We start from the raw sequence: 144179 nt of genomic DNA, 5'->3' as shown, positions 1-144179 counted from the left end.
ATGGGTTCTGTCAATTAATGCCCCAACAATAAACAGCTAATGTCCAGTCAACTCACCAGACATCAGGAACACATTAGCCTTAACTCAGTTTATCCTCCATAATTGAATAGTTGATTAATTAATCCTGTCTGGTTAATTGTATAATCTCTTGTCTTGTGTTGTGATTAGGTCAGAGGAAGGAAGGAAGGAGCTCGTGTGTGTTGACTTTGTGTTTGTGCTTTATAGATTGCTATGCCAGATAGTAGCACCACAGTACTGTGAGCTTAACCGAAGGGCTGTGGGTAGAATTACAGACAATGCTGATCCACTGATATTATAACTAGAGGACTGTTCCGACTTCTCACACGCTGGAGTAGAATCAATCAAAAACCTCGATGTGAGGTTCACAGTGGGAGCCAGGCAGGGAAAGGAAGCAGCAGCATCGCGATAAAAGCTCAAAGAAAGCTGAAGATGAGTAACTACCAGGAAATGATGGCAATTCATCGGAGGTTTGACATGTAACCTTTTCCACATCTCAACATGTGGGAAAACTTGTGTTTGGCTCAATGTAAAATCAGAAAAGAAAATAGTCTGGCTTGTGGTTTGGAGCCTGGGAAGCCCAGAATTTCTATTTTTGGTCAAACAACTTAATTAATTTTCATTTAATTTCAGGCAGGTCAGATTTTAGCTGTCATGCAGGCTTGATGGCTAAAATCTCATTGTACATCCTGTATAATGACAATAAAGGCATTCTATTCTATTCTAGACATGTATAGTCATAGTGCTTCAACCTTGAATTGGTTTTATTAGTAAATAACAAGAAGAAGGAGACTTGGGAAACTAGACAAAGAGCCTATGTCTGATATCCTGTGGCAAGGTGGCCCGAATGCTCACTTTATTGGGAAAAGCTTACATGTAATTGAATAGTTGAGCAGGTATCTCGGTGTCACCACTTTTTTGCCCCTTTTTTGAACAATAGTGTATTTTATTGTTTAAATAGAATGTTCTGTTTGCATTTCCAAGTCACATCTTTTTCAGTACAACAAAATAAAACAAAACAAAACAACTGAATTTGAACATCGAGAACATCTTGGCATGCGGTGATCTTAGCAAAAAAATTTTTTTCCTCTACATCTTGGAGGGATTGAAAAGGAACAAATTACATCTACATACATATATCTATATATTTATATACACATATACATACACCTGTGCACATATATGCACATATGTGCCGATATACATACGCACATATACACATTTGCGTAGTTTTGCACGTTATGTCAGTTCTAAGTATGTTATCAGTGGATTCCACCTTTTCTTAAATAAATCAATGGTTAGGTTTAGCTTTGCTGTTATTTTCTCCATATTATAAACTTTCATCAATCTCTCTTTCCATTGGTTTACAGTGGGGGGAGAGGGTTTGTACCAGCATACAGTAATCATTTTCTTTGCCACCAAAACCAGAATTTCAAGCAGATACAATTTTTCTTTGGTTAACCACTCGCTTGGGAGCACTCCCAGGATAAAGACAAGACAAATGTTTTAATCTTTGGGCAGTCCCAGACCCCTTAACCTTTACGCTTCACATGAGGGTCAGAGTGCACACGCAGAAGGGGATCCACCTGCGAGTTCTGACCAGCCACATCCATGTTTGGGCTGCCACAACCATCTCCCCAATGGTTTTCTTCAGGTCTTGGGGCTCCAAGCAAATCTGAAGGAAACAGAGCACAGACGAAACCACAGCAGCCAACTTCATTGAAAAATGAGGCTGCACGCCATTGTTTGGCAATGGGCTCATCAACCAGATCTCAGGACTTAGCTTTCTTCAGTTTGTGAGAGAAATGTAAACTGTGGACCTCTGGTGCAGTGAGTTCAATTACCAAGATGGTTTTTGTACTCCTACACAAAAAGCGTGGTGTAGAGTGTTGTTACTGCCACCTCTTCTGGGAGGATAAACATCTTTGTGAGATCAGATTACACCTCCCCGTTGGAAGCTTTGTGCAACACGGGGGGCAGGTTCTTGGCAGTTGTTCTTGCCGTTGCAGTCTAGTCTCCTTCCCTTTGGAACCTTTGGCTGTTTGGGATTTGTGTTTATTAACTTTGATTTTATTTTATTAGCTCATGCTGTTACACTGGTGGATGCTCGTATTGCATGCGGCCAACGTTTCAAACACAGTAATGAAGTCAGTGTGTGCACAAGTAATTCCTATGAGACAAATGTTCAGGCTGCAGAAGAGAGGAGCTAAAACTGGCTGAGCGGCTGCATCAAGAGCTAAATAAGACAAATAAGGCTTATTCTGAACTCTGAGTCATGCAAACCTACGATAGTCGAAGAATATCAAATGAAAGCATCCTTTAAAAGAATTGTCAATATAATTATCTTGTGACGTCATTATGGTAAAATGTGATTAGGGACAAAACATATTTACATTTAGGTTTCAGAGTCATAACCAAAGACTTTTACATTCAGTCTGCTCAAACTCTTGAGCTGAATGCTACTGTTACTGTTAACTTCCTGTGGGATTTCAATATGTAAAAGGCATACCTAGTTCTAGATAACAGCTTCATCTTGGTAATACTGACATTAGTCAACCAACAGTCAGTTCCCGTCAAGTGAAATTGCCCACTTAATTTTACATTGCTGATGAACAATGAATAATAATACTCTTATATGCATATTTTAAACCTTGTTAGTTCTGAGGAAAAACATGCTGTTATGTACGAGTCCTCTCTCTCCCCTCAGCCCTCTCCCTGATCCTGGCTCTGCTGGAAGTTTCTTCCTGTTAAAAGGAAGTTTTTCCTTCCCACTGTGGCCAAGTATTTGCTCATAGGGGTCGTTTTGATTGTTGGGTTTTCTCTGTATTATTGCAGGGTCTTTACCTTACGGTATAAAGTGCCTTGAGGTGACTGTTGTGATTTGGCGCTATATAAATAAAATTGAATTGGAGCAAAACTAAACTTAAAGTACAAGGACCAAAACATACCAAAATAAAACAGAAAGTAACCAGAAACAAAGACCGGGACTAGGTCTTTGTTTCTAGTCCCGGTCTAACCCTAACCCCTAACTGGGTCAGTTTGTGTGTCAGTGGATCCAGGATCATGACACCGTGCCTAGCTAACTCTCCGTCTCTGTGTCAGGTGTTCCTGTGCTTTTATTTTGATAGTTTCTTGTCTCGTATATGTTGCATTTAATTTTGCTTTGCCTTGTCTGGTTATCTGCGATTAGTTTCAACTGTGTTTAGTTTGCCTCCTGTGTGTATTTAAACTCTGGTGTTTCTTGTGTTATCACCCCTGGTTCATTGCTCTGCCTGACTAACTGGAGAACTGTTCTCTGGTCAGATGAATTTAAATTCTTTTTGGGAAACACGAACACTTAGAGAGACTTAGAGGGACCACACAGCTTGTTATCAGCGCTTAGTTCAAAAGCCTGCATCTCTGATGGTATGGGGGTGCATTAGTGCCTGTGGAACCGGAAGCTCGCACATCTGGAAAACCAGCATCAGTATATAGAGGTTTCATGCTCACATCTGAGTTTTCCCACTCTACAAAGAACAGATAAATACACTTAAATTAAACCTTGTCCTGCACACAGTGTATTTATTCTTCCAGCTGTCTAAGCCTCTTGATCTTTTCCAATGTAAAAAAGGGCCCAATAAATCATCACAGACAGCTAGGTGAATTCAAATAACCTATATTAAGTATAAAATGATTTAAAGCTATTTCTGTAATGGTGTTGTGAAGTATAGGTCTGGCATTGTGGGTTTACAGATAAGCATATGACACATGTCACCACTGGTGAAAAATAAAGAAAAGCAGTTGCCCTTATCTTCTCTGTGCAGCTGCCTGCTGATCACATTAATATATTGAGTCAGAGGTTAGAAAAGCAACCTTTGAGCAGGTCACCAGGTCAGCAAGTCAGAATAAGATGCAGACTTTGATCTCTGACCTTTTTCGCTGAGGCAGTGGTTCGGGATGAGAGTTCAAATGATTTTTTTCACGTTTTTAAGCTTAGGTAAGAACATTTTTATAGTTATCTGTGTTCATGTGCAGGAGTAACTCTCTGAAGAGCGAGTCACACGTAATTCTCAAGTTAGGGACCTTTAAGGCTCAAGCATTCCCCAGTTACCGTGGTAAAACAAACCAAAGCAAATGAAGTCAAGGCCCGATTATGAGCAAGATCGAATCAGAAATCAAGCTGAATTTCTGATCTGTGGTTTCCACATTTAAATCAGATCATTTGAGCAGTAATGCAAACAGTTTTTGATTTTCTGCTGGTCTGCTGCAGGAGCCCTAGTACATTTAAGCGGTTATGCTCCTGATGAAGAATATGGGTCAAAATGTGTCGGGTATGGCAATAAAGTTGTTCTTCAAAGTGTGCGTGTTGCTGGAGCAATCCTTTCTTTCAAATTCTTTTCTGTGAACCTTCAAGTAGCTGGAGTTGTGCCAGAAAGCTGTACTCTTTCTAGTACCCTGCACTAGAAATCACTCAGCTTCTCAATATTTGGAAACATGCAGATATTTAAAATATTTAAGCCTGATTTCATGTAATCAAGTGACACCTGAGACTTTTATCAGTGACACTCAATGAAATCACAAAATTTCAAAGTTACAACTTGGCTTGAAGTGATGTGCCTATTCCCCTGTTTCTGGTGATTTCTGGTCTGATTCAATTTCCTGTTTGGCTGGGAATCCATCTTCCTAAGTGCTTCTTCAGCTAAGTGTGTGTGTGTGTGTGTGTGTGTGTGGGGGGGGGGGGGTGGATAAGAAGCAGAGTCCACCTTAGGATGAAAATCAGTCAAATGACTATCACATATAGACAGCCATCTGTGCTCACATTCAAATCTAAAATGAATTTTATGATCACCAAACAACCTTCATTCTTTACGCTGTGGGAAGAAACTGGTGAAACCCATCCAGGCACAGGGAGAACATACGAACGCTACCACCCTGCCACCCATGACGGATGAAATTTTTGACAAACGTTTCCTTACAATGAGACAGTCTGGGAACGCACTGACAGCTAATGACTTTGTAATTTAAGGAGGAAACCTACAATAAGTGATCCTATCTCAGTTGTTGTTTTGTTAGTAATAACCAGGGTTATTATAGTTAACGAAAACAAATGAAATAACGAAAACTGAAATTGAAAAAACACTGTCGTTAACTGAAATAAATAAAAACAAAAATTAAAAGGAAAAAAACGATAACTAACTAAAACTGTATTGTGAGTTTGAAAAACTAACTAAAATTATAGATATTTAAAAGCCTAGTGGATTGATCATTTTCCGCTCCTCGAGTTTAAGCTGGGAGCGCCGTCGGGCTGCTGTGTGCGTGCTGCGCTCACGGTCCACAAAGTAAGGGCAGCGGCAGAGTCCCATATGGAGTTTCTTTGAGTCCGATAATACAGATAGAAGAGCGTCTTATTGTGAATGATGAAAAATGTGCGGAACACGTCTCAGTGAGGAAAAAACACCAACATCAAAGTCCACCTGAGAAGCGCACACAAGGCAGCTACGGAAACCGCTCTGAACCAGGGTTATAATAGTTTTGGATTTTACATTATAGTTTAGTTTTAGTTAGTTTTAACTTTTTTTCTCTAATTCAGTTAGTTTTAATTAGTTTTCAGAGTGGTTTTGCTCGTTTTTATTTTTGGTTTTATGCTTAGTTTTAGTTAGTTTCAGTATTAGTTTTAGTATTTTCATACTTAATCAGGTACCCTTTAAAGATACCCTTTAAAGAAAGATATTCAACAACCAACTGTTCAGAGACAGCAGCACTATGTGCTAAATGTGTGTAATATTAAGGACACACATGAACATCAACAGGGAGAAACAAAGAAAAACATGAACTCCAAAACTCAATAAATTCTACAATAAATTCCTAATAAAGTTCAGCATCAGTGCAGCAGATTAACAACAGCTACATGTGGTGTTTAACAAAAACAAACTCTTTGAAGGAGTCAAATCCAGCTGCATCCTGATGTTCTCACCACATGATGCTGTTTTGGAGCTAGCTTGGTTAGATGCTCACTAATTAGACTTGCAGGGTCTTTGCGGCCTCTGTAGAAGTGGCTGAACTCATGCATGTGTAGCTGGATTGTGTGTGTTAATTACCTTGTGGTTGTGTGTTGGGGGTTTTTCTGGTCCTCGCTCTTTGTGCTCCGGTTTTTTGGCTGCAAACATATTTGTCCCTGTTTTTTTTTTCACTTTCTTCATTCCCTCACATCCATTCCCATAGTTTCAGCAGTCTCCCTCCAGGAATTTGCTGACATTTGTGAGTCCTTATATTGATGCTTTGATTATTTTTCCTGATTGTTATTATCTGACTGATAAAGTAGCCGGAAACGCACAAGGACTAAACAGGTTAATCACAGCGTTGTGGCTGTGTGGACCCGACAAGTAGTCACATTTCTCTGGAGGTGCAGGCCAGGTTACCTCTTGGGTTGAGAGCAGTTTCCGTAGCTGCCTTGTGTGCGCTTCTCAGCTGGACTTTGATGTTGGTGTTTTTTTCCTGACTAAGAAGTGTTCCACACATTTTTCATCATCCACAACAAGACACTCGCTGCTATCTGTGCTATCCTAGTAAAACAAAAAACAAAAAACAACTGGACATGGGACTCTGCAGACCGCCGCCGTTACTTTGAGGAGCAGCACGGTGTGCGCGGCACGCACGCAGTTGCCCGATGGCGTTCGGAGCTTAAACTCGGAGAGCGGAAAAAATGATTTCATATCAATCTACAAGACTTCAAAGAAAATGTCAATATCTATATTTTCAGTTGGTTTTAGTTAGTTTTGTAAACTCACGATTCAGTTAGTTATCGTTTTTTCCTTTTAATTTGAGTTTTTATTTATTTCAGTTAACGACAATGTTTTTTCAATTTCAGTTTTCGTTCGTTTTTCGTTAACTATAATAACCCTGCTCTGAACCGACGGAGTCTGGCGTTCACCTCCGGAGAAATGTGACTACTATTGTGACGAACCTGTTCTGTTCTTGTGCGTTTCCGGCCACTTTAATAGTGAGAGAATAACAATCAGGATCAAACAATATAAGGACTCGAGGAAATTAAGAAAGTGAACAAACAGGGACAAATATGTTTGCAGCCAAAAAACTGAGCACAAAGAGTGAGGACCAAAAGAAGTCCCAGCCGGCACCGCATAGAAAACACCAGCACACAACTGTAAGGTAACGAACGCACACAATCCAGCTACACAAGCATTAGTGCGACATGAGGTCGGCCACATATTGAGCATCTAACCAAGCTAGCTCCAAAGCAGCAAAACCACTCTGAAAACTAATTAAGACTAACTGAATTAAAGAAAAAAAATTTTAAAACTAAATGATAATGTAAAATCCAAAACTATTTGACCCTGGTAATAACCCAGTCATATTAATAGAACCAATGAGAAAGTCTGGTAAGAGTTAAAAAGAAGTCAAAGCTCTTACGTTGCTGTACTTTTCCACTCTGACTTAGGTTTCCATTTGAAAATTAGCACTCATCTCCTGCTCACTGTAATTCAGACACATTTTTCACCTAATAGCTTTTAAAACTGATCTAATTGCCTGCGAGGCTTTTCTCATGGAAATCACATCCTGTCACACTGTGAATATTCACAGTGTGACAGGATGTGATATTTGAAACCACAAACACAAAGGCTGCAGAAAGCTCAAACTCATTGGAAAGGCTGCTGTCCTCAGGCAGACGAGGAAATGCAGGTCCCTTAATGGCAAAGTGCTTGTTTGAGCAAAAACCATGAAAAAAAAAGTTGTTTTCAGATTAAATCTAATTTATTTATATAGCATCAATTCACAACAGTCGTTGCCTCAAGGTGCTTTGTATTGTAAGGTAAAGACCCCAAAATCGCTGAGGTGATCCTGAACCATCCTTTTGTTACACTGCAATAGGCTTAGGTTGCTGTTTTTACACTGTGTGTTTATACACCACTAGTGTGTTTTTAAGGTAGCAGTAATTAAACCAATGATTAATGTAATTAAAAAGCCATCACTTAGTCATTTTAGCTAATTATAGGCCAATCTCCGACAGAACAAAACAGCTCACTGATCATCTGCAGAGGAACGGTTTATTTGAAGAGTTTCAGTCAGGTTTCAGAATTCATCACAGTACAGAAACAGCATTAGTGAAGGTTACAAATGATCTTCTTACAGCCTCTGACAGTGGACTCATCTCTGTGCTTGTCCTGTTGGACCTCAGTGCAGCTTTGACACTGCTGACCATATTTTATTACAGAGATAAGAGCATACTATAGATATTAAAGGTACTGTGCTGCAGTGGTTTGAATCCAGTTTATCTAATAGACTCCAGTTTGTTCATGTAAATAGGGAGCCTTCTTCACACACTAAGGTTAATTATGGAGTTCCACAGGGTTCCTTTTAGGACTAATTCTATTTACATTAAACATGCTTGCCTTAAGAAGGATTATTTCAAGACATAGCATACATTTTCATTGTTATGCAGATGATACCCAGCTTTATCTGTCCATGAAGCCAGATGACACACATCAATTAGTTAAACTGCAGGAATGTCTTAATCAGAATCAGAATCAGAATACTTTATTGATCCCAGAGGGAAATTTCTGTTGTTACAGCTGCAACCGTTTCATTTAGACGAGTAAACCAAAAACACAATAACATACACTAAGGCATAAAAATATAAAGACTAAAGAGATAATTTGACTATAAACACATCTAAATCTATACACATATGAAACTTGTGAGTGCAAAAAAAAATTTTTTAAATAGGTGTCATTATATATATATATATGCACAGTCCTGGATGACCTCTAATTTCCTGCTTCTAAATTCAGATAAAACTGAAATTCTTGTTCTCGGCCCCACAAATCTTAGAAACATGGTGTCTAACCAGATACTTACTCTGGATGGCATTACTTTGGCCTCCAGTAACACTGTGAGAAATCTTGGAGTCATTTTTGACCAGGATATGTCCTTCAATGCACATATTAAACAAATATGTAGGACCGCTTTCTTGTATTTGCACAATATTTCTAAAATTAGAAACATCCTTTCTCAGAGTGATGCTGAAAAGCTAATTCATGCATTTATTACTTCTAGGGTGGACTATTGTAATTCATTATTATCAGGCTGTCCTAAAAGCTCCCTGAAAAGCCTTCAGCTGATCCAAAATGCTGCAGCTAGAGTCCTGACAGGGACTAGAAAGAGAGAGCAGATTTCTCCCATATTGGCTTCTCTTCATTGGCTCCCTGTTAAATCTAGAATAGAATTAAAATCCTTCTTCTTACATTTAAGGTCTTGAATAATCAGGCCCTATCTTATCTCAAAGACCTTATAGTACCGTATCACCCCAACAGAGCGCTTCTCTCTCAGACTGCTGGCTTACTTGTGGTTCCTAGGATACTTAAGAGTAGAATGGGAGGCAGAGCCTTCAGCTTTCAGGCCCCTCTTCTGTGGAACCAGCTCCCAGTTTGGATTCGGGAGACAGACACCCTCTCTATTTTTAAGATTAGGCTTAAAACTTTCCTTTATGATAAAGCTTATAGTTAGGGCTGGATCAGGTGACCCTGAACCATCCCTTAGTTATGCTGCAATAGGCCTAGGCTGCTGGGGGTTCCCATGATGCACTGTTTCTTTTCATTCACCTTATTTACTTTGTTTATACTCCACTCTGCATTTAAGTGTTTGTTCTTCACTCTGCTCAGGGTGGCTGGGGCTCTGGAGGTAACACAGATCATCTACTAATCAGAAGGTTGGTGGTTCAATCTGTGGTTGCTCCAGTCAGCATGACAAAGTATCCTTGGGCAAGATATTAAACCCAGAGTTACTCCCAGTGTATTCATCGGAGTGTGAATGTTAGGTGATGTTGTATGAGTGTTTTGAGTGCTCAAGCAGAGTAAAAAAGTGCCATATAAGAACCATTTGTTATCATTCATCTCTGCTTCTCTTCCACAGTGTGTATTTTGTCTTGTCTCCCTCCCATCACCCCAGCTCAATGTACAAACTGACTCGGATCGATTGCAGTGTGTTTTCAATCTGTCTGCATTTATAAATTAATTGCAGCTAGTCCAAACTGGATCGCTACTTTTTGAGGGGAGTTTGCCTCCCACCAGGTGACCTGTGCACTTGGCTTGCACTTGAAAATGTCCCCCAGAGATTGAGGGTGTTGCACACCAATCTAATGCAATCACCCAGCAACCAGTGATTTTTTCTGGTCACAAGGAGGTTGTGACTGAACCATTAGCAAGCTATATCCACCAACTGTATGAGTACATACTAGCTAATTAGTGCTCACTTTTAAATAAAATAATATGGACCATAGTTTTATAGTACTCTGCATTAAGCTTTTTATTTCTACTGTATTTTAACATGAGAGTCTGTGGGAATTGACTCACATTTGGGGACAAGTGGCCATCAGAGGAACTGCATTTTTCTGACACTCATAATGGCTTCTTTATTCAGCTCCCAATGTTGCCACTTGATGTGGATCTAGTCAATGTAATAAACCTAGCTCTATTTTCATATTCAAAATGTCATTTGAACTTAAAATTTAAAATGACAACTGAGTCTTTATAAGGACTTTAGGTATAGTAATAGTTAAGATTTTCATAAACAAAATCATGAAGAATTTTATGCTTAGCATAAGCAATATCAGCCATGAATGCATGAACTCACCCATCTGTCACTTAAACTGGTCCCTACAAACGCACAGCTTTAGACCTCAATACAGTTTAAAGGGATGAGTTACATGAAATGTGTCTCCCATTCAGTTTCAGTCACGTGGGAAATAAATCATAAAGACGAAAACTTTTTGTTTATTTCTTCAGTAAAATTGGACATTTTAATATGGAAGTCTATAAGCAGCGATAGGGCCATTCGGTCCCCTAGCACTAGTCTAATTTTTGTTTTGTTTTTTCAGCTGCGGAGGTTCCAATTTCATCCACACACATAAAAATACATTGATATACACAAATACATCGCCATCATTTTAAGATGGATCGTTGAACATTATTTAATGTGCAAAGCTGTAGAGATACTGGAGAAAGCCTTGAGATGAAATTATACTAAATGAGACACTTTCAGCCTCTGTGATTTCAACTCTTGATGAAAAGAAGATAAAATAGGCTTCATTCCTCCAGTGATCATCATAATACAGTCGGCCTCTAATTGAATAATATTCCAGTACTGTGCAAAATTACATAGATTAATCAGTTAATCCAGATCCCCAAATGATGGTTGCTGCTAATCCACTGTGACGATCTGCAGTGTTTTGCACTGCATTAAATTCAGTATTAATTAACCAGAGAAACATTTTCATGCCATTTTGACATATAAGAGATGAGAGGAAAGCATCTGCACAACTCTGCACAAAATTATTGTGAAATACAGACAAGCGTAAACATGGGGGATTTGAGGCAGCAGGCATATAACACAGCTGAAAAACCACAGCCAGCTTTTTAGATGTGCAGATAAAATTTGTTATTTTCACACCCCACATTTTAATAGTCAGTGGTAAAAGGTGTTTAAGTGGGTGGAGGAGAGCTGTGAAGTTTGTTATTTCTTGTAAGCTGTAGCCTGTCACAGTGACAGTTGTTTCTCCTTTGATAATTCCTCCCTGTAATATTGAAAATGATGCACACTGAAACACTGAATTCGCAGTGGTAGCTTCTCAGTGAAAGCTCTTGTGTTTAAATACAGGAGCAGCAGGATGTAACGGCGAAGCATATGGAGCACCTTAAGTTGACTGTGTGCAACAGGTCTCGTTGTCGATGCCTCAGTGGAATCTTTGGCTCATTTCCAAAACCCTTTACAAATCCGGCTTTTAGCTTCATTCAGACGTCTGTTTATGAGGGGGAAAAATCAGCCTTCCAAACAGACAGTAGTTCAGACTGTTTGACATCAGGATGTTTGTCCTTTGGCTCGGTTATCCAAACTCCAACATCCTGCTCCTTTGCTCACTTCTCATTCAGCATTTTCCCTGCTCAGTACTCATATTTGCAACTCTAAAGAGGACCTATTATAAGTTGCCTTATTTTCCTGTCATATTTATTCTACTACAGTCGTGGCTGCTTACATAAAACATGGTCAAAGGTTCAAATAATGATGTCATTGTGCGCACAAGCAATGCGTATGAATCATAAACTCATACGTAGGGCTGTTCCTACACTTTTTTCTAGTCTTGCTTTATGATGTCAGTGAGAGCAGATATTCTTAACACGATCGGCTCAGACAGAATGGCTCCGACTGTGAGCAAGAGGCAGCCAATTAAAAGAAAGAGGATGCACCGAGGCCCAGTGTAAGATAGAAGATAGAAATAGAAGTCTGAGTCATGCAACGTGCTCCCTTGTTCTTGGTGGGAGCATAGGTCGCTTTAAAACCTGTATATGCCTTTCAGCACTGATGCTGCCTTTGAAATAGTTTTCCAAAAACTGTTTCAACTTTTCAATCCATCTGATCCCAGAACAGTTTTCCAAGTTGTCCCAGTCTGTTTTAAATGAGCTGTGGCCCGGGGAAGGCAACAGCGTTTCTGGGTCATGTGAACATGACGGCTTCTTCTTTGCATGACAGAGCTGTAACCTGTGTCTGTGTTAACAGGCAGTGCTTTCTGGAAGTGTCTCTGAGCCCATGCAGTGATTTCCACGACAGAATTTAACGCAATGCTGCCTGAAGCTCACAGGCAGATTTCTCCAAAGTCTCAAAATCTTTGGATAACATTGTGCACTGTATATGATGAGATATTCAAAGCCTTCACAGTTGTACACTGAGGAACATGATTCTGAAATTGTGCACAATTTGTTTGCTTTCTATATTCTACTGTGAATAAAATATGGGTTTGTGAGTGTCCCAACTTTGTGCAATTATGATGTAAATAAATGTTTTATTCAAAACGTAACAGATAAAAGCATGACACTTCTTTAATATCTGTACTTAAAGGATTTGTCTCGGTGCGTGAAGCTGACCGTGTGGTATGTGGGGAGGTGAAGACCCAAACACTGGACTCAGAAGCAGGTAGACAGGAATTAAATACGAGCCTTTATTGTGGCTGATACAGAAAACAAACAAACTAAGGCAGGAAACCAAACTAACAGAAACTTAAACTAGAAAAGATAACGGAGAGCACAGAGACACGAGACAGCCACGATGACGAGAATGTGACAAGAGACGAGGGGAAGACTGAGACAATAAATACACAGGAGGGTGATTAGGGAAGTGGCAGCAGGTGGGGAGCACAGCTGAACGAAATCACAAAAAGAGACAAGGAAGTAAACTAAGAAGAGCACAAGAGACAAAGGCCGTTTCTCAATATGCGTACTTGTACTTTGTACTCGTGAACTTGTGAAACGTCATCACTGTCAGCCCAAGTACTGTTCCAAACCTAAGTACGCGTAAAGGCAAGTTCGCTCAAAAAAATACATGTATTATCCTTTATTGTAGCATACAAATTGTATTGATTTATTTTATTGCATCCTTTCGCACTTGTACTCTATTTTACTTGTATTATGCCTTGTTGTTTGTAAATGTAGAAATTGTTTATGATTTTTCTGAATTAATAAAAAAAAAAAAAAAAGAAGGCAAGCCGCTCACTTCCGGCCTTTGCAGTCTTCGTGGGCTGCGAAAAACGTGGGCCGGGAAGCTATACGTGATACTTAACTTGTTGATTTGTACATTTTTGTCCAATTAAAAAAAAAAAAAAAAAAAAAGTTCGCTCAAAATACCCGGATGTGTTCTCGCTCCGCCCCTGCATCGGTGGTGCCTTGTGTGGACTTGGTGCAGCCAAGTATCCCAGAATGCATTTCGAACAAAACTCAAAACCAATATTGGTGGCTAAAAGTGAGAGTGAATTTTGAAATATTACCGCTCCTGTGACACAAAACAGACTTTTACGGTGTTTTCAGGCGAGAATGTAGATGTGTAAACATCAAATATCTCCTCAGTTTATCAAGATATTGCTTGAATTCAAACGTGCTCCGACGTTTTGTCCGTTCCGCTGCTCTAACAGCAGCTGTCCGTTCGCCGGCCGAACGACGGTCGCTGTATGCGGGGAGAACTCCAGACTGCCGGCACATCGTTTTCAAAACTCCCGCTGATTTTCACTGCTGAGTGGAAGTTAAACACAGATATAATACACTCAGATTATCTCTAACGGCTGATGTTTGGTTTATTTCGGCGTTTCAATTGTTCCTGTGCAAATCAATAAAACTGATATTAAAAATATTTTACTCAGGAAGGAACACGAGAGCCTTTTCACTGGGAATGGGAACATCGCATCGTAGACTGATGACAGGCCTGCTCTAGAAATGATCAAATTATATGTTTTAAAGTGTTAATATTTATTTGACTGTATTCTAAACAAATGTAAGTGGTGGAAGTGTTCTGGAATAAAAATAATATAATTTTAATATTTGACCTGACTTTGTAAAGTAAGCAGCAGAGCTGTGTATAATGTTTTTATTCAGAGATGAAGTTTTTTAAAACCAAGCAGTCAGTAAATTTAAGCTGGAAGGCGACAGAAATACTGGTGCTGAGCTGTAATGTCATCAAGTACGCTGGTGTTCCAAATTGAGAAATAATCCCCGTACTTGTCAAATCCGCAAGTTCGTACTCGACAAGTACGAACTTGTCAAGTACGCAAGTTCATACTTGCATACTTGACGTTTGAGAAATGGCCAAAGACTGACAAAGTAAAACAGGAAGCAACTGAACACAGAGAAAGGAACGCAGAACACCGGGAGGCACATATAAGAACACAGAGGGGGGAACTTCATTAGAACCAGAAACTGAACCAGGGGTCACAAATGAAAACAATTCATCTTCAACAGTCCATTAAACTCAAAAAACACTGGGATTCACTGACAGGATTCTTGGAAACATGTGATTCACGAAAACCACTGAAATCCTGTAAAGCTTAATTGCTGACAAACTCATTACTGAGAAATCAGATAGGGAAAGTCTGTAAGATGTCTCACCTCCTCCTCCTTTTTCTTCTCACCCTGCTTAATCATGAAACCACTTCCTCTGCAAACCACTGAGGCTGTCCGCTGTGCTCGCTGTCACATCAATACAAATCTCGCTGGTGAAGAGAGAAAGACTTGGTGGCCAGCTTGAGACAGTTGACTGGCTACCGAGGGATTTCACCTTTGGTCGGGCCGTCCAGAGAAATCAGGAGGATTGCACAACAAATAAATATCCACTATTACACAGAACACTGCAAAATAATCACCCAACACGCAGTGCACAGTCACAACAGTGCTAGTGGACCTATTATGGTCTTTATAGTAGTTTTATGATTCACAGTTCAAACAATCCTTAATATGTTAGGAATATTCCCTCCCTCTGAAAATGTGGCCATGTTTAATATGGACATAGGAAATATGACAGCAAATAAAAGAAAAAGCACTGTGAACATTTTTTCAGCTCGGAGTGAAACAATGGAAAACAACAGAGCCGATTATGACTCAAGACAAAACCAATCAACAGTGAAACTATACATCAAATTTCCAAGCATGTGGGCACAAATGAGATAATTCCCATGTTTCCGATGACGTGCCACTTGTTTGGAACAAGGATGCACAACAGACTAGTTTTGGTGAGAGCGCTGCAGGCTTTATGGCTGGCTGCCTGGCTCTTCCAAAAGCTGGAGCAGCAGGAATATTTCAACAGAAGTCTGGGGATAAGGGTGAAGAGGAAACATTGCATAACAGTGCTGAAGTCATTCAGACAAAAATAATTGTTTTTATTCAGTCCTCAGGGGGCTGATACAAAATCACCATCTTTGTGCATGTGAGATGGAGAGAAGTGGAATCAGGCTGTACTTTATTCATGCTACATGCTACGAGCGTGTGCTCTGTGTGGCTAATTTTGCTCCACATTGCGCCATAGCAGTGTTGTTTGTTGTATTTTGTGTTTATCTGGTCTGTGAAGAAATTCATCAGAAGAGATGGGCCTTTGTGTTCCCTCCAGGATCTGTTTATAGCGTCCAAAGTTCAAAAACAGTGTTTCCGATGCTGCTGTGAGTCTAGAGAAGATGCCAAAGACAATAGCAAGTGTCCACAGTTGACTAGGTCAGAGGTGTGTTAGTGCGTTGTGTTTAAAAGTTGACAGGGTGAGAAGTCAGCAGTCTAGACTAACCATGTCCAGGAGAGAAGCGTGTGTGCAGCTTACTCAAGCTGTCGTTACTTAACCAGTCACACTTGATTCTGTAGGAGCGAGTGTGACTGTAAGTGTGCATGGAAGTAAATGAGTAATAAAGCATCTTCTTACTCTATTTAACAGTAATTTAAGAAGCATTATGTGTCATTATGTTGCACACTGGTTTGTGAAGAACCATGTTAAAGCCACAAGTGACGAGCATGTTATCAGTTAATGTTTGCAAGCTCGGTTAGCCAGGTGCACCCGCAGATTTTAGGGTTGCATTGCATCACACAAATACATGCTGATTAGTGCTTGACAACAATGTCACCTCTGAAACTGAAGCACACGCTGTTTGGATGTGCAAATTATAAGTAATTGTACCGCTCCCCGTGCAAACTCCACACAGAAAAGCCCCAGCCAGATGATGGCTTTGAACTAGGGTTTAATATTTTTCCCGAAAATGACATGGATCAAATCCCGGGAAATGAAGAGCCATTTCCCGGGAATCCCGGGAAAAAGTTTATTTATTTTTTTATTTTAATTAGGCCTTCTGTAGCCTGTGTCGGCCTTAACCTATTGTGATATTGTAGAGGTAGCTTTCCAGCTATGTCCTGTTATGCCCAGTAGGGGGTAACGTCGGCTTGATTAACGCAATAAAACCTACATCTCGACATTCGAGTGCTCGAGCTATGCGGTGTTGTATCGTTCCTCAACACTCCCTTAACAAATATAATTCGAATATTCCTGCATTGTACATGGAATTATACCAAGATATTTTACAACTGCTGGTGCAAAACAATACGGTTCATCTCCACAGCATTGATAAAGGCTCAGCCACTTGCGCTGTCGTGGCGACATCTGTTGGGCTATATCTCCACCAGTGGAACGCTGTAATAGTCATTGAAAAGTTAACTACCGTACTACACTATAATATGGCATAACACAGGGCCTTGAGTAATGCACTACGACTTGGTCATTGCCATTCTGGCAACAGCAAATTTATAACACCGTGTCTGAGGGTTAAAGTAGGTTCGCTGTGAATCGTCTATTGAAAAACTGGCCAATCCTTATAGCCTAAAAAAATATACATTTTACTCAACTCCATTTTAAAAGCGAAATATGTTAAAGCAATCTATTTCATGATAATTTCTTCACACATTAGGCCCGTATCCTAATTCATGATTGTTAGTAAGCGGCTGCAAACGAGGAAAAGAAACACTCGAAGTTAAACAGATATTTCTTTATTGTTCAGGGCAGGCATATTTTATAGGCTATATAATGCAATATAACAATATATAATAATATAAAATTATATAATACAAAATACCTTAGGGTAAACACATTGCCTACGATTTCAACAAATTAAAGAGGAAAAAAGCACAACTGTGTAATACCTCTATTAAAACGCTTGAGATGAAGCTGAAGCCTTAAACGGAGGCTGAACATGCCTGAAATGAAGAGTAATGCTTTTCGCATTAAACGAACCCTTCTCTCAACATTTCCTTAAATTTAACATTCTGAAGCTTTCTTTTCTTTCTGAAAGTCAAATCGACGCGCGCGACTTTTTTCCCGGTTTCCCGTCTAACGTTTCCCGGGAAACGGGAAATGGTTCTGATCGCATTTCCCGGGAATCCCGGATCTCGGGATTAAACCCTACTTTGAACCAAGGAGCATCTCACTGTGAGGCAACCGTTCTGTCCCATCTTGTCTGATTTTGGAAGCTAAGCAGGGTTGGGCCCGGTTGGTACTTGGATCTGAGACAGTCTGGGAATACCGGGTGCTGTGAGCCTGGCTTGCAGCCGTGCCACCGTGAGCATGCCTGATCCTGTCTGATCAATAAAACCTTGAAGAAATGAGTGAATATTTAGCATAAGAAATGGGGGGACATGAATGCACAAAAAAACAGAAACTCAAATCTATCCAAAGAATGCAAATCAAACCTTAAGTAACAGCAAAGTTGTTTTTTATTGGCTGCTGATTTATGGGAGTTTTAAAAACACCAAAGCAAAGTCTTTTTTGATTCTCTTTTGAGATGAAAAAACAAAAAAAACAACAGCAGTCAACAGCAAGTTCATTATTACCTAAAAAGTGAGCTTCACAACACCGTCCCAGAGTTGAGTGCAAAAAAACCCTCCCCCATCTGTCCTTCCTCTGTTCTTGCAGGTCTGAACATATTCAGTTTCAGCCTAACATTGTTGCAATACTCGCCTCCTCTCACCTGCTCTGCTTCCCTGAGAGCTGCACTTCTTCAGCTCCCCGCTGGCCTGTCTGACAGTTTAATCCAGCCAGCTGAAAATGTCAAATGGTCTTCATGTCTATAGAGCTGATTTGGACCAGGACAAAAGTACAAATGCCTTTGTGTCAGTTTATTATACACCAATATGTCTTATGTAAGAGGTGTTTAAATGCCATAAAAATGTATTGTGTTGTGTTGTGTCTTGTAGGCTGCATAGCCTCTAGGACTGAACCAAAAGACAGGTGTGGTTTCAGAGTTTGTGTGTTACTGCTCTGTTTATATGATACACTGAATACTGGGTGGGGTAGTGGGGGGGTGGGACAAAGAATAGCCACAGATATCACCTTCTTTATAAGTCAGATATTAAGATCTCACTGCAACACATTTAGGGCCTTATTTGTATGGAACATACAGTAAAAGGTATTAATATACAACCAAATGTTGGTCATAAGCTAATCAGGCTCAAGTGTACTAAAAATCATGCTTTCCCTACTGTCACACTGTATGATAGTTTATTTGCCCAAGTTCAACAATGTTAGATCCTCTTCAAAGTAAGCTACACTAACAGAGACCAAAAACAGCAGCTCTTACAGACAGAAAACTTCAGGCTCTCTTCAACAGCTCACCTCAACTCATGGGTCAGGAGTGAAGTTCATTGATGCAGCGACTTGAAACAGACTACTGTCACCAAGTTTTACAGCATCCTCCAGAGTAAATAGACGGGGATGCTTCGCACCGCGCGTCGACTGACAGCCTACATTTACTGCAGATCATTGCAAGCATGTTTGAGGTGGCCTCGGGGTAAAAATGTAAAAGATCACAAAATATTTTTAATTGAGACAAATTTTTTTTTTTATTCCTGATTAATTAAGTGTTGATATTATTCAAATGTGTTAAAAGACAGTGTGTGTTTTTGCACATTGACAGGAGTGGCGGTGGGGGCCATCATGAGGAATTGCAGAGCAGTCTGCAGTAGATGTTATGAGGTGGGCCTATGTTGCTAAGCTAATGCTAACAAAGTTTGTAAATAATGCAACTCCCTCCAAAATCCCCCGGCTCAATGTTTTAACTCATATTTTTTGTCCTGTTTTCCGTACAATTTCCTTGTTGTGTGAAGTGGAATATTTTCTCATTATTCCCGAGAAGTCGGCTGATTTAAAAAGTACAAGAAGACAATTGTTGGAGGTCGTGCTATAACCTGAACAACCCAAGAGTATCTGCTGCAGGTGATGCTGACTCATCAGTTTGCTTCCCTCTGGGAAGCGTCTCTGCGCCTAGGCTTTGTGAACATAGAATATCTCATACCTGGAGCCAAGCCAGCATCCTTCTGAGAAAAAAGACATTTTATCTTTCCTTGTTTCTTCTCATTTTCTTCAAACCGACAATCCCTGAGATAAGGTTAAGGCTGTGTAACACACAGTGTGTCTGACACTCAGCACACAGTCTCGTGGTATGGGTGGAATCTTGTGAGTGGAGCTGTGTTTGTACTGTACGAGAGCCAAGACACTGAGCCTTGTCAGGACCTGTTATCAGAAACGGAGGTCTAAACAATCCTGGCAAACAGGCTTAACCAGGAGCATTCACACATGCACAAAACCAGAGACAGTGATTCTTTGGGAGCAAAATCTGAAAGAACTAGGGGGGGGGGGGGGGGGGGGGGGGGGGGGGGGGGGGGCATGAGGAAGTGTCAAACAGCTGTTTGAAAACAATGTTTTCCGTTTTTGATGTCTGCCTTTCTTACTTTCAATTTTCAGCCAAAGAAAAAGATCTGAAGGAGTTTACCTCAGAAGTTTTTATATTGAACTGTTGGACAGCTGATGCCTTCAGCCTCCTGCTTCTGGGTAACAAGGAAAATATGTATCCTTCATGGAGCTTCCTGACTGTCAGAGCTAACTCGAAATTTTGACTTATTTTCTCAAAATTTAAACTTATTTGCTCAAAATTTAGAGAAAATAACTCTAAATTTTGACTTATTAACTTGAAATTTTGAGATTCTCAGCTCAAAATTTTGAGTTATGAATGACTTTTTTTTTTTATAGTGGCGCAAACAAGCTTCCATAGAAGGTGGACACGGGACATAAGCACACAAAACAAGGGACTAAAAAAAATAAAACAGGAAGTAACAAACCACAGGATGACCTGAAACCTGTAGGAAGAAACATTAAAGAAACTAGAATTTCAAATATATATATATATATATATATATATATATATATATATATATATATATATATATATATATATAGTTGTGAGTTTAATACTGTCAGATACTTTTATAAGTAACAAACACTTTCAAGTCTCAGAGGCCGAGATATCGCCTGAGCAAACATTCAAAATCAAATACAAAAATAATAAAATACTGTCTTTAATGATTTTCTCATCTTAAGATGATTTAAGAAGACAAATGAAAGATAGTACTGATTTAGTTACCATTTCAGCATACAGTGCTGCAGCCAAAGAGTTGGGCATTCTCCCACGGTTCACTTCTGATCTGGAAAACATAATCATGTTGTTAGACTTTACTATGAAGAACAGGAAGTTGCTGCTGCTGCTTTTATGGTTCTGGGTCTGCACATTATAAAATCATTCTTTAATTGGTGCAGACTGCAACCTTTGAACCTCCAGCTGCTTTCCCCTATACATATATATGTGTGTGTGTGTGTGTGTGTGCTAATGGGTTTTTTAAGTGACTCCAAAGATGTGAGTGTCTGTAGCTACTTTCCAGAACAGCATGGCAGGAACCCATGTACCACAGCATATGGTTGGATTTAGTATTGCCACATTGTCCGATCCATCTGAATCATGTGCCTACAAGTTTATCAGTTCCAGCGTTTTATTCTGACAGATGCAAAACAGTGATGTCAGACATTAGTGAGGCACACCTCAGTCAGGTAGTTTTATGCAAGACTGTGTTCTTACACTATGTCCATTTGTAGGCTATTGATCAGAAATCAATGAGGGAATCATTAAGGCTTTGGTACCAAGACTATCGCATCAGTATCCATCACTGCCAGTAAACTAAATACAGAAAAAGCTAAGCATGATTTAAGAAATCTAAAATTCTTATAAATCAAAACTAAGATATTAAGTATCCACTTATATCATAAAATTGACCTTAATGCTTTAATAATTTTCTATTTCCTGACTTTGATTTTCCATCACTGATCTACTGTACCATCAGTGTGCTATTTCCCCTTTCTTTTCCAAATAGCTATAATCCATTAGCTTTATGCCCTAAATATGCTCTCACAAAATTTCTTTAACTTTTTTTTTCATCCCATTTTGTCTCTCGTTGTTGTGCGTGTCAGTGGTAAGGCGGTTTTAAAAGATTTATCCCACAATGCAGTGCAGCCAAAATTCACTTCATTCAGAGCAGAAATCTTTTGAAATCTTATTTTGGAGGGTACATTTGTATCGATTCTACAGATGGTTGGATCGAGCTGTTGGTCATATACTGAAGTGCACTTTGTCAATTTCTGTAGAACTGGAAGCTTTCTGCTCAGTGATGGGAAAATCAATGAAACCTGAAAGGGTCCATTCTAAAGGTAATATCCACCATAACCCCATGTGGCCTTAGACAAGTCGATTAGAATTAGTCAGGTTAGGTAAATTGGCCCATAGCAGCAGAGACAGAACATCACACGACTTCAGCTTCTGTCAAAGAAAGCTATTTTAATGTATGTGACTAATGTGGAGATTTTGCTACTTAAACTGGCACTGATGTCTCAGTTGAATCTATTCATAGGCTTATCATGAACACAGGCAGATCTTAGTGGATGCGGCGGTGATGCATCCACAGCCACACTGTAACAGTCCTTACAGTCTTACATCCTCTGGAGGAAGCAGCAGCACGCTGGCAGAGGAGCTCAACAACTTCTTTGTCACCTCACCCCTGGACACACCAGCTCTCCAAAACTCCAACACCCCTTCTCACTGTCTCCAGGAACACATGGAGAGGAAACATCTCCATGAGAGCAGTGAACCCCAGGAATGCTGCTGCACCCTGGGAGCAGTGGTCAAAGCATGTGCAGACCAGCTGGCAGGGATTCTCAGCTCTTCAACCTGTCCCTGGCACGTGCCACGGTCCCCACCTGTTTGAAGTCCTCCACCAATCATTCCCACCTCATCTTAGACAGCCTCAGTGACCCACGGCCCTCACATCTGTAGTCATGAAGTGCCTAAAGCAACTGGTCTCCAAGCACATCAGGGACTCCCTCCCTCCCTAGTTTCACCCCCATCAGTTCATCTATAGAGCGAAGCGGCCCACAGAGGATCGCAATAACACTTCATAGAGTGCTGAGTCACCTGGACAACCAGAAGAGCTTCAAGGAACCTGAAAAACCAGCTTATCCCCCCCAGGTTCCGGCATGTTCGTTTATTAAACAGGAATGACGTCAAAACAACAGAATAAGGAGTCCAATTATTACATTTAATAAAACCATTTCAAACAGTTCAGATATCTGGGTCAGACTGCATGCCATGAGATGGCACATTCTAATTCAACTTACAGTTTCATATAGTCACAGCATATCAGTCTTGATTACATCATTTATAAAACAGAATGTGTAAAACAGAGAATTCCAACAACAGGGCGACCTCGAAGTCTCCATTTCTATCATTGTGTAGTCTTCATCAGTGTGGTTCATTGTACAGTCAGAACACAAAGTTCATGATGACACGGAACATTATAAGCTTCTGTATTTTTAATCGTTATGTTTATCTTCCAATCAAAGCCAAATTTCTCAGGGAAGTAAATGTACATAAGATATACATGTGGCACATATCATGAATATCCTAACAAGCTATTGAGGATGCTCAGCATTTAACACAATTATTCCAGATATTTTAACCACCAAACTGCTCAAACTGCAGATCCCTCTTCCCACCTACATCTGGATACAACACTTCCTCACTCACTGCCCACAATCTGTCACATGTGGCCTCCCACCTCTCCAACACACTCACGCTCTGTCATGGTCCTGGGCCGGTGGCCCAGTGTTTTTTGTTCTTCTGTTTTTGGTCTGTGGTTCATTTCTAGTTGTGTTTTGTGTCAAGTCTTCGTCTCTGTGCCCTTGTCCCACTTCCCGTTTTATTTTGGTATGTCTTGTTTCTTGTGTAGCGTATTTGGTTTTGCTTCCCCTTGTCTCGTCAGTGTCATTGTGTTCAGCTGTGTTACCTGCTGTTTCCACTTTCCCTCGTTACCCCGTGGTGTATTTAAGTCCTGTGTTTTCTCTGCTTGTTGTCGTGTTGTTGATGTCGCAGTGTGATTTTGTCTCCTTTGCTTTGTTTTTTTTTGGTTTTCTGCGCTTCATCTGACTTCCCAGAAGGATTTTGCATTTCTTTGTTTCGTTTCTTTCTCAATAAACACCTTTTAAGTTACGTCTTTATCTGGAGTCCTGCATTTGGGTCCATCTCCACCTCTCACACTGCCAGACAGGACACACTCAGCACTGGTTCCCTGCGTGCTCAGTCCTCTACTGCAACACACCAAACCAACATCATCATCAGATATGCAGATGGCACCACCGTGGTTGGGCTCATGTAACAGCACATAGGCGCTCAGTGATTAACCTGACACTGAATGTTCTTAAAACCAAAGAACTTCAGGAAACATCAACAAGACACCCCCCCCCACCCCCCCCCCCCCCCCCCCCCCTCCCTTGAAATAAATGGAGAATATGTGGATATTGTCACCACCTTCAGGTTGCTTGGCACCCACATCTCAGCTGATCTCTCTTGGCTCATCAGTGGCTTCACTTCCTCCGTGTCATCTGGACAAGAAGTTGCTGCTGGCCCTCTATCGCTCCTCTGTGTGTACTGATGTGCTGTCTGGGTTTGTGGTACCTTAGATCTGCAGCTGAGAACAGGAAGGCAGTGCAGAGGTTAATCAACACCGCCCAAAAGATCATCAGCTGCCCTCTGTCCTCCCTGGAGGACGCATCCAGAACCTGCTACTGCAGGAGAATCAGCACAATCGCAGGAGACTCTCCACATCCTGCTCATCATTTCTTTGACTTGTTACCCTCGGACGGCATTTCAAGTCACACACTACTAGACTCACCAACAGACTGTAAATAAACAAAGACAATAGAGGGCTATTCTACTCTATTCTATTCTTTAAGGCTTGCTATTTCCAAGCCGTAAAGACTAACGTCTGCACTTCATTGTAATCAGCTGACTGGTGCATAATGTAATAACATCACATTTATAGTTTATAACACCTTTATTCACATCTGTTTTTTTTTTTTTTTAATGTAAAATCCCTGTCACATAATACAAAAACTTAAATACAAGGTTGTATAAAATACTGTTTTTGATACCTATTATGAATTTGCATTTTGGGAGGTCAAAGAACATTAATTGTTTGGGCGTACCAAACATAGGTCCTCTGTTTTGATCATACGGTTTGCAGCAAAAATATGTGGTCTATCAGATAAACACACATAAAAACATGAATAAAAGCCATATTTATATTTATATTTATATTACGGGGCTGGTTTAGGCTGGATTGTATTTCAATAAATAGTTTTGATCAGTGTGGTCTACATCAGAGCACAGCGGATGGTTTACAGGTATATCACTTCTAGCAGGTTTAATCGCAGGTTTGACTCCTGTTACTATTCTTTGCTGCATGTCAGCCTCTCTCCTAATAAATCAGTCTGGTTCAGTTGGCTGTGAGCTAAAGCAAACTGTCCTTTCTGCCTGTGTGTGAGGGCACTGTTTCAGTTCATCAGGTAAATGGTCCTGCACGTAACATAAAACTGCTACAAATGACAGATCAAATACGCCTGAGCTCAAACTACAGATGGATGTACACCGGATTATAAATATTATTTTTAACCATGCAGACTAGTCATAAATATTGACATTTCACTGTTTATCCACTCGCTTTCTGCTTCCCCTGTCTCCCTTTTCCCTCTGCTCTCCACTTTCACCTTCCTCTGATGGTTATCTGATGGTTATGTCCAACTTCCTTTCCCTCTGACCCCTTACCATTCATTTATATTGTTTCTTCCATGTCTATACTCCCCCATTACCCTCAGTGGCTCTTAGAGGATGTGCTTCTGAAACATGGCCTGAAGCTCCAAACAGACTAATGTTTGTTTGGAGAAAAGTCTGCTGCGCTCACTTCCTGAAAAGCATTCTGCTGCATAATTAATACAGATTTCAAAGTATTCCCAGAATTCATTTCAAATTTTGATCTTGTTTTAACAAAGTTCAGCCAGCCTGTCATTAGGCCAAAGCCATCACAGTGATGTATTCCTTTAAGTGCAGAGATAAGTATAGTTCAGTTTTATTTATATAGCACCAAAGCACAGCAAGAATCCCAACAATCAGATGACCCCCTATGAGCAAGCAGGTGGCGACAGCAGGAAGTAAAAAACCCTTTTATTAGGAAGAACTCCAGCAGAATCAGGATCAGCGAGGGGCAGCCGTCTGCTGTAATCAGTTGGGGGTGAGGGGAGGTAGAGAAGACATGGTATTGTAAGCCTGATAATTCAAATGACTTCACAGGAATTATTCCTGAAGTGTTTTGTCAAACATACCCTCACAACTGAACTCAAGAAGCCCTTTAATGAAACCAACAACAGGCTGTATAACATTAAATCATAAGTGTTGGCTGGTTTGGCCAGGTCTGCACATTTTTCCCACAAAAGAGACCTTTATTAATTTCTTATCTTTCATTTATCCACTTCTTTTAGCTATTACAACACACACTCTGTTTCTGTCTGTCTTATCTGACTTTTTAAAAATTACTTTACTAAGCACTACAAAGGGGGCATGCATGTGTGTCTAAGGAGGCACACCCAGGCTTTATTTTGCCATGCACGTTGTGCATCTGTCGCACACTCTTTCATTTCCTCATTTCTTCGTACCTGCTAGTGTGGCAGAATCGAAGAACTGGCGAGGAGTTGAGGAGAGGTTGGGGCTGAAAAGCTGCAGAGCTTGATTCTGGCTCTCAGGTGCGCAGACTGACTGCAGAGCAGGCGATGATTGAATGCAAAGTTTACACACACGCACTGGCAGAGGCACGCTAACAGGACAAAATGGGCGTAGAGAGCAAACAAACTTCTGTTTTAAACTGTTCCACGTTCCGTGTGAAGGAATCTTTCTGGTGAGAGCCGGGTGTCCAGGGATGGAAACACTCCACGCACTGTTTCCCAAGCAAAAAACTTTTTTTTTTTTCTTCATTGGGTTGTGAACGGTGAATTCATCCCCCAGGTGAGATATTTAGTGTTAGATTAGGCTGTATTGTTCTGAGTCATCTGGGGGAAACATTCAGGAGAAACCTGAACTGTGGTTTGTGCAATTCTGTGTACAAACCAGTCCACACAGAGTGCAATGAAAACTCCCTGTGACTTCGTCCAGCTCCTGAAAATAAAAATCAGACAAGACAACAACAGGGTCTTCGTACACTGTTGCAAAATTTGTATTTTAATAGTCACAAATAGCAGGAAAATTATTGGATTTCTGTCATATCCTGAGCCAGGATTTACACTGATTAAGACTTGCATTGATCCAGTGTCTCCACCACCGTCAGCCTCTGTATGTGTGGGACTAATAATCTCATTTCTATGTGACGCTCACAGGTCACCACAGCTAATGACCCATTCCAGAGAAATGGTAGACATGTCAGTGGGCTCCAGCTCAATTAAATGCCTGTCGGGATGCAGCACTACTTTAGAAACTTAATCTTTTTTTATCAGAAATCCTCAAAGATGTTTGTGTCTTTGCTAAAGTAACACCACTGTCCAAATCCAAATTTTGTCTCTTCAGCTGTGATACAAATTTCTATTGGTTAGTGTTTCCAGATGTGGAAACACTATTTTTTTTAATTACAACACATGCATCTGGGTGCATGCTCAAACCACTTCAATCACCCTGCCTGGTTGAGGGACCCCAGACAGCATTCAGGGGAAGCTCATTTTAATCACTTGCGTCCAAAATAATGCATCTCATTCTTTCACTCAATCCCCAGAGTTCATAGGTGAGGGTAAGAATGCAGAGCTATCAGTAACCTGAAAGCTTGTCTTTCACACTCAGCTCTACATACCAGCACAACATTCACATTACTGCAGACGTTGCAGCAATCTGTCCACCAGTCTACTGCTCCCTCCTTCCTGTGCTCATGAACAACAGCCTGAGACACTTGAACTTCTCCACTTGGAGCAGCAGGTCACTTCCCACACCGAGCGGGCACTTCACCCTTTCTACAGGTAATACAGGTGGTAGATGCATGCCTGGTGCTTTGTGGATGGAAGGCTACGACAGTCCAATCCAATCATGCAAGCTGTGGTTTAATATTTAAATAATGAAATCAGGGAAAATCCATATGCAATAAATGGATAAAGATGGGAGTGGAAATCAGGATCGTACAAGTCCCAAGATTTATACTGTAGAAAAGGTTCATACACGTCTACCTCTGTGCATACAGCACGCGCAGTTTAGTGATAATTCCTCACAGAGTTTATGTGTGTGGTCGTTGGTGTTTTACATCACAGCAAAAGCCAAACTTTGTCCTTGGGGATGAAGAAAAGTTGGAAACCAAACTTATTCTTTTCAAGGAGGTTTCCCTTTTTCCCTTCTAAATGCAATTAATCCTGTTGCGTCTGCTGCAATCAATCCGCGATTACAACACCAGGGATAATAAAGCTGTGCATGATTATGTTATTATGCAACACTTGTGCTTTTAAAGGTGGCGGGATGTGATAGAAAGCATTCAAACATACTCCAGTATGCAGCTTTAGTTAAACCAACATTTAAAGGAAATCAGAAAAATAAATAATCTGCTTCAAAACTGCATTTTACTGCATATTAAATAAATTTCCACCTAAGAAACTTTTAAAAAAAAAAGTGTAAAGGTTTTTTTTTTTAAGGTTTTTGAAGTGAAATATAAAATACGGTGTATGAAAGCACATTTACTGTAACAGTGTGTGAGCTCTAGCAATGTGAAAATCACTCTCTAATTTTAAGTTACTGGACCTTTAGAGTGAGCAACACTTATTGAACACCATTCTAGAGGGATGATATTTATAAATATGCTACAGCCTCATAGTTTTCATAGTTTTATAAAGAAATGCTTTTACAAAAGGCTCAAAAACCCTGAGATGTGCTCAGCTTAATTAATTTATTTGGATCTAAACACTGAGTGAAGTTCAGGCACCACAGATAACAGACTATACTAAGTGATGACTCTACAGCCTGCTTTGCAAACCCAGCTCCTCTCTTTGATGCTGTATTTATCTGAATGAGATCATCACCAAAATTAAAAAATTTTGCTTGAAGCAGTGAAAGATATCACAGACTGTTATAAGAGGGGCAGGTAAATGCATTAGAGACTTACCTGTGCAGCTGGAGTCCTGCCTGATAAGGCTCTGGTGTTTATGTTTATGTCTATATGGCTGTGAGTCAACTGTCTTCACAAAATATCTTTGTCTTTATCTGCTTCCTAAACCTTGCCCCTGAAAATTGCCCTCCACATATTAATATTTAAAAAGACTAAAACTGAAGATTGGAAGTAATAAAACTGAGCTGAAATGAGCAAACCCACTCTGCAAACTGAAGCTCAAAACAAAATTAAAATTAAACAATTTAGCAAAATATAAAACTTTAATAGCTCTGCAGCAAATTGCTATCTATTGTCGCTAGTGCCTTCTCTGTTCTACAGAGTGGTCTTACTGCTACTGTCCCAACCTTTCCACATATATGAAAGGACAGAGATGCCTTCCTCATATTCAATTAAATTCCATTTTATTTATATAGCGCCAAGTCACAACAAACAAGACGCTTTATACTCTAAGGTAAAACCCTACAATAATACCCAACAGTCAAAAGGCCCCCTGTGAGCAGCACTTGGCGACAGTGTTCCCACTGGGAAAAACTCCCTTTTAGCAGGAAGAAACCAGCAGAACCAGCTCAGGGAGGGGCAGCCATCTGCCACGATCGGTTGGAGCTGAGGAGATGGAGCACTTGCACTACGTGAACTTCAAAGGACAGAGATGCTTTTCCTCATGTGCATCTTCCACGTGCACGTTCCACAACAGCCACACAGCAGATGGAAATAATCTTTTCTGACTGAACTCTATTTATTGGAAAAATGCAATATTGTGAGTCACTTTTATGTAATCCATTGATGGATCATTTTTAGTGAGAATAAAGGATTTTGTTGGGTTGCCACTGCCCACACAATACATGCTGGAACATAACACAGTATTACCAAATCATCTAAGTGTGTGAGGCTGAACTGGAATGTAGATACAAAAGAGAGATGAGAGTCATTAAACACAAGCACACACGGACAAGAAAGAGCTGCCCGGGCTCATCAAGGGTGACAGGCACACACATGTAGACACATGCACACACAAGCACACACAAGCACACACACATTCTCATCATGAAACTAAACCTTGTAGGACATTCCTGAAGAGCAGGGAAAGAGGAGGATGTTTACCAGGCTGTACAAATGGAAACAGAGAGGGGGATGAAATGGAGGATGTTTTCTGTGCTGTAGGTTCACATATGGCCAGGAAACACTGAGAAATGCTTCAGGGAATCATCACACACCCAGACACACACAGAGCACACTATAATTGCCCCTTTTTCTGCCTAAAATCATTCTGCTAATACATGAAAATGCAGTTTTTGTCAGAATATGTAGGACTTGCCTCCATCTTGATCCAGCAAAAAAATGTTATTAAATAGAGGTGTACTGCAGTAATGCAGCATCACTACTAGAGAAAATGATCTGTAGAAGAAAAAAAAAAACATTCATTAACAAATGAAATTCAGCCACTTAGAAAATCCCCTGCTCGGGCTTTCATGTTGCTGTCTAAGATTCAGGCAAACGATGAGGTGAAGGTGAGACTGCTGCGAGATGAGCCGTGTAAGGGGAGGCTTTTGTTTTCAGATCGATGCTTTGTTCTGTGCTGCCCTTGCTTGAAATTACTGGCATGACCTCAGCCAGCAGAAACATCTGGATTTTCTAGCTGGCATCATAACAAAGAGATCTGCTGTTGATGTTAGGGGTTCTCTGGGCTGATTTCATGTTCCTGAAAAATGAGGGTTTACATTTTTCAAAGCGAAATGGAACACGGTGAGCAGATCACTGAAGCCAAGTGTGCCCGAGGCTGTGGCTCCGTTTCAGCTTTTATTTATTTATATTTTTCTGCAGACAATTTTGCACATGGCAAAAGCTGCAAAGAACCAGTGAAGAAAGGCCTGCGGCACTGGCAGCAGTGACTCCTGTCAATCAGAAAGAAAGAAGTCAAGCAACATTATTATAAGCAACAATGGCAACTATGGGAGGAGTTCCCATGGGACCCAAACTCAGAGTAAAATAGTAATAATGAAATCTTTAATTACCAAGAAGTGATCATCAGGATTATTAAACGGAATGACAAATTACGAAACTTTGAAATGAATCATTTCCTGTTGACAGTCAGGATACAGTCAGGATACAGTTCACCTCTTTGAACATTTCTCTAATCACTGTCAAACCGTGAGCGAGCCTATCCTGCCGTCAGAAAGCATTTATCACGATTTTAAAACCTAACCATGTTTTTTGTGCCTAAACCTAAACATATTATCAGAATAGTTTAAGTTTGGTTTTAGTTTTGAAATACAATTTCATTTCCCTGGCACCTCTTTTGTTTTGTTTTTTATGGTTTTATCACCCGATAAAGGTGATTTTTCCTGGTCATTGTGATTAATGCAGACGTCAATTAGGAACTTTTTGTTTTTATAGTGCTTTTCTGCTGTGCTTGAGCACTCAAAGCACTTTATCCAACATGTATCATTCACCTACCTTCATACAAGCACTTTTTTCCTACACCTCTGTCCTTTTATCCAACTTTCACATCCCGGCAAACACATCGGAAGCAACTCAGTGTTTGGTATTTTGCACAAGGATACTTTGGAACCACCAACCTTGTGATTAGGTGACCTTCTCTATCTCCTAAGATACAGCCACCCCACGGTGTCACACTCACACTTCCCGGCTTCAGGCCTTTTCAGGCAGGCAGATGTTAATCTAAGCGGTAAGAAGAAATGTGAAGGGAATGCATTAGTTGTGACTGAAAAGTGATCCCAAACATGTTACTGCAAGAGTATGTTTCTCTGGCTTCAATATTGAACAACCAACTGTTGGAATACGTCCATATTACTCACCGAGGGAATCTGATGTTGAATCCAGTTTGAATCAGCACGCTCTGTGGACTTTTGAGTCGTTTACATTCCTATTGCAATTCTAATGGCTCCAAATTGTTAGTAATTAAATATATTATCTTGTTTAATTATGTGCAAAACCAATAAATCTTTATCAATTTGTATCAATTATTATTTAAATGTATTTATATTTGTTTAGATAACTTCCAGAAAAATGCAGCATCCAACAAATATTGCTTGCATTTGATTATGTCGCTTTATGTAATAAATATATACTTTATAATTCAATCCAATTTAATTTATATAGAGCCAAATCACAGCAGTCGCCCTTTATGTGGTAAGGTGAAGGCCCTACAATAAAACAAAAAAGAAGCCTAAGAAGAAAATGAAATAAACACGCATGTATTATTCTGATAAGTTCAATAACTGTTTTTGTTGAGTGACTAAAAGAATAATAAAATAAATGAATCATAAATGTCTGAGCATGAGCAAAGTGCAGCAGGCTAGTAAAAATAAAAGAAAGGAAAACACAATCCACAAGCTTGTACTCATGGACCAACACAGATTAAGATATTAAGTGACCTTTCATCTGATTACAAGCCAAGGAAAATGGCTGCAGTCAGCCAATTTGTAATAATAAACTGATACGCTCGCCAGAAGCCTGGATGGATATGTTATGTTTTTCATGCCTGGGTCATAACCAGCTTGACTGTGCAGGGACTGCAGCAATCATGAACACTATGACATCTGGAGAACGGCCCGGTTTTACCCACGCATCCATTTACAGTCAAAATAAATTCAGTTCAGGGGTGAAGGCGGCGTCTCTAATGGAAGAGCAGACAACTGGTGCCCAACAGGTGGGTGGTCTCTCTGATCTTCACCGCTGTCCTTAAGTTTGCTCAGTTCTAAATGTTAAAAATAAGTTTAAGCACATATCTTCACTGTGTTGTAAACTTTATAAAGTAGGTTTCCATCAGATGGCCTCTGCTTTCACGATGAGAACCTCTCCGAGTATCTGAGGCCAGCGGGAATGCTGACCTCTGCCCTTCTTCATTTGGCTTTCCTCCTCCCTGCTTTCCAATTAGTTTCCAATAAAAGCACAGGCTTTTTAATCCTCGCTGAATCTGGAGAGCTGCAAGCGGGAGAGATTTTAATCAGTCATGCTTCACATACTCTTATTGTAGCTGAGACAGTAACATCACTCACAAAGAAATAAACTGGAACAAAATATCCAAGAGAACAAAGGCACCAAAATGAGTGTGAGTGTGTCTTTGACCTTCAGTTCTTGGGATACTGTCTTGGTTTCCAGCTCCATTTATCCTCAGGATTGAAGGGCTTACAGTATGGATGCTCAGACCATCAGAGCAAGGCTTCAGGTCAGACCGTCTGGGAGGGAGTCGCTCCAAATTAAACATCTCTGAAGCAACGGGAATGTTTGGAGAAGGCAAAAGATTTACTTCTCTAGTTTTGGACTTTGATCACAGCAATTTACTGCAGTTCTGCTCACATTTCCTACTTCTTCAAACGTGATGTATAGACTTTCATTAATAAGGGCTCATTTGGTTTCAAACAAGCCAGCACTTTAGTGAAGTGGCTCAAATAAAAGAGATGTGCGATAAAACAGAGGGCCTGAGCATCTAATAAAAGTCACGCATCAGTTGAGGTTTAGGTTGAAATGTTTCTCACACATAAAAAAGAGACTGTGAAGGATTTAATAATAATAATAATAATAAAAGTGTGCATACCCACCAAATTGCAAAATAATTTAAAAAAAAGGACTTTGTTCAGATTTTTTTGCCACTAAAAAAGAACAACCATGACTTTATTTAGTATTTTAATAGGCTCAACTGCAGGACATTCAGAACCACAGGTGTAGACTTTAAGGTGGGGCACAAGGGTCCAGCCCAGGGTGCATGCCTCATTCCTGTGTTTCATAAACAAAGACATTATTACCATAAATTAGGACAGAAAAATTATTAAGTAGTGCACAGAAATTCACAAGACTGCCAAAAACAAAACTTAAGAGGCTCGAAATGTTACTGTGTTAAATTATCTCCACGCTCAATCAAAACCAGCTCAAGTGTAGAACAACAGCAGCCTGTATAAACATGCATTTTCATAACCCCTCAATGGACCTGGCCGGGGTTGCAGAGGTGCTGGAGCCTATCCCAGCTGACACAGGGTGAAGGGCAGGGTGCACCCCGGAGGGGCTGCTCGTCATCTATAAATATGCTGGTTGAATTTAAACTAACATGTATTCATCACAGTGTTAGCCAAAAGATATTAGATTTGTTATTAGATCACAAAGGTTAACAAAACACTGTATAAAGACTGACTCTAAAATTGTGTGTGCAATATAAAGACACAAATGAAGCACAAAAAGGATCCTCCCTGTAAACAAGGCAGAAGTGAAACTTCAGTTAGTAGATCCCAGATCATGTCACCCTCCCACACATCCTTAAATCACCACAGGGATTCCTCTGACACATGACGCAGCCACGCACAGAAAAACACAACATTGCTGTGGGTCCGCAGCTGTGGCCCCTCAGTTCATTGCCATGCCAATGTGATGACAACCTACTGTTTCCCTTTGTCTATCACACTGGAAACTTGTGGTTTATGAAGGGAGCAAAGATCCCAGAAAGAGTCGGAGGCTGGCAGTCCCAGGTGAAACGAAAAATGCACAATGCGTGCACATTTTGTTAAGCGGCTTTAAACGATTTTGAATCGTAGGAGACGTGAACTGAATGATGTGGGAAAAACTTCACAATGAAACAACAAACTGACTACAATCATGACTTCCTGGCTGAGTCGTCGATGGAGTCATTTTGGTAGGCCGGCCACTCCTGGGAAGGTCCACCACTGTTCCAAGTTTTATCCCTTTGTGGATAACAGCTCTCACTGTGGTTCGCTGGAGTCCCGATGTCTTAGAAATGGCTTCGTAACCCTTTCCAGACTGATAGATGTGATTCATAAGGATGATGTGTCGCTTTTTGAGATCTTTTCACATTTAATTCATGATTCAACCAGAGGGGCAATTACTTCCACAGGGCAGGGTAGGCTTGGATAGCTTTTTTCCCTTGATAATTGAAATGACTGTTTAAAAACTGCAGCTTGTATTTGCATGAGTTATTTTTGTCTAATGTTGAAATATGTTTGATGATCTGAAAAATTTAAGAGTAATAAATATGCCAAAGTCTGAGAACTCAGGAAGGAGGATGTTTGGGACGTTGTTACTGAAACGCTCACACTACTTCATGTACAGTTTTCCCATAATACAGTGTGTTATGTGTGTTTTGATTGTGTGTTATTATTGCTTCTTTTCCAAAAGGAGTGGTTTGAAAAATCCCTCCACCACTTGTCATTGTCAGCTAATAGTAAATAATCTTTGGTAATATAGCAGACACGGCGGCTGCCTGGTGTGTCCTAGCTGCCCGATTTCCTCGTCTGTGGGAATATTGTCTGTGTCCTCCTGTTCTTTGTCACGTCGTCTCACTTAGGTCGTTTCTTTCCTGGTTCAGAGCTTCTCTGAGTATTCCTAGTTGAATTATTCGCTCCAGCTGAGCATTCCTAGTTTCCTTGTACCTGATGTGCAACCAGCAATAAAGTTATGTATTTTTGAGTTCAGGCTTTTTTCCCTCCTGAGTCCTGTGTTTGGGTCCTTTTCCTGCCTGCCACACTGCTGAATTGTGACACTTATATGTCAGGTTTGTTCAATATTTACAAGGTTCAATGGACATGCTAGCTGGGAATATCTGACTGGTTTAAGCACTGTTCCAGTGTTTTGTTGTTTTCACACTGTGGTCAGGTTGCATGGATAGACTAGTAGACCTTTCTTTCATGCCTCATTTGTGGGCTTGGGGTACTGCCACACCATTTTGTGTTATAACGGCGTAATAACATATTTACGGTGCTTCTTGTAGCGCTGGGCCGAGATGCTGACCACTTGTATTCAGTATTATTCCACTGATGCTCAGCAGTTCTGTATGCTGAATAATTGTTATTCATACCGATACCCATACTCATTCTCATTCAATGGGTCAGCGTGTCCAAACTCTTGACTGGTACTGTATCACAAATGGCTTATTTACTAGTCTGTAATTAGATGCCTTTGCATAGTTATGCAAAACTATACCTCTTTTGGATGAAAACAGCTGAAATGGATGGAAAGTCTAACATGTCATCAGGTCAAACACCCTAAATCACATTTCCTAAAAAGCCTATATTTAAAAGAATGAAAGACAGGCAGCACAAAATAATATATTTTAATGTGGTCTTGTTAAGTAGTGGAGGAAGATGTTTTTGTTTACAGATACAGCTACTTAAAATGGTCTGTGGCCGATCCTTGGCTGAAACGAGATCCACCACTTGTGACATGGGCAATGCGACCATTAGTGTTAACGCCCCTAAGCAGCATGGTGGCATCTTGTGTATCCACCAGGAGGAGCACTGATAATGGAAGCGCATTCATTTACAGCCGGCAGCAACGCTGTATATTCATGCTTTTTAAATTTGGGGGGTTCTATAATTATAACAGAATCATAATGTTGACCCTTTCTGTAAAACTCTGCTGTAGATATTTGCTTGCAGCCACCAAAGTAAAGGATGTGCACACTGAATAACCTGAGTGTCAGTATAAAGAAAACTGGATTTACCAAAAGGCTTGACCCTGGGTATCTGCAAGGATGATGCACTACATCTGGTATTAACTGAATAAAGTTTATTAATATAATTGAAGCCATAGGCCGAAGTAGCTGCTGCAGTGTCATTCAGAATATTAAAAAGAAGATCAAGCTTCAGCTGAGCAACACACATACTTACAGGTAACATAGATCTGCTCTACTGTGAAAGTGACCAAATGCAACAACATACAGGTTGTGCAAAAGTATCCTGCCTAATACTGCAGTATTTTTTTATTTATTTGTTGGTGCAAAAATTGTGTATGCTAGCATGTAGGAGAGAATTAACACAGCATTAGTGTTCAATGTGGTTTTAGCACTTGATGACGGTGGAAACAGCTCTCCCAACACCCACCAACAAGGAATTCCAACAACAACCACAGACCTCCCTCTGCAGTATTTTTTAATCACGGTGTGGTTTAAGATGCAGGAACCTCCCGACACGTTTCCCGGCTTTCTTAAGACTGACGATAAAAAAATAAATGAACACATTAGTAACATGATTCAAAGAGAGTTACATAGATGCCCTATCACCAGTTTTACAAATAATTTATGGACTGCATAATTTTAAAATGCAATAAACTGCCCACCACAAACCACTTTGTGCTATTCTTTTAAATAAAAATTTTGTGCTCTGAAAGCGACACCCATCCACTCATTTTAGACTCTTTTCTCAAAGTTTTACAGCCTCCCGCAGAGTAAATAGACGAGGTAAACAGTGCTCTTATAGCTGTACTCACTGGATAAAATATATTAAAACAGTGTGTACAAAAGGTTTTTATACACAAAGAGTAATAAAAACACACCAGCCGGGCCGTTATGGGAAGATGCAGGGCAACTGGTATGGAGTACAAAAGGATATTTATTTAAAAAAAATAAATGAAGAAACAATTAAACATACTCATTAAAAAAAAACATATGGAATGCAGCCCCGCTGAGGTCTCCATTGCATATGGAATGTTGCTCTTCAAAGGAGCTTTGTTACATTATTAGAATCTTTACTCTTTAGTCAGAAGTAAACAAGAGAAACTGGAAAATGTCAACTGGAGAAGAACAGAGAGCTGGAGGCCCAAAATAAACACCTTGGAGAAATTTCCAAACAGGACCAAGATGTGCAACACAAGACCGGCTTGCAGATCATAAATGAAGTTTAGGAAATACTGCTTAGGAAATTAAAGCAGGAAATATGCTAGTGATTCTAATCTGGTTCAAATTTTTTGCTTTAAATATAACTAATTATATATAAGCTCACAAGAAACCAAATCAAATTCCTACGCTCTAAAAAAAAGTCAGTTGTGTTTCTCACTGGGGCCTCTAGTTACTGTATATGTTACAGTATTTTATTGTAAAAATTAATTCGAGGGCGCCTGGGTGGCTTAGTGGTGAAGCCGGCGACCACATACATATACCGCGTTGCGGTGTGGGCGGCGCGGGTTCACATCCTGGCCTGTCGCCAATTTACCTGCGTGTCTTCCCCCATTTCCTGTCTCTCTCCACTACTAGCAAAAGCCACTGTGGGCAAAAACGCAAAAAAAAAAAAATTTAATTTGAATTGATGATAGGCTTTATTGTCAATCCTAAATTTCACAGTTTAGAACTGTTTTGTTTACAGTAAATTACCACAGAAAACTGATGCATTATATACCTGTTTATGGTAATTTCCTCAAAAAGCAATTCAGTTGCATTTACAGTAAAATACTGGCAGCTGAAGATGCAAGAACTTCACTATTAAAAAAAAAACCAGTACAACACGTAAGAAATAAGATTTTACAATCAATAACTGCTCATGGTTAATTACAAAGAAAATAACAGACGCAAAGAAACATCTTTGAAACTGTTTGCATTTAAAGATTCTTTGTGAAAAACAGATTTAACTGATCCAACTACTCGTCCAATATGCACATAAAGCAGTGTTAAGATCTTGTTTAAAACATCTTGTGTCTATATAAATATGAAGAATAACCCATGGCAGAATGAACAAACATGAGAAAAGTAGCCACTAATGATTCTCTAATGAGTCCAAATTTGACTGAAGAGCGTGCTCAGAATGGGATAGCGTCTCACAATTTTATTTATATAGCGCCAAATCACAACAAACAGTCACCCCAAAGTGCTTTATATTGTAAGGTAAGACCCTACAATAATTACAGAGAACACCCAACAATCACCCCTATGAGCAAGCATTTGGCAACAGTGGGAAGGAGAAACTCCCCGTTAACAGGAAGAAACCCCAGCAGAACTCTGATCTAATTCCACCTCCATGCAAACTAATGTGCACTCCTTTCAGTTGCTGCAATGAAAGTCCGGACTTTTCTTCTTTATTCTGGATGCAGGTTTATATTTACAGGAGTAATATGAAGTGTGAAGAAATCAAAGCTATTATCTTAGATGACATAGAAACAGCTTTTTCATTGTTTATTTGTAAACCTCTGTGCTGCTTTTCACACAGAAAGCTACTGCAGTGGATAATGTGCATTGCAGCTAAAGGAATTTTAACTTGTGTGTGTGTGAGTGGATAAACCTGTGGTCTGTCACAGTAAACTGATGGGAGACCAGCGTGCAAAGATTTATCTTCATGTTCGGCTGCTTTCAGCACTGCTGGTATTTGTTTAGACTCTTTTGCTCCAGTTGATCTTTCAGAGTTTACTTCAATAGTTACTTCCTCCAAACCAGCAACATGTTTATTAGATCCCATTCCTACTAGACTGTTCAAAGAAGTCTTTCCAATTATTGATGCTTCAATCTTAAAAATGATCAATCAGTCTTTATTAGTTGGCTATGTACCACAGACCTTCAAGGTGGCTGTAATTAAACCTCTACTTAAAAAGCCATCACTTGACCCAGCTGTCTTAGCTAATTATAGGCCAATCTCCAACCTTCCTTTTCTCTCAAAGATTCTTGAAAGAGTAGTTGTAAAACAGCTAACTGATCATCTGCAGAGGACCGGTTTATTTAAAGAGTTTCAGTCAGGTTTCAGAATTCATCACAGTACAGAAACAGCATTAGTGAAGGTTACAAATGATCTTCTTAGAGCCTCTGACAGTGGACTCATCTCTGTTCTTGTCCTGTTGGACCTCAGTGCAGCTTTGATACTGTTTTATTACAGAGATTAGAGCATACTATAGATATTAAAGGTACTGCACTGCAGTGGTTTGAATCATATTTATCTAATAGACTCCAATTTGTTCATGTAAATGGGGAGTCTTCTTCACACACTAAGGTTAATTATGGAGTTCCACAGGGTTCTGTGCTAGGACCAATTTTATTTACATTATACATGCTTCCCTTAGGCAGTATTATTAGAAAGCATTGCATATATTTTTATTGTTATGCAGATGATAAATCACATTTTTGGGAGAAATCTATTTGATAAAGTCCGAGACCAAGAACAGACATTTCATCTGGAAAGGCAATTTAAATTAATAATGGATTAGAGAACAACAGGCCAAATAGGTTTACGGTATGCTAATGTAATACGTTCAGCTCCATGACGCATAGACAACGAACTGAGTACGTATCTGGTTATGCGTTAATTAACTGAGAGCCAATGAAGAAAATGTTGAAAGATGTTCTAGTAGTCCTCCGTAATGTATCAAGTGGAGATTCTGACGATCCCAGGCAAGAGGGGCTTTATAGAGCATTAGATGATTATACTTGAACTCTATCTGAATTTTGTGCTGCTGTGTCTCGATATGATCAAAATAATATGTCACAGACCTACAAGGATCCCTGTATAGAGGCTTTTTACAGCTTGCTGCTTGAATATGAGTGTGACCCACAGTTTGTTACATCCCGACAACCTTGAGTGGCCATCCACAATACACTATATCTGCTAAACAGATTTCTCACTTTCTGTCCATTGGTTTGACATGGCAGAGAATTGCATCATGCTTTGGAGTATGTGAAGATCCCTGTGCAGACACAGACTCCCAATACTTTGGAAGTTGGGTGATTAAGATATGCAGATTTGTTAAATCAAGAACCGAATAGCCTTGTAATGGATACTCTACAAAACACTCCAACTGCAGAGGAAGTATATGTTATATTTTATACACATATACCCTGCCTCCCATCCTACGACAGCTGTGATGTGTTCCAAACCTCTGTGGTTCTAAGTTGAATAATTATGGCTATATTTAAGCCTAATGTAACTCTGAGCTATTAATTGTCTCAAAATTCCATCAGATTGGATCTCTTAATCAAATAAAACAACTCCCAGATTACCCTGGAGTTGAACTTGGGACTAAATGTGTTACCAAATTTAGGTATGCCTGCACCTAAAAGGCAAAAAAAGACTAAAAAGAAAAAAAAAAATCTGTTATCAGGCTGCAGTTTTGTCTGAAAATCTTTGTGAAAAGCTACAGAGAATAGCTGCCAGCCAGGCTGATCTTCCTCCCTGTGCCACTTCTGAACCACTGCACAAATGCACAGGCGCACACACACACACATGCATGTGCATACACAATAGAGCTTTTGTCAGTGATACCAATAAATGCTAAAAGGTGTTGTATTGTGTTGCTGCCAGCTGATATTTGACCCTTTAACCATTTCAAGTATCATTGGATTTCCTGTCAGTATTCTGTACATAGATACCATATATCACCTGTCTAGCCTAAAACTAAACTAATGTTTAAACACAAGGTCTGGGGATGCAGATGATAAAGGTTGTGTCGATGAATCTGTCATAATGTTAATTTCTTGTTCTCTTTTTTTTTTCTTTTTTTTTGGTGCTCTTAAAACATTCACCGTACTCATACACAAGTATTTCTTTTGTACTGGAGTCCAGATGGGCTATCCCAGCTGTCATAGGATGAGAGGTGGGATATACCCTGGATAGGGTCACACTCACACCTATGGCCAGTGTAGAATGATTAATTAACCTTTGGACTGTGGGAGGAAGCCGGAATACCCAGAGATAACCCACACGGATATGTGGAGAACATGCAAAGTCCACACAGAAAGTGCTAACCACCGCACCATCGTGCTGCCCAGTCAGCAGGTTATCCAATAATAAATGGGGATGGCAGCCAGCATTACTGGCCCCTCTGATATAACCAAGACATGTGAATAGCAGATGAGAGAGAACCATTTCAAGACTTCCTTTCCTGAAGGCAAGTCCTTGTTTATGATTGCATCAGCTAATAGATGTTTGGATAGTGGGTCTCTGCACATGTAATCCCCTCATTGCTCTCCACAAGGACTATTTACCTGCATTCACATGATCTTGTTCAAATCTGATTGGTCAATACAACTCAGACCACCAGTGGATTACAGAAAGTTCTGCGGCTTCATATGTAGGATTCATATGTTTATAAAGATACTTTGAACTCAAATTCCTGGTTCAAGACTTGGAGGAGACCTAAATCCCCGGGAGGACTGCATCAGGAAGGGCATCAAGTGTAAAGATCTGCCAACTCAAAGATGGGAATCCATGTGCTGTGGTGATCCCTTATGAATAAGGGAGCAACCAAAAGAAGCCTTTTCTATTTTGCACTGAAATCAGTGTCCAACACTATTAAAGTGTTTAAATTTGCCCTCAAATCTCAGTGTGTTATAAATTAAACCCTAAAACCTGTGATTCATTTTGAAAACCTTAAGCAACCTTAAATTCCATAAGGAAACAATTCCAAAAGACCTGCTTCTAAAATAAACCAAAAAACTGCAGTGTACATTGGAAATTTGCCCCAGCTCTCTAACTGGGAAAACAGTTATGAACTCAAAAATAAAGGCTATTGGAGTTAAACTAATTATTTAGCTGCAAAACATGAAAAAAGAACAGGCGTGTTGTGTTTTGTAACATTACAGGAATAAAAATGCAGCAAATCCTGGAAAAGTGAGAGAGGACTTATGCAAAGCTGAGTTACCGGCTGTCATATTCTCTTTCTCACCAGACGTTCACAAGCAAACATCAAATTTCCTGACATCTACTCCTCTAGAGCAGGCTATTGTCTTTCTTTTCCCAGAACTGAATAACAAACTGAATAAAAGCTCTTAGATGTGTCTCTTCTAGATGGCTCTCGCCACCTCACACACACACACACACACACACACACACACACACAGACACACAGTCCTACTCATGAGGCCAGAGGTAGCTGTAATGAAATCGTGTCAGTTACAACAGATCATCAAATTTCACATTAAACTTTATAATCGCAGCATTCAGTGGAATCTGTGGAAAGTTTTGACTGTTCTATACTAGTGCTTTTATTATTATTATATTATTATTTCAATTGCTGTAACAAAAGAAATTTCCTAATATGAGATAAAGGCTGTCTTTCTTTGCAAATCATTTAAGACACACTGAGTAAATGCAATAAATATAATTTGCATGTGCCTGAGCTACAGAAAAAGCACAGCTGTGCAACAGAAACAGGAAGTGATGCATTGTTGAACTGAAAGCAAACACTAAGCATAACTTATACAGCTGGCTTTGATTATCAGATTATGTGACAGATTTGCCAGATATGCCAACTGCAAAGCGCTCGGGTTACAGGAAGTACCACAAGAGGAGATCCCATTACTCTTACTTGAAGTTGTTCAGTCTTTTGGTCTGTCAGCATTTTCTGTAATGCCATCTGAAGACCGGAATTTACTCTCAGGGCTGATTAGGACAATCAATACTTACTTACCATGCTTTTACTGGTCAGCTGAAGCTGTGGCTTTTTGTGAAGAATACTTTTTGTGCAATGTTCTTATGAGTGTAGAGTTAACTTTTTTGCAAATTAGTCTGTGTGGGCGTTACCTGTGTGTGATATTTGGGAGCTATTTTAGTGAATTAAGTTATTTTAATTCTAATTTGAGGTTGCTTTTTTAAGAATTGGTCAGGGACCCCAGATGAAAATTAGCCTTATAGTGTCAGGTTCTGCTCATCAACAAGCACTACTCCTTTCAAAAGAATCATCCATCCAACTCAGGCTGATGGGCGGACCTGAGTAAACCCTGTACAGGTCACCAATCTCTTCATGGGCTAACATATTCAATTCAATTCAATTTTTTTTTATATAGCACCTAATCACATCAGTCACCTCAAGGCGCTTTATATTGTAAAGTAAAGACTCTACAATAATACAGAGAAAACTCAACAGTCAAAACGACCCCCTATGAGCAGCACTTGGTGACAGTGGGAAGGAAAAAACTCCCTTTTAACAGGAAGAAACCTCCAGCAGAACCAGGCTCAGGGAGGGGCCTAGAGGCATACATAGAAGCAGACAACCACAGCTCACATTCCCACTTATAGTAAATTTAGAATCATTACTTAACCTATCCCAGTGCATGTCTTTGGGAGGAAGCCAGAGTACACAGAGAGAACCCACACAGACAACATACAAACTTCACACAGAAAGACCCCATGCTGGATTTGAACCCTTCATCCTGTGAGGAGACAGTGCTAACCATGGCACCACCGTGCTGCCACATGAAAAGAATCAATACAGTTAAACTAAAGAAACAGTTAAATTACAACCAATCTTTCTTTATTTTATAAAGTTTGACACACTCTATTCGCTATGCATATTCCAGGCATCAACCACTCTAGCTGTCTTTGTCCAGCTTGATTTTGATGACATAGCATTAACCACTAAGTAAAACATCCATTAGTGTACGCATGCATAATGAGCCTCCAGTGTCAGTTAGTCAGACAGTATGTTTATAATTGCATGTCTAAATGTTAGTCTTCTGGGTGTACTTCTATGCCCTTAAAAGGCTGTAATGCATCGTTGCATTACCACCATAGACAGAAGAAATCAATTAAGAGCACTCGTCAATAAAAGCTTACCTCTATTTTTGGAGCAGTCCTGTGTCTACAATGTTATTATTTAAGAGCTTGAAGTTGTTTTCAGTTTGACTGCCTCTGTTAATACATTTAGAAAATTAGAAAATATTACCAGCTTTGAATTTGAATTTTGATCAATCTCTTTTATAAATCTTTCCAATTATTAATGCTTCAATCTTAAAAATGATCAATCTGCCTTTATTAGTTGGCTATGTACCACTAATTGGCACTTTTGAAAATGGTTTCGTCTTGACGAATCGTCATCCTTTTTATCCTTTTAGGTGGTTTTTATTTAGTTATCATCTTGTTTTCTTCATGAAAAAAAAGGGTAGTTGACGAAAGCTGTGACGAAAATATTTCGCCAGCAAAATTAACACTGCTCCCCAGCCTTCAAGGTGGCTGTAATTAAACCACTACTTAAAAAGCTTTGATACTGTTGACCATAACATTTTATTACACAGATTAGAGCATACTATAAGTATTAAAGGTACTGCACTGCAGTGGTTTGAATCATATTTATCTAATAGACTCCAATTTGTTCATGTAAATGGGGAGTCTTCTTCACACACTAAGGTTAATTATGGAGTTCCACAGGGTTCTGTGCTAGGACCAGTTCTATTGTTATTAAGAAATGATCAGACAGGAGGGGGCTTTCAGGGAATACTGTTAAGTCTTCAGTTTCTATGCCATATGTCAGGACAAGATCCAGAGTATGATTAAAGTGGGGGGTGGGCTCCTTTACATTTGAGAGAAGCCAATTGAATCTAACAATAGATTAAATGCAGTGTTGAGGCTGTCATTTTCAGCATCTACATGGATGTTAAAATCATCCACTATAATTATTTTATCTGAACTGAGCACTAAATCAGATAAAAAGTCTGAGAAATCAGACAGAAACTCTGAGTAAGGACCAGGTGGACGATAGATAATAACAAATAAAACAGGTTTTTGAATTTCCCAATTAGGGTGGACAAGACTAAGATGGGGTTCTCTTTCATAGCATTCGTTTCGTGTCTCACTATGGGGGAACGCCTCCTGCGTGACCTCATCAGAAGCTCAAATGTCATTACACCAGCCCTTACAGGCTGGCTCAGCGACGCTCATGTCAGGGAGGGGCCAGAGCCTCCCTATATAATAGGCCGACATAGCGTCAGATGTCATTCAAAAACCTCTTCTCGCTTCTCACAGAAGCCTGTTGACAACTGTGCTATTGGGTGCTAAGCTAAACTGTCCACAGATTCGAGTGCACAACTCGGTCACCGGGCGCTTTGTTCCCAACTTTTCAGTTGTTCGCTAGTTTGCAAGCAGTAGCAATACTGTCCTGTAACTAGTGCCGGTGTTCAGTAGCAATACTTTCACCCTGGGAAGTAGCAATACTTTCCCAAGGCAAAGTAGCAACACTTTGCTAATAAAGTACCACTAGCTTCACCCTTTGGTAGCAATATCCATTGGCGCTAGCAGTTTTCTCACATTAGGTAGCAATACCTGTAGAGAAGTAGAACTACTTTTCTCCTCACGCTAGCCGAGGAATAGCGATATTCTCCGCACTTTAATCAGGTGTCAGGCTCGCTAGCGTTCATAGTCCTCTAGCTAACCATGGCTACGACTAACAACCCAAACGAAGTTGGGAAATTTTGTCTTTGCGGCAACAAGATTTCTTCCTGGGATACACACCCCGTGTGTGCGGCATGCCTGGGATTATCCCACGCTCAGGCTGCCCTAACGTCTACTCACGACTGTATCCACTGTGCGGCCTTTCCACGCAAACTGCTCCGCCGCAGGTTAGCTCGCCAAGTTAATCTATCAGGCAGCGACCCTTTGCTAGGTGAGGCTTCTGCACCGCAGGCAGAAATGGAAATGCCCGGGGACCTGGCGGCAACGCCTGGCCCCAGCTGGGCAGAGGCAGACCCTCTGCCCATCGCCACCGCTTTCCCATTGCTCGAGGCTGACAAAGGATGTGAGGGCTTCTACGCTGCTGGGATCATCTTAGGAGAAGATGCTAACGAGGGTGGAGACGAGTCGGCCGACTCGGAGCTCCTGTTGTCAGATCACGACGAGGAGGAAGACTCCAACTCCATGGCTAGCATCAGCTGGGCTGCGAAGCCCACGGCTACCGGCGAGGTTGATAAACCTGCGGCGCCGTCTCCCCTGGATATCGATATGCAGGACATGTGCAAGCGCGCAGCCGCTAGGCTCAACATCCCGTGGCCCGCCGTGCAAAACGAGGTTGTAAAATCGCGTTTTGATGGTAAGAAATTGCCTAAGGCGAAAAAGACAGGTAAGCAGATGTTGCCTGTGTTACCGGAGCTACTCGACGAGATAGCAGTGACATGGAAAGCAAAACCATATAGCGAGAAGCACCCCATCGTGGGAAGCTTCCTGTTGGATTGTGAGGGGATGGAATCCCTCGGTCTCCGCCAGATGCCACAAGTGGAGCCGTTGGTAGCGAGCCATCTTCACCCGAAGACCTCCCTGTCTTCGTCGGCCCCATCCCTTCCCTCCAAGGCAGACCGCTTCCAGTCCAGCCTCACGGATAAGTGCTACAAGGCAGCGGCTCTGTCGGCGAGAGCCCTAAATGCCTCTTCCATCTTAACGGCATACCAAGCTGAGCTAGAAGAGGACATGACGGCTAAACCAGATACCACTGTGTGGGAAGAAATCTGTGTTATAACTGACCACATCCTCCGCCTCCACAAAGTAGCGATACAGGCTACTGGGAGAGCCATGGGTCTCATGGTTCTCCAGGAGCGGGCACGCTGGCTTGGGCTTACCAACCTGACGACTAAGGAAAAAGAGGAGCTCCTCGACACACCTGTCGTCCCTCAAGGTCTCTTCGGTGCAGCTGTTACCTCCATGCAGAAGAGATGTGAGGAGAAAAAGAGAGATGATGAGGCTTTGAAAGTCTGCCTGCCGAGTAGGGCTCAGCACGCCACCCCAGCGGCGCCACGCCAGTCATACGCGCAGGCAGCGTCTCACCCGGCCCCCGGCTTTAGAATCCCTAAGGTGCCTAAGGCGCAGGCAGCCCCCCAAGCTGCGGGGACTCCCAAGAATCCATGGGCTAGGAAGCAGTCTCCCCAGGCCAGACCTCAAGCAGCTCCTCCTCCTCCTCTCCCCGCTGCCGCGACCGGGAGGAAAAAGAAGCGGTCGGCCTGACAGCCTCCCCTCTAGGGGAGAGTGAGCCCAGCTTGTCCCTTTGGGCCGCTCTGCCCCCACCCAGCTCCGTTCCAGAGCAAGTTCAATGGGACATGTTCCACACAGAGTGCAGTGTTCAGGTCGGCGTTCCTCTCACCGGACCCACCGAGCAGAAACAGCGTCGAAGTTTGCAAAGTTGTTGCACAAACACTTCTCTCATGCATTCTGTATTAAAAAAGTCCCGACATGCGCATCCAGGCAGTTTGCCGAGGGCGCTGTCAGGTGTTGTAAAACACTTGAAAAAAAATAATAAAGATAAACATGCTGAAAAACAGATCAGTACTGTCTGCCATAACGCAGCCCGTGGAGATTCGCACTCCCACGGCTGTGACAAGTCAGACGGTCCCGCCACCTTCACCGAAGGTGAGCGAGGTGACAGGCCACCGGGGCGCCGTATGTTATGCGCCCCAGCCACAAGGGGGTGCCAATATGCCGTCTCTGACAAAGTGGCCCGTGAGCCCGCTGTCTCTTCACATGGAGAGCTGGGCCACATGCACTCAGTCAGCATGGGTGTTGAGGACAATAGAAAAGGGCTACAGGCTTCAATTCAATGTCGCTCCACCACATTTCAAAGGAATCATTTACTCTCATGCCCAGGGCGAGTCTGCCGGTTTTCTCTTGGAGGAAATTGCCACCTTGATAAACAAAGGGGCTATAAGAGTTGTCCCCCCAAGGAAGCCCACAGCGGTTTCTATTCAAGGTACTTCCTTGTCCCAAAGAAGGGGGGGAAGGGGATGAGAGCCATTCTGGATCTCCGTGCTCTAAATCAGCACTTAAGAAAATACAGGTTCAGGATGCTGACCCACGCCTCGCTGCTACGGTTTGTAAGAGCAGGTGACTGGTTCACATCAATCGACCTGAGGGATGCCTATTTCCACATCCCCATATATCCCCCACACTGGAAGTATCTAAGATTTGCCTTCCAGGGGATAGCATATGAATTTGTGGTTCTGCCATTCGGCCTGTCACTGAGCCCAAGGGTCTTTGTAAAATGCACCGAGGCAGCAGTGACCCCACTCAGGGAAAAGGGCATTCGAGTAGCCACATACATCGACGACTGGCTGGTGGCAGCCCCCTCCTGTCAGGAGGTGGTTTGTCACACAGATGCTCTTATACACCATCTGGAGAATTTGGGTTTCCAGATAAATGTGGAAAAGAGCATATTGAGACCGACTCAATGCATAACATTTATAGGGCTCAGTCTAGACTCCCTCCAGGTGAGAGCGTTTCTGACCTCAGAGAGAATAGTGACCATTCAGTCATCCCTTGCACTGTTTCGCAGAGGCAACACAGTTACCCTCAAACAGTGCCAGAGACTGCTGGGCCTGATGGCTTCCGCTGTAGTGGCGATACCACTGGGATGCCTGCACATGAGAAGTTTTCAGCGTTGGGTGGGCTCGCAGGGACTGGATCCCCACTACAACGGCCACTGTCGCGTGAGGGTCTCTGCAGATTGTTCACTTGCTCTTCGCCAGTGGAAGAAGCCAGGCTTCCTGTCTCAAGGCGTTACCCTGGGGACAGTTTTAACCAGGAAGGTGGTCTCCACAGATGCCTCCCTTGTAGGCTGGGGTGCCACTCACGAGGGGAGAGCAGTGAATGGGAGGTGGGGCCCTCACATGCGCACTACCCACATAAACTGTCTGGAATTGCTGGCAGTTCATCTGTCGCTAAAACATTTTCTCCCGTGGCTGAGAGGCCATCATGTTTTAGTGAGGTCAGACAACTCCACTGTAGTGGCCTACATCAACAGACAAGGGGGCCTGAGGTCCCCCAGGTTACACACACTGGCACACAGACTGATAGTCTGGAGCAGCATCCACCTGCTGTCACTGAGAGCAAACTCATGTGCCAGGAATCCTGAACTTTGGGGCAAATCTTTTATCCAGGGGCAGTCCACTCTATGTAGACTGGAAACTTCACCCCGAGGTGGTGAAGCAGATCTGGATGCGGTTCGGTCAGGCGACTGCGGACGTTTATGCATCAGCGGAGAATGCTCAGTGCCCCCTGTTTTTCTCCCTGCACGATCAGAGAGCACCACTGGGGGTGGATGCACTAGCTCACGAGTGGCCAAGGACCCTCCTTTATGCTTTTCCCCCAGTGGCCCTCATTTCCCCAACTCTGGCCAGAGTGAGGGAGAGAGGTCACTCTGTGATCCTGATAGCCCCACGCTGGCCAGGAAAGCACTGGCTAGCGGAGATCTTTCAGCTGCTGTGCAGCCCACCATGGCCATTGCCATTACGCAGAGATCTGCTGTCTCAGGCACGGGGGGAAATATTCCACCCCCACCCGGAGAGGTTAGCTCTGTGGGCTTGGCCCCTGAGTGGTTTAACCTGAACACAGCCGGGCTCCCTCGTAGTGTTATTGACACTATTTAGTGTGCTAGAGCATCATCTACTAGGACGCTGTATGAGCATAAGTGGCGCGTGTTTGAAAACTGGTGCTTAGAATCACAGGCCATCCCTTTTCAGTGCTCTGTGGCTGTGATTCTATCATTTCTTCAGGCCCTGATTGACAAGGGTAAAGCCTTCTCCACCATCAAGGTGTATTTGGCAGCCATTTCAGCTTGCCATATCGGTTTTGAGGGGCAGACGGTAGGTCAGCATCCCCTGTTACGTCGTTTCATGAAAGGTGCACGCCGTAAGTTGCCTACGTCCAAGCCACTGGCTCTATTGTGGGATCTTCCCACAGTGTTAACTACACTCTCCTGTCCCCCGTTTGAACCCCTGGAACAGGTTGAGTTAAAACTGCTGTCCTTGAAGACAGCTCTACTGATCGCTTTAGCTTCGGCTAAGCGTGTAGGGGAGATGCATGCTCTTTCAGTGAACCAGTCATGCATTCAGTTCTCCCCAGGTGATACAAAGGTCAGTATGCGGCTTAACCCTGCTTTTATTCCAAAGGTTATGGGCACGTGTTCCCCTATAGAACTGCTTGCCTTTAATCCGCCACCTTTCACCTCTGAGGTGCAAGAGCTGCTGCATACCCTGTGTCCAGTCCGGGCTCTTCGGATTTATATGAACAGAACCCAGGACTTTAGGCAAAGCGACCAGCTGTTTGTGTCTTGGGCTAAACCACATAGGGGGAGGCCAGTGTCTAAACAGCACCTTTCCCATTGAATAGTAGGAGCAATCGCCCTGGCCTATGCCAGCAGGGATCTTCAGCCTCCTCCTGGGTTGCGGGCACACTCCACCAGAGGTCTGGCAACCTCATGGGCGCTCTTTAAGGGGGTCTCCATTCAGGAGGTGTGTGCAGCTGCATGCTGGACTTCACCTCACACATTTGCTAGGTTTTACAAGCTAGATGTTACAGCACCTAGCCTGGCGCATTTGGTCCTCAGTGCAGGTTCTTCCTAAGTGGGGGCTGTGCCCCTGTGAAGTGCTATTGGGGACAGTTGTCTTCTTAACAGGCATGTCTGGCAATCTGGGAGTCAGTATTTCTCCCATAGTGAGACACGAAACGAATGCTATGAAAGAGAACTTAAGGTTATGTATATAACCCCGGTTCTCTGAGTAGCATGAGTGAGTGTCTCACCAGACCACCCTCCTTGCAATGGAAGTGAGGAAGAGGTGGGCTTGTTTTGAATGACATCTGACGCTATGTCGGCCTATTATATAGGGAGGCTCTGGCCCCTCCCTGACATGAGCATCGCTGAGCCAGCCTGTAAGGGCTGGTGTAATGACATTTGAGCTTCTGATGAGGTCACGCAGGAGGCGTTCCCCCATAGTGAGACACTCACTCATGCTACTCAGAGAACCGGGGTTATATACATAACCTTAAGTTTTGGGGGGTGGCAGGGCCGAGGTTTCTAAGATCACAAATCTTAGAAACATGATGTCAAGGTTTGTGACTGGGACCTACGGTTTAGGTAGGTCAGCAGAGGTTTTCTTCTCCCCAGCAGTGTTAATTTTGTTGGCGAAATATTTAGTCATAGGTTTCGTCAACAAACCTTTTTTTTTCATGACGAATACGAGACGATAACTAAATTAAAACCACCTAAAAGGACAAAAACGATGACGAAATTAATTGACACTGTCAAAAATGGTTTCGTCTTGACGAATCATCATTTTTATCCTTTTAGGTGGTTTTAATTTAGTAATTGTCTCGTTTTTGTCGTGAAAAAACTTATGACGAAAATATTTCATCAACGAAATTAAAACTGCTCCCCAGCCTAGTTTTGGCAAGAAAAGGAATGAGCACATCCACCAATAAGAAGCAGATGCTCTCAGGTCACAGTACTGGTGGTTTCAGGTTAAGTTAACCAGTTAAGTGTTTGACTGGGGATGTGAAGGTCATGGGTTAAATTCCCAGCTTTGATGATCATTTTACTGAAATGTCTGGTTTTTTTTCATTTTGGCATAGAAACAGAGAGGCACACACTCTCACCTGTGTGTGTGTGCGTGTGTGTGTGTGTGTGTTTGTTTTAAACCAAGTTCTGCTGTTTACTTTTTTTTTTTAACTGTTTTTTAACTGTAAAACATGAATTCTTATACAGTATGTATGAAAACATTTAAGCAGATACTTTGATTTTGATTTGTTTTGTTTTTATTTTACCTTAATGGCCTAGAAATTACTTTCATATACAACCAAATATGAGACTCAGGCAAATATGTTTTAAATACATGAAAAAGTGGGGAATCATGTATTTACATATTTGCTGAGTCCCATATTTGATGCCAGTGAACTTATCAGTGTTTGGTTTAAAGAGCCCCCCCAACAATCAGAAGACCCCCTGTGAGCAAGCCCTTGGCGACAGTGGCGAGGAACAACTCCCTTTTAAAAGGAAGACACCTCGGGCAGAACCAGGCTCAGGGAGGGGCAGCCATCTGCTGCGACCGGTTTGGGGGGCGTGATGGAAAACAGTGGTAGGTTAACACACCACAATGGTGTGTTAACCTACCACTGATAAGCTCAATGACATATTTAGTTGTATATAGGCGTGTCATATGATTTATTATCATCTCCATCTCCTTAGCACACAGTTTTTGTCTTAGGGTGTGACTTGGTTTGAAGTATACTGAGATGTCATGCTTGGAGAAAATTCTTCTGAGTTTCTCTGACAAGCCTGACACATATGGGATGACAATGTTGTTCCTCTTGTCCTTCCCATTCTCTGTAGTTTGTGTTTGGCCTTCATTCCTGTGCATCTTAGCTGATTTGATGAAGGCCCAGTTGGGGTAACCGCATGTTTTGAGGGCTTTCTTAATGTGTGTGTGTTCCTTATGCTTCCCTTCTGCCTTAGAGGGAACACTTTCCGCACGGTGTTGTAGGGTCCTGATCACCCCAAGTTTGTGTTCCAGAATCTACACAGACATATTGCAAGGCAATATGTCTGTGTAGATTCTCAGAAAGCCCATTAAGAAAGCCCTCAAAACATGCGGTTACCCCAACTGGGCCTTCATCAAATCAGCTAAGATGCACAGGAATGAAGGCCAAACACAAACTACAGAGAATGGGAAGGACAAGAGGAACAACATTGTCATCCCATATGTGGCAGGCTTGTCAGAGAAACTCAGAAGAATTTTCTCCAAGCATGACATCTCAGTATACTTCAAACCAAGTCACACCCTAAGACAAAAACTGGTTCATCCCAAGGACAAACCCGCCAAACACAAGATCAGCGATGTAGTGTATGCTGTTCAGTGCAGTGAAGAATGCTCGGACCTCTACATTGGTGAAACCAAACAGCCTCTTCACAAACGAATGGCACAACATAGAAGAGCCACCTCGACAGGACAAGATTCAGCAGTACATCTGCATCTGAAGGAAAAAGGGCACTCTTTTGAGGATGCCAATGTCCACATTTTGGACAGGGAAAACAGATGGTTTGAAAGAGGAGTGAAAGAAGCCATCTATGTCCACTGTGAACAACCATCATTGAACAGAGGAGGTGGATTACGTCACCAACTTTCCCCCGCTTACAGTGCTGTCCTGAGCTCCCTTCCCAGACGTCTCAACCCCCATTCACACCTTTGTTCCAGTGACCTCAATAGGCCACAGGAAACAATGGAGCGGAGTCCTAAATTGGTTTCAACTGAAACCACTGATTAAATATGACCCACGCCCCCTTCACACCTGGGCACATGTGTTCAAGCACATGATCAATAGAGGGTCATAACCACCTCCAGGGGACTACGCCCACAGGGGTTTAAATACCTGGGTCTCTCCACCATTTGGTTGAGAACTGAAGAAGCCTTTCGGATGAGAGGTGAAACGTCTTCAAGAAACAAAAAGAAGTCCAGTCGCCTTTTTCAAGCTCCAGAGACCTTTACAGAAGGTGCGTTTATCATCAGCATCTGAGAATCTAGCAATATATGTATTTGTTGGATAGAAATTGTGGAACAGTTTAAGATGCAGTGTTCTGACTTTGTTAGATAGCAAAAATCTAAAGGGAACAAGCCACGCTTTGTGACAATTTATTCCTGTGACCTGAGAATTCAAAAAGGCCTAACCCCGTGGTGTTAACTTTCTTTTGTTATAAAAAGCATCTACAAACATGTTTATTGGTACATTTATAGCTTAAAAGTTGAATTCCATTTAGGTAGAGTGAATATTGAGGGTCAAAGGTTTCACGCTGTTTCATAAATTTAAGTAAACCACTTGAAATAGAGTTGATCACAGATCTATACTCTTTGGGTTTGATAGCAAATGCTTTTTTCTGAAGACATTTTTCCTAATAATTGACCTTCATTGTTAAAAAAGTCTTTTATAAGTATTGTGTTTCTATCAACCCAGTTTTGGAGATAAGGTGACTTGTTCCCTTTAGTAATATGCTCATTGCTTCGTATTATCATCTTGTGCAGAGAGACGTTGTGTGAGTAGCACAGTTTCCACGCCAACAAAGCTTGTTGATAAAATTTAGATGGACGTAAAGGAAGTTTAGAGACATTATAATTGCATAATAATAGAAAATGGAGACCTCCTACTTCTTTGAATGTATTTTGAGGGATGAAGTACCACAAAGAGTTGGGTGCTTTCAGACACTCCTTCAACCATTTCACCTAAAATGTGTAATTCAAGTCTTTAAAGTGCAGGAGTTTGAAGCCCCCTCCTCTTTAGATCCAAAAATCTTTTTTTTTCAGGTGGTCATGTTTGTTTTTCCACACAAAGTTGATAAAAATGTTATTTATGTCCTTGCAAGTTGATTCTGAAAGAAAGAGAGAGAGCAGGACAGACAAAACGTGACACTCCTTCAGCTTTGGTCAACAGAATCCGTCCAGTGATGGAAAGGTCTTTCTGGAGCCACATGTTTACAATGGTTTTCCTTTTATTCAGTCTGGGAGAGAAGCTGAGAAGCTGTCGTCTCATTGGGTCCTTACAAATATGAATTCCAAGGTATTTAACACAATTTTTAACAGGCATGTTATGCAGGGTTTTATCCTCAGTCTGATAAAGACACAAGCTTTCACGTTTAGATTTGTTTAGTTTCAGACCTGATGCAGCTGAGAACATGTCCATTAGGGATGTAGCATGTTCACTCTGCTGCTTATCTCTCAGAAATAAAGCAGTGTCATCAGCTAGTTGAGTTATTCTTATTTCTTTGTCAGAAATAGATAAACCTTTAAGGACTGGGCCATGGAGGACGTGTAATCAAAGTAATTCAACTACAGTCAGAAATAAACAGGGAGACAGGGGACACCCCTGATGAACAGATGTCATAACTGGGAATCTTTGTTTTGTGTATGGATATAACATAACACTGCTATCAATATTCTCATAAAACATTTCAACTGCTGAAATAAATTTTTCACCAAAACCAAAGACCTGGAGTGTCGATGGATGGAGGATCGCACGTGTCAGTGTGGAGCATTTTCAGCTCGGCCCACTCTGTCATCATCATTGAAAGGATAAAAGTTTGTTATAAAATATATCATTTATTTTACAATGTCTGCTGTCATCATTACACAACTTGAATTTCCATCAGATGAAGCTGAATCCTAATTTTACATTTGATTCATAAAGGTGTTTCCTAGAAATTAAATATCGCACCCTGCTGGTACTGCAGGTTACTGCGACGTCCTGCTTCAGTAACATCTTGTGTAAAAAGTTTTTTGTGTGGTGACCTGTTGTTTATGGGCAGGTCAGCAGGATTTTCTTCTGTGCGTCGCTCTCTGTTTGAAGACAGCTCGAAGCAGCTTGTTTTTAATTGGTGGATTCAAATTCAGAGACATGAGGCAGGTGGTTCAAATACAGGCAGTTAGTGCTAATGTTAATCTTTTTTTTTTCTGCAGTTCAGTTGGTTCAGCAAATTAAGTTCAATTTAAGCACTTCATTGAGAATTTGACCTGTTTTGCTTTTCAGGTGTTTCAGCTGATCCATCAAATTTAGGTTTCAGCTATTTTAGCATTTTTAGGCAGCTTTCAGCCTTCACTCTGCATTTTTGCTAGGAAAGGCTTTTTTCTAGTTTTTGACTTTTATTATTCATGTGGATTCTCTTACTCTTGACAATACTTGAACATTTGACCTCATTTGACTCCCCTTATATCATTCCCTATATGCCTGTGTGCTGTCAATACAAACAATGGCAGTAAGAAACAGTTTTAAATAGCACCATATAGCATTATTATCACTTTGACCTTCAGATCAATCTATTGATTGAAAGGTCATTTGTGACATCATGTTTTAAATCTTTATTCAGTAATTTCTATATGTTGGCAACACACACCACATTTGTTAGAATCATAGTTTCTGAGTTTTAACGCTTTTTTGTCATTTTTTTTTCAGCCAGTAAATCCTTAAGTTGACCTTGAAGACCTCGGTGGATATAAGCCAAATTTTAATGAGTCGTTAATATGACATATGAATGACACACACACACACACACACACATGCAAACAGTACCAAAAAATGACCTCCTTGGTGGAGGTAATCCACACAATACACAGTAATATGCATTTTAATGCAACCTGAAACCTGCATATCCTTAACGTATACACACATGCATGCGAGCACACACACACACACCCAGACTTCCCTCACCCCAGCCACCTCTTCCAGCTGATCCTTCCCAGGCCAGCTGAGAGATATAATCTCTACAGCAAGTCCTGAGTCTGCCCCAGAGCCTCCTCCCGGTGGGACGTGCCCTAAAAACATCACCAGGAGGCATCCTAGTCAGATTCCCGGATCACCTCAACCAGCTCTTTCAATGCAGAGGAGCAGCAGCTCTACACTGAGCCCCTCTCAGATGACCGTAAGAAGCTGTCTGCGTTTTTGTACTGGTTCCAGTTCAGTCTCTAAATTGTACTCAAGGCTTTTCTACTATGTTCTAAGTTTAATTTCCCCCAAAGGTAATAAAGAGTTATTATCATGAAAAAGTTTCTAATCATTGAGCTGGCTTCATCTTTGGCACTGTGACATTGTGCAGTAGTTTTCTTAATCATTCGGGAAGGGCACATTTGTGATGAGCCGTTTCTTTTGCGGCATCTTGTAGCAATGCAGTGTGGTTTCTGGCAGCGACATCTTTTGTGTGTCTGTGAGAACACAGATTAGCTGATCTCCCACAGGAGTTTTTTTTTTGTTGTTGTTATTGTTTGGTCATGGTTGAGATTTTGAATGTCACAAACTTGGGAGTGTATATTCCCACACACAGCCAGATAAAGTTTACTCACACACACACACACACACAGAGCCCTGTTCCCCACACAATCTGTATCTCTATAAACCTCAGTAACTCCTGCATGGAGTTATCATATACACACATATATGATGAAACAGACCAACAGTGACCAACAAAAGTCCTTGAGAGGAGACGTTTTCAGACACAAAAACAAACGTCCTCCTTCCTCTTCTTCTGTGCTTCTGCCTCTCAATCGTTGCATCTCCTCTTTGCCTTCTTACATGCTTACATGTGTCTGCCATTATGCCACCGAGCAGACGCTGCCCTTGTAATCAAGCCAGATTCTTCCTTTACATGCAGCTAATGGAAACCAGTAGCTGCGGTTGGTGTTATGCAACCCTGCAAAATCCTTTGAGGGGAACTGACTGAATGGATGGATGGACGGACGGACGGATGGATGGATGGAAGGAACAATACATCAAATTGGTCCTTTGGTTAACGACTGCAGTCTGCTTTTACTCAGTGTAATGGAAGGTGATGTGAGCATTTGTGACGCTAACAACAATAAAGCATGACTTTACTTCCGATGAATGATGCTGAGTCACGCTTTCCCGGGCTCCAACCACTAATTATAATGTAATTGTGTAATTATTTGTCACTTTTTTTCCCCCCAGTGTGTCATTTAGACACAAAGTGTGATTCAGGATCTCTGAACGCACAACAAGTCGAACCTGGAAGGGCTGCAGCAACTGAAGACCACGCTGGGTGCCTCTCCCGTCAGGTGAGAACAGGAATCTGAGGCCACAATTCACACGGGCTCAACAAAACTGGACTGTGGAAGATTGTTAAAACATTGCCTGATTTCTGCTTGGACATTTAAATGGTAGGTTCAGAATTTGGCATTAAAAAACATGAAAGCATGGATCCATCCGGCCTTGTATGAACGGCATAATGATGAGGGGGATATATTTTTAGCCCCTTGGAACCAGCTGAGCCTGGCCGAGTATTGTTGCTGTCCACGTCCTTCTCTTTATCGCCACAGTTTGTCACAAATCATCTCAAACTGGTTTCTTGAATGTGACAGTGAGCTGACTGTCCTCAGATGACCTCCACAGTCACCAGATCTCAATCCAACAGCACTGAAGGACAGAGAGGGTCCAACACAGTATGATCAGGCTGTACCTAATAAGGTGGCCAGTGAGTACATAAACACAATTACTGCCAAATCTAAATGTCCCTTTTTTCCCTGGCAGCTCTGCTTTTATATTATTTAACTTACACTTATTGAATGGTTTTTTTTTTTCAGTAGATTTATTGAACTGTGAAACTGGAGACTGAATAAAATGACAACAAATCCAGTCGAATAATCCTGTCAGCTGAGAAGTCTGGAAAAAAAATGTTTTTTTAATCCAAAAACATTCAGTGAGAATAACGAAGTGTTTAATCCTGTTCTGATTACTGGCTCCACTGGAAAAACTCAAACATCCGTCCAATAACATCATCCACAGAGACTGTAAACAGACTGATTTGCTCAGACTGGACTTTTTCACTCTGCTCACTCCAACTTTGACATTGAGGTTCGAACAGCAAGACAGGAATCAGTGAGGATGAGGACTGCTCCTGACTGCTATTTTTGACCATTGGAGCACAGTCCTACGAAAAGCTAAAAGCACAGCTGTAATGCTTCCAAAGGAATTAAGAGGGTTAGTAGCAGCCAGGTGCTGCTAATCAAATGCAGTTGATTAACTGATCATCAGCAAGTGCGAGCACCTCCACAAAAGCAGAGGTTTTGGCAGTTTGCTGGTCTGGATCATTCAATCTTCACAGGAAGTGAATGTCCCAGCAAATTCACCCCAACGTCACACCGTGCAATGCTCAGAGAAATCACCGAAAACCCCAACGAGCTGCATCTCAGACTCTACAGGCCTCAGTGAGCACGTTAAATGTTAAAATTCATGACTGCACAATTAGAAAAAAACTGAACAAGTGTGGGCTGCTGGGAAGGGCTGCCAACCTCAAGACTTCTGGAACAGATGAGACCAAAGTGGAGGCGTTAATAATTAAAACTGACAAATCAAACAAAAAGGCTGAAATCCCATGATGCTGCTGTCACTGCGTCAGGAGAGTAGCCGGCATGACGGGAACAATAACGTCAGAAAGATTCCCGTTTCTAAACCACAGATGAGCTCAGCTAAAGTCAGAGTGAGATCATTATCAATCAGACAGCTGGAATAATGGTTTAAACCATTTCTAATTATAAAGTTATGACAATGGTCTGCAGAAAAAGGACATACACGCTCACACTGAAAACTCTGTGATGAAGATAAAATTAAAATCACTTTAAATTTATTACGATGGGCCAGTGAATGTGAACGAATGCGTTCATACAATAATTAAACTTTTCTTTGTTTTTCTGCAGTTTACAACATGCTGTGGTTTTTACCAGCTGAGCTAAACTGAAATTAAGAAATCATTTATTGACATCAGATGAAACCTCAGAGTTTACAGTCACAGAACCACAGCAGCGAGAAACCGGAATATTAAACAGTCTCTATGAACATCCCAGAAAAGGTATAAAAGCCATCGCGTCACATTAAGAGGAAAAAAAAAAATAGAAAAGAACACAAATATATATCTGTATAAAAGCTGCCTTAAAATTCAGTCTCTTGACTCATTTAACACATAATCGCTGCATAAAATCCCACTCTCATTAAATATTCAAAAATCATCCAATCAGACTGAATACTACCAATAAAAAAGGAAAGTGACCGATTTGACCAGCAGTGTTGTTTCCATGTGATCTGCTTCTACTACAGTTCAGAGTGAGCGGGAGGATTACTGTCATCTGCCACGACGTGCTCGTCTACGTCAGCCTCTTCCCTGCTCGGTTCTTCTTCCTCCTCTTTGGGAGTTTGCTGCTGGGCGGATTCGGGATCCTGCAGGTCTAAAACTTTCAAGAAGTCATAGAACGGAACAGCAGGAGGCCATCTGTCCTCATCCAGCAGACCTGCAGGGAAAAGATCTCAACTCACGATGTGCAATTTTACACTGAATTTAACTGTAAGACAAATCCTTAAAGGTGACGTGGATTTCATGGGAATTTTGATCTGTTGATTTAAAGCAGATGTATCCTATGACTTCAAAGTAAAATTCTAAGAGAATCTGTGGAGCTGCACTCTACTGAATACAGCCTGACTGATACAGGAATGCAGGACACCGTCTTTTTCTTTCAAACACAGAAAAACAAACAGATTTTTTATGTGTTGTCATCTTTGAGTCCTTACTAAGATAATATGATAATGCAGATTGGTGCTTGTTTTATGGGCTGTTGTGTCTGCGGCACTCCAAACACATGTTGCCAACAGGTTGCAGAGTGCAACACCAATACTCATAACATTGCTGAAGGGTGTTTTTTCTCCCAGCTCTTCTTTTTTACATTTTCATCTATCAGTTCTTATAAATGCCAATATCAATATACTGGCAGATAGCCAATATTGGCTGATGTCAGTATTATTTTTGATTATTAAATTTATAACTACAACTATAAACCTTTTCAACTTTTCCAGATTAATAATCATTTTCACTCCACGATAGCCTCGAGCTATCTCAGCTGGGCAATCTTCTGTGGTGGGAATGTGCTGACCACAGGTATCCATTTAGAAATGTAATCGCTACAGGAAACTGGAATTTCACAGACTAATTGTTGCATGCAGAAAGCCAGTAGCTGCAGACAGAGTGAGGACAACCTCTTAATTACAAAGTTCACCCGCAACATCTGTTTTTGTTGTTGCTTCCTGCCTCATGAGGGATTTCCAATATGTGCTCACAACTCAGCTACAATCCATCTTTAGCTCAGCTCGATCTGGAATGACCTCTAGATTGAGCTGAAAGGTCTTGATCTTTAATTCAATCTTGCACGCTTCTGCTCTCGATCCTGCTCCCAATGCTGACGGGTTCAGTTTCTGCAGTAAGGCATCTAATGTATATAGTCCTCTTAGCATTTATGGGACTACACACTCATCTTTAATCAGTCCCGTTAGACAATATGTAACCCAATGTGCATATCTGCTCATTGCCTCTCTGGCTGGTGGCTTTTAGTTACATAGAACAACGTATGGGTGGTTTTTTTATTCATGCTTTGTTCTGTCTTTACTACCAACACAGTACTTTTCCCCTAAAATCATTTATAAAATTTTATGTTAACCTTCTTTCCTATATTATCTTTGTTCTGCTTTCTCCTGCTCACCTGTTGCTGACTCAGTCCCATCCTCCACCCTCTGCAGCCAGTGCAGGACAGAGGAGGCCACTATGGGGGTGTTGGGTGGGTACTGGTAGATTTCATCTCTAGATGGCAAGTGTGTGAGGACTAGTGCAGGAAGAGGGGGCATAGAGCCTAGATATGACCCCAGGACAGACATACCAGCTGGAGTGCGGCCACTGAAACAAAGTATATGTTAATTCTCCGATTCTTAAGAAAACATTAGAATAACATGGACATACATTTTTGAATGTGTGCACAAAGCAGCAGAAGAACGGACTGATAAACGTACAGATGGATCCAGCAGGCCAAGTATCGCTCCATCTTTTCCCCTCCCAGCACTACCACTGTTCTCATCTCCTCCACCAGGGCCTGGTTCTGCCTCCATCCAACCTTATCCTCCTCTTCTCCCACAAAGAGAAGGAGTAGGGCTTTGCCCAGAGAGAGGAAGGATGGCAAGTTTTCAACAGTCAGCTCAGGCTGTGAACAAAAAGCATGAAAAGAGGACAAAGAAGTCCCAATCAATCCACAGATTTCACAAAATCACAGTCATCACAGTGAAGTAGATACAACACAGACCACTGAATCCAACGGTGTCTGAAATGAATGAGAAGATTCAAAGGAGGTTTGGCTTTTACACTACCAGCGCAAATGCCCAGTTTCTGCTAATTATCCAAGATTTACACATCACTGATTTCTGCTGCTTGCGTTGCTGCTTCATCCTGCTGATGTCATAAAACCTGCTTGCAAAGGTCAGCACGAAGAATGTAAGAAGCAGCTGCCATTTCTCTGAAAGAAGCAAACTAGGGTGCTAGCAGTGAAGGAAGACTGGAGCTGGAGCTTTAAGAGGGTCTGTCAGGTAAACAGTGAGAGGGCCAAAAGGGTCAGATTTACTGAACAGAGCGCATGAGTGCAAGGCCGCAACTGCAAAAAAGTGCCCATGAGGGTGGAAGGGTCAGCAGGGAATCTGTCAGCTGTGCAAATCTATGAAAGCAGATGTATGGAAAATATAATTCCATACAGATGCAGCAAATTCAGTGTTGACCAGTACAAATTTCCACCACACAGACCTGATAAGAAAGCAAGTAACAAAAAACAAATGGACACTTGCACAAACAACACGCACAAATCTAAAATCTGTGTTTCACAGATGACCTGTAGGATATGTGATATAAGAGCAGAAACACATTATTCAATATCTGATCCTGATCGAGCCACAAGATGATGAAGTTACTGTGACTGTGCCACATGTGAAAATCCACTCATTACTGTGCTCTATTTTTTTTCCTGCATGCCACGTGAGGCTGCATTATTTAAGCTGAAGGAGGTCACTTTTGAGCAACAAGGAGTTTCACCAAAATCCTGAACATATTAAGAGACTCAGACGTTATTCTAAAGCAGTGATTCCTAAAATGTGGCCAACACAGCCCCCCCGGTGGGCTGTGAAGGTACTGCAGAGCACTGCAAGAGGTCAGTTAAGTTTGGTACTTTCAGCTGCTCCCTTATATCCCAAGCAGTCACCACAATGGTTGAAGCTGCAAACTCCATTTGGCACATATTTGTATGCCGGATGTCCTCCCTGAAGAAACCCTCCCATTTATCTGGGCTTGGAGCCAGTACACTAGCTTTTGGCCCCCTTAGGCCGAGCTGTGTCTCCTGCTTGGCTTGAACTGGAGATCTTTCACATATAAATTATCTCTCGCATATGTCGGTGAAGCATGAGAGGTCATTTTGTTTTCCTAAACTTCTGGGTTTTGTAGTTTAAAGTTTTTTTATGATATGTCTGCCTTTTAAAAAGAAACTGAACTATGAATGAAAGAAAGCCATGAGATTTAAAAATTACTTTTTATTATTATTCCTTTTCTGATATATTTTTGATCCTGAACTCATTGGCTCTGACAAAAAGACAGCAGGCAGAGCTGGAGATGCTAACATTTTTGTTGGGAGTGACCATGAGTCCATCAGAGGGCTCAGGCTCAGATGGTTTGGACATGTGCAGAGGAAATAGTGCATATACTGTGCAAAGGATCTTAAATACAGAGCTGCCAGGGAGGAGGAAAAGAGGAAGACGGAGACAATTCAAGGATGCAGTGAAGGAGGACAACCAAGGAATAGGATGAGATGGAAGCAGATGATCTGCTGTGGTGACAGCAGCTGAAAGAAGAACTGGAAAGTAAAACTGTTGAAGGAGAAACTCGTTCAACAAGTAAATCATTAGAACTTCAGCAGAAGTTCAAAATGAAGGTATTTGAACTTTATGTTACACATTTCACTACAGGTCACGTTCTCATTTGCATAAAAATAAAGGAGCGAGTGTTAATGTGTCCTTTCAACTCTTTTTTATTGCGTTACATTCTCTGATTGATTGATTGATGTGAGGTCAACAGCACAACCATAGGGGTGTCATTGACGGGACTTTTGATCTCAAGTTCCTTGGAAGTGTTTCCAAAGTAGGAATCAGACCCCTAACCCAGATTATCCCACTTCATCTAGTTTCCTTACAGTCCCAGATTTCAACAGTTCAACAAACACTCAAAGGCAGAGCTGAGCTCGAGCTGTTGAGCAACATCTGCACATGTCCGTGTGTGCATTTTTCTGATATTCAATGTATTGAGAAAGCTATAACCAAACCACACGTGAAGCTTATTATCCTATGAACAACTGGCTTTTATCAACTTCCAAGAACTTCCAGCTATTTATTTCCAAGAGATTAAAATGAAGACAGACCTCATTATTTAGTCATAATTCCTGATTAGATGATTGCAATAAAACAGTTCAGTCATCTAAATTAAAGCACTTTGTGATTATGAATACATAAATGAGCGAGAGAGAAATGCACATCCGCACACTGGTTTACCATCGGGTGGAGCAGTGCAGCGTTGATGTGTGTGAGCAGCTCTTCAGCTGAGGAGGAGGCAGGCAGTGTAGAGGGATGAGCGTGTGTCCTCCAAGATGGAAACACCAACACTGCGGGAAGGTCTATTGTGCGGTCTGCAGCCCTGCATAGCCACCATGCACACAAACAGAGCACACACACACAGAGCACAAATACACACACACATACACAGAGACAATAGAGCTGAAATTTAAAGTAATACTTTAAACGGTTAAAGTTATATACTAAAAGTTGGAAGTGTAGCTAAGTTTTTAATGACAGGTGTTTCTTAACCTTCACTAAATGTAACTACACATTGATTAAAGTGCCTTTTTGATCCCAGGCTGGATTATCACATCTACCTGCTGGATTTCTACCCCTCAAAAACAAACTGTGTAGCTGTCCATCTCCTAAAGCCTTTAAGTGAAGTTGAAAATCCTACATTTCAAAGTTAAGGAGAACAGACAACTCACAAAATCATCTTTTGTGCTTTTCAAGCCTCTGCTGCAGTGTTTTGTTTTTTTTTTAAAGCTCTAGTGAATTCCTCAGACAGAGGGACCCAGAAGAAACAGTTAAAGACAATTTGCCTCAACCTCAAAAGAGCAAAACATGAATTAATGTAGAGCTTGTACCATCTCTCTGCCAGTTCATCTGTCAGCAGTCCAGTCAGTGCTTCTCCTCTCAGGGACTTTGCTGCTTCAGTAAACGCTGCTAAACCTGACAAGACAGAAACATTTTATAACAGAGAGTGATGGGACCATTTTCTCTTAAATAGTAAAAGACTAAAACCCACAATGAGCCTCCAAAACCTGATCTCATTCCTCCACGCCACAGAGCCCCGGTGTTGTTTGGAAACAGATAGAAAGAGCTACGCTGTTAAATCAAGTGACAGATTTCCACGTTACCATGAACATTTTATTTATTTTGACCCAATCACTCAATTGATGCAGCAGGCAAGCTAAGCAAGCAACAGCCTCTTAAGTTAAAAATGAAGCCAACGTTTAAGGATCAAAATCTGCAGTTCCTCAAACGGCCACTTGGGGTCAGCCCTAAAAGTACAAAAAACATCTGATTTGTCAGCTTGTCTAAAAGACCCAAAACATTTAAAACTCAGCACACTTTAACGGACCAAGTTAAACATTGTCCAAATATTTTGTGTTACAGGAACTAAAAGAAACCATCAATCACGTCTAAATGTCACTGAAATGTGCAGCACTTTGCACCACGTATAATGTTGCAAACACACACAGTGTCAGTGTCATGAACTTCGCTGCGGCAGGCAGGTTTGAGGACCCCAGGACTCAGAACTGCGTGTGTTAATCCACAGCAACAAAAGGTGGACGGCTTCATGTGTGTTTTGATTGCAGCTATTAAAAGGCATCTTTATAACTGGGAACATTTTTAAAAGTTTAGCATTAGTAGCGAGGCCTGCATTGCAACAACAACACACAATTACAACCTCCTACCTGTTTGTGTTTGCGTCTTAAACAATCCCACCACTCTGTCTGGCTTGTAGCCAGCTAGCTCAGGGTGAGGCGCTTCTTGAAGGAATGATTTTATTTCCTCAAGGCTGGACAGAAGCACAGGAGAAGCTGTGCGGCTCCTGGTTACAAAACAAAGTCCACACAAACACACACATACATGTAAGTAGACCGTCGGTAGTTTCACCAGCCTTTGATTTGGACCTAAAGCCTCAGAAACATGAACAGGTATCAGTAAAAGCCACTGGCTCCGAGGTTCCTGCAGAATGTTCCCCCCAGAAATGGCCAGACAGAGTGAATCCATCTCAGGGGGGTGAACTACGGGCATGAGCAGCACGCAGCAGCACTTGTGAAATGATCTGTAATTGTGAAACATACATACAGTTACAGGTGATACCACTGGAAGTGGCAAAACCTCACTTGTAGTGCACGTATAGCATCTGATGGTTCCTGCTCTCTTATTTTATTTGCACTATTATGACATCAGCGTGTTTTCCCTCACTTTGCTGCATTGTTTGTGCTGCAGTGTTGTTCTCTGGAAGTATTTGATAGCCATGCTGCAGCTGTAATGATGCCAACACAAACATCCTGCATGGATGAGTTTGCTTTGCATTTCCTCGACCTTTTAGAATCAAATATGGGGATTTAAGAACTACTTCCTGCGAATGCTGCGCCCTTTGGTAGGTGTTTGTTTTGTTACTGATGTCATTGACTCTGGGATTGAAACTTAGCTGTGATAAATAAATGATGGAGTAAGAGGTTTGTGCGCATGACATGATATTAATGCATGTCGTCACAAAGATAGCCACGTAACTCTGTCCGGTGTGTCTCCACTGGATCCCACATTTCCATTTCCAATCCATCCAAAAAAAAAAAAAATCACCCCATTTCTTGGCTAACGCCCATAATTAATCTGGAGCTTTCAATTTGGGAAGTCCAGGGTCAAGCAGGGACAACATTGATGTCATTGCTGTGACATCACCAAGGTTGTGTCCTCTCCCTTGAGGGTCACTGTTGTCTCACTGTTGTCACAGGGTGAGTAGTCCTGCTCATGATGAGTGAACCACACTGGATGAATGCCCCTTTAAGCACTGTCACACTATTTCTGTTCATTTATTTGAATTTTATATTGATACACTCTTAATAATACATACTGATCTAATTCCAATTAGAAAAAGACTTGTTCCTTCCTCTTCCTTATTTTCTATAACGTTTATATGTTAATATGATGTAACACTTCATTTCAAAATGACTTCAAAGTTATATTCATGTTTTCTCACATCATGATGAAGCGATGTAGGGCCTCGCTACCCAGCATTCCTCTGAAGTGCTGGACCGGATCCTGGGGGTGGAGCAGCAAGACACTGGGAAACGCAGTGATTGGCTGGAAGGGAACGGCGCTGCCTGGCTGAGCGGCACAGAGGTCGGTCCATTCGCCGCAGTCGACCACACTCATCTGAACACCGTCGACCTCTGAATCTTAAGATCAGCAAGAGGTGATGCTAAAAATCTGATGTTTTGAGGTTGAGCGAATACACAGAATCACAAAGTAACAGCTTGCTGCTCAGCTGTTGGCTTTCTTTCTAAAAACAAGTTCTTCAAGATGACTTTCTGAGCATCCAGGAAACTACAAACTGGAAATGCCAATAGCTCACTTTTTACTTTTGTATGTGCCAGTTTGCTAAAATGTAAAGAAATTTGGACTTAAGCTTGTAGCCTAGAGCTAACTGACTACTTCATGTCATTGCTATACTTTTTGTTGTTTTTGTTGAACTCTTAAGCATCCCCTACTTTACATCCCCTGTAGGTTCTTCACAATTGCTAAGCAAATCTTTCACTCTTTTCAGCTTTTTTCCCCCCTCAGATTACTGTTCTCCTCTTCCTCTTCATTCAGCACTTCTTACACACTCTTCCTCCTCTTGCTTCCATTCACTGTTGGTATCAAAGTTTGAAATAAGTGCAAATGAGGCCTGAATATTGTGTCTACCTGGATGAAAACAGTTTACAGTTAAGGCAAAGGAATGGTTCACTCAGACCATGGGTTTGGAAAACTGTATATTGCAGAGGAGGATTTCATGTTTTATAAATTAAAAACTCAAAAGCACTTCCACCAGCTCATATATGTGCCGTGTGTTGAAAACCTGGTGAGGCACAGGCCAAAAAATTGCCAGTTTACCTGCAAGTCTCTCTGCAACTTCAATGAAGGAGCTGAGAAAAGCCATTGAAACAGCATCCCCTGGTGGTAGAAAACAGAAACTGCAATTCAATCCATCCAGGTACAACTGAAGTCAGTTGCTTCTCCTGTTCAAAAGGATAGCTTTCCTTGTAACATAAAGTACGATAAACCCATAACAGACACTGTATGAAAGATAAGACACTCAAAGCATTATGGATTTAAATCTATGGGAGAATTCCACAACAAAAAAAGAAGCTTTTGAGACTAATTCAGCAACATTTTTTAGAGTCTCATATCAGATTTGTTTGTGATTCTATACATGTAGTTTGTGTGTCCTGGTAATCACTCAGTTTGGTGTTTAGATCATTCTTCCTAACTGCCCAAAGTGCCTAGCGGCGTTTCAAGAAGGCTTCTGAGTAGCGAGGCTTGTTTATAGAAGAATGTGCTTATGAATAAACAAAAACAAAAAACAAAAAAAGAGGCTCAATGCCACCCTGCAGAGACTGTCTTACATTTGAGGTAGAAGAGCACCACTGTGAGGCCACTCTGTGCTACTGCACTGTGGAAGTTGTCAGATGTCAGCTGGGTAACTGAGTCCATGTCCTGCAGGGTAACTCGGTTTTCAAAGACTGACGCTGCGATTTCATCATCCAGCTTGCCTGAAGACAGATGCAGACACAGAAATAAGCAAAGATAAACTCCTATTCTCATTCTGCCTTTTGTTCATACTGCTCTGTCACTCTTGAGTCCATTTACCAAAATATGAATCTTCCTCCTCAGCATCATCATCATCATCCACTGCCTCGTCATCCTCGTCCTCCTCCTGCTCTTCCTCTTTCTCTTCATCTGTGAAGAGCGCCAACACCTCATCGAGGCTGTGCAAGGTCAGATACTTTACTTCCAAACTCTGGAAGTACACACACACAAACAAAAACACAGGTAAGAGTAAAAAGTACTCTTATTCTGTGGATTATCTGACGCCGTGTTAGCGTCGCACCTTCTCAGGCAGCCTGTAAGCAGCATTGTACTCATCGGGGGTTTTCACTGCAGGGCTCTGCCTGGAAACACATAAATGACAAACTTTTAACACGTGTCAGCACTAAAGTAACGTGTGTATATCCATGCTCATACATGTAACTGGAGCTGTTGCACACCTGTGTATAAGCAGAAGCAGGGCAAGGCCACGCAGCCTCCAGGCCAGCGTGGTGGCTGTATCCAGGTCCAGGTGCTCAGTTGCGGGATGAGAGAAGAGGAAGACCTGGGGCGTCTGCTGGTAGGGGAACTGGGGGGGCGGGACTGAGGAGGGGTCGTCGTACACCTCGGTCTGATAAGGAAGAGACACAAAGCATTAAGGTGGTACGGTGGCTCTTAGGTGCAAAACACAGACGTTTTACGTTTGCTGGCGTGGTGAGTTTGTATCCTTATTGTCTCTGCTTTAAATCTGCCTCATCTCTTGTTCTAGGTCACTTTATATCTTCAGCTGGTTAAGCTGTACCTTACTAACCCCACTGAATGAAGCCCAGCTGAAAACTTAGAGCAGCTAACAGAGCTCAGATCAGAAAATTGATCAATTACATCTGCAAGCCACTTATTGCCAATAATTTTCAATCAGTAAAATAAATTTCACTTTGACCCAGAGACAAACTAAAGTGATTTCAACGTTTCCTTTATGAGGCTATGGGGAAAACGAACGCACTAAGTAAATGTTTAAATGTATCAAAGGTTTCAGAGCGGCATTAGAAATAAACTGATGCAATGAGCACTAAAACAATTTACAACTCGAGATGATATCCTTTTTTTGACTCGGCATGCTTTTGATGATCACAAATTCACAAGATTAACAACTAACTGCAGCACCGCTGTCTTGCCTTATTTCCATAGATCTGTATCACCACACTGTGGGTGCCGGGGTCACAAAAGAGCGTTGATAACAGCCGTCGTGATAACCGTCATCTCTGACTGGGCTTTTACAGTTTATCAAGACAGTTAATGCAAAGAAAGCCTGGCCATGTATATCCCTCTGATCAGATGACACCAGCAGTTTGATGACATTTTATATCCCAAACAGCTCAGTAAATTTAGCATGAATTGATGAGATAATCCTCTGAATAAACAGCAGTAAATCAATCAGACCCTGCAGCACAGCTCTAAAGTGCTTTCTTTTCAAGGACTAAACTGTGGCAGATATTTGGCATCAACAGCAGCTCTTAATCTATATTCTGTTTACCACTAGTGGAGCCTCCATGAGCTGCAGGAAGGAGTGGAGGCTTAGGGTGGACAGGGGTTTCCTCATGCGGGTCAAAGGGCAGCGCTCGGAGGTCATCGGGGTCGTGAACCCACTGTGAACTCTGCAGTGGAGGAACCACACTCGAGACAAATGAGACGATTCGTTTACACTGAAAGAGACACAGACACAGTTAGACATCTGCAGGCCACTTTACAACCCACCTCAATCCCAGCTTCTTCCTTTCTATGCTGTCTTATATAATTAGTGTCCTAACTGACGCCTGCTCTGTTCATAGAGAAAGGGCAAAAAGACCTTACCCTAGGTGCTTCAACACAGGTCCTCCTGTTATGAGAATGAACTGATATTTGGATCCATACACATATGCCGTCTCCATGATCGATCTGTGCTCTTAAGAAAAACAACACGTTTAATCAAGCAATAAGACAATATGTGTTTCACAAAGTATGATCAAACCATGAGTCAGCTACTCAAAGCTTTACCGCCTTTAATTTAGGGCCGGATCCTGATGACCTCAAATCAAAATCACGACTAATTGAACATTTTACCTCAATTTCAATTAATGAACAATTATTATTATCATTATTAATATTTCTATACACACTGTTATCTGCTCTGTACAAAATGGGGGAAGTATTAACAGAAATTAAAAACTCGATTAGAGGTTCTGAATGTTGGTTTTGATTCATTTTCCCACCCCTCCTGTCCTGCTTCCCATACCTTGTGTTCCCAGACTGCAGACGTAACCCAGAACAATGTCTTTCTTCCCTCTGGCTGCCTTTTCCATGGCAAGGAGGTCAGCGTCTGTGTGGACATACTTGATCTCATCACGCAGAATGGCGCTGGAAGAGAAAAGCTGTCTTCAACTAAACGTCAGATTCACGTTTGGCTCCCTTTTTTTATTCATTGTTTTTCTTACTGTCATTGAAGACCAGCAAAAGACAAAAAGCAATGACTGATTTTTGCTCTGCCTCAATCCCACTGGATCCTCTAAATATATCTAGTTGTAAAGGGTTGCAGTTAAAGCTTCATACTATAACACAGGGAGTATGGCTTACTTACAACAGGACTTCAGAGACTATGGAGTTGACGTCAAAGATGGTGTCCAAATCAAAACTCAAGAACTCCTTCCCGCCTCTATCATCACAAAGAGCACCGTTAGAGAGAGTCCAACCACACAGACACAAAAATCCTCTCCACGTGAACATTTTAGTGTTCAGTTTCTCACTGCTTTGGAAAGCTACTGATTTAACTTTATGGACATTTTGGAGGCTTTTGCTTTTTTTTTTGCAGTTACTTTCACTCATCACATTTCAGGTACACCAAAAATCGAATGCAAACCGCCACACTGGCTTTGCCACAAAATCTACTTTTAAGGAGAAGCTGTCACAGTCAAGAAGTTCACTTTATGTCAAAAAGTTTATTTTTACTGAGGTCAAAGTGGGTGGCAGGATTACATTTAAGTTTTCATAATACTTTGTCTGCATCCAGGTTTAAAGCTTCATATAGTATTATTTATGCCTGGAAGTATCTATGAGGACAGCTGGGATAACATTTACGGTATTGATCAGAATCACTGTATTTGTCACAAAGCTTTAGCAGTAGGCCACCTAAATTAAGGTAAAGTTCCCGTGGCCTCTGGTGCAGAGGTTGTATTGTGGTTGCCAACAGTTGAATTTAGGAGCTGCTCACCTATGGAAACCCATGCCACGAAGCTCCCGCTGCACAGTTCTTGTGCTGATGTTCATGCCAGAGGAGGTTATTGAGTCAGTTGCCAGCTTTTATGCACTATGAGCCTCAGGCCTCAGCGGCCCCCGCTCTGTAACTCTGCCACTCTGTGGCTGCTTTGCTGTGGTTCCCAAATGCTTCCACTCTGTAACACCACTATTTACAGTTGGCGTGGAATTGTCTAGGAGGGAGGAAATTTCACAAACTGACTGGTGTCAACAACGGCGTCCTATCAAAGTACCACACTAAAATTCAGTGAGCTCTCCAGAGTGAGCCATTCTTTCACAAAGAATTTGTTAAGGCTGACTGCACGGCTGGGTGCGTGATTTTTGGCAAAGAGCTCAAATCTGAACACAGAGCTAAATTACACATTTGTCACATTCAAAGCGGTTTACACTTTCTGTGACTATCCTTCTCCATCCTTCCCCCTGTGAACAAATGTCAGTAAATTAACTTGGAAACCACAGAGACAATAAGCAGCACTTGTCTGAGTGAACCTTAACTGAATTTATTCTACTCATTTCCAGATTCATACTTTTATTTTGTATTCTATCGCTGTAGCTTTGCATGATTCAAAACCATTCAAAGTTTCCCCTCCCTTTAGGCCATCTTTCTGTGTCTGTGTAGATTCTCATCCAGGTCATAGTATCTCTGGAGCTTCTTTTTGTTTCTTGAAGACGTTTCACCTCTCATCCGAAAGGCTTCTTCAGTTCTCAACCAAATGGTGTCTCCACCAAGAAACAAAAAGAAGTCCATTCGCCTTTTTTTCAAGTTCCAGAGACTTTCTTCTGATTGGCTGCCCCTCACAAACAGAAGCTTTAAACAGCAGTGTGTTGAAACAACTGAATAATGAAAAATAATTATTTAAGAAAAATATCATCAGGACTAACATGTGCATATTCAGGACATTTTGGAACCAACCCCTACTGAGCACTATTCAACCTACCTGAACAAAAAAGCCGTGCGCTGCAGCCGCTCATCTGTGCAGTATGTGTGAACCAGTTCTGTGTTACAGTTCACCTAAAAAGCAACAAGAAAAAAAAAGAAGATTCAATACCAACTTCTATGACTGATGAAGCACAGGGCACACAGGGTGCTCCACTCACCTTACCAACTAGTACTCCATAGTCCTGAAGAGCTTCAGCAGACTTCTCCAACTCCACCAGGAACAGAGAGATGGTCGGAGTGGCTGGAAACAGAGGAGGGAACAAAGCGCTTCTTTCCATTAACCTGACTCCAGACCTCTCCAAGATAAGCAAACAGTTTTAATGTATGCTGAGTTTTCCCTTCCTCCCTTTGTGCTACACTTTCAAATCTATTACAGGTTGAAATTTCTATAAAATGCAACGTTCACTGTAAAGGTTTTACCACAATAAAGACAACATCTGTGACAGTTCAGGTGCTGATAGCCACCGTGATGGGACAGCTCTCCTCATGTGCCACCTAATTTTGTGCATGATACATAAGCTCTGTGGCTTGTTCTTCATCACTGAATGTCTGAATGAAAACATGAGAAATATAAAAGGTAAAAGCCAGACAGCATGTCATCACTTTAACAAATGGATGAAGCAGCCATGCTATGGATCTAATTGTCTGAAAGGGGATTTATAGCAAAGATTAAATGGACAGTGGTTTATAAAATAATACTAAAATCCCACAGCTGGAGTTTCTGCAGACTCTGGATGGCGGATACACCTAATAACACAGTTTGTTCTCAATTCTGTTCAGTATTTCTAGTTCTTTAAATTTCATTTGGCTTCATGTTAAAAAAAAACAGTTATGCTACTAACACAAACTAATACTGTTCAAAACAGTTGACACTAGAGTCTATTTTATTATGCTACAATGTTGCTGTTAAGCAGCTCTTAAAATTCAGTGTTTCAGCATTGACGTCGTAGCCATGTCAGTAAACTGGACTATCCTATTTTCAGGTGTGTTTTTAATATTGTGTCCCACCGTGTTTATTGAACAGCCCAGTGCTGAGGCACAGGGACCGGCTCAGCTCAAAAATACAGCAGCACCTCTCAAAAAAACCCCTCTCAGTTTATCAGCTGACACTGGCCCTGCTGAGTGTTACTGGTGGCTAAGATGGCCAGTAGTTATCTGTTGTGTCATACTGTGTGTTAGCTAAATGCTCAAACATTCTGTGCTGAAGAGCTAAAAGACTTTTAAAATTGCTCAATTCTTTAATAACGTATGTGCTTCCCTAGAAGAGAGGGGAGAATAAATAACAATAAATAAAAACACTGATGAAAAAAAATCTGTACCTCTACATCACCTATCAGCATGATATCAGCTGGAAATTTCACAATGGATGCATCGATAACAACAACCAAAATGACCGCAAAGAAGTGTACAATGATAAAAATGAGACACTAAATGACACACTGACACAGAGGTGCAAAATGACCCCTGTGAGCGACTAAGTGACCGAGTTGAGACACAGAAAAAAAGCAAATTCAATAATATGAGAAACAAAATCTACAATATGAGACGATTGAGCTGCAGAATGAGACAAATCTGAGAAAGCAAAACAAGCAGAGCTGAAAGGGTGCACTGGCAGGCCGACTGTCACACACTGTTTATACACAGCCCAAAACAACACATTGCTGCTTTAAGATTCATTTTGGTGCGTCTAACCCTCCAGCATCATGTACAATCTCTGAAAAGCTCCCCTTCATTCCTTCATGTTTACGCTCTCATGCAAATGTGCTGCACAGCTCCTTATGTCAGGCTGGCAGCTGATGTCATCAGCATGTACGATGAATCAAAATGCACCTTTTTTTGTAAGCACGCAGTGACCCTACATGTTTAAAATTACATGCCTGGTAATGAAAAGTGTGGGATCTCTGACAAATGTATTGCAGCTGAAGTGTAGGTAGCATGAACAGTGAAGCAGCCTACCTTGATGCTCAAAATAGATGAACATCATCTTCCCAGAATGCAATTTCTCATAAAAGTCTGCAGCTGTGTATTCAATTAGGTCTGACGTGTTGGCTTTGTCTGTGCACCGTCCTGACCTCATCCACAGCAGGAAGACAGCAAACCACATCCACATCATGGCTGAGGTGTGTTCCCTGCAAGAAACGCTGCTGCTGCTGTGAAAGGAGCACAGAAATGAGTGGGTTTTATGGTCAGGATGCTTCATTGCTTTAATGTAAGTTTAAATATAGTGGCTGTAATAATCTCCGCTTAGGGGAAGCTCCAAACTGTCGTATGTGGGACTAGCTGTTATTTTATGCAACCTACACTATACTGAAGTAGTTCATAGTTCTTGTTCAGCTCAATTAAATGAACAAGTGCGCGCAGAAAGTGACAAAACATGCTACCTGTTACCTGAAGAAGCAGAGTGCAGGGAAACCTTAAGGTTACACTTGTTTCTTCCCAAGTGGCAAAAACCACAACAAAGCCTTGATGAAGGGAGAAACAAACATTACGACGATAACCGTGAACAAAAACCTATCTTACAAACTTACAAATCAGAACAAAGTCTAAAACTGGCGTTTTAAGTTTTTCTTAAAGGCTAGTTGATTAGCTAGGCTTGTTAGCTGCCTACTGATGGATATTCGTTGGAAGGGCTTTAAATAGCTAACAGTCAGGTGACGTTAGTTTAAAATGTATAATATGCGTGTCGCTGTACTGTCCGTGGGGGGTGCAGGCCCAAGACAAAAAAAAAAAAAAAAAAAGTTTGCAGCGTTGTTTTTCACCGGGTTACACAGTGAAATCTGACAATGTATCTTCTCAGAGGGACTCGCCATTCTCAGCGGAACACTAGCCAACTCTCAGCACTTCCTGTAAGCCTTTCACAATAAAGCTGCTATAAAGTTAATTCTTTTTTTTTTTAATTGTTTCGTTTTGTTTCGTTTCATTATCTATCAGACTGTTTGCTTGTTTTAGTTTTTTTTTTTTTTTTACATTTAATTTTTAGTAGTTTCAGCATTTCAGATTTTGTACTACAATTCAAACACAAAACTTAGGCCCGTTTACACGAAACCGTTTCGGTGTCGTTTTGCCGTCTTCGTTTCCGAAAGCGTTTACACTGAGACATTTCAGAAACGATCTCCGTTTACACCGAAACGCAAAACGGTGAAACACTGCAGTTCCAGGCCACAAGTTGGCGGTGTGGATATATGAGCCATAACCATAGTGCGCATGTGCGAGTGCCCCCCCTTTCCAAAAATTATCATTTTCACTCGTGTGTAAACAGGGCCTGAATGACTCACAGTCCGTAGGCTCCTGTCTTAGTAAATGTATACAGTGATTCCTCCTCTAACCTGCTGATAAAGTTGAACTACAAGGAAAGACTAACACTGAAGACATTTTCTGTATTTTAGATTTGCGAGCACAATTTTGTATATTGTTTCAATTATACTATCCAAAAGTCTTGAGCCATCTGTCATTGCTTTATATTTTTCTAGGAAAATTGATTCCCCCCCCCCCCCCCCCCGACCTGACTTTCAAATACTGTTCATCTGCTGTAGATATTTGCTTTAGTTCTCCAGTTTACCAGCTTCTCCGTTTTTTGTTGTTGTTGTTTTTTTAAAGGACATCCTGCACATCATGCCAAAATATGCCAAGTTTTCAGCTAATCAATCTTTGGGAAATCACCGTGTTGGTGCAAAAATGCTATCTTACTCAAGACCACTTGAAATTTTTCAAGGTTGTCTGATTTCTTGGAAGCAAAACTGAAAGAAATTAGAGGTAGCTCAAGACGTTTCTATTTATTTTTCTAGTGTGTTTTTAGTTAACTGGAGTCTCAACCACGCTGTATGCAAGTTTATGCTCTTACACTGAAAGCACAAGACGTTTCTAAGAGTATTGGGTCCTTCTAACTTGACGCAGTTTTGAATCAGTTATTTTGATGCATATGTATCTCTCTCTATCTAGCGGGGGGAGAGACGCCCACTCGCGTCTTTGAACCAAACAGATCAGGGAAACGCTTTGACTTCAGCAAATCGCCAATCACAAGAGCGCAGGGGGCGGAAACTTCCGCAGCTGACATCATCGTAACCCAACGAAGTATGAAGGTTCTGGAGGCTGGGTGGGCCGATTAGCCAATGAAACGGCGAAGTGAAAAAGTGGGCGTGGTCTTGCGTTTCACTGGGGAGATCGGAAACTAGCTAGAATCTCCGGCTCGAGAGTCAGATGTTTCTCACGAAAACAAGGCAGGTGATGAGCCAAGATGGCGGCCTGCGGAGAGCTAGTTTCCGCGTTAATTGGGAGCAAGGGGGCGGGTCTATATAGCTGCATCACAGCTGATCTGGAGGTTTTCCCCCCCTCAAGTTGTTTTTTGCAGAGAGCAGCTTTGCAGAGAATCACAAGGGGACCTCTCTCTTGTTTTCCTTTTCTCTGGCTTGTTATTTTAACCTGGCGCTTTCAAAAACTAAATCCATTTTTTTTTCTCGTTAGCGCCACATCGAATTTAAAGCACAGCGCAGTTTCACAATGCCACTTCTTTTCAGAATAAACTGCTTTTATCGTAATTTTTCACCCGCACACCCTCGTCTTTTTTGTCATCCACAGTGAATTTAGCACAGGTCTGACCCAGTTTTAAGTGTGTTTGCCTTCACTGCACCCCATGTGTTAGTGCGAGCCGCCGGTGGAGATGTTTTCGGCAGGAGAGGAGGTTCATTCCCAGTTGTTTACCTCACTGACGGAGTCCTCTGGAGCTGCAATCTCCCCAACACTGGAGCTCAGTCTAACTACCGTCTACACCGTCCTCTACTGCCTCTTGTTTGTTTTCGTCTACCTGCAGCTCTGGCTCATTTTGCACTACGGACACAAACGTTTCAGCTACCAGAGTGTGTTTCTGTTCCTGTGCTTGCTGTGGGCAGCGCTGCGGACGACGCTCTTCTCTTTCTACTTTAAAAATGTGGTGCAGGCCAACCAGCTGCAGCCTCTGGCCTACTGGCTGCTCTACTGCTGCCCCGTCTGCCTGCAGTTCTTCACCCTCTGCCTGCTCAACCTCTACTTCACACAGGTGAGTGTGTGTAGGTGTGTGTGTGTGTGTGTGTGTGTGTGTGTGTGTGTGAGAGAGAGAGAGATTTGCAGGGTTTGTGAGAGACCCGATTTCATAAAATTGCTGACGTTGCAGTTTGTTTTGTTTGAATGTTACTCATTCTGTACATATGACTACATTTAATACACAGTTTAACTTGCATACAAGTAAATGGCACTGTGAATATGTCGTGTTGCACTGTATTGAGTCATTACATTAACCCAGTATGCTGTAGGAAAAGTTATGCCAACCATGTCAGCTTTCATGAGGCTATCCTTGAATTAGAGTTCTTATCAAAGCTTACAGCTCTCCGCAGGTCCTGACGGGACTTCTGTGACCTCAGCTGCATTTGATGAAAACTTCACTTGGAATTGGTTTTGGTTTTAAGGTGCATCCACCAGACCTAAATACAAGCATAAATATCCACCAAGACATAATTTGATCCAAACTGCTCAGCCAGCTGCTCAGGGATGCATTTGTCCACCTGTCTAGTGTAAGTGCCAGTCGCAGGCAACCTGGAAACTGCATCCTCACTGTTCTTTAGGTCTAGCACTGCAAATCTTTGCAAGTCACACATGACTTTGGCCTTTCAGTCTGAATAGACTGTATGGATGTTGCAACCATAATGTCACAGGTCCTGTGTTTGAAGGACGCTGACATGCTAACTTTTTGAAACTGTTAGAAGCACCGAGTGTATATGAATGAGAAATGGATGGACACTTGGGCACTCAAACACTAGGCACCTGTCAATCACAAACAAGGTAGGCCCAGCCTAAAGAATGCCCTACATGGACTCTAAAGGGGCCCAAAATATATAAAATTTTATAATACTGAAACTGCATATTGAGTACATAAACTCAGCAGGAAAGCATTTCCAGAGGGCATGAATCAAGAAAGCCAGATTTTTATATAACTGGGCTTCTTTTTGCAAACAAGGGATGCGCCCTCTGCTGGCCACTAGAAAGGATCCAGGTTTAAGGCCTCTCAAAACATCTTGGTTTTCTTAGCCTGCCAGTGTAAAACAAATCTTATACTTGTCTAGATACACAGTGACAAAACACCTGCAAAAGCCTTTGAGCTTAAGTGATACAGGCAGGAGTAAAATCTGAACACAAGCAGTAAGCTAGACACATCCTGCAATGTTAGCGAATGAACCCCAATGATCTAGCGATGCGACAGCGAGGAGGAAGAACTCCCTTTTAACAGAAAGAATTGGGCAAAAGGAGGACAGCCCTCTGCTGTAACTGGTTGGGGGGGGGGCGCCTAGAAAAGACAGGGTTTGCAGACACGACAACATACAATAGAGACACTTGGCAGGTGAACCAGTGATCACAGATCATCACACACACCTGTAAAAAGTAGGTTAATGGGATGTAAAAGTTGAAGGTTTTTAAACCCCATGTTCTAATAAAGCTCCTGTGTGTTTCCTAGCTGTATGTAGCTGGTGAGCCTGTTCAAAGTGTAGCTTCAGTTTCCCGTTCATAGCTGTCAGGAGTGGCGCCCGGTGTGGTCTTCTGCTGCTGTAACCCAAATCTTTGATGCGCTGTGCAGTCAGAGATGTTCCTCTGCATACCTTGGCTGTAATGAATGGTCCATCCATACCTAATGGATGGATATAAGTGTGGTATTGTCTTCTTTCTGAAATGTTTGTCATAAATTGAGAATAGCAAAGCTATCCTGTGAGCTAGTTATAGATCTAGAGTCAGTTTTCATTGCACAGTGACTGAAATGGCAGCAATACCCCACCAAAATGTATCTGCAGCCAGATCAATGTGGCCACAGTGATTACCACTGGCCTACATGTTCTTTAGTGGGCTGACTGGTTTGAAGCAGTTTGGGTTGCTGTTGAAAGCTTTGCAAATAGACTTCGTTCATGTCCTGGGGTGAGAGAGGGTGCATTGCCTTAGCTCCTAGCCCCCCGTTAGTGTGCAGTAAGTGGCCTGGACTCAAGAAAACATCCCTGTTTGCGGACTGCTGTCACAGTTGTTTAACACCTGCCCATGCTGGGAATATCATGTGACCGGCCAGCCCAGCGGACAAACATTTTCCAGCCTGTGGTTTTTACATCCGGTCAGGAGCACCTACACACTCTGGGAACTTTTAGTCTGGAACACGACCACAGTTTACTGCTGTGTCATGTGTCTCATTTACATACAGTGAGAGTAAAAAGGAAGCTTGTCCAACTGGCTGAGTGTAGGTTTGGTAATGAAACCAATGGTGTCATATGACTGCTGATTAGTCATTGTTGCTTATCAACTGACCTGCAAATGCACACAAACTCCTGCCTCTCACCCTATGACAGCTGGGATAGGATCCAGCCCCCCCTCCCACAACCCTGAAAAGGATAAGCGGAAGAAAATGGATGGATGCATTAAAATGGCAAAAATGAATCACATTGCATAGAAACATTTTTCCTTTTCATAAAATGGGGGTTATTCCATAACATCTAAACGTGACATTATAGCTCTAAATATAAATTTATCTACGCATGTTAGGAATATCACGGGACTATAACTCCCAGACAAATATTGCCTTGTTTAAATAGGACAAAAGCCAAAAAAAAGCTAGAAACTGAGGACAGGTTAACACTTATTCAGGGTTAACTGGAAGTGTCTTTACTGACCGGTTATTAATGTTTGTTTGTTTTTTTGCGATGTGAATATGACTCATAAAAACTGTCATTTTATTATGTGTACCAGAACAGCTCACAGAGAGGATACAGTTAGCTTTCAATTCTACTCTTAAGAAACTAGAACTGAATGTTATTGAAAGATTGCTAAAATGGCAACATTAGAATGAAGTGCACATTAATCAATAATTATGATAAAGCATATGATTTTACATAATTCATATTTTTACTTTATGTACAATAATTGTGTTTTGATGCTAAAACTTTTGTACTGTTGCTTTAGTAAAGTCATTACTTTTATTTAAGAGTCTAAATATTTGTTTTGCCACCTTGCAAACAGTTATTCATTACAAAACAATATTTAAACTCATGTGCACGTTCAAACAGCATACCGTGCATTTAGTATCAGCACTTCACTGCTCAACGGCACTCTTTAATGTTGAATTCCCTCTGACATATCATCATGCATCTGCTGTGTGACACACACGTGCATGTGTGGAAATGGTGGCTTTCTGATGAGCCAGCTGTGACTCCTGACCTGTGATTTACTTCCCTTTATTAGATTTTATTTTTTTCTGCTTCTTTCAAAAAGTGATAATATAATGATCAGTTTCCTGTGCTGAGATAAAACACAGTATCTACTCATTGCTAAAGGCAAAATATTGATTTGTGGACATTTTTCATAGACTCTTTTGTCTTAACATACATGCAGAAACATAGTACACATGTAGCATACAGCCCAGTAGTCATCTGTTGCCTTGTTCATTTCTAGGTTACAAATTACCTCCTCCTGGCCTACATTCTCACAGTAACTCTGTGTGTGTGTTGAAACTGAGCGTTGACAGCGCTCAGTGTCCTGTGTGTCCAGTGCACTTGTAGCAAACGGCAGTGTCAGAAATTAATTGACTGTATTTAACAACTGTACTAAATATCAGCGCCTCTTGAACAAACTGCGTTTTGGTAAACATCTTTCAAAAGTACAGTACTAGTCAAAAGTATCATTCCAGGAAGTGGGTGAACTCTGTCAGTGAGGTCAGTGTTCCAGCTTGTGTACACTTAAACTGGACTTGTGTACAGTTTGATGTTTGTTAAGCAGCTGCTGATAACATGTTGGCAATAAGGCGGTCAATAGTTAATAGTTTGTTATGCAAGTGTCGGCAGTTTATTAGATTATGTGCTGCAGTTAAGGATATTTGCTTTGGGATTTGTGCCACTGCATGGACAAAATGAGAAATCTAGAAACTTGACACATGTGCCTGTCTTTTACTGCAAACAGCCACTATGACTTAAGTATTGTGTTGAAGAGCAATCTATTAAAGTTGAGCAGGGGCTGGGCCGTACTTATGTGTAATACCAACCTCTACCACAAGACGGTGCAGTGAGTTAACAGGCTAATGATTCAGATTTTACGTTCTTCTGTACAATGATGGCCTGCAAGAATGCAAAACCTCCTGAGGAAATGTAAGGTTGGGTAAAAAGAGAAGTTAGAAGAATAGCAGCATGTATCTGAAAGCATTTTAGCAAACCCACTGGTAACATGCTGCCCCTAGTGGTGAAAGTTTTATCTCTGCACAAGATGACTGCAAAAAGTACCTTTTTAAAGACCAGCATAAAGAACTTGTATTGCAGTGTTTTCTCTTATGTCTATAGCTGCCTCTCATTTTTTTTTATTTACCCATTTGTGTACCGCCAAGCACTGAATATTAAACTGTTCGCTAAAGCAATTACTGTTATTAGCATAGCTGTTATCATATAGCTTCTGGCTAAAATCTAGTCCTCATTTACAATTTGAATGCAGCAATGTGATAATATGTAAAATAAGATGACAGTCTTGTTAAGCAGTAGAGGTTTTGCTAGTGCAGCTGTAATGGTTCTATAGTTTTATTGTCCCACAGGGACAATCTGGCTTACAGAGAGCAATCGTGAGTCATCAAAGACAAAAACATCCAGAAATGCAATTTCTAAAATCAACAATACAGAAAAGAGAAGAACACAACGTGACCCTGTCAAACCTCCAGCTAGAAAACCCGAATTACCTCTTAGTCGAAGAGCTAACAGTGTATGGATTAAAAGACTGATAATTTAGTCTGTTAGTGCTTCCTGTGGAAGCAACATCTCTGTCCAGATGGAAGCAATTTAAAGTGGCCCAACTGTGGTTCTCCTCATCTTCTCAGCTCTGTAAGCCAAAAGTTGTGGCTTCGGACTGCTCTAAACTCTCAGTATCACGCAGGTGTTTTTATTTATTTATTTTCCTGGCTCTGTATGATGTAATCAATTGTTGAGGATATCCAGCTCTGGCTGTGAGCACAGAAGCCCCACCCACCTGCTGTTCAAATCATTTATTTGTGAGCGGCAACCAATCAGAAGAAAGTTGGCTTGAGAAGAGGGTGGTCTCAAAAGGAGTGTGGCTAACATGGCTTGTTTTCAGCCTGTGGATGAACTGAGGAATTGTTGCTCTGTTAGATTCCAGTAATGAAAATATGGACTGAAACTACACGGTCGTCCAGTAAAACTACATTTCCCTGTGATTTACATCACATCTGTGCAGTAATGCGTCTGTGCATTCTTATGGGGGGGGGATTTTTAATGTTACATTGCCTTATAATTGTAATAAGTTATATTATTATTTTGTTTGTTTGTTTTTTAGGTGATGTTCAAAGCTAAAGCCAAGTATTCACCAGAACTCACAAAGTACAAGTAAGTCTGTTTTTTATCTGTTGCAGTATTTGTTCTTATGTAAAATGTAGGATTTTTTCATATATACAGCATATATGTTAATTGCATTTATTAATGAAATATTCCTCTTGACCTTGATTGGCTAAGACAGAAATTCAGAATCTTGTAAGATCTTTCCTCCCCTTATGGCCAGAACCTCTTTTGTCTTCCTCATTCTTTATATGCACACACACATGCACATACGAACAGATGGTTTGCAGCTTCAGCACTATGAATATTAATCAGTTGTTGTGTGTGAATAAAGTCACATTTTTGGCTATCCTTTTACTGGCTGTCTGTATTTGACTCCCTGTTTCACTCCCCAGGGTTCCCCTGCGTTTGTTCTTCCTGTGTCTCAGTATATTTTTCCTGGTGGTGAATTTAACTTGTGCATTGTTGGTGCAAGGAGCTCTAGAGCGCTCTGAATCACCAAGGTACACAAATATTAAAAAACACTATTAATTGAATGTTTTCTGCTTAGTGAAAATGCAAAGAGAAAGCATTCATTCAAAGTAGTATTTTCATTTTGGTATAAGTCACTATTTAAGAACATTGACAAACATCTCTGTTTCCAGTGATGGGGGTGTCAGACATGCAGTCTTGGCACGGGTCCTGATCAATGACAGTCTGTTTGTGCTGTGTGCCATATCTCTGGCTGTGTGCGTCTTCAAGATCGCCAAGATGTCATCTGCCAACGTTTATCTCGAGTCCAAGGTAGGAAAAAAAAAAAGCGTAAATTCCCAAATTTATTCACTTTTTTTTTTTTTTTTTTGCTTTCTTATATTAAATAAATAGTTAATATTCAACAACATAAGGTATTAGAAAATTAATAATGTTGACAGTAGTCACTCAGTGTTTACAAATTATGCACTTTCCATCCGCACTGTATTTGGGAAGTGAAGAAAATTGTCAGTGGCGCAAAAAGGGGGTATGCACTATATGCAATGCATAGGGGCACCGCACAAAAGGGGGGCGCCTAAAAATGTGTCCACATACACCTCAAAGTATATAGCTGCGCACCTGAAAATTGTAACCTTGGTATTTTCATCCCATCTAGCTGTGGCAGTTTAACAGCGCCTGTTTTCACCTGCATGTGGTCGTGACAGTTCTGAAGACTCTGCAGGTGCCTTTGACGTGATTCCTGAACACGCGTTAGTGCATCAGGAAGTACGCCATAGAACAGGAACCTCGGTTCATGTAACTTTATCGGCTACCCTGCAACCAGCCACCAGGGGGCGATTTGAGATATATTGGTTTCACTTCCCAAAGGTCCGAAAATGTGAATTTATTTCACACTACAAAGTAAACTATAAAGTGTGTTTTAACCCTTTAAACAGGGAATACTGACTTAGGGAGCGAGGCAGCTCTGTAAAGCAACCACAGAAATCCAGTGAGAGACGATGTTGCTCAATAGAGTCATGCTTTTACAAAATGAATAACATTAGCATGCTTTTGTTTGTCTGCACAAGTTCAGAACATTGTAACTTGTTTATTCTTATGTACAGTAACATTTAACATCTCCCTTTTAAACATTACCCACTTTTACTTGCAGCAGTAGAAAGAACAGCAACATAAACAGTGCATATTTGTACGCATATTTGTAAAGTTCATATCTCTCTTGTAACTCAGTTTTTGCCTGTAATCTGACATGTCGCAGGCTGGGTGTTGGTGGAGCACATCTGTGGCCCACATCTGCCATTAAATTACAGGATAATGTAGCTGTAGCTGGTGGTACAGATCACATCTCAGTTTGCTATCTGTTAACTACAGGAGCAGGACCCCCCCCCCCCCCCCCCCCCCCCCCTTCCCCCCAAATAAATAAATAACTAAACTACAGGATAATGGACGACTGATGCATGAGGTTGTAATAAGCACAGAAATTCTTCCTCCAGGGTACATCGGTGTGCCAAGCGACAGCCATCGGTGCCATGGTGATTCTCCTCTACACGTCCAGAGCCTGTTATAACCTGGTGGTGGTGGCCCTTTCCCCACAGGACAGACTCAGTCCCTTTAATTATGGCTGGTACAGTGTTTCTGATCAGGTAATGTATGTGTGTTCAGCTGAGAAATGTGCCCTTTTTTTAGCCTGTGTGTGTGTGTGTGTGTGTGTGTGTGTGTGTACAGACAGTCCATCTAAGGAGATTTGGGAAGGCAATGCTTAAAGGGGTAAAGGGCTTTGTTTGCTATTAATAACTGTGTGTCTGCGCGTGTCTGTGTGAACTGACCTACATTAAGGTTCAGTCTTTGAGATGGACAGGCCATTTTAAATCATTCTGTTGTGTATTTGTGTGTGTTGCACAGAGCAAACAAACAGGCATCTGATAGGAGTATAATCTGATATTACAAATCATTCCTTTAATCCGGCTGTCAGTCCAGCATCGTTCTGTCTGTGAGCATTAGTGTAGATCACAGGAAGATATGCACTTACACTTAATGGACAATTAATAATTGTCTGAATTATTTTTTTAAAAATGTATTATTATTATTTATTTTGGTGTTTTTGTCTGAGGAAATTAATTTACTATTACATTACTAGCCAGAGTATTGGATAACTGCCTGACTGATTATAGGATTTTTATACCAACATTTAGTGACTTAAAAATTCACTATTCCAATATGTATCTGATGATGGATATTAAGTCCCTCTGTTTAGCCTCTTTCTGAAATAAGCTACTTTAGCATCTGTCTCTTTAAGGTCCTCTTATATGAAAGCCTGCTCTTTTCTGATTGGCCAACTCTGGAAACCTGCTGAGGGGCAGGGTACACCGCTTGCTAGTTGTATATCCCTATTTAGTGAGTCTGCTGTGTCTGTTGTGGTTTTGAATCACAGGATTTATTTGGCATAATGTTTATCTTGATTATCTTATTAGAACTTTAGCTCCTTTAATATATCAATCTGTTATATGACCTTGTAAAGAAAGAAAAGCATAACAAGTTCCCTTTAATAAACTAGAGCTGCAGAAGTTGTGTGATAATTGATACAATTAAAACACACCACTCATGTAGCTAGAGCCAAGAGTTTATTAGCTTAGCTTCCAACTGGAGGGAGGGAACAGAAACTTGAGTTGTGTGGTCTACATATTTCATGTTATTTTTATATTTTGGTTTGCGTACAGACGATGCAAACATCTGGAAGCAGTCTTTTTAAATGTATAAAGGCTAGCAGTTTGTTCCTGCTCTCAGCCTTTAGGCTAAGCTGCGATAATTGCTAGCTACAAAACGGGAACATCGATATGAGAGCGGTATCAATGTGTTCTGAAACATTGTGAATATTTCAGTATTTTTCTGCTGTTTATTCAGTTATTCAGTTGTTTACTGTCTTCATTGTGTTTTATATATCACAATGATATATAAGAAAATATCCATAACACAGTGTGTGTTTGCGTTAAAGGCTGATGTACAGGAGATCAGCGGTGAGACCTACATCGTGTTTGGGATCATTCTGTTCTTCTGGGAGCTGCTGCCTACCAGCCTAGTTGTGGTTTTCTTTAGAGTCCAGAGACCCAACCAAAACCTGGTAAACTTACAAGTTAAAAGTACAAATCTTCAATGAGCTTTTTTTTTTTTTAAAGTGGCAAATTTGTGACTGACTAAATATCTGCATCTCTCAGGCTCCAGGAGGTATGATCAACAGCCATAGTTTCAGCTCCAGGGCTTATTTATTTGACAATCCCAGGCGGTATGACAGTGATGACGACCTGTCCAGAAGCATCAATAATAGGACTGATCGGACCAGGTGGGCATGAACAGTTCCAGTTAAAATACACGATCTTTAAAATTTGTTAAACTTTGTGTTTTAGTTTTCTTAAATAATTTAATGTGCCTCTCCCTTCTTCCTCCTCCTTAATGCCCCTTATTAATCCTTTAATTTCTCATACCTTCAGTCTACTGTCTACCACACCCCAAATGGGAACATCCACTTGGTATGGCTCCATACAGCGTAATGCGCCTTTAGCAGCGGGCGTGGCGTCCGCCCAGCAGCCGCCATCTTCCACTGCGCCCCTCCTTTTTGCCTACGGAAACATCCAGAGTCACCATCACCACCATCACAACTACTACTCCACCCCGCAGAACAACTACCACCATCACCATCACAGTAACTACTATTCCACGCCACAGAATTATCACTGCGGATCACAGACGTATTTCTGCACCCCACAAAATTAAGCTGGATCTGTCATCAAGATCAAAAAAAAAAAAAAAAAAACTGATTACTAATTCTGTGTTTTTTGTCAGCTTTCTGCTTAACCGACGGCATCATAGCTTGTACTTGTACAAAACTGTTTCTCTGGACCTAGTTGTACATAAAACTTGGGTCACTAAATAATTCTGGAGAAATATGGAGGTATAAATGACGAAAAAGTTGGCACACCATGACTACATGCTTTTTGGGGCCATCTTTGAACAGGGAACACCATTCGCAGCACTAGTGGCTAAGATGCATTAAAAAATATATATATTATTTTAGTCAATTTCTGAGATTGGAACCATCAATGACCAGAAAAATCATCGTTCTCATCAACCTTTTTTCTCTTTCCTGGTAAATTCCACTCAAACACCATGGAAGGTACATTTCTGCACTAAGCTAAAGTGGCTAATCATGAAGCTGCAACAGCGTGTCAGCGAAGGGTTCAGGATTTATAATATCAAATTGTTGTTTGGGTCATTCGACCATTTGTAATAGAAATATAAAAATACAAGAATTTTATTTGGCAATAAAGTCTAAGTTGGGGAAAGTGCACTGTAGGTGGGCTCTTTCAGGAGAACACTGTTCTACAGTTCAGTATTGAGTTATCACACGCATTAACCCTTCTTTGCATCTTTCTCAAGGTACAGTATTTAAGAATGATATCAAAATGGCTACGTAAACACAACAAAAATCAGTCATCAACTCTAGCTGGTCACTGGAGACGAGGGCAGCGACCGGGGGGAAAATGTTGTTTTGTGCGCTTGCCACTGTTTACTAATGCAGTTACTTTTTAAGAAGATAAAGCTAATAAAAAGTTAAATTATCATTCTTTGTTTTGTTTGCTACCCGGATTGAGCCTAATCAAGTAGAACTGATCAGTGCTATGCGGCTTACTAATGGACTACAAACGGAAACCAGGAATCTCTTAAGCTTACAGATTTCTGTGTATTCAGAAATTTGTTTAGAGATTAGTTCCCACAATTCAGATCTGGGGATGTTCTTCACAGTCCCCTTATGCTATACAGAGTGCCCTTGTAGAATGCCCTTGGGAACATCCAACCCTTTGTCGTAATACCATTATAAGCTATGCCATAGAAATCTAACCCTGGGAACACAGGGTCTTCTTGTCTATGAAACTAAATTATGTGCTTCTGCAAAGGAGCTTCTCAGTGTGGTTGTGACAGGAAATAACTTTTGCTAATTTGCCAGCAGATGCTGATGCAGCGAGTGCTAGGTTATAGCCAGCGCTGACGCTTTCTTAATCCGTTTAGCCAAGAAAATCAGCTGAGGCCCAGAAAAATCAAAACATATGAAGCTAATGATGTGTTAAGTCAAAGGCAAATTATTACCTTGGTTCAGGTGTTTTGGGAAAATCTACCACGCAAACAGAAAGCTGTCAACAAGCTTTAAGCTGCTGAATCGCTCCTTTGCTGGCGTGTAATGTTGGATGTGACAAATAAGTTTACAATTCTTAGAAAATCCTGCTACATTTAAAAGGTCATTTTTGTAATTGCCCTCTGCAAAGTTAAACCAGCACTTTCACCACCGGGGGGGGGGGGCGTAATTTTGCCAATGAGTGTGTTGAATTATGTTCATATTTCTTTTTTAGCCATACCCTCATTTTCTCAGGAGGCTTTGCCTTTCTTTAGATTGCCATTAAAATGGGTGTGTACTTAATGACTTGCCTGGTTGACTCGGTGCACCCTCTTGTGTTTCATATTGGTATGACATCAAAGTATGGCCCAGCCCTAATTCAACTCAGGTGATATTGCTTCAACACAATTCAGACGATGTGGACATGAAGTCATAGATTGACTCTTCATGGCTTAAGTTAACTTTGGAAGGGTTTAATGATTTTTTTTTTTTTATTAAATGCAGGAATTTACAATAGCTGCATTTTTAAGATCTGCTTGGCTTCTAGAACATGCCATTGCTGATGTTGGATAAAAATATTTAACGGCTACATCCAGGCATGCTTGGACAAACTTACATGGACATTCGTGAAGATGTAAGACTAGAGCCCAAATGCTATCACAGATTCTTGTGGGTGCACACACTGTCAAGAATTATCAATATGTGGCCTACATCCAGGTTAACTTGGCCCTTAGGCTGTTCGTTAGGAAGTGAAAGTTTCGGTGAAAAGTGACCAAAAACTCCTTAAGGCACCTAATTCTTTGAGCTGTGAGGCAACATTTTGCACTTAGAAAAGGAGTTCACCTTCAGAAGAAAAATGTAGGTTTTTCTCCTCCTACCTTGTATTTTCTGCAGTAATCATCTGTATTCTATATTTTACTATTTATCCTTTTAAAAAAGGAAATCAATGTGCCATCACATTTTGTCATATCTAATAGTTTCATTCCTTACGGAAAATACTTTTGCACAAAAAAAAAAAAAAAAAGGTTGAATGATGTCTGCTGTTAATCGTGTGTCCAAGTTAGTTCATTTCTAATTCATGTGTGTTAAGTGATAGGTTGATTCTGTGTGTGTGTGATCTTATGCTTTTATACGTTAGTGGTTTGTTCTACATTCATTTTTACTGTCTAACAGATTATCCACTTTCCTTCTGCCCCCATCATCATTTCTCAAATGTTCCAAATCTCATAACAGACTACAGGTGTTGCATTTCACTTCCCCAGACCAGAATCCCTTCATCTGTACTACACACCAAAAAAAAAAAAAAAAAAAAAAAAAAGCTCTCCATGTGTTTTGGGAATACACTTCAACAGACTTCAGCTGTCATGAAAGTCGACCTGTAAATGATCATGTGAACTTCATACCAACAAAGAAAAAAAGCAAGACTGTGAACACGTTTGGTTGAGTTTCATGGAACAAATTACCAGTAAAACCATTTAAACTGCAGTTCATGCTTTCCATTGCTTTATCAATGCGTTTTACTGGACATTCTGAAACGCAATGAAGGAAGTGAAGTTCTTATTTTTGGGTCCAGTTGTTCATCTGCAGAGCAGAATGCATGTTTCTGTATCAGAGCGCGACAACTCAGTATCATATTTTCTTTTCCAGGTGTTAATATTTGTGTAAAAATGGTATTTGCTCTTCCTGCTACAAAAATGCAGCGATAACTGTTTATGTTTATGAATTGTTTCATCTGTGGCCATACTGAATGTAATCTACTGTGCAGCAGATCACTAATGATGTATGCAAGACAAACACTACCATGTTTAAATAAAGGCCTACTGCACTGTTTTTAAGATGGAAACTGTTCATTTCTAGAAGGTCCTCGCTGTGTTTGCCAATGTGGATCTGACGGGTTCTGGCTTTTCCTGCCAGTTCAGGCAGCAGGTCATGAGGCTGAATTTACCAGCTAACAAAGTTATGAAGATCATCCGAACTGAAGCGGAGACTGTAGCTGGACAGATGGTTTTCAGAGACCATCAAATCAAATTGTGGCATTAGAAAATACATTTATTCAGCTCAAGATATTTCAGTCAAAAAAAGTGCTTATTATAAATGGGAGGAAATCATCTTCAATGTGGAGCAGTTTTTGGTTTTTCTCAGTTGTTAAAATGTTTAAAAAAAAAAAAGGCACTCAAACTTGTATCAGTGGAAAAACGACAGCTTGGATTTCTTAGATTTATACATTCCTAAGTGCAGGTATAGCATATTTTCCCTGGATGTAGTTTACAATAGGACTGCACACATACAAATGTAATATTTTTATCATGTATGTTAACAGACATTGACAATTACAGATTTATTTTCTCAAAACATATTTACACATTCGGGCACCCGGTAGCTCAGTGGAAGAGCAAGCGGGACGAAGTGCAGGCAGCGTAGGTTCACGTCCCCACCTGTCGTTCTTTACTACGTGTCTACCCCCCCCCCCCCCCATTTCTACCCCCGCTTTCGTGTCACACTGTCAATAAAGCCGCTGTGGCCAAAAGAAACCCCAACATATTTACACATTCTCAAAGTCTGATCAATTTGTACAGCATGAAAGGAAAAAAATGGCAGTATTTTTAATCATTTAGCAAATGTTTATTATGTAACTGATTAGTGATGCTTATAGCAAAATGCAAATTCATAGTAAACATTCTGAATCCTCATTTAAAAATAAATGCGGTTCCTGAATTTGAATTTACTTGTGCAATCGCCACCTTATCGTGGTGGAGGGGTGTGTTTCCCAGTGATCCCAGGAGCTATGTTGTCTGGCAGTTTTGCCCCCCTGGTAGGGTCTCCCATGGCAAATAGGTCCTGGATGAGGAGTCAGACAAAGAGCAATTCCAACGACCTCTATGGAACACACATCAAGGGAACTGTTTACCCTGCCTGGGAAAGGGTTACCGGGACCCCAGCCTGGGGAGGGAGCTCGAGGAAGAGCGTCTGGTGGCCGGGCATTAGCCCATGGTGCCTGGCCAGGGGCAGCTCGAAGAGGGGAGACAGCCCCGCCCTCCTGTAGGCCCACCACCTGCAGGAGGCGTCATAGGGGTCAGGTGCAATGTGTGTCGGGCGGACTGATCCCCAGCTATCAAAACTGGTTACCGGGACATAGAATGTCACCTCTCTGGTGGGGAAGGAGCCTGAGCTAGTGCGTGAGGTTGAGAGATACCAGCTAGCTATAGTCGGGCTTACCTAAACGCATGGCCTGGGCTCTGGAACCAGTCTCCTGGAGAGGGGCTGGACTCTGGGAGACTTTAAATGGTCACATGGGCAATGAGAGTAAGACCTGGAGGCGAACGGCCTGCCTGATCTGAATCCGAATGGTGTTTTGTTATTGGACTTCTGTGCAAACCAGTTTGTCCATAATGAACACCATGTTCAAACAAGAATGTCCATAAGGCCACATGGCCCCAGGACACCCTTGGTCGTAGGTTGATGATCGATTTTTGTAATTGCATCATCAGATCTGCAGCTCTATGTCGAGTGTAGAGAGGAGCTGAGCTATCAACTGATCACCACCTGGTGATCAGGTGGTGGGGGAGGACGCTGGATAGACCTGGCACACCTAAACATAGTGAAGGTGCACTGGGAACGCCTTGCAGAGGCCCCAATCCACAAGATCTTCAACTCCCACCTGTGGCAGAACTTCAACAGTATTCAAAGGGAGGCTGAGGACACTGAGTCCAAATGGACCATATTCTGCACCTCCATTGTGGCTGCAAGGTGGCTGGTGCCTGTCGTGGTGGTAATCCCCAAACCAGATGGTGGTCACCGGAGGTGAAGGGAGCCATCAAGCTGAAGGAGTCCTATTGGGCTTGGTTAGCATGTGGGACTCTGGAGGCAGCTGACGGGTACCAGCAGGCCAAGCGTAACGCCACTCGGGTAGTGGCCGAAGCAAAAATTCAGGTGTGGGAGAAGTTTGGTGAGGCTATGGGAAAAGACATAATTTTGGTTTACTGTGGGTGGGGCACTGCTGAATTCAACTGAGACTATAGTTGGGCGGTGGAAGGAATACTTCGGGGACCTCCTTAATCCCACTGACACGCCTTCTGTAGTGGAAGCAGAGTCTGGAGACGAGGGGAATAACTCACTGAGATGAACTCCTTGGTGCCAGGATCTATGGGGGGCTGCTGCGGGAGTATGGGGTGCCTTTAGAAGTAACGTAGGTTTAAAGGTACAGTAATTTTTTTTTTTACATGAATTAACACTAGAACTACCAGACTCCTGCCAAATGGCAGTTATACCTTTAAATCCCAAGGTGCTGCCAAATGGCAGCTGTGAATTGTGTCATGCAAATGAGGCCAGCACAACTAGACACTAGACGACCCCCTTTCATTTGTAAATGCAGCCATTACCTGCAGGACCTGGAGGTTCAAGCACAGACCTTAGGGGGAGGGGTATGCTTGAGCAGAGCCTAGAAGTCAGAGAGACATCTCTCCTGAGTAGGGACTAGAAGGGGCTTTCAAAATGCACTGTATTGTTTCACTCATCACATTTACTGTATCATATAAACTTTTGACCATTTCATACATTTTTACATGCCCTTTATTCAGCATCGGTCAACAAGACAAAGTAGGCTTCCTATTGCCATGTACTGTAAGGAAATTCTAACTGTAAATATCTGTAAAACTATTATAAATCATTTGTGTTCCGTAGCCCATACACAAATGCCCTTGTGTAAAGCTGCCATTAACTTTAGAGTGTAAGTTTTTATTTGATAGTGTTTTGGCTTATTTTCAAATAATATTAATTTATTTTTTTATTTTGAAGTGTTGAACTGCCATACTTAGAACTCCATATATGTATATATAAGTTCTATGTGATTGTTGTTATGTTATGTTTTTTAGGAATACTTTATCTCAGTATTGATGGACAGTTGTATACGACTATAAAAGGACTGAAGACGACCAAAATATTTATCCAGCACATTTTTATTGGTATATTTGTTACAGATTGTCTGAACACATCTGGCACTGCCACAACATCTCCTTTCTGCATTTTCCACATGTCAACTTGTTGCAATAAACACAACGCTTAGTGGCATGGTTATTCTTGCAGCAACACTTCACCTGGCGCAATGCCCTTATCCCTGTGTCAGGTGAGAGTGGTTGTTGCTGAAGGTTTTCCTTATGCACCTCCTTGGCTGCCATATGAGACTGTGCAAGCTCTCTTGCAAGCTTCACCAAGAAGTCCGTCCGTCTCTCTTTGACCCCAGTGCATGCTTGGTAAAGCACATGTGCATTCAGTACTGCAATGTCAATCAAGTTGTAAAACACAGCGACTGGCCAATGCCGTGTTCCTGAACGCACAGTGTACTTTCGCACCATCTGGTCCATGACATCCACACCACATTTCAGGCTTTTGTAGTCGGTGACTGTGTTTGTTTGTTTTTTCCGGGTATCCCCAGTCACCACCACACTGTGCATGCTACTGAGGATGCAGACAGTCTTTCTCCGTTTGGGCGCGTAAATGGTCAGTGTGGCACCAGAGGTTGAAAACACCTGTGTGCTGAATTCCTCACGGGCCAAAGTCTTTTTGGTGGAGTCTGAAAGCTCACGGCGAACCTTGTTTACTGTGCCAAGGAGTGTGGTCTTCCGGCTGAGCAGTCGTTGTGCTAGTGACAATGATGTAAAAAAATTGTCTGTGGTAACGGTTCATCCTTTGTCCATAAATGGTTCCATAAGCTTCATCACCACATTTTCTGATAGTTTTTCCCCCGTGGGACGACTGGGGTCTTTGCCAAGATATGGGATGATGTTGCATACATACTTGGATTTCAGGTCACATGCCACCCAGAACTTTATGCCACACTTGTCAGGATTTGTAGCAATGTACTGCAGGAAACAGCAACGGGTCTTAGTTGGAAAAAGTTGCTCATCTATGGTGATGTGCCTTCCTGGGTTGTAAGAGGTAATGCAGTTGGTAACAAAAGACCCCCAAATGTCAGAGACTGCAGCAAACCAATCATTTGCAACTCGTTCATTGCGTGTGTCCTTGTCATCGAAGCGTAGGTGCCGCATGATGTCCTGGAAGCAGTTTCGGGCCATAATCTTGCTGATTGCGGGCACTCCCAGTGTTGCTGACCATACATCATGCACCGCTGGAAGGCGGACAATCCCTCGCAGGATGAGGATTGCAATGAACGCCTTTAGTTCAGGGAGGGCCATGAACCAGTTTCCCTGCTGTGTCTGGCGTGCATGCTGGACAGTCCACTCCTGAATGGTCCGAAGCATTTCCAGAGTGATGAAACAGAGGAAACTCTGTAAGCGACTCGACACCTTTCTTCTGGCCAAAGCAGTTGGCTCTCCATCTGTGGCATAGCAATCAATTGGGCTGTGATGCAGAGGCCTTCCGATCTGTTCCTCACGCCACACTGTGCCGTCTTTTGCCGTCTCTGTCAGCCACTCATGTGTCTCCATGCGACCTCTCTTTTCTGGAGGTGGCGAAGTTTCCTTATCTACAGGGTGACCATGTTTGAGATTTGATTAGTGAAATGTTGAAATAATGTGCAATCGCAAAGATATTCATCTCTTCCTAAAACACAACAAACGGCAAACGAAAATAGGAAATTTAGGAAATCTTACCAGAAGAATTTTCAGAGTCGGAATTTAGGACAAGGGTTATTTCAGCTCCATCGGAGTCACAGGGGTTGACATTGTTGAGGGTCATGTCCAAAGCTTGCTGTGTGCCGTAAACCTTTGGCATCTTTGCTTCTCAGTCAACAGAGTAGGTGAAATATGTGTTGTGACCTGGCTTTTTATACACCTGGCGACCCTGAGTCATCATTGGTCATCATTGGTAACCCATCCCCACCCCCACACCCATCCCACACACATTCCAATCTACTGGCCCCGTGTACCTAACAAAAGGTGGCCTAATGAGATGTAAAACTGCCATTTGGCAGTGCTTGGTAGAAAAAGGAGTAGAGGGAAAATGCTGGTAGTTCTAGTGTTAAAAAATAAAAAAAATTGTACTCATTATGCTCTAATCAATGTATATTTATGTCCTCCAACAAATTTATCCATTCTCATAAACTTTGTCATTTTAATGGATTAATTCTTAGAAGTGGGTGCTGGTTTGTGGAAGCCGCCATGTTGGAGCGCCATCTTGAATACAGTGGCTGAGATGGACATTGCTGTTATTCCTGATGATATTGCAATTAGTTGTCAACAAATTAGACGTGATTCTCCTAACAATGGACAGTTAACAGCTGATTATAAGCTAACATGATTCTACCTAATGTTAGACTTGAGTGTCCTAAAAATCACACACTCCCTCTGATAAAGTTTGATTACATTCTCAAATTGTATGAGAGTTTATTTTCCAAGTGTCAAGAGTATAATAAATTCCTACCAGCAACAAAAACAGCAGCACTTACTGACGGAAAAGTTCAGGATATCCTCAACAACAACTCACCTCAGTACCACTGGCCCATCGACCCGTGTCTGCATCCTTTCACAAAGATTTACAGCTTCCTCTGGAGTAAACAGACGTGGACACCTGCCATATTGACTACAATCTGCAGTCTATTGATATATAGCGGTGAGATTTTATACACTGTAACTTTTAATGCCTTAAAAAATTATAGTTGGCGGTTGATCGTTCAGCACTGTGCTGTGCGGAACAGATTACTATCATCACTTTTTGCTAGCGGGTGTGGCCATTAGCATTAGATACTACCCCCCATCTTTTATATACAGTCTAAAAGTTTTGTAAAACATGGTGAGCTTAAATTTTTTCATACCATTCATGAATTTTTATGACTTAAATTAAAGTATTAAAAATAAGGCAGGGATTGAAAGATGCATAAAAGTAAAAATTTTCAGTTTTCCACACTTAAATTGATTATAATTAAAATGGAAGCTGGAAAAAATAAACACTGGTTACACCTGTAACCAAAAACAAAACCTTGATGATTCTTGTTGATATCCCCATATATTCTATTTTGCTAAGATTTGGCTACCAAGAGAGCAAAGCTGACACTGTGTGGCAGTGACAGCCCTGCTGCTCCTTTTAATTCATCAAACACACACAGCTGAAATGAAGTTTGTAACAGTAAATGTATCACGGCATTAAAAAAAATTATTAAAAAGGTATAAGGCATCTCGATCATAAGGGGCTGGAGTCAACACACTTAGTGGCAGATTTATGAAAGCAAAGCACAAATTTGCAATTAAAAGTATAATTACATGAAAAAAAAAATGTCATGATCTAATTACAAGTGCACAGCAGAAACATTTGACACAGATGCTGCACTAAACATCCTTAGCAAATTAACAGAACCACATAATCAACTAATCAGGGCATGACAATTAGTTTTCTAGTAGTCTCATTTACTAATAATTTATTTTAGTTTTAAACCAGTCGTGGCAGATGACTGCCCCTCCCTGAGCCTGGTTCTGCTGGAAGTTTCTTCCTGTTAAAAAGGAGTTTTTCCTTCCCACTGTTGCCAAGTGCTGCTCATAGGGGGTCGTTTTGACTGTTGGGCTTTCTCTGTAATTACTGTCTTTACAATAGAAACCACCATGAGGCGATTGTTGTGATTTGGCGCCATATAAATAAAATGTAATTAAAAAATTGGAATGGCCAAATCTGAAAAGCTAGAGAATCTAAATAACACCCACTGCCTGGCCCTTCACAAACTTTATTCCACCCTGCGAACCAGCTGAGGTTTGTAAAAATGTTGTCCTACCAAGTTTTAGCTGTAGTCCGCACAGAAATGCAAATGCTAAACCAGACAGGTACATTACTTTTCTGAATCCTCAACAGTCATCGAGTTGCCATGTTCAACACTGAGAAACAGGCTTGACTTGCAGACTTTCAGGCTTGTGAAACACATTGAGAGTTGGCTGTATCGCAGCCTTCTTTTAGAACTGTAATCAGAAATCATTATTTTGCTTGACTAAATTTGACAAAGGTTAAAAAACCTTTTAGTGAATTGGCTGAAGGCTTTATGAGGACCGAATGTATGCATATATGAAATGACTGTATGAGACACATTTTTCCAGCGTGGCACTTAGTGAAGCTGAACTGGACAAAGCGGGGTTAACAGCTGCTCCAAGACAACTTGGAGAAGAGTTAGTAACACGTGGCTCGCTTACCCAGTAGGGGCTCCAGGAGACACTGAAACACGTCATCATGCCACAGTATTTAAGGGGCCCATTTTGGTCACTGCATTGGGAGTACTGCATGCAAACTGTGGCGTCAGCACTGCCCTGACACTTTTTAGACTACTGCTGAGGGGGGAAGGTACTTCCAGCTCAATTCTCCTGAATCACATATATCGTGACTCAGACCTTTGCATCAGCGCTGGTATAGAAGTTGTCAAAACCAGAAGCAAAGAAATCTTCATTTCCTAATCTGGGAATCTCTGTGCATCTGCACTAATATGTCACTGAATTGACAAAAACAACAATCCTACACTTGTGTCTTCAAGTTGGGCACGCTGGCTGCAGCAACCACGCAAAGCTACAAAAATTTAGAGCTGCAAAACCAGTCAAAACGACACCAAATTGCAGCTTGCGCCAGTGGATTGTGTGCTCCAGTGCTTGCGTGGGTGACAACGGCAGGTATAATAGGCCCTTAACATTAACCACACAATGCCATGTCACCACGGCGTTAAATTCCCTAATCGTACATGATGAGAAGTGAAAGGAAGGCTTTAGTGCTTTAGTCTATCATTTGATTTCAGTTGACATCAGATGTCAAAATGCTACTGCAAGCTAAATTAAAATCAAATCACATTATGAAAATTAAAAAAGAAAAACACACACACAGACACACACACACACACAGGAGTGAGCAGCAGCACCCATGAATGAGCTGACAGTATAGTGTTCTCTCTCAGAGAACATTTTACATGTAAATGTAGCCGAAATGACAGCACAGCTGTTGTCTTTAATCCGCATTTATAAAATCAGGACTCTTAAAACTGAATGCCCCCCTCACCCCCAGTTTATCCTCTACCCACTTAATTAAAATCTACTAATTAATTTTTAATTAAAAAAAATTATATTTTCAGTCTCAGCTAAAAATTATGTAAAAAATTAAATTCAGTTCATCGATGTTAAAACCAAGAATATTTCCCTCTTGTATCTCCAGATCTGAAGTCTTGCCAGGTTGTAATTCTCTGGATCGAGTTTTTGAATTTTTCTGCAAGCGAACAGGTTAGAGTTCAAAGTTCATCGTCATCGCTGCTCTCCCAAGATGCAAGGCTTGCAGATCTCCGAGGAAGGAGTTTATGCTTCTGTCAGGAATACTCTCCGACGTCCCGGTTGATCACATGCTGGTATCCCCGGTTGCTCATTGGCTCTTTGTACCGACAAAGAAAACCGAGGAGGAGCACGACGAGGAGGAGGAGCAGACATCCAGCCACTGCCAGGGAGGCGATTACCTCTGAAAATGTGAAAAAGAACGCAAACATGGTGCAAAATTGTCTTTTCAGTCTTTTTTTTTTTTTTAATGTGTTTCATGTTTTAGTGTGTGAAGAGCTCACGTTTATCTGTCCCCTTTGAAGGGAGCTGACACTCTTTGTCCCGGTCTTCCGAGATGGAGAGCTTTGTGATTCTTACAAACTCATCCAGGGGGCAGTCAAGGGAGCAGCCCGGTAACTGAAGCGGATACGGTTTCACTTTGCTGTCGTTCCGGTAAAACATCGACACCGAAGCAGCGCTGAGTGCACACAGGACAGAAACTTTTAGATTTCCATACCCTATCATCCTCAGACCCAGCTGAGGCTGTTTCTACTGTCTTGATACAGCATTTATACAACCTAGCACATCATTCCCATCTGTTATCAATTTCATGGCATCTGAGTGTCTCAATACAGACGCGTTTCTTTACCCGTTGTCGTCCCTGTACAGCTCAATCATGTGGCAGGAGGCATATGGTGGCTGTATTCCATTAAAAACGCTCAAACTGGCCTGGAGAGCAGTTACAGTGGTGTCATGCTGTAAGGCGCACACAGACACACACAGACACACACACACGCACACAGACACACACACACGCACACACGCGCACACACACACACACACACACACACACACACACACACGCGCACACACAAAGAATAGCATAGGACAGATTAAGATCGCTTAACTTGGCTTAGCATAGCAACAAACAGGGAAATTACTAACTTGGCTCTGTGCGAAAGCAACACAATCTTTTACCAGTAATTCAAAAAAGTATTAGTAAATATTATAACCAGCTCACCGCTGAGAGCATCATCATTTTGAGTCGTCGTTGTGGGTCTGGAATGGCCATCCTGGAGAGATTCTTCACTATTTCACCCAGCAGCATGCCTGAAGGACATACGGCAGATATTACGCCATTTATTCCTGTGGTCATGAATGATCACACAATGTAACATGATGTTTGTCTTTGACAAGCAAGTGTTATTTTCTAACTCTTTTTATTGTAAGACAATGGAAAATGTCCATTATTCCTGTCAAACTTTGCTTTTATGGATTTTTTATATGCCCCAAAATATAATTTTTGGAACCAAAACAGCAAACATAAATTCAAAAGACAAAGATGTATTTTTAAAACTTCAGAAACAAATTAAAAAAAAAAAAAAAAAATGAACAGTTCTTGATTTGCTTGAATACAAGAAATCACTTTCCCGGATGAGCCCCCAAATGCAGTCACTCATCATGGTTTCATTGAAGGATCTCTGATATCTATTTTTAAAGCTCATTATATATGGGTGGAAGCGCTCCCCTTGTTCCTCTGAATGTGCTCCAATAATCTCCTTAAAATTGTTAAGGTGAGCATCAAGAATGTGGACCTTCAAGGGACGTCTGTAGCCCACATTACCGTAGCTTTTCACCAAGGCTTCAATGAGCTCCAGAGTTATCAGCCTTAACGCTGACAAGAAAGAAATTTTGTGTTTGAAAATTAGTTTGTTTACATGTACAGAACTAAAAAAAACATTTAAACGCAAAGACAAGACAAAAGTGAAAATTTGTCACCTAGTGTAATTAGTATTATGCTTATATATGGTCCATTAATCTTGTCAATAAATCTCAACAATTATTTATTCCTTTCACCAAGTACTCTGTGTGTATTATAGAGCGTATAAAACAAAGCCATTGTTATCCAAAGACTATTAAAAACAATGAACGCTCCTTCAGTTATGAACACACTGCACCAGGGTTTTTGCACCCACCTAGTGCTTTTTTTTTTTTTTTTTACATTTTTTTCTTACATTGGAAATATGTGTGATATGAGACACAGTACTGTTTTACCTTAAGTTTTTTAGCTGATAGCTGTCTACTACAGGCTGAATGTGCGTCTCTCTCTCTTTCTAAACAAGCAGCAGCGACTCTGTCACAGGGCCAGCCGGTAAAAATCAGTCGGATTTTTCAAATACTGCTAAACCAGTGAACAGACAAAACACCAACTCTGGCTTTTCAAACGATTTGAAAGGTTTTATATTAGGAGCCACTAGGAGCGCTGTAGAGCACGCACTGCGAGTGGACCGGTCTCAACCACATGCTTCTTACAGTTCTGATGACAAGAGATGATAATTTTGGGGTGTAGAAAAATGAAAGCTAATAAATTTAGCTTTGCTAACCACACACACACACACACACACACACACACACACACCTCCCTGCAGCCGGCTCTTCTCCTGCTGGTTGTACACTCCAAATATGACCTGCAAACATTTCACATTAAATAACATCAGTGAAGATCAGAACTACCCCCAGAAATGAGAAATAAAAGCCAAGATGGTACCACAGCTTCTACCTGAAATCCAAAGTCTTTGAGCTTCTGGAGCTTCTTCATGACGTCAGGAGAGGCCCAATCAGGAACTGGCATGTTATGAAGAGACTTGGGGAACACAAAAAAACAAAAAAACAAAAAAAGACATCAAGAAGAGCTGCTAGAAAAGGCCTGAAAGGTTAAGAGGCAGACTTTAGGTTTGCCTTCTCCTCCTTGCAGCACTTTGTGGCTGCACTCAGTGACCCAGCGATGCTCTGCTGAAACTATTTGGTGTATATATGGCTTCTAATAGTGGCATATGTCTGCTCATGCAGTCAAACCAAAGCCACGCTAAAATGCAGGACGACGAGAAAGATGTGAAACTGCAGCTAGCTGCACATTGCTTTCTTCCTCATAACTGATGTGCTGAGTCATTAGAATAAAACATGTGACATTTGATCAGTTAAAGTCTACTCAGCACATAAGTTAAGCCACAACACAAACAAACTTTAATTAACAGCTTGTGAATTTCGTCTTGACTAGCAGGGTGCCCTTATTTTGAAAATAAAGCAACACGATGGCCATTTTAGCCTGAAAATATCTTACAGTAGGAAATATCTGAAGAATTTAAACTGAGGCCGCTCCGCCACGACACACTGTTCCCGAAAACACTACAACTCAACAAACAGGCTGATAGCGAACTTCATTTTCACTTCATGTTTTTAATGTGTGTGTCTGTGTGTGCTCTCACCTCACAGAAGAGTGTGTCATACACACCCCACACTGTTTCCACAGTGGTGTGATTCAGGCCTGTTTTGTTCCTTACCAACTCTATGATGTCCTGAAGAGAAGAAGAAGAAAAACTGTAGAACCACGAACCTTCAACTCTCATTTTTCATTCTCCAATTACCGGCTAATAAACAAAAAAGAACTTTTTCACATGAATCTGTGCAGTCCTGTGAAAAACTAAGCACACCCCGATGATTCAGCAGCTTGCAGAACCACCTTTAGCAGCAATCCTGGTTTCAGTCTTCTTTACAACATTGCTTCAATTCATTGAGGTTTGTGAGCATTTGTTTATGCACAGCTCTCTTAAGGTCCTTTAAGGTTGCCATTGAAATCAGGTTGAGGTCTGGACTTTGACTGGGTCACCACAACACTTTCATTCTTCTCTTTTTCAGCCATGCTGTCGTAGATTTGTTAGCGTGTCTGTTTCAGCCGAGCTTCAGCTGTCAGACAGATGGCCTCACATGTAGAACACTTTGCTATACAGAGGTGTTCACGGTCCACTCAATGACTGCAATGTGCCCAGACCCTGTGACTGCAAAACAAGCCCAAATCATCACCCCTCCGTGACCGTGCTCGACAGCTGATATGAGCAATTACTGCTCATATGATCTGATTTGTTTTTGCCCAACGTGGCACTGAGCATTGCAGCAAAACAACTTAAATTTTTCTAGCTAGATCCCTCTATACTTTCAGCGTTTTGCTGCTGTACCCCACTATAAAGGATCTTAATAAAAATGAAGCAATCAAGGCACGATTAAAATGCAGGCTTTCACTTTTAATTCGAGGGGTTTAACAGAACGATATAAACCATTAGTATACAGTCTCTCCATTTTCACATGCTCAAAGGTAATTGGCCAATTCACTAATAACCCATTTTATGGTGTGTGAGGTTTCCTCATTATTTCATCACAAATTACTGAGACAAAAGGTCTCGTGTTCATGCCACATGCTTAATTCCAGGAGTTTAGCATACATAATTATGTATTAACTGGTTAGAAATGCACTTAGTTTTTATATAGAAAGATATTTGTCATGCTTAACATAGTGATGGCTAATGCTAAATATAAGGAAATTAGCCCTTTAAAGCTGAAATTTTGATTGCTTTGTTTTCAATGTCAGCAAAAGCTAAATTATGAAGAAGTGTACCTGGTATGTTGCGGTAACATTTAAAAATTCCTCAGTGTGCTCAGTTTCATTCATCAGCTGCTGGTAGCGAGGACAGTCTTTCAAAGGAAATGAGAGAAGCTAAAAAAAAAAAAAAGAGGAAAAAAAGGGCAAAGTTCAGATTTTACTTTATTTACTTTTAGCAACGACAGCTTGAAACACCACTGACTTCATGGACTAACCCTCTCTTCACTTTGCGGCACAGTGTGGACGGGTATGGGCTGCCACTTCAAGTCGGGCTTGAAGACCTGCTGGCCACTGGGAGGGTAGAGGCCTGGATGAGAAGAAATATATTACACAGCATTAAAATGACAACCAAGAAGAGCACCAGAAATGGAAGAATTAATAGAAGGAAGAGGAAGAGTCGGCTCGTCTTCAGACCTGCGAGGTTGGCCTCGGCGCTCATGAGGGTGCGATCATAGTCTGTACTGCGAACTAAGATCTGAAGACAAAGGCATTGAGCATGTTTAGACCTAATATAGTTTACATTTATGAGATAAACAGAATTCAGTCAATTAAGTGTTAATAAATAATGAACTGCACAAAAACAGAGGCCCCTCTTCCTAGAAAACACTCCTCATGTTCCAGGAATGCCATCACCAGTGGGAACCCTTCATAACATCAGCGTGGCAAAGAGGCCTCTTCTCTCAAATATTAACAAGTCACTGTTTGTCTTTACTGGTTCAAGACAACTTGTCATGTGATCTAAAAGTGAAAAGGAGGCTCCGTCTCTCACCTCGTGCCTGTCGTAGGATTCGTTGAGTAAAGTTTTGTATCGATCCCTCAGAAACTGGCCCAGCTCAAAGTGCTGCTGCATCCCGATCTGCATGACAAATATATGAAGAAAGTTACACACCTGATGGCGCACAGCAAAAATCAAGGGGGTCGGCCTCACTGCTCCAATAATTTTGATGTGCATGTCACCATAAAGTGCCTGTGGCTCCTCACTGAGTTTGCTCTGTATATGCAGTGTAATAAATCCAGTGGGACTGGGATAACACTTGTATATTAGGGGCCAAGTCAAATTTGTAAAGCACTATTCAGACACAAGACAATTCAGTGTTTTACACAGGCACAGAGAGGATTACACGAGACAAAAAAATTGGATGAAAACATTTTAATTGCAATAAAATTCACCAACAGAATTAAAAACCAAACAAATAGAGGATTTAAACAAAATTAATTAATTAATGAATTAAATAAAAACATTTTTAAATGCCTTTTATTCTAATGGCATGGTTATATTTAAGCGCTTCTTAAAACAATTTGAAATAAAGGTTTAAAAGTAGTTACCAGATAACCGAACGCTCTGAGGCCCGTTTGAAATAAAGTAGTTTTAGCTGATCTGGGTTCAGGAAGTTTGTTCCATAACTGCTCACTTGGTTTTGCTCCAGTTCTGGGAACATGGAGTAAGCCTGTTCCTGACGATCTGAGACTCCTAAATAATTTATCGTGCCTGAGTACATTTTAAGTGTAACAAGGTCCAAGTCCATTTAGCGCTTTCTAAAGTAGCAGAATTGTAAAATCCAGCCTTTGAGACGCAGGAAGCCCGTGGAGTAATTTAAAAATGAGAGCAGTATGTCAGCTTTAGTGACAGCTCTACTACCCACAGTCCTGCAGTGAATGTAGTAAATAAAATAATTTACTGCTACGTTTAAAAAAATACCTGGGACAGCTGGCCAAAGCCCTGCGGCCAGTCGCTCTCTTGGTGGGGGTCAGTAGGATAGGCTTTGACTGGTGACCTGTCACCATGGCGAAACAACTGGAGATGAGAGAGGTCAGGTGACAGGTGATGAAACAAGCGTGAAACTGCCACTATAGCATACAAACATATTCATATACTTCAGTATTTTCACAAAAGACAAAATGTGCATTGCAGTAATTGTAAGGCTGATGATGTTGTACAGCAGGGTAAGTACACTGAAAGCCTGATAAACCTTTAAATATTACCTACCAAAGCTACTCTGCATGAGGCTAAGTTTATGTATGCCAGAAACAAGCTGTTTTAGCTCCTCACCCTTTAAAAGCCAGCGGTTCTGAAACTGTAAAGCGAGTCCCACTGATTGGGCCTGGAGCCGCTGTAGGTAGAAAAATCAGGTGGAAAATATCAAGTGAAACTAAAAATGAATTGGACATGATTTTTAGGGAAAATGTTTGCTTATGCTGTTGTGCCATCCTTTATTTGAGTAACTTTATTTTTTTAATCTTTAATGACGGATAAAAATTGTGGGCAATAAACTATTTTAAGCTTATAAAGCGGAGCAAGCCAAAAAAAGGTTGCTTTAAGCCAGCTTTCTTCTGATTGGATGCTCCTCATAAACAGTCAGTTTGAGCAGCAGGAAGGGTGGGGCTTCCACTCGCAATGACATCATCCAGAGCAAAGAAGAGAAAAAAAAAAACAAAAAAAAAACGGGAGCTTATGCCAACTGCCGTAGGGTGAGGCAGGATACATCTGGACAATTTTCATTTCTCAGCGGTTTCAAATGCCATTCCCAATAGATCAGCAAATAGCTAATATCAGCCTGCCAATAAATAATAAAGAAATCAGCTGGGCTCTAGTTTTTCAGGATTGTTTTGTTTTTATGTTGCTGTTAAAAAGCTAGTAACCCAGTATTTAAAACCGTTAATTGACTTTAAGGCGGGCTGTACATTTCATTTGATTGTTGGATGGTGAATTAAGTAAGTATATGGATAGTTTAGAGGACTTCACTACACAGTGCTGCACAATGTTTGCAACATCTGCAGCTTATCTTTGCAGATACTCAGACCAAAACCTTTGTTCTGCTTTTATCTGTGTCACTGGTAACAAATTACATCCAGTCAGCTGACAGCAAAGATCTTTTTGTTCGTCCAATCAGTAATCAGTAAGTTCAGCTTTAACGCCAGTTCCCTAAAGAGAGCGTGGATAACAATTAAATGCAGTTTGTGTCATAAATAACACTACGAAGGTTACACTGAGGCCTGTGTTTATGAAGCAGGTCTTTTATGAACCCTAATTCTGGTGTACGACTTAATTAAGATCAGTTTCCAGTTCATGAGAGCTTGTTGCTGGCAGGTTTCCACCAAAACATCCTGTAAATCACCATCAAATGGTTTCAATTTTTAGCTTTCTAACCACTAAAGGGAACTGCTGCTTTCTGATTTACTGATATGCAATGAGCTCCTGCAGTCCTGATCAGGCCAAAAGAGCTTAAAAAAAAAAAAAAAAAAGAAGGAAAAGGTGTGCAAACTATTTCAAGAATGGATTATCCCTTTCTAATCGTGTCTGTTCTACAACACATTCACAGCTCTCCAGGTAGGAGTTTCTAAGAATGAGTACAACAACAAGAACAAATATATCCTGACCTCCCTCTTAGTGACACATTTCACAGTGTGACTGAATCTTTGCTGCCTATGCCTAGAAAAACCCACTGGGAACATGTGGACGTGGGACAATGGCGCTCTCCCTCACAGCGCAACCACCTTGTAAAAAGGCAGGCAAATTTACCTTGTCAGTTGGTAAAGTGCTGTAAAAGGAGGACATGCAAAAACACACAAATGTGGTAGAGCAAGCAACACATCTGCACTGGGAGATAAACAGAGATAATTACACCTCGCAGTGTAAAGCTCATCGCTGCTCAGTGAAGACAGTAACTTCCTTATCCTTGACTACTTCGTTTCTCTTCAGTGAGCCACGCTGGTGGTTCCTGATCAACCGTGACAGCTGCATCAGGCCATAAAGGCTCTTTTGTAGTTTACGCATCTGTTCTTTGATTATTGGACTCTATTGGGAGACGTAAATTATTATCACTGTGACCTACATTTACTCAGAAATGAACCATGTCCCAGTAAATACAAATAATCTCCAAGTTATGGTTAAGTGCTTTGTGCTGCTAGCCAAGCAATCACCTGAGAGGACCATGAAAACAAGGAGCTCATTCCAAACAAGTTCACACGTCATACAGGTAAGGCCTGTAATGCAGCTGCTGGTTTGACATCCTTGACATGAGCAGGACACGAACATGACACCCCGGAACACCTCAGAGAGTTTCTTACTAAAGTTGGCTGGACACATAATAACAGTTTCTCAGTTTCTCTAGTGGTTTTGTCTGAATTCAGTACATGCTTTGCCCTTTGACCACTTCCAATACTTTAAAGTTTACAAATTCCTTCAACACAATGTGCAGTTTTAAAATGGGTAAGCGTTCAAATCTTCTAGTTCAGCGTATTACTAGCTAGTGGTGAGAGGCGAAACATAATAACTTACTAATTTCCTCAATAATAAGTACTACCTATATGCCGAATTTTCTAAAAGACCCTAAAGATGTCTGCCAGATGTCATTCGTACGCTGAAAAACATACATGTTTACAGATAACCGATGGCAACAGAAAACCTCCTAAATTTTAAAAGCCGTTCTGCCAGCGTCTAACCGCAGTGAAATACTGCACAGCTTCCGGAGCGTGTTAGCAGTTACCGTTACTCACCACAGTCACATATACTAGTTTTCTTTCTGCCGCCGCTCCACACACACAACCCACTGCAAAAACAAAGAGCACCGCAGCTGGCACCATGTTTCTGCCTGTGTCCCCGGAGTGCTAACCTGTCCCGGACACCACAGATAACTGGCTCGATTTCCCTTTTTGCGTGGGTTGGGTCAAGACAGCCAGCGAAACTCGAGTTACAGCGGAAGTTATAAAATGAAGTGTAGCCATTTTTAAGAAAAACAAATTAAAAAGAGGAAGCGTAAAGATGGACGGATTTCGCCTATTTTCTTATTAATTTCTAATAAAAATGTATGTTTTTCACCCACTTTTGCCTCTTTAATTACTTGGGTCGGATTTTATTTTGAAATTACACAATTTGCAAGACTGAAACGATAAACGGAAGTGACGGAACAACCTGTCCTAAATACAATAAAAAATGCAGCGATACTGAATTTATACTAATTATACGTATTATATTTTAGTAATATTGATAAATTATACAATTATACAATTATAATACCTTTTATATACGGTGTACATTAGCACCATTAGGTTGCAGTGTTACTTCCCAGCCACTAGAGGTCACTGTTGTTCTTTGTGCAGACAATCTGACACGTTAGTCTGACAGGAGACCTCCCCTGCTCTGCAGAATTACATAAGCTGCAAGGTGTCGAGGTGCTTCAGGGTATTGTTGATATAAAAAGCTGCCTTACTTTTATTGTATTACACAATTATTATTCTTTGTGTAATAGTCATATACACACATGCTTTGTGTACCAGTCATATAAACACATGCTTTGTGTAATAGTCATATACTTATAATCATCTGTGTATTACTGGGGTACTTGTTTAATCCGTTTAAGAGCAGAAACCCCACATATTAATTAAAAGTTAATAAAGTTGAAAATGAATCAACAATAATTTTAAGGCTAATATACTGAATTGATTTATTTACTGAGACATATATATTTTAAAACAAAGATCATATCTCTGTGTGTAAATAATTACCTTAATTGTCTACTTTCATCTGTCTTACAGGTAGCACAAGGCACTAGGTCATTCTTGTTTTAAGTGAGCATCAGTCAAAGAGATATTAAAAGTTCAAGCTGACTGTGTGGAAAACTTTTGGCTTTATGTGCTGCAAAGCAGTAAATATGGGAAACGTTTCATGGCTGACCCGTTTGCCTGAGCCTGACTGTGAAAAGCAGCTTTGTTGGCAACAAGAAACAGCAAGCTCAAAGATGTTTACACTCCACCCACTGATCTGGAGAGCTTTAATTACCTTTTGTCATCACCACAGAAAGTAAAGACAAATGATTGTTAAAAGTCTGCAGATTCACTGGTACTTAAGAGATACATAGAAGGCATGAACAGAAGAATCAATTGGCAACAGATTAGAATTACGTTGCCTCATGGTACCACCTCATAATTAATGGTAAGTCTTCTTTGAGCAGTCTTGTAGGTATATATACACCGCTACAAGAGAATTATGTGCATATTTTACCCATCCTAGCTGCATGGCTTCATGTTTAACAAAGCACTTATGATAACAGAGATCTCTTCCTGTAAAAGGGAGTTCTTCCTTCCCGCTGTCGCCCAGCGCTTGTTCATAGTAGATGAAGTGATTGTTGGGATTCCCTCTTTAATATTTTACGGTCTACATTTTACAATATAAAGCACCTTGAGGCTACTGTTAATGTGATGGCGCTATAAATAAATTTACTTGAGCTGCGCTTTGTGTGGAAAAACATACTTACTCTCAGAAACATTCGTTTTATCCAAGGACTTTAACAATATCAGATTTTCACCCAGAAAAATGAGAATAATCAATATTTCAATTACACCATTAATGAATATTACAATAACTTTATTATCACTGAAACTCATCTTAACCTTGTAAATGAACTACACCCAGAATATGAGCATAGGGAAGTGCAGACTCTCAAAATGTTTACAAAAAAGGACAGTTACACTGTTGTTTACTATATTAATGTGACATCAATGTTTCATGTTTAAATATCACCTTAATTGGCAAAACTGGCTGTTGATAACTCCAAAATAATCCAGTAAATATTAAATAAGTGGTCCTTGAGTTATATCTGGACCATCAGAAGTCATGGAGCTGAAAATTAACCAGAGGTGGAAAGAGTCCCAAAATTTCCTGCTGTGGCAGAAGAGTTCATAGGTCACTGACGTTTTGTTTCACTGTTCTCATACTCTGGTTTCCTAACAAAACTGACAGCTTGTTTAACATTAAATGAAAGTTACTGGCTTGAGATGTAAACAGAAAGAGAAAGTGGAGGGAGTTAAATGTGCAAACCACACCTTTGGCATGTTGTATGCGTGAACAGTGTTCACTCAGTCGGTATTATTGTGGTTATTATTCCTCATTAGAAATTCCTTTTGAAGCAGAAGTAATCATGGGTGCTATTAAAGTTGAGTTAAAAGGGAGACTATAACTTGTTTTCTCTAGCCACATGTTGACATGACCTTTGACAGTTTCCCACAGTACACTTTTTGAAGTTGTCTGCAGGGAATTATTATAAAACAGATAAAAAAAAAAAAATCCAGGGCACCAATGATTATTTATGTTACTCTGTATCACTGATATTAAACTGGACCAGTTTTGCTACTATATCCCATTATTTTGGGGCTCAAAGTGCATCATACACAAACCGAACAAAAGCATGATTTTGGCTTTGGGTTATGACACTCGGAGTAAAAATTGGTTTTATTTTAACAGAGCTTACATGTGTTTTTCAACCCTGAGAATTCCATGTGGTGATCTCCCGTACCTAAGAAGTTTTGAGGGATCAAAAATGTTTTTTTGGTTGAAAAAAAGACTTAAATATGCTGAAGTTTGTGTACAAAGAAAATCATCTGATTCTGAGAGGGTCAGATAGGAAGCACTCACTGATTATTTTATGAAATTACGCTTGTTTCCAGACGATGTGCTATGATGATATAGACAGAAGACGCCAGAAAATAAAGCCAGTACACATCTCCCCATCAACAGCAAAACAACTGGATTCATCACACTTCCCTTCATGTTGTTGCCAGCGCAGTGCCTCTTTCCCAGTTAAATGTCAACAACAGTCTGTTCATTTGTTTTTGCCTGCAGCTGTTTCTGTGGTCAAATTTGCTACTAAGTCCCAGTGGAGGCGTTTCTGTTTCTGCTCATATCTCAGATTATAGGTGGCAGCTAATGCTGAAAACACATGCAGAAAAATAAGGAAATCTCACGCACTCATCGACAGCAATAACAACGTGAACAACAGTGATTAGAGGAGGCAGGATTAGCCTTAATCTAAAGCGTTTATGTGTTTGTTTAACGGCGCAGATATGCTCATTAAGAAGAGGGATTCGCTCCCGTCACAGTGACACCTCAGAGATGAAGGTGTAATCTGATTTTTGGGTGATTATTAAAAAAACAAAACAATCCCAGGGTATTGTTGCAGTGGGATTGACTCCCACGCCGACTCCACTGGGATTATTAAGATCACAGGAAGAATTCCTGACATAACTGCCGAGATGATGTGATGAACAGATGTCTGCGAGCTTCCTTCTGTCATCTGATGGGCCCTTCTCAGCCTAATGCATGAATGCTCATAATGTAAATATAATGTAGGCAGTTGTGGGAAGAGCTGCTGCGCAGTGAGCCCGAGCAACCAGATGATGGCAGCATTGCTGCAGCTTGTGCTTGCACTCAGCCCTCTGAAGTGTTTACTTCTTACTCTTCTCTGTGAGATGGCTGTTTTTCATTCAGTGTGAACATTTTTGAAATAAAGTGCAGCATAAGCATAAAGGAATATCAAACCCCAGACTTAAAAAAGAAGAGCTCCCTTTCCTCTGCTTTTTGCCTTTCTCTCACAGAAAAAGGTCCCTTTTCAAATAGATAATCACCTTAATTATCACCAAATATAGCTGGAGGGCTGGATGTGAACATAAATGGTGATGTGCTCAAATAGGAAACGCGAGGTTCCAGTTGGAGAGGAATACCCACAGGTATAAAAATAGGCCACAACACTTCTTATATAACAAGTGGGACATCGGGGGTTGTTTACAGCCTTCCCTGCTTGAGAAATAAAGGGTTACAATCCAGCATTATGTTGCACATTTCAAATCCTCATTAACCCAATGGGCTCAATTGGCCTGCACAATCAAACCGAAAGCACCAACAAGAATGTGTTTTTGAAATGAAGCCTCATTCTCACATAAACAGGAATTCACGTTCCTCAATGGACTTGTGGCATTTTCGTTTTCTACGTGAGAGAGATGGCTGTTGGAAGAAGCGGGGAGGGAGGCGGGGTTCGCTCGCTTTGAATGACTGAAGCAGCCAATGGGCGGCGACGTTTTGCGCTGATGGACAGGCACGGCCCCTGCAGGACGCTCCGCCCCCCCTATGACTCCGTGTTTTAGTCTGTTTTTAGAGCAGCAGCGTCACATGTTGTTTTTCTCCAGGATCAGCTCAGTCTGGTCCCCACTGCACTGTTGCTTCTGCCGTGGCGGACAGCGGATATGTTCTGCAATGGATTAGGGTTTGTTTTTGTTTTTGTTTGTTTAAATAACGGTTGATATTATATATTTATACAGAATTTATTTTATGCTGTGAGGTTAGAAAAAAAGAGGAATTTGCTGATCTGGACTTGAAAAGAGAAGCTGAGGGAAAATGGCAAGTCCTCCGGCGACGGGAGGACACCTGTTATCTAATGGGATGAATGGGGTGAAGAAGTACGGGTACCTGAGGAAGCAGAAGCACGGACACAGGCGATTTTTTGTGCTCCGGGAGCCGATCGATAGCTGCCCGGCCCGGCTGGAGTATTATGAGAGCGAGAAGAAATGGAGAAACAAGTCCGCCGCGAAACGGGTTATAACTTTGGACTCCTGTCTGTGCGTAAACAAACGCGCCGACGCCAAACACAAGCACCTCATCGCCCTCTACACCAAGGACGAGTACTTCGCTGTGGCTGCAGACAACGAGCAGGAGCAGGAGAGCTGGTACAGGGTTTTGACTGATTTAATAGCTGAGGGGAAAGTGTACGACAGCCCTGCTTCCACGTCCTCTCTGGTGGGCTTTGAAGAGGCCAGTTACGGACTCCTCACTCCTGCAACACCTGCCTACAAGGAGGTATGGCAGGTCAACTTGAAATCCAAAGGTTTGGGGCAAGTGAAGAACCTCACTGGAGTGTACAGGCTGTGTTTGTCCAGCAGGACCATCAGCTTTGTGAAACTGAACTCTGAAACAGCTGCTGTTAGTCTACAGCTCATGAACATCAGGAGATGCGGCCACTCAGACAGCTTCTTCTTCATAGAGGTAGGTCGCTCTGCAGTAACGGGGCCCGGGGAGTTCTGGATGCAGGCAGAGGACTCAGTGGTGGCGCAGAACATCCACGAAACCATCCTGGAGGCCATGAAGGCCATGAAGGAGCTGTCCGAGTTCAGACCGAGGAGCAAAAGCCAGTCTGCTAGCACTAACCCCATCTCTGTACCCACAAGGCGCAACCTCAACAACCTCCCCCCGAGTCAGACGGGCCTTGTGAGGAGATCCAGAACAGACAGCATGGCAGCCACGTCGCCAGGGAGGAAGGTCACGTCCTGTCGAATAAGAACTTCCAGTGAGGGAGACGGAAGCGTGACCCGGCCTGTGTCCATGTCCATATCTGTGAACGGGAGTCCCACCAGTCCTAACTCTGGGAATCACCTCAGCAGGTCCCACACCCTCAGCAATGGGCGCACTTGCAGGATGCTAGAATCAACTTACAACCTCCATCACAGCCGCTCGATGCCGGTGTCCAACTCCCCCCCTGCTGCCTCCAGTCCCATTAGCATGTCTCCTCGAGGCGGGGGCAGGATCTGCACTCCTGACAAAGTTAGGCGCCCCTTCAGCTGCAGCGCCTCCATCTCGGGCTCTCTCAGCGACACCGGCTTCATGCTGTGCGACGATTACAGCTGCAGCCCAGGTGAACCCAGGTTCCTTCCCCTGACTCGCAGTGACACCCCCGACTCCCTGTCCAGCACTCCTCCATCCCGTGACACCAGCGACCCTTGTGGCTACATGATAATGGAGGGAGCAAATGGAAGCAGGTGCTGCAACGGGGGCGAGGGTCTGGCTTACAGGAAGCGAACCCACTCCCTCACCACACCACGCCAACAGAGGGTGGTGGCCCCGCTGTCCTCGGCCTCCCTGGATGAGTACACCCTCATGAGGATGGCCCACGGACAGAACTCCCACTCTGCCTCACCCAAAGTGTGCTACCCTGAGGATTACGGCGACGTTGAAATCGGTTCATCCAGGAGCTCCAGCAGTAACCTTGGGGACGATGGCTACATGCCCATGACGCCAGGTATAGCACCCCAGTCTGGAAAGGCAGACAACTACGTGCCCATGAGCCCCATGTGTGTCTCAGCACCGAAGCAGATTGTGAACCCTCGGGTGCATCCTCAAGCGGCTGCCAGTGGCGGTTACAAGACCAACTCCCCTTCCTCCAGTTCTCTAGAGGACAACGGCTACATGAGAATGTGGTGTGGCTCTAAGTCCTCCATTGAGAGTCCAGATAGACATGGTGAATACATGAACATGTCCCCTGGAAACCCACCTCCACTCCAGACCCCACCTGATTACTGCTTGGGCCTTCTGGCTTCTGAACCCACATCAATTAGGCCAGCCTACCAGACCGGCTCCCTCACGCTACCTGCTAAACTGCAGGCCTCCAAGAATGAAGATAACAACCAGTATGTACTGATGAGTCCCCAGAGTTTGAGGCAGAGACCTGGGGAGTCAGACTATTATTCAGTGATGCAGCCCAGTGCAGCTCAAACCTCACCGCTGTGCCCCTCAGCACCCTCTCCAGTCAGACACAGCCGAGCTGAGAGTTTGGCCTACAGGGGGAGGCTGGGCAGACCTAACAGGCTGTCTCTGGACACCCTAAGGACCCTGCCCAGCATGAATGAACATCCCCTCCCTGGAGAACCCAGGAGCCCAGGGGAATACATTAACATCGACTTCAGTGGCGCCAGATTCTCCCCGCCCTCTGTCGTATCTACAGAGAGGCAGTCTTCATCGCTGGCCTCCAGTGGCGGGGGCCCAGGGAGGTCATCTCTGGCAGACTACATAAACCTGGAGCTGGGATCGCACTCACCAAAGGAGGCTGACACTCCCGCTGAGCGCTTGGACACACTCCCAGAGCTAACCTTGTGCCCCTGCTCAGAGGAGGATGGAGTATACCATGTGGATAGTGAGAAAGACTCCCAGGGCCTCAGTGATGAGGTGAAAAATGATTACACCGAGATGACGTTTGGGATGACCAGCTCGCCCCCACAGCTTGTACCTCAGAACGCAACAAGGTATGTGTCTGTCTGTGGCTCTAATGATCATTTATTTAAAGCATCTGGGTGTATGTTTTGGTATAAATGTTGATCGTGAGATGGCAGTAAAAAGAAGCAGGTGGCAACAAAACATCAATTAAATGTATTTGATATTTTTGCTACAGTGACATTTTTAGTTACTTATTTCCTCATTTGTCTGCTTCTGTTTTCCAGTAGCCAGAGCAGCAGAGAGAAGATGCTCTCTATGGAGGACCAGGACATCCCAGAACACATCGGGGTCTTCCTGCTCGGTGCAACCTCTTCCTCCACAGTGGACCCTGACTGCTCTGCCAAGGTCATCAGGGCACATCCGCAGGGACGCCGGCGCCACAGCTCTGAAACCTTCTCCTCCACCGCCACCGTGACCCCGGTCTTCACATCCTTCGCTCGCGGCGATGCAGTAAAGAGGCACAGCTCGGTGGAGAACATCTCTTCCCGGAGCAGTGAGGGCTCCGACGAGGAGTACGGCAGCCCCGAGAACCAGCAGAGCTCGGCGGGCTACCCCAACAGACTCAACTACATTGCCTTGAACCTGGAGAAGTGCGAGGACCTGGTCGGCTTCAAACCCGCCAGCAGCTGCAAAGGGGGCATCAACGGATTGCACACCTCACCATATGTCTGTTTGGGATTCAAGGAGGCTGCAACCACTGCTAAAGGTGGGTGAGCTTTATGTCAGATGTGTTGCTGCTCAATAAAATATTCGAACGGTCTGCTTTTAACAGAGGGGATGAAGGTTTCAGGAATGTCTTTAACAGAAAAGAGAGCAGCACTATTCAGCTGTCAAATTTGTGAGAAAAAAACATGAGTGAAGATTTGCATTTCCTCTAGATTCAAATTCCAACTGGCACTTCAGTAGCTGATGCTGCCTTCAAGTGCTTCTTCTAAGCTTCAACTTTTGAGTTCTTCTGTGAATGGTTAATCTTTCTGTGCCTAAATGGCAGAGTGCTGCTGGGTGTTGGAGTGTCCAAACAAAGAGAGGCAAGGCAGCAATTCTTAAGTTTCTCTTAATTGCTTTTAGGACCCTTAACTTATAGGGTTTCCGGTATTTCCCACAACATGTGAACGCAACATGAGGGTGCTGTGAAACGTGACTGGGCTGAGGGCTGTGAAGTAAACAAGCACCATGACAGAGCAGGATGCTGCCTTGCTGTTTCTGTCGTGGGCTGAAGATACCAGAAATACAACCTCAGAGTTCCACCGACGCTTATAGAGAATGGAAGTTTTTGCAAAATGAACAGAAATAACAGATTAGAGATTCATTCTAAACCTCCTGCAAAAGCTCCACAGAAACTAAAAAGTCAGAAGCATTAAACATTTATTTGTTAAGTCTGTGGAACTTGTTTAGTGTGGCAGGTTATTAGCAGCCGTGCTGTTGTTGATGCCACGGGAATCACAGTGGAGGCTTCCTGTCAGTTGTAATGTCTCTCTGAGCCGCAGGCATTTCCGGCTGTTGTTTTTCAGTCGGGTAGGCATTAGGATGTGTTGCACATCAATGTGACCTCTATAGACCCCTTATTCCCACCATCCTGTGATCAATACTGCATCCCAGTATATCCCAGTGAGCAAAACAAAAGCCCCAGTGTGGGGTAGCAGACGACAGGATTGTGGGGGTAGCAAACATAAGTGCTACCCCCTCTGACTGCACAGTGTTGAGTTTAAAGCTAAATGACCCTCTGACCCCCATGCTTCCGTCGGAGACATCCGGCTCATATGTGCCTGTGAGCACGTAGAGGTCAGAGGGGGTGGAAGGATGTTGCACCCCCAGTGTGAGGGCCAGCGTAAGTGGATATATGTCTGTGTGTGTGTGTGTCCTCGTGGGCAGTGACAAGGGGGAAAACAACAAAGCAGGGCCATCAGGTAACTGGATGTCATGCTCTGCATTCCTGGCAGAGCTGGTTTGAAAAGCTGCTGTGAGGGGGGGGGGTTGTTTTTGTCTCGGCTCCAGGCCGTTTGAATAGAAGGTGGCTTTTATTTCACCACAAGAGCCCCTGTGTGTGTGTTTGTGTGTGTGTGTGTGTGTGTGTGTGTGTGTGTGTGTGTGTGTGTGTCATTTTTAGGACGCAGAAACAGAAAAAACAAATTCTATGTTAAGTTATTAGTATTTATAGTCAGTGGGGCTCTGGTAAATAAAGTGGAATGTACCAACACTGAGGCACCCCCCCCCCCCCCCACTACATGGAAAATCAGCTTTTTTTTCCAAGAGATGCCTTAATTTATGCTCTTTAAGCTTGCAACTGTGCGCAGTCTTTGACAGTGACATGTTTGTTTTTATCTGCGTTGGCTCGCACGTGTCCTGCGCTCATGTTTTTGAGGAGTGCTAATATTTTTACGGCACTAATAAAGCTTTGAATTGACTCGGGAGAGGGAGGGAAATAGCCATGAACATACATGTGGACTTGAGCACGTACACATAGGGTGTTTTTTTCTCTCTCTCTTTTTTTTTTTTTTTTTTCCCAGTGGTGTAGCCTGTATCCGTGAACGCTTGGCAAAGACATGCAGAAAGAGAGCGAGAGAGAGAGAGTGTAGGCTGTTTTGTTTTCCAGTGCTGCTTGCCTGGCTGTTTGCAGGGGAGCGAGTAAATGCGTGCATAATGGGGCAGGATGGCACGTGCACTCCGCTGCCCTTCTGCCTCATTAGGCTGTTCACTTAGAAGAAGTAAGACAAGCAGAGAGAGAAAGGGGGGAGCAGAGTACAGAAAGGGGAGGGGAGGATCTCTGGCTTTTTAAAGGAACAAATAAACTCATCTGTGAGGCCCCTCTTTGACTGAGGTGCATTCTGGGAGAGCGGGAGCCCTTGTTTACCCGGTTCCTGTGCTGTGCGGTGAGGCGGGGTGAAGGAGGTCAGAGCGTTTGGCCCCACTAGCGGAGGGCTTTGATTTCGCGTTTATCAGGACGTCACGTTGGGTTTCTGGACCGTGTGCCACTCTGACCCAAAAAATCTGCAGGTTTTCATTACATCCAAACACCTCTGCTGATTAGTTTACCCAATCAGATAAATGCAGTTTGGATGGATGGGTGACTTTCACTCTAAATTGAGGGTCAAAGCACCTAAACACCCAAACTGCCCCTCCTCCATGAGACAGCCCTAAAAAAATAAAATAAAATAAAAAGAACGTGACCGTGCCGTTTCCTGTCAACAAAAGTCTCCACTTATAAGCATTTGACAGCTGGATTTTTTTTTTCTATGCTCCAGCTTAGATGCCTGGCATAAGGGTCAGGAGTTTGTTTACCTCTTGTTTTGTCAGAGAGCCAGGCCATGTGACTCAGAGGCGGCGTTTACCTCCACTCTTACCCAAGCTGGCAGTCTGCGCTTGCGGCCCCGGCTAGCCGCAGCTCAGCCAGGTGAATGTTCTGTACCAGACTCAGATTAGCCAAGTCAGCCGTCTCTGTTTCCACCTCCTCTGACTAATACCTTTATCTGACGGCGCCAATCGGCTCCTGCTTCCTCTGATGATTGAAGAGATCATTCTTAATGCTGCATTGATATGATTGTCCTTCACTAGACTTATGGGTGTAGGTTTTATTTGCGCATTGAGAGGAACACATTAAGCAGGTTGTTTGGACCTGATCTGTTTGAATGTATATCTTAACTTAATGGCTGGCTTGGATGTGTTTGTGCTCATCCTGAAAACTTTGTTCACAATCAAAACAAGTCACACATATTTGAGGCTGAGGCTTTTTTTTAGCTAATAATCATGAAAAAAAACATTTTTCTTAAACAGGTTCTCTTGTTGACATTGAGAACTGTTTTTTTTTTCAAGAGAGATCTGTGTACAAAAACAGGAAATGTTTAGAGTAGACAGATAATAGATATGTTATACATCTCTGATTGCTGATACTTCACCTTTCACCCTTTTAGAATGTTCTAAGAGAATGTAGCTTCATATTTGAGTTTTGTTTGGTTTATTCCATTTGTTTAAACCCAGCACAATGTATGACACATGCAGTTAAGTGGCTTCAACGTTTATGGAAAAAACACGCGTTAAAAACAACATCACCATAATGAAGAATAGGCAGAATTGTAGGTTGTACAATGATCTTACAATTTCTAAAAGAGAAACAGGATTTGTTCCTGTGCAAAAAACAAAGTCTTTAATTTTCTTGACAGGTATTTCATATCAGTCCTAAAAGTGAGTCTGGTATCCATCCAGAGTCCTGAGCATTTGTAAAAGTCAGCAGTTTCACTTTTGCTGTTCATGCAAAGCCAAAACACAGATAGGTGTCAACCTTTAATAAGGTGTTAAACACATTACCAAGCCCTGAAAAAACACTCCAATAACTCGAGAGAAGATCACCAGCACAGTGTGAAACAGAGAGAAGCTAAACGAGGCAAAGGGGTATTGTTATGAGGGATTAATCCTTAAGAAGGCAAAGAATGGCCACCTTATTTTTAGGAGCTACGGATGCTCAGTCAGGATTCCACTGTCGCATTTCAAAAGCTGTTTTCAAACCAAAAGTATAAAGATTTTTTTATTTTAGCTTTACTGCCATTTAGCTACAACTGCCACATCTAAGGTGTGTAACATAGCAACTGCCCTATGACATGTAACTACAATAGTTAAGTGTTAATTATAAATTACCAGCATGACAGTGCCGCGATCACGCAAACACATTTTCCGAAATGTTGTTGAGGGTGATGATTTTTCTTCTTCCAACTGCTACGCAAGCCATGTGTTGCTGGCTCTGCAACCTCAGCTCCGTGTTGCTGCTTCCAATCTGGAAAGTGCAAATCCATTCATTCCTACTCCATCCCATAAAGGGTTTCCGTTCTGGTCATATGTACAGTTGTGTCATTTTACAACACAGCAGCTCACCATTCTGATGAGTTTCTAATGTCCACAATTTAATTTTCAAACCCAAAAGCAGCATCTGTCTCCGTATATTCCAGTATCAGCTCGGACTTGCATGGACAACTCTCCCATAATGCATTGCGTTGGGCGACATCATGATCCTGAACTCTACAGTATGCACTGAGTCTGGAATAAGCTGGTGTTTAACGAGTTTTGGATGGCAGAGGTGATTGTGTGTGAATATTGAGTAAATAAAAGAGGTCCAAGAATGGATCCCTGTGGAACACCTTTATTAATAGCAAGATTTGGTCTGAAACCTTTGAAGACTACTGCCAGAAAGACGGCCATAAATAAAAGTAGTGACAGCAAAGTAGTGACACTTAGAAAAACTGGCCAACTTGCATGTGTTCTAAATATACTGTACACACGACTAGTGGTGTTTATCTTTGGGTTTAAATTTTAACTAAACATTACATCAGCAGGCTCAAAATTAATATGGGCAATAAACTAAGGAGTAACAGGGCTATAAGACCAAAAGGAGCCCTGCCGTGTCGCTTCAAGTCCCTCCTGAGTGCTAGTGGCAGATGGCCATTCTCCGGAGGGTGTGTGTGTGTGTGTGTGTGTGTGTGTGTGTGTGTGTGTGTGTGTGTGTGTGTGTGTGTGTGTGTTTGGGGATGGAGTTGGAGGGGGGTTAAACACCTGCCACCCCGTTCTTTCTTTACACCCTCTCATTACATCAATTTCCCTGCCACATGTACGCAAACTAGCATGTAAACAAATATATCCTGCTATATGTCTTTCTGCAGTGCACGTCCATACCTCTTCACCCCCCACCCCACCCCAAACTAATGACAGTCCACCATCTGCTGCACCCACAGGCTAGAGAGAACATCAGCTGTGTGTGTGTGTGTGTGTGTGTGTGTGTGTGTGTGTGTGTGTGTGTGTGTGTGTGTGTGTGTGTGTGTAATTTGTTGGCCAGATTAGAGACATCCTCGTCCGTCTACTCAAATCCCGCTTCCCCCTGACGTCATGCGTTTGGTTGTACTGTGAGTGATGTCATTCCAAAGAATATGCAGTGGGTAAATGCACCCACTGCATATTCTATGTATCGGTTACATAGTTTCCACCCATTTGTGTGCTTGATGTTAGAGGGTGAACGCAAGCGAAAGAGGTCTAAGTTGTACAGCCATGCATCCCTAACTCATTCTGAGCATGCTCAGTAGATGAGGCTGTTAGTCAGTTCCCAAAGTGGGGGTTGGGACCTGTGTTATGTGTCACAGGATAATAGTCTCTTATTTTGCTTTTCAGTTTAACAAATTTAAATTTCTGATTAGTCAACACTGCCTCAGAGTTTGTGAAAGACCATCCAAAATATTAAAGTTCTGGAGCAATTTGATGACACGTCTTTTTGTGTATTCCAATTTATCAAGCAATAATTAACAGATAATTTTGGAACAAAAAGTGCATATGATGGTTGCATTGAAACTACTACTTCCTCTTTTGAAATTTAGCCCAATAAGCAGGTCTATTTAGATTTTTCTATGTGTCACACTTTATTCTGCAGTTTATGGATTTACTCCTAAAGGTGACGCCTGATCGCACCCATCAGCCTGATTGCATGATCCATTCTTACTGCACACTGGGCCTCGAGCACATACACATGCTAGCTGTTAAATAGTTTATTTACACCTGCGTCAGAGTGGCATTGAAGTTGGGATGTTGCTAAAATAACAAAGCACTGCAAACAGCCAAAGCAAGAACTCCAGAAATGCCATGTTACATGATATAGAGAACAAACACGTAATGCCAAAGGCTGTTGTGTCAGAGTTTCCAACGGTGTGTGTGTGTGTGTGTGTGTGTGTGTGTGTGTGTGTGTGTGTGTGTGCATCACGGCTCAGGGAGAAGGAGGGGGGCTAAAGTAGGCCGGGATGTTCCAGACAGAAGCGCTTGCTGCTAGATAACTGCGTGGCCAGCGTTCCCCACATTTAGCCAGCCACGGCTCCAGATGAGATTACAGCCTCTGCGGGCGAGATTAGATGGCCGAGGGTAGATCAGCAAGAGCCGGTGGCTGCTCCGCGGAGAGCAGCTGGGCAGTGCGTAACGTAAGGTGCAGGCATTGGGATGTTTTGTCCAAATTTGAATGCGTTTATAAAACTGAATTCAACAGAAATCTGAATGGACCACAACTGTAAAATTATCACATTAAATTGCCGTCTGCCTCCAGAAATTTAATTTGATGCCAAAGTGAATTGTTACATTTAAATAGTAAATTATATAAGATCCAGGGACTTATCTTTGGATTTAGTGATTTAACATCTCTAATGTCCTCAGCTATGTCCTTCTCTATTTTTATCATTATATGATGCTTAAAATATCTTAAAAAGATCTAAATGTGTGGTTCTGTAAAGGGGGACATTGTGGAAACTGTTTGTTCTGGGCTGTTTGTTTAAATGAGCACCGAGTGACAGATCCAAAAATGGAGACTTTCCAGGAACAAAAAAAAAGCCTGACTGTTGTGTATATTTGAAGCCATTCAGCTGGCATTTTTTTTTTTAAGAGTTTCATCAGCCTTAGAGTGCAAATGACACACATACGCTTCTCCTCTTCCTCAGCGTCCACCACTGCTGCATTTACATGGAAAGACGCCATAAAATCTTATCATCTCTTGCTGCATAAATGCAACCTGTATGTTTAATATCAGAGATGCTGCTGTACCGCTTGTAGCTGTGCTCATTGTGGGTCCCTAACAGCATGACACCCCCCCCCCTCCCATCTCTGCATCCTAGATTATGTCATTATGTCCGCTGTGAATGTGCCCCCTTGCCCTTCACCCCCACACAGACTGTCCTTCAAGACTGTCCTGAGCAAAACAGTTGGTGTGGTACTGTCCAATAAGGCCCAGCCCACACACAAACACACTTGTAACACCTTCAGCCATAGAATATTTTTAATTGGAAAAGAATCTTCAGATTTAGTCAGACCATAATGACCAAAGATTGGCTCTGTGGAGGAATAATTAAACAAAAACAAGTGGCTTTATTTTAATAACCAGGTCAGAGTCAGATTATAAAAAAAAAAACAGGCAAAAAAATGTGCAATATTGATGTCAATTTCAAAGTAAATACTACTGTTTTTGAACCTACGCAAAGCATTTTCTGCAACTCTGCCAGAAATGTAGTATAGTGTGCTATATGTGAATAGGCCTAAGCAGCCTATAACTTTAAAAAATGATACCAGTAAGAGTCACTGTTAAGACAAGAGGTACTTTCACACCGTTAAAACACTTTGTGTGTGTGTGTGTGTGTGTGTGTGTGTGTGTGTGTGTGTGTGTGTGTGTGTGTGTGTGTGTGTGTGTGTGTGTGTGTGTGTGTGTAAACTTATACGTGCAGAACTCTCACGTGTGCAGCACCCACTTGATATTTAAGCTGCTCCTGTGAATCCTTGTTATTGTGGCGGACAAAAGCCTAATCTGAGCCTGTGAATGAGTCCACCCTGTACAGTACATGTGTACTGTACAGGGTGGACAGAGCCCGTCTTGTCTGTTGTCAAAGAAACAGATTTGTGTTCTGCAGTGTTAAAGGTGCAGTGTGAGATTTGTGGCCACTAGTGGTGCTATAGAGCAGTGTTCGGCTGAGTGATTCTCCTTCATATCGCTGACCTTACAGCTGTTTTATGTAAACAAAAAACATTTGAAATTACACCTCACGTGATAATCACACAAGCGTTCGTGAGAAACTCTTGACTCATTTGCATTGCCGTCTTTTCTTTTTCCTTTTTACATACTAAGAATTTGAGTACGCTTTGCTTGACAGTTGAATGCAAATGACTGCATATGACTGCATATCCTGTAGCCTGTTAGAGAATGGAAGATTGAAGTGTACCCATTGATTTCACTTTTGTAAAATCTACTGGAACAAGTTAGGAAAACGGATAAATATTTCTGTTAACGCTTGCTTCTCTCTCTTGTCATCTCTTCCAGACTGAAGGACTCGATCTGTCCTCTGACTTAGCATCCCGACTGACCTGCTGCTCAAAAGGAAAAGGAAAAAAAAAAAAAAAAGAAGAAGCAAACTTTGCCCTTTGACAGGGCTCTGTGGCCCAAAAAAAAGACTGTATGGACCCTCAGTATCACAAACACACACTTAGGACACAAGCAGGTCACCATCTATGCATGTCTGGGATTTGCTGATGGCAGCACAGGTGTGTTTGTGCGAATGGGTGTATTATTGTTTTGTGTATTGGTGTGTCTCATGTTCCCTGCACTTTTAGAGGCCATTTCTCCTGTGACCCAGTTTTTTGGCACAAGCACAGAAGAAAAGATAGTCAGACAATAACAGTACTCTGATGGTACCCAAATACTATTTATTTACTTGAGGGTAGTTTTATGACTGCCTGCATGTGTGCATGTGTGTGTGTTTCTGAGGTAAAGTCCGACCAACGGGTATGCCAGTGAACAATGAAACCTAGAAATGGCCAAGGGAGAGAGGATACTAAGGTACACTGAGTATATAACTATAGTTATTTAGATATTTTATTTATTTTTGGATGATGAATGTCTGAAAAGACCTACACAATGCCTTAATGTCTATACTGTCCTTATGTTTTCTATGAAATAAGCGATAAATATTCTATTATGGTATGTTTGTTTGGGCCTACATCTCTATATTGTTATTTTCTTGTGGAAAGTAAAATGTCTAGTTTACCATTAAAATATATTATTTCAGAAATGTGCAGTACTGTGGGGCTGCTTGAGAGCTGATTTATTGTATTGATATTAAAGTATTTTCTTAATTAATTATTTCTTATTCATTGTAACTTAGTTTATTTTTTGTCCAATCAGAAGTGCTGGACTAAAAGAGATATATTTCTAAATGTTTTCAAGAGTTATGCATGTCTATATAAATCAGCTCAGACCCCCACAACATCAGGCATCTGAACGCACTGTACCTCCCACAGTTCCTCAGTCACTTGAGCCTGAAAACCTCACACACTCCTACCTTCAAACCTACGGCCTGCTGTTTAGCTCGATGCAAGCCGCCCTGCTGTGATATCGTTTGACTGTACAATTGTCTAGTTGAGGTGATAATGGAGTGGGGGAAGCCAACAAAAACTGTTGAGGTTGGGGAGCCCAGTTGAGCCCATATCTGGTCAGCGAGTGAGGGCTGAAGAAAAGGGCATGAGGGGCACTGAGGGGAGTGGGGCTGGGCAGCAAAGAAAATGTAGTGGAAAAGAGGCCCACAGCCACATGTGACACCTCCATGGAGGTTCACGGGAGACTCAGCTGTCTGGAAAATGTGATTACATGGCAGACAGTGTAACAAAATTAGAGCTAGCTGAAGAGAATTATGTAAGGTTACAAGTTAAAGCAAGACTTTGTAACTGAATTACTATATAATTATTTCATTATAGGATAATGCATCATCATTATTTACTATTAGCCATTGGCTAACATTAGCCACCATTAGCAACGCGTCATTCCAGACCAAATAAGTCATTATCTTATTTCTCCAAGAATGAGGAAAATTTTTACATTTTTTCTGTTAAAAGTTTAATATCTTAAAATATTAACATAATGTAAAAATTTAAAGAGTTTAGTGTAATTTCAAAAGCTACCAAACAGACTCTGCTAAAGTTTAACATTATGAATGTTAGCAAATATTGCTAATGTTAAGTTTTAGGCACAAAACCTTACAGGTACCTCTAGGCCCCGTGAACGCGGTAAAATTTGCCTCTTGCATTTTAGCCTGTTGTTTACACGACAACAGCGTTTCGAGTCCCTGAAAACGGTACAATTTGAAAACGGGTTCCAGAGTGGAGCGTTTTTAAAATAGCTCCGTCTATGTAAACAGTGAAAGCGCTGCTGGCACACGCGCACTATGCTTGTGACTCCTACAACCACACTGTCAACTTGTGGCCTGGCGTGGGAACTACAGCGTTTTCAACACCTTGTGGTTCTGTCTGAACACGTTACTTTTCGAAAACGGCAAAACGACACCTTTTCCACTGGATCGTTCTTGTGTAAACGGGGCCTTACTGTGGGAAAATGTGTCATTTCCACTTCAGAAACCAACCGTTAATGTGATGAAACCAACCATAATTGATGATGGGGAAAAACTGTCACCTCATGAAGAACATTCAACACAAAATCTGAATCGAGACTCTTCCCGTGAACCTCCAGATTGGCCACTAGGTTATTTATTATCAAAGTCATTTTAAAGCACTCTATTTCTATCCTGACTGTGGTCTTTGTGCCATCTGCTGTGGCAGCTCCAACTGGCTCTCAACCCCTTTAGTGTACAGTGGATTGTAAAACTTCAGTCTGAATGTATCGCTGAGCTGGTGGAAACACCACAGAAATGTGCAAGAGTTGAATAGTACTGGAGCCGTACCACACTAGGTCACAGGTACGGCTCTTTATCTTCATAGTCTTGAATGTGTATATTTTGTACATAGCGTTTAACTAAAGGAAAAAAGTCTATCAGCTATACATTAGAGTTCTTAGATTTAAACTATGTTGCAATGATATTCCTGTGTAAAGACTTTGGCTACCAATTTTTAAAGGCGGGCTGGGTTTTTGCTTTGGGGATGTATAGTTTATTGTATTCTTTTATCCTTTACAGTGACTATATATAAAAAAAAAATTATCTTTGTCTATTTTATTATAGAAATCTCTTTGCCTTGTTGACACACTTTACCTAATGGCATATGCAATAGTGACATGAATAAAATCTAGTTTACAACTGTGGAACCAAATGTAATGTTGCATTGATTTTTTTTTTTTCTTTATTGTGACGAGCAGGAGCTGCTTTCCTCCGTGTACATTTCTCTTTCTGCCAAGTGTTTTTGTTTTTCCCGTCACTGGGAACTTTGTTCCTGACATGTCTAAAAGCGCTTTCCGCATTTGTCCATGGATAGATTGTTCCTAATCAATTGATCTTTGATTGACTCAGTTTGAATGTGCTGTCTTCCATTGTACATAAGTCAACATACTGTTTATTGTGATGCTCACGAGAGATGACTATAATGATTTATAAATTTTGGTAGTTGAGTTTTGCTTTTGTCTGTATTAATTATGAATAGCAACCTACAGAAATAAATGAATTTATTTAAAGATCTACAACTTTGTCTTCCTTTTTTATTTTCAAAAGTTAAACTAAATGAAAACAGTAATTCCTGATTTCTTTCTTTGTTTCATCATTTTTATACATAAGAAGTGCTTTATAATGAGCTTATGTGAGTTTTGGTGGAGCATTTTACTGGCACTGCAAACAAAGTTTACAACAGCATTCTAACCATACGGCCATTAAGCCAAACTGGCCACACTGTTAGCTAGCTAGCTAACAAGCTAATGATAACACCAAGAGAGGCTGCAGCAGCAAAATCCAGAAGTGAACAAGTGTTTGTTTTATTGCTCATGAACATTATTTTTAATTTGTAAGAATAAGCCTACGGCCACACGTTCACGGGTACTTTTTAAGATGTGGATTTTCCACTTCAGTTTTGAAAATCTCTCTGTCCACATGAAAACACAAAAACCCATCAAGTGCTGCCAAGAGCGTGCCAAAGCCACCGGTGGTGATGTAACCTTAACCATATACCATATACCTTTTTCTGGCATAAAAAGGAGATGAAGATGCACACTTCTGACACTGCAACACTTTAAATTTTCCTTGTCCACTGTGGAGTTTTTCAGCAGCTCTGCTTTCAGTTACAAAAGGCTGAAATGCACAATAAAAACTGCATTTATCAGAATAACTATGTATGTGTGGATAGGGCCAAAGAATGGTATTTTGTTTTACATAATGCATACAGCAACATTGCATTAACGGTCTAAAATCAGTTTGAGTAATTTAGTCAGATTTAAAATGTGCCAAAACTATGTTAAAATATACCTAAAAGTAAATCATTCCAGTGATCAAACGGATATAACTTTAAAAAAAAAACTTTTATTTCATTTTTATTTGAATACTTAGAATGAATCCCACAGGAAATATGTTTACCAACTATAAGTGAAACCACAGCATTAAATGAGAAAATAAAAGAAGGAAAATCATTACACAAAAAGGGGGATGCCATCATGTATTTGGCACTTTGTCAAATAGCTTCCTGACTGTGTGTGAAGAGGGGCAGGATATCCTCTCTCTGTCTTGTGGAGAGTGAAGAGCTGAACTCTCCAGCCAGAACTTTCTCCCTCTGTTTTTATTTCAGGCTGAGGCAGAGGCAGGAAGCTCATACTGAGCCAATAACTTCCTGCCAAGCCAACTGGTTCCAGAAAAGAGTGCATAGTCAAGAGTCGGAAGGTCAGGAGGTGCAAGACATTTTAGCTTTATTGACGACGGGACAAGAGGGTGGTGTCGATTTTGTATTCTTGCTTTCCACGTGAAAAGAACTCATTTCCTGAAGTGTTTAACTATTCCTTCAAAGTGAATTGACACTCTAAATTAAGCAAAATGGAAATCCACGACAATGGAATCCTTTCATTTCTTTTATTTCTACAAATAAGTTGCCCAAATATCACCGCTAAACTAAAATATATCAGCTATACTGCAGTATATTTGTATAGTTATTTCCTGTAGCCATAGTAATACATATAGTGGATGTGTTGAGGGATAAAAATGTCTATGACCCTGATTGCATTACTAGTGCATCCCCCTGAAACACTGATAAATAGCCCACACTCGCAGTGTGTTTATTAAAATGCATTTGTGACTCTTTAATTTTCATTGAGTATTGCTTTCTAAGGTTCCAAGGCTCCAATGTAGACACAATATGAACACACACAAGCAGCCACTGAGGGCACACCTCTAGCTGGTGTGTATTAATTAGCAGTATGACACTGTCATCGGGGCTCTGCACTGCTGCCAGGAAGAAACCAGCCTTACATAAGACCCCTTCTATCAAGCCACCAGCAGGAACACACTGTTCTTCGCCCCTCTCTGCACTGACTGTCTGTCTGAAACTGAAAAAAAAAACAAAAACTCAACACTGTTCCTTTTCCTTTTCTTTAACACATTTTCTGTGGGCACACTTCAACTCCAAAGGCAAACCACAGGAGGAGGAGGACAGTCTTTGCTGTGTGGCGCTTCTGTCGCGCTCCTCAACAAAAAAGGACAGCTCGCCTGCTGCTGCTTTGAAAAAGTCTGTGTGTGTGTGTCCAATTGTTACCAAAGTTAGAACCACATCCACAATCACGTGCTTTCACACACACACACACACACACACACTTGCAGACAAGTAAAGAATTCAGTTGATGCTGAACATGAAATCAGTCTTTCTGCCATCATTATGTGGTTTTGAAGCTTGGCACCCCCCCTAAATTACACATGGATGTCTTTGAGGATGGTAAAAGAGTAAGAAGCTACTTTCAGCTGCCCCTTTTTCACAAGGGATCGCACACAGTGGGCAGCTCCGCATATTTGATTTGGCAGATGTTTTTGAAGATGGTCAAAATTCTTATTTCGGGAGGCGTGGCTCACATTCGTTTCCAAAGGGACTCATGTAAAGACAGAAGCATGTTGGCTAAATTAGCAACAGAAAGTGGATTTCTTGAGTTCACACAGACACGTGCAAACACTGTAAAGGCATTCTCCAAACATGAACATGTGACACGATGTTTTGTTGCATTTTTTCTTCTGTGGATTATTGAAAAAAACGACAACAATAATTAATTTACAACCTATAAATAACATAAAGGGTTACCAAGTATATATTTCCACCTACATACATACTTGTCAGTGCCTTGATCTGCAGACTGCTGCCAAACAGGAAAGAATCATATCAAGTAGTACTTTAAAAAGTATTGGTTTAATTACAGTATAGAGCTGCTGCACTGTAAATCAAAAGAGCGTGTGTGGCTGCTGATTACCAGCATGTGAGAGGGTCTTAGTGAGCCAGTAGCTGCTCCTTTGACAACCTCCTCCGCCCTGTGCTCCACTGGGCCTCCCTGCCAGCTTGCTGCCATGCTTCCCCACGGCTCTTGAGGGGATTGAGAGTCGCTGGCCCCATTATTTCTCCCTGAATCAGCCTAAGGAGGGTTTCAGCCGGGCTCACTGTGCTCCACTGCGCAGCAGCAGCAGGGCGGAGCTGTGACCCACTTACAGTAGCCAGCCCTGGCTCTTCACAGAGGAGACGGTAAAGGCACAAAGCACTGCTGATGCACATGAAAACATAGCATAGTGACATATATTTTAGAAATACCACATTAAGTCAAATACCGGTGACAATGCATTGCTTGTGTCACACAAAAAGACTTTGTAAGTTATGACCAAGAACCACGCAGTCTTTCACTGGCTAAAAATATGCTGCCATGTTGATTTTGTCCAACATATGTTTGTGTTGCGTTTGTCTTTGGTTTCGGGGAATAAAGAGAACTGATCACCTGGGGAGTCAGTCAGCTGACCTCACCTTTAAACTAAATGCTAATTCTACAGGTTATGCAAACTGATATGTTATCTTGTATGAGGGGTACAGACTATATTCTGCATTTGAAGGTCCTGGAAAGTTTCTGATGTAGCGTAGTGCCACATGTAGGCACTGCTCAGTCTACAAAGTTTAATCTGTAACCATTTTCAAGTTACCGGTTTGTTTCTTCTGCTCTCTGCCAATTTTTGTAATGAGCAGGTAATACAGCTAGCACTGACTGATATAATCACCATGTATACAAACAATAATATAACAACCATTTTACTGCTGCTTTTGACAAGAAATATTTAGAAATTTTAAAAAAAATCTAGAAATCCTGTTGGACACACAAAATTACATCATTTCTATTTATTTATTCGGGAGCCAGAAGTGAAAATATTTGGTTGAGAAGTGCTAAGTCATTGGTTAACACTAGCAAGCTCCATCTGTAAAGTCTCTTAATTGTTAAATCCAAAATTTAATTTAAAATCCTTCTCCTCACATACAAGGTCTTGAAAAATCGGGCCCCATCTTATCTTAAAGACCTCATAATACCGTATCACCCCAATACAGCACTTTGCTGTCAGACTGCTGGCTTACTTGTGGTTCCTAGGATACTTAAGAGTATACTGGGAGGCAGAGCCTTCAGCTTTCGGTTTCCTCTTCTGTGGAACTCCCAGTTTGGATTTGGGAGACAGTCACCCATGAGCCCGTGGAGCCTGTGTACGAGTCTGAGTCAGAGTGTGAGGGTTCCACTCTGCCAGTCCTCTAGACTGAACTATTGTAATTCATTACAATCAGGCTGTCCTAAAACCTGATAGCAATGATACAGAGGGTCTCTACCTCCACTTCTGGTCACCTGCTGAGCCCCCAGAGGGGTCCTGATGTTGACCTCCAGCCAGGCTACTGGAGGTGTCTTGTTGCCTCTGCCAACGCCAGCCTTCATTGCCAGCTCCCAGAAGGTCTTCATCGCCAACCTCTGCTTCCAGCCAAGCCTCTGAAGGGTCCCAGCCACTGGCTGGCCCCCTGAGTTGCTTCTTTTCTACTCCGACATTCGCCTCTGGCCCTATAGCTTGCCCTTTGGCTCGGCCAACCCCAGAACTGTGTCTTCGTGTTTTGGACTTGTGTGTTCTCCATTTTTTTTGTTCTGTTCTTGATTGATTACCAGATGCAGAGGAGGTGTAGGAAGGGCAGCACCAATGGAGAAACCCTGCCCAGGGGTGGACCCAATGAGAGGAGCCAGCCATGCACCACCACAGCTGCTTTCTCCACTGTTGTCTATCCCATACAAAACACAATAAAGAGCAGTGGCTGATGGAACTACCTCATTTTGCAGGTATCCGAACAAACTGACATCTTTGTTTGATAATCGCACTAAATGAAAAGCTGGAGAAACAAAAATCTGATACAGTAGCTGTTAAGTTGTTAAAGGCTGATAAAAGGGCTTCAAACACGTAAACAGGACTCTTTATCTATCCTCTAAATGGTTGTAAGAGGTCATGTCGTGCCTATGTGAATCTGTTTTTTTGCTGGTATTGTGACCTCAACGGGAGGTGAGCACGTGAGTGGACCCGATTCATGTCTTGTCTGTATACCTTCACAAATTTCAATAGTCATCACTTCTGCCTAGATAGAAAACTGTCTGAAGCTGTGTTGTCGCTTAGAGTAAAATGTGTGAAAAGATAGTTTGAAGAGGGGAAGATAAATTTGCCAGATAAAGAACAAATATCATGCACATTTTTCCTCTGTGAAGAAGCCTTTGCATACATGCGTGAGTGTGTGTGTGTGTGTGTGTGTGTGTGTGTGTGTGTGTGTGTGTGTGTGTGTGTGTGTGTGTGTGGGAGAATGCACCACTGCTCTGTGTTTCTTGGTCCACGGCATTCAGAATCCACGTGTTTGGACAGCATGTGGAGTCCAGGTCCTGCCCACCGCTCACAAACTCTCCTGCTGGTGTTTACCACGCTGGCAGTGGAGTGGAAGACTCCCGCCTGCCTGTCCACATGCCGTCTTATCAGCCAACACACACTCACAGCTTGTAAACATGTTTTTGCAAAGGGAATTCTCAGGAAAAACACAGTTGTGTCAAACATGACGAGGCTCATATTTTTGTATAAACTCACAATAGCTAATGTGCTGAAAGTGAGTGACATGCATGCAGCTTCATACAGTGCGTGCTAATTTTGGATTCAGCTAAAACTGTTTGACCTCGCTAGCCTCCAGGCTCGTTTTCTTCCCTACGTGTCTTGCAGCACATGACCTGTACTCGATGACGTCATGCTTGAAACTTCTTTAAGGCTGGAATGTTAGTCTCAAAGCAAAACAGATGTGTAGGAAGAGTTAATCCCATTTGTGGAGTCGAACCTCGGGGCTGAGACAAAATTAAGGAGGGGGTTTCTGGGAAGCGAAAAGATTTGCTGATAAAGCCTTGATCAAGTAACATGCAACTTAGAAGATCGAGATCACATATCTCTGCGAATGTGAAAAAAAATTTTACAGTTCTGCAGCTGCTTTTTTTGATGTTCTGCTGTGAATAATAACTGCAGAACATAAAAAGTGAGAAGATTACCCTCATCCTTTGAGTTTACTGTTCTGTGCAAGGTTGATCTGATGATCAGTGCTGCCGTCCGTGAATGCTTCCTAATTTTATCTGTCAGAAATCTACAAACAACACAAGCCCTGAACATCATCGTGCAGCTCTGCATGCCTTTGTAGCTGCAACTCAGGTGTGGCGTAAGGTTATTATCATGAAACAGATTTAACACAACCACCAACCGAGGGGCTCAAATGACCCATGTGTAGCTTGTGCGCTTACTACACCTTTTAAAAGCATCGCAACATTTTAATTTCATGACAATAGCATCAATAATTTCACAAATATTTAAAAATTTTCATGTTTACAGTATCTGACACTTAACTTATGAAGTCAAATTTACTGTATTCAGGAACTATGTCAAAAGTTTGTTTTTGAATAAATAATTGTATAAATATATTTAAGGCAATGAGATTTCGAACCATGTTAAGTACTCCAGCCCACAAAATCACCTGTCTTCCTGCATGCCATTAAAAGCATTTTTGTTATTGACATGTACAGGTCAACCATAAGGAATGTAAATATGCAAACAGCTTACACACACATGTGTGTGTAAGCTGTAAACTTCATGAGGGTGAACATCTGACTGATGCATGTATCATTTTTAGACAATGGACAGCTGACACAGTCCCACAATCATAATAGATGTAAATATATTTTGCTGTATATAAACAAACGAGTCCCATATTTATCTCCTTCTTCTTTATTTACATGACCAACATCTACCAACCACATGATTTTTAATGTGTGGTTAAATATATCAGTTTGCCAGCATTGTGAACAGACCAAATAATACTGCAGCATGCAGAAATTCAGACATTTCCATGCCAGCAGATACAGTAAGTTGTTTTAGCCAACGTTAGCAATGACTGGATCACACCGGCACATGCACCAGTGGAAATGCAAACAGTAGGTTTATAAAAGGTAAAGATTTTTGGTTTGTACTCTTTACATTGAATGCTTTTTGCCTGGACAAGAAGAGGACGACTGCAAATGTCTCACCAAGCAGGCAAGTTCTCAATGTATGCACATAAAAGTCTCCTGGCACAGTGTCCCCGCTGTACCACCAACCAACCTTCTGCCTAGTCCTCCCTGCACACTGAGAATAAATAGAACAGCTGTTGCTTAAAGCATGTGAAACTACACGGCACCATCTTTGCATTTCTGTTTTGTATGAATTTTGAACTTTGAACAGAGCCGGTGCAGCTTTTTCCCTTGCTTGCAGTCTTTAAGCTAGCTAAGCTAGGCTAATCACACAATTCTTACACATTTTCTCATCCAAATCTCATTAAAAAAAATCCCAAAACATCAAACAAGTCAAACAAAGTGTCCCCCAGTAGAAACAGTTCACTTGAAATGTGGACCTCAGTCAAGCTCATGTTTTTGCAAGTTCTTCACATGGGAAAACAAGCCCGGAAAGGCTTGGAATCCTCTGACTGATGCACGCGGGCCTGTATGAGTCACTGCAGGCCTCGGGCTGAACAGGTGAACACGTGTTTATCTTGCAAATTCCCATTAATGGCTAATATTCATAGCGACAGCCCAAAAACAAAAGTGTTATCTGTGCTCGTGCTTGGCGAGTACAGAATGTACATGACCTAAAAGTTGCATGACATATTTAAGTGAGGTGCTTTCTTGCCTCAGGCTGTTTACAAAGAGTCCTGATGGCTTTTTGTTATGGAGGTTCTTAGTTACAGCCAATAAATACTTCCTCTGGAAAACCCAGACATTTTTCCAGTTGTTGCACAGTGTACTATTTCCGTGTGCTTTGTAGAACAAATGAACTAATGTTGAATATACTTCATTTTTTTTTTGTGTACACATTAGGCAGTTAACTGCATACATCTGTAACCTTTAGGCTTATTCACTGGACTTGGACTGCTCAAATTTAAATGAAAGCTTTATTGTTTACATAATTAAACCAAAGCATGATATATCATCTTTATAGGTAGCAATGACTATTTACATCAGACTTGAAACTGGAGTGAACTTAAGTGTTTCTACTTCAGTTCAGGTCTGCAAACATTTTTAACATTCACTCATTGTTTGATTTACTTTTCATTTGCTGTTTTAATCAGGTTAAGACATCAAAACTACTTGATCAGGGTTATGATGTCACGAAATGCTGTAGCAGGCAGGTTGAGGACCCCAGCACAGGACTCAGGACAGGAACTAATTAAGTGGCTACAGCAAGGGCGCTTTGAAGTTGTACTTGAAGACACTAACATGCTCAGCATAACGATGCTAGGATGTTGATGTTTAGCCATGAACTGTATCTAAAACATGGATGCAGCCACCATGATTTTACCCATTAGTTAGCGAGGTCCCATTTTAACGCCTAAGACTGAGCACTTTTGCCATCACCAGATTAAATGAAAGCGGGAGACAGTGCAGGCTCACTGGCTCAAGCTAGTTAGCAAAGAATGGTTTAATATGCTATTTTGATATTATTCTCTAATAGAGAACTTCATGTTCATTTCATTGTTTGAGTCCAGTCTTTTTACAGTCATGGGAGTCACCCCCCCTGCTGGTCGTTAAAAAGAAAGCAATCGTAAGGCTTCGGCATTGGCGTCAGCAATGTCCATCTTTTATATACAGTCTATGTGTTTAGCAGGTAATATTTACTGTATTCACCTGGCTAGAGTAGCTTGCTAGCACACTAACATTTGACAGTAAGTAAAACAACACCTGAGGTTGTGCAACATTTAGTCCTAGTAAAAAATGGTCTAATACATGCCCAGATCAACAAGTTACAGACCCCTATGCACAAATGTTTGTGTGCCCTGCCCAGTTTGTTTTGATGACATCTCAGTACACAGTAATGTGTACATATATACATGTAAACAGAATGGTTTGAAAGGGGGAGCACTGTACCTTACCTTAAACAACAACAAACATTATTGTTTTAGTCAAAAAAAAAATTATAATATTCCCTGGATGCTCGCTTCTTTGGTTGTGAGGTGCAGCAGGCCCCCTCCACTGCTGAGGGCAGCCTGGCTCCTTGCATGTTTTCATCCTGAACTGACTGAGCAAGCAATGGCAGTTTTTCTATTTTCCTCTATCATGTCTGTTTCATGCAATTTGGCAGTGCTATATCCACTAGCTAACTTTGGGAGAGACTACTAGCCTCAGCAGTGTACGGGAGAAAGGGGCAGGCAAAATTCAGAGGCCTGTATTTTTTCATTTGCTTCGAGGACAAACCCCCTTGGGTTCCGACAGACAAACAGACATGTGGAGCTCCCCACTGTGGCGACCCCTACAGAATAAAGTAGTAGCAGTCAAACGTAACCTTTTAACTTGTTGGATTGGCCCCCCAACTGTACATGGACCCCTGTGCACGTGCCCAGAATGCCTACTGAATAATCCAGCCCAGGTTCATTATATGTGACGTTAAAGTTGAATCCCCCTTCTCCGACCCCTGTAAAGGATAAGTGGAAGAAGATGGATGAATGGATGGATGGATGGTATTTCAGTCTAGGCTGACGGACCAACTGACATTAGCATCCCCAGAGTAATGCTACTAGCCAAGCTAAAAAGGTCAAAAGATCACATTTGTTTTAGTCCCATTTAATCCTTTATTTATCATGGAAAGCAGGCTTCTCACTGCATTCTCTGTAATTATACAAATGCCTTTGAATTCACAGAGCACAGCATACATGAAAAACACAAAACAGCTTTCACACACGGTTTACTTAATGAAACACAGCCTGTGCATGAAACTGGAGTCTGAAGTGTGACATTCTCCGCCACAATCAGGAACCATAACGCACGGGGCGAGATTAGGCGTTATGGTGACTTCGGTGCGCACATACAGTCGAGCATATAAATCCTGTCGGCTTATCCATGTTTCCATCTGTGTTTGCGACCTTTACTGCCCCGAGGGAAAACAACATTAAAGACACACGCTACTGTATACAGGTTTTTTTTTTCTCTCATCACTATCTGTTGGTCTTTGTATTGCTCCTATCCTTTACAAAAAGAAAAAAAAAAACACGCTGACTAAACATTGAGCATATATTTATTGTGTATTTGCAGAATTCTTATTACTACCAAGCTACAGTGTTCAGGTGTGTGTGCATACCCTACTATATATTACTGATAACGCACTCTGCATTTTTAACCCATTTCTTTAGCCTCACGTTTCTGTAACTGAGGAGGATGCTGTTCGAGTTAGCTACTTTTACATGAAGCCCAATTCTTTTCAATTTTAACTAAATACAAAACAAACAAACCAAAAATGTTACCATATAGACAGTTTAACCTGATTAATGTTTTGGGTGCGTTTCTTCTGCGCGTCCTCTGTCTCAACATGAACGCGCACGAACTGCGAACAACACAGTACTTAATAACTGCACTGCAAAGATTTTTATCTTCAGGGACCAGATCAAAAAAGTAAGATGGTCCTCGAAGGAGACAAACACACGCAAACACCAGAACTGGTTAAAATCACGTGCCGTGTAAAAATCTGACCTGAAATTTTGAATCAGAATTTCAAAATGCGTGCATGTAACTCATCCACTGAGACACTGTTGCTAATGAGCATTAGCTTAAGCCTATAATGCAGAGCATGGCAGTTTAGCATTGAGGCCAGCCCTCAGTGCACAACCAATCTGACTTGTTGGATTTGGGATGATACTGTTGGTGACCTAAAAGCTCCAAACACGCATCCAAACACAGGCCCGCGCTGTTTACCTAATGCATCATTTGGAGCTCTTTTTTTTTGCTAATATCAGCTGCGCTTTCTTTTTTTGTCCATGAAAAAAAATTGACAATAAATATAAGCGCAAAATGCTGGAAACTGTAAAGTATGCTCAGTTAGTTTTTGTTGTTTTGTGTGGTCTGAGCCTGACTCACATTGGTAAGATGAAGGTGAAGCTGTTACACGCCTCTGCAGCACCCACTGGCATTGCAGTGGTTAGTCTTTGGTTGGCGGATTGGCTTCATTATCTTTATAGTCCATATCTGTTTTTTAACAAAGGATATGAATTTGTTCACCTTTTTGTCTTTTATATAAGGGGAGTTTTCAGCCTAAGAGTGACAAAAAGTAGAGCACTTCCTCCTAAAGTGGGCATGTTTTCCAAAGCTTCTCTCGATTGCTTCCTAAATGTTTTTAGATAGCAATCAAACCTCATAAATTTCTGGTCAAACACACCATCTGTCATGTAGCAGTGTGCGGCAGGCAGAACGAGGACCCCAATGCAGGACACTTATTCGGGAGTAAACTCAAAAAACTTCAGCTTTATTGCTGGAAAACACAAGGAACACACGTTGACTGACAACGACGATGACGACTACGAGACAACAAGCCGGGGAAAATGCAGAACTTAACCCCTTAACTGGCAAGGGCCCGGTGACGGGCCGTTTGTAGTCCCTTTTATATGGCAGGCTAGACCCTCCCATTTTTATTGACACGTCATTCGGCCAATCATGTAACTGGCTGCACCAAATCACCTGACAAAGCTACGTGACGCCCTCTGAGTATTATTGGCTCTGGGAAACCCATTTCTTAACATGATTGGCCGAATGAGGTGTCAGTCAAAATGGGCGGGTCTAGCCTGCCATATAAATGCACTTCATTCGGCCGGCGGACCAGACGCAGCCGATTAATAGGCTATGAAATGGGTTGTTCAGAGCCAATAATAACCAGAGGGTGTTATGTAGTTTTTGTCAGGTGATTTTTTTGCTACCAGTTAAGGGGTTAAATACATAAAGGCCGATGAGGGAAGCAGACACATCAGGGAAACACAGGTGAACAGCATGACTCTAACACCACAAGGAGACACAGGTGAAAACTAAATGCACCTCAAAACGCTGGGTTAAAGGACCCAGGATCATGACACCATTAGTCTGACCTAGAAATCTGCCAGCAAGGCACAAGAACATTCCTTTACATTAAGCTTAAGGGACAAAGAGGACTTTTCCAAGGTTAAATCTGCAGCGCTTACAGTTTTTGAACTGGTGCCCGATGAGCTGAAGAGGTCAAAAAGTCAGATTTATGTTGAACTAGTTCATTTGTTGAGCTGCTGGTTTAATTGCTGGGTTGGAGCTTCTGAGGTAAAGACTATGGGTGATTTGAGGGAGTCGGGCATTCTAGAAGAATTCAAAGGCATTTTCTCAAAACTGCTTGTCTTAACGAGCACCAGGTGAAAAAAGGTATGTGAGGCTGCTGAGGGGGAATTTGGGGTGCAGAGATCTGGTGGGCATCACATAAAAGTGAGTAATGACTTAGAGACCTAAGCCCAGATCACTGTGAGCTGATGAATACTATGCAGTGATGACACAAGTACCTTAGAGTTCTACATTCTTCTGTCTGTTCTTCCATTTTTCTCCAAAACAGACACTGGTAGTTGTACAAAAAAGTTTGTTGTTACAGAAATGGATGTGACAAAGGGGAAAGTTTTGTTGGGGTGGCAAATTGAAAAATTGTGATGCTATGGCATCGTAGAGATGAGGCTTTTCCAGACTGCTAATGATGCGGGTCTTGGAATGCAGAAGGCATACAGCTGACATTACAGTATTTCCGTGTTATCCAGCCACATATCCAGAGGACAAAAACTCCAGCAGCATATTAATTATTTGATTACTTAATTACTTAATCACAGGCCCTCAGATTCATGCATAGCAAACTTTATTTTGCACTTATATGCACGGACAAGCACCAATCAAATCACAGACAGTGTGTATAAGCATTATAATGTATAATAGAAGTAAAACTGGTCATAAAAGCTCTACAACCAGGCATACAACTAACACTGATATAATAGATTTACATCACAGAGCAAACATTTTGAAAGAGTTTATATATTTAAAAGCTTGGACCTGAACGTTATGGTCTGCAATGCAAATTCAGTTGTCAAAAAAGCAAAAAGGGAGCGATTCAGCATGCAGTTTGATCCTGTGACAAATCACATTAAACCCCTATACATCCCTCTAATCTGATCTCCATCAATCTATTAGTGAGGCTCATGTGTGGGATACTGGGGCTGCGCCTGCTTCTGAGCCTTTCCTCAGCCTTTAGCTTAAACAGCAGCAAAACGACAGTTTGCATTAAAGACATCCACATTTTAGCATGATGCATAAATATAGATGTCTCCATAAAGACATGACAAACCCCAAATTTATTAATACCGGTCTATTTCCCATGTTTTTTCAGTTGTTATGCTAAGCTAACCACCTTCTGGGCTCCAGTTTCATAGATAAGACATGGGAGCAGTGTCAGTCCTTTCATGTGACTTTTGGCTAGAAAGTACATGGCCAGAAATAACATATTCTAATAGTACTTGGTTAGGTTTAGGTTAGGGCTGTCATCAATGATGACTTAGACCTCACAGGGTTAACTCAACTGTAATCTCATTTTTCCTGTGATCTCACTTTTTCTGCAGACTTTGTCACGCCACAAGTTTCGAATGCCAGGATTTAGGAAATATGCAACTCCTAAAACATCTCTCTGTACCCACTTATTCCTAATACAACAAGCAGGAGTGCTTTTCCTAGCTCCAGTACTTCAATGAAAACAAAGGCTTTTCTGCACGTCCAAACATTCTTCCAGCACTCCTCGACCTCCACCGGAGGCTGTCACTGCACTACAGTGGTAATTAAGTGACTACACAAATGAATGCTTACAGTTCTTGTTGATTACTGAGCTTTCTAAGCCACACAGATTTTAATGACAGCTTGGGTTTGTAAGCATGTGGGTCACTGAGGCTGGGATGTGCTTCGGTCTCTAGCGTCTGGCTCCACAGTCGAGCTGGTACCTCGCTGTTTTTGACCTTAGTCCTGGTGCTTGTTTACCTGCTGAGTGGAATGCGGCGTTATGTAAGGCTTAATCTATCAGAAAGTACACTTTCCTCTGTTACCTGGTCCACGGGGCAGCACACACACACACACACAACCAAACAGCTTAATGACGCGGCCTTTCTGGTGTCGTGCACGGCATTTATCTAAACTGTGATCAAATAAAGAAACCCTGCATACACACTGCTAAGCTTTGTGACACACACGCGCACACTGTACACACCGGTGTGGCGGACTTACACCCTGCCTGAGATCAGTGTCCTGACGCGTGCACTTTTATGATCAGTAACCGGGCTTTTAAGGTCACACAGCAAAGATAAAGGCCCACTTAGCTTACGTATTCTAAACACACACACACGCACAGTGGAAACACACAAATCTCAGGCAGTTGTTAAGCAGTCCCAGCGTGTTGCTATTATACTATGAACAATCTATGGAAATTTCCTCTCATGTTTGCTGAATATGCTCCGCTGACGTGTTTCTCTTACATGTTAGTGAGCTATTGACGTACACACCAAGTCAATATTTCTTTCCAGAGGTTCCTGTGTGCCCCCCACCCCACCCAAACAAGCGGAAATGGGTCAGATTGACCAGAATCCCCTTCAAAATGTCACTTTGAGAATCAATGTGCATTAGGTTTCCCCATGAAAATAAAAATAGCACCCCTGTGGTACATATGAGTCAAATATTGTTAACACAGTTAAATGTGTTCCAAGCATCTGCACAGCATCTGCACAGCCCAGTGCACACAGTAGATTACATAAACATACATATGAATTAGATATGTATGTAACAGAACTCTATAGGGGTACTGCTTGTTTAGGCTCAGCAATGCTCTTCTGCAGTGGAAGTGCTTCTCATATACCCCACATGAACTTTTTACACACAGCTACCTGCTGGAAATGGAAACAATCCTATTAGAGTGAATGGGTTAGTGCCTATAGAAATCCTAGTCTGCAGCACGACAACACCCAGCCGAGGTAACAGCGGGGGCATGTTTGCATGCACGGCGGCCAAGTAAATCATCTGTCAAACATGCCAGCCACACGGCTAAAGCTTACAGAGCAGGGCAGAGTAAGATGGAGACACACATTCAGAGGGGCTTAATGGAGGGCGGCGGCACGCAAACAAGCTGTACCCGCAACCTACTGATCAAATCCAGTAAACAACTCTGTGCCTGTGACCTGCATAAACTCTGCCCTGACTCTCTGACATCATCAGCAGGTGCAAAACAGTTGAGGCCAGCCTGTAGAAACAACATCTGAGGGGGCGAACTCCGATAGGCTTCAACAAGGAGGTCAAAGAACACGATGAACGTGACAATTTTTGTATTAACTGCAAAAATGGCTGTAAACAGAGCATGACCTTTCATTCCCTGTCATATGCTTACTATATAAGACATGCCTGCAGGTGTCATGAGCAGGGCTGTTGAGAGGGCAATTGTGCAGTTGGCTTCTACAGTTGTGTTTTTTTCCCCTCAATTAAACATGGACGTGACTGCAGTTAATAAAATACTTGAGTACGTAATACAAAACACTATAAAGGAAAGGGAAGCTTTCTGCAGCCCTGAATGCAGCTTGCTAACGCAGCACTCTTTCCCCCTCTCACCTAAATACAGAAACCTCTGGCTCCAGAGAAATAATTAAATATGGTGGTGCTCAAAATCATAGACAGCATAAAGCATGGATGTAGCTTCTGGGTTGGAAAAATGAAGCGCCTTAAACCTGTATTCTGAATCATGGCGAAAGCTGTGGTTGAAACAGACTTCCAGCCTCGTAGAGGTCAAGCTTGAGGTTCCCTGGAAGTAAAAATCCCATCCATATTCTCCATAGAGATTTTGATTATGAGCCATGACATTGTAATCATCCAAAGCAGACTTACTGTGAGCTACAACACTGTGAAATTGTGATATGTGCTCCTGTAGTCTGTATGACATTAACCTTGTTTTAACCCTTTATTTACCACAGGCCCGCTTCAAAAGCGCCGGCATTTGCAGGCTTCCAGCAACAGCGCGAGTGAAATTACCATAATAACCCAACGTTGGCTGTGCAGCGCAACTTCTCAGTTTTCAGGAAACATTTGGATTTTTGCAAGGGGACAAATTGTCGTGTAATTACGGTAATGCAAAGTGCACTTGCCCAATCATGACGGCATAAATAAGGTGGGCGTTAGAGGTGGTGTAGGGCATGTCGCCCGCGACAGCTAGCTATTCAAGGGTTAATACAAAAGCGTTGTGTTTGCTAAGAGCTACTCTGTCCATGATCCTACACTGAAGCAGCAACAGGTCACCGTTACCGTGGAAATGTTTAAACCCATGAACATCAGGTTGCTTAGTGAGTCAGGAAGAGCAAAGCATCAGTAACTAGGTCATACATTATTACGCACACAACACAAGCTGCAAAATGTTTTCAAAACTATTATTATACAACACTGCGATAAGGAAAAGGATTCAATTCAAGAAGGCTGGAGGTTGTTTGCGGTGGAATCTGGGATTTGCAGTGCATTATGGGATGAGTCATATGTACACAGGATTGTACCTTTGCTTTTTTTTTCACTTTCTTATACATGTTTGAACCAAATCAAATCTTTTTATGGTCATGATTCACCTCATAGCTGACTGTCTGTCTTGGTTCAAGTCTTAAAACTCTTTATATATGAATTTTCTGAAAAATTGGTGGAGAAAATGAATGGAAAATTCACTTAAAACAAAGTGGGTCCTCACTGTTCTTCCCTATAGAAGTGACATCACAGTAGCTACATCCATCCTTTATACTGTCTGTGTTTAAAATATGGATTCCCAAACTAACAGGTGACATCACAGTGGTTGTGCCTATTTTATATTTTGTATATAATCTATGCAACATAATGTAACACTGCTTGATTGGACAAAAAAGAAAGAAAGAAAGAAAAATACCCCACCAAATTAGCCTACTTGTGTTTCCGTGTGTTTCCAGATCAAAGACTGAAAAGCAGTTTTATACAGTCATTGCTGTTTATTAACAGCCCACTCTCATCTCATTTCACCAGCAGTCAGTTAGTGTGACTCTTTGAAAGTAGCAACCTACTGCTAACAGCTTTGGAGTTTGAAAGTGATGAACAGTGTCAGCAACAGTGTGTGTTTCCACTGTAATCTCAGTAAGGCTTTACACACACAGACCTTAACAGACCTGCCATGCCTACTGCTGCTGCTAAGCTATGATTAGGCAGATGCTGTTAAGGTAAGAAGTTCAGTAAGCTGCAATGAATATGGAAGAGAAACAATAATGAATTTTTATAGATAAGTCTGCAAAGCATTAGCAGCTGACTTTATTAACCATTAAGAAAACACTTCATTAGACACAACCTGGAAGTCATTTAGCAAGTAACGTCACTTAGGATCTGGGATTTGTGACTGTGTTTTTGGAGGGTTTATTTATGTTTTAGTATGTTTAATAAAATATTCATAATCGTGCATGATCTGTTCGTGCATAGTCTGGGGTTTTTTAAAATACAGATGAGTGTAAACACTCAGACAGTGCTGCCCTGGGCCACCCAGACAGGCTGCGAGCAAATGTTTGTTTACAAATGACCAGATTGTAGTTGCTCCAATTGCTCATTGGATTACGGTCACTGCCAAGTGTCTCAGACTGGCATCCCACATGCAGTGCCAGAGTCCCAGGCTGAAGAAAACAAAAACATGTCAATAACACAGAGCAATAAACAGTAGCATACATGGGATTTATTGATT

At 41.7% G+C, this 144179-nt stretch overlaps 5 protein-coding genes and 1 pseudogene across 12 annotated transcripts; 3 read left to right on the top strand and 3 right to left on the bottom strand.

Moving 5' to 3' along the window:
* Positions 1 to 47407: 47407 nt before the first annotated feature.
* On the top strand, positions 47408 to 49480 carry LOC115792291 (uncharacterized; annotated as a pseudogene).
* A 9366-nt stretch (positions 49481 to 58846) lies between these two features.
* On the bottom strand, positions 58847 to 75232 carry txndc16 (thioredoxin domain containing 16). Of its 5 annotated transcripts, none has more exons than XM_030747139.1 (21): positions 75167 to 75232; positions 74796 to 74869; positions 74364 to 74557; positions 72566 to 72648; positions 72406 to 72479; positions 70794 to 70868; positions 70452 to 70573; positions 70031 to 70121; positions 69714 to 69882; positions 68641 to 68810; positions 68484 to 68544; positions 68243 to 68393; positions 67999 to 68145; positions 67487 to 67546; positions 66591 to 66789; positions 65296 to 65432; positions 64462 to 64546; positions 63812 to 63953; positions 61247 to 61434; positions 60943 to 61133; positions 58847 to 59703 (listed from the first exon to the last, which is right to left on the bottom strand). In XM_030747139.1, the coding sequence occupies exons 3-21, from the start codon at positions 74518 to 74520 to the stop codon at positions 59507 to 59509; spliced, it is 2499 nt and encodes an 832-aa protein (XP_030602999.1). In that variant the 5' UTR covers positions 74521 to 74557; positions 74796 to 74869; positions 75167 to 75232; the 3' UTR covers positions 58847 to 59506. The 5 variants fall into 5 exon arrangements, with proteins under 5 accessions (XP_030602999.1, XP_030602993.1, XP_030603006.1 ...); XM_030747153.1 differs by lacking the exons at positions 74796 to 74869; positions 75167 to 75232 and adding exons at positions 71424 to 71640; positions 72828 to 72956 and having other exon boundaries at positions 58849 to 59703; positions 74364 to 74766; XM_030747133.1 differs by having other exon boundaries at positions 74789 to 75223.
* gpr137c (G protein-coupled receptor 137c) lies at positions 74473 to 90182 on the top strand. 2 transcript variants are annotated; one of them, XM_030747171.1, is made up of 9 exons: positions 74473 to 74616; positions 76983 to 77439; positions 82734 to 82783; positions 83128 to 83235; positions 83377 to 83515; positions 84694 to 84843; positions 86193 to 86318; positions 86413 to 86537; positions 86686 to 90182. In XM_030747171.1, exons 2-9 carry the CDS (start codon positions 77065 to 77067, stop codon positions 86966 to 86968), a joined length of 1356 nt encoding a protein of 451 aa, XP_030603031.1. In that variant the 5' UTR covers positions 74473 to 74616; positions 76983 to 77064; the 3' UTR covers positions 86969 to 90182. The 2 variants fall into 2 exon arrangements, with proteins under 2 accessions (XP_030603031.1, XP_030603023.1); XM_030747163.1 differs by lacking the exon at positions 74473 to 74616 and having other exon boundaries at positions 76768 to 77439.
* Positions 90183 to 93312: 3130 nt separating this feature from the next.
* Positions 93313 to 95079, bottom strand: LOC115797483 (uncharacterized). The gene is made up of 2 exons (XM_030754068.1): positions 94973 to 95079; positions 93313 to 94845 (listed from the first exon to the last, which is right to left on the bottom strand). Exons 1-2 carry the CDS (start codon positions 95055 to 95057, stop codon positions 94043 to 94045), a joined length of 888 nt encoding a protein of 295 aa, XP_030609928.1. The 5' UTR covers positions 95058 to 95079; the 3' UTR covers positions 93313 to 94042.
* A 288-nt stretch (positions 95080 to 95367) lies between these two features.
* On the bottom strand, positions 95368 to 107649 carry acp2 (acid phosphatase 2, lysosomal). Of its 2 annotated transcripts, XM_030751298.1 has the most exons (14): positions 107514 to 107649; positions 105067 to 105127; positions 104716 to 104811; positions 103786 to 103872; positions 103431 to 103491; positions 103232 to 103323; positions 103032 to 103130; positions 101848 to 101937; positions 101142 to 101225; positions 101001 to 101049; positions 99603 to 99691; positions 99231 to 99337; positions 98884 to 99059; positions 95369 to 98783 (listed from the first exon to the last, which is right to left on the bottom strand). In XM_030751298.1, the coding sequence occupies exons 4-14, from the start codon at positions 103864 to 103866 to the stop codon at positions 98638 to 98640; spliced, it is 1074 nt and encodes a 357-aa protein (XP_030607158.1). In that variant the 5' UTR covers positions 103867 to 103872; positions 104716 to 104811; positions 105067 to 105127; positions 107514 to 107649; the 3' UTR covers positions 95369 to 98637. The 2 variants fall into 2 exon arrangements, with proteins under 2 accessions (XP_030607152.1, XP_030607158.1); XM_030751292.1 differs by lacking the exon at positions 105067 to 105127 and having other exon boundaries at positions 95368 to 98783; positions 107514 to 107600.
* A 4301-nt stretch (positions 107650 to 111950) lies between these two features.
* LOC115794544 (insulin receptor substrate 2-like) lies at positions 111951 to 126784 on the top strand. 2 transcript variants are annotated; one of them, XM_030750124.1, is made up of 4 exons: positions 112203 to 112455; positions 112688 to 114857; positions 115053 to 115534; positions 123647 to 126784. In XM_030750124.1, exons 1-4 carry the CDS (start codon positions 112353 to 112355, stop codon positions 123649 to 123651), a joined length of 2760 nt encoding a protein of 919 aa, XP_030605984.1. In that variant the 5' UTR covers positions 112203 to 112352; the 3' UTR covers positions 123652 to 126784. The 2 variants fall into 2 exon arrangements, with proteins under 2 accessions (XP_030605974.1, XP_030605984.1); XM_030750114.1 differs by having other exon boundaries at positions 111951 to 114857.
* The last annotated feature ends 17395 nt before the right edge of the window (positions 126785 to 144179 follow it).

Source organism: Archocentrus centrarchus, chromosome 2 (assembly GCF_007364275.1).
Source record: "Archocentrus centrarchus isolate MPI-CPG fArcCen1 chromosome 2, fArcCen1, whole genome shotgun sequence".
Taxonomy (NCBI): Eukaryota; Metazoa; Chordata; class Actinopteri; order Cichliformes; family Cichlidae; genus Archocentrus; species Archocentrus centrarchus.
The sequence above is the reverse complement of the archived record's forward strand: the minus strand, read 5'-3'. Positions and strand labels throughout refer to the sequence as shown.

Excerpts from the sequence above, each read along its gene's own strand:
- LOC115797483 (XM_030754068.1), bottom strand. The coding sequence starts at position 95,057 with ATGACCCTCAACAATGTCAACCCCTGTGACTCCGATGGAGCTGAAATA. Across the intron at positions 94,846-94,972 it reads CGACTCTGAAAATTCTTCTG|ATAAGGAAACTTCGCCACCT; the intron begins GTAAGATTTCCT and ends GTCACCCTGTAG.
- txndc16 (XM_030747125.1), bottom strand. The coding sequence starts at position 74,607 with ATGAAGCATCCTGACCATAAAACCCACTCATTTCTGTGCTCCTTTCAC. Across the intron at positions 70,574-70,793 it reads ATAGTCTCTGAAGTCCTGTT|CGCCATTCTGCGTGATGAGA; the intron begins GTAAGTAAGCCA and ends TTTCTCTTCCAG. Across the intron at positions 64,547-65,295 it reads TAAGACGCAAACACAAACAG|GTTTAGCAGCGTTTACTGAA; the intron begins GTAGGAGGTTGT and ends CTGTCTTGTCAG.
- gpr137c (XM_030747171.1), top strand. The coding sequence starts at position 77,065 with ATGTTTTCGGCAGGAGAGGAGGTTCATTCCCAGTTGTTTACCTCACTG. Across the intron at positions 77,440-82,733 it reads TCAACCTCTACTTCACACAG|GTGATGTTCAAAGCTAAAGC; the intron begins GTGAGTGTGTGT and ends TTTGTTTTTTAG. Across the intron at positions 83,516-84,693 it reads ACGTTTATCTCGAGTCCAAG|GGTACATCGGTGTGCCAAGC; the intron begins GTAGGAAAAAAA and ends TTCTTCCTCCAG.
- LOC115794544 (XM_030750114.1), top strand. The coding sequence starts at position 112,183 with ATGGCAAGTCCTCCGGCGACGGGAGGACACCTGTTATCTAATGGGATG. Across the intron at positions 114,858-115,052 it reads GTACCTCAGAACGCAACAAG|TAGCCAGAGCAGCAGAGAGA; the intron begins GTATGTGTCTGT and ends TCTGTTTTCCAG.
- acp2 (XM_030751292.1), bottom strand. The coding sequence starts at position 107,600 with ATGGTGCCAGCTGCGGTGCTCTTTGTTTTTGCAGTGGGTTGTGTGTGT. Across the intron at positions 103,131-103,231 it reads TGCCGCAAAGTGAAGAGAGG|CTTCTCTCATTTCCTTTGAA; the intron begins GTTAGTCCATGA and ends TTTTTTTTTTAG. Across the intron at positions 98,784-98,883 it reads TTCAAAGGGGACAGATAAAC|AGGTAATCGCCTCCCTGGCA; the intron begins GTGAGCTCTTCA and ends TCACATTTTCAG.